Source organism: Gymnodraco acuticeps, unplaced genomic scaffold (assembly GCF_902827175.1).
Source record: "Gymnodraco acuticeps unplaced genomic scaffold, fGymAcu1.1, whole genome shotgun sequence".
In the NCBI taxonomy this organism is placed as follows: domain Eukaryota; kingdom Metazoa; phylum Chordata; class Actinopteri; order Perciformes; family Bathydraconidae; genus Gymnodraco; species Gymnodraco acuticeps.
Window position 1 is genome coordinate 594,359 of NW_022991436.1, and position 134,814 is coordinate 729,172.

General features: G+C 40.5%; 1 protein-coding gene and 1 long non-coding RNA gene across 8 annotated transcripts; one reads left to right on the forward strand and one right to left on the reverse strand.

The window, feature by feature from the left end:
* Positions 1-16,245: 16,245 nt before the first annotated feature.
* On the reverse strand, positions 16,246-115,862 carry map4l (microtubule associated protein 4 like). 7 transcript variants are annotated; one of them, XM_034196234.1, is made up of 17 exons: positions 115,722-115,862; positions 94,927-95,126; positions 73,998-74,084; positions 73,585-73,662; positions 72,560-72,790; positions 65,867-67,207; positions 43,874-44,229; positions 42,249-42,440; positions 40,504-40,588; positions 36,150-36,227; positions 35,124-35,365; positions 31,244-31,303; positions 27,785-27,877; positions 26,249-26,330; positions 26,041-26,150; positions 25,700-25,853; positions 16,246-23,280 (listed from the first exon to the last, which is right to left on the reverse strand). In XM_034196234.1, the coding sequence occupies exons 2-17, from the start codon at positions 95,114-95,116 to the stop codon at positions 23,276-23,278; spliced, it is 3,384 nt and encodes a 1,127-aa protein (XP_034052125.1). In that variant the 5' UTR covers positions 95,117-95,126; positions 115,722-115,862; the 3' UTR covers positions 16,246-23,275. The 7 variants fall into 7 exon arrangements, with proteins under 7 accessions (XP_034052125.1, XP_034052124.1, XP_034052128.1 ...); XM_034196233.1 differs by having other exon boundaries at positions 65,867-67,210; XM_034196237.1 differs by lacking the exon at positions 42,249-42,440 and having other exon boundaries at positions 65,867-67,210.
* LOC117532769 lies at positions 69,660-73,154 on the forward strand. Its single transcript, XR_004566917.1, has 3 exons — positions 69,660-69,929; positions 72,529-72,838; positions 72,931-73,154. It is a non-coding gene; the product is annotated as an uncharacterized LOC117532769 (long non-coding RNA).
* Positions 115,863-134,814: the final 18,952 nt, after the last annotated feature.

The window sequence follows — 134,814 nt, forward strand, 5'->3', positions numbered from 1 at the left end:
TATTAGAAAACCAATCAATGTTTTACACACTCATGTGTTCACTTCCTGTGGAGGGTTACAAGGTTACAAGTGACGAGGGGTTACTTATTAGCAGCTCGCTCCTGCCACCTTGTGCTGACACTCTGAACTGTTTTCTGACTGTTATATTGATGCCAAGATGTTTCTATCACTCTTTATAACTAAATTTGATTTATTGTTTTTACTGACACCAATAAATCCTAATAGCTCTGTTACTTGTTTGTGGGATTATCGTACTTTTAAAGTGTTTTGTTGCTTTTTTCCAGTCTTGGGCCTAAAATAGTATTGGCTCAGATCATCAGGTTGACAATATATGAGAGCAATATCAGCATGTTTAATACTGTGCCTTAATATATAAAATACCTTTCCTTACCACATAAATTGAACTGTAAACAAATCTTTAAACAGATTCCAAAACGAGAAAATTGCTGCTACACCTAGAAATAATCTACTGATGGTTTAAAAGTTATTTCAGAAGTATTTTTACCTTCTCCATAATAAACCTAAGGTAAACATGTATTGTAATGTATTTCTTTGGCAATTTAAACACTGGTTTAAGGAAACCAGAATGTTATTAGGATTAAGCCAGATTCAACCAAGCCTGAAGAGGACTTTACCCCATCATCACTGTAGAACAGTACATTTGACAAAGAACAAAACACTGATTTCCTTCATGATGTGACATGCATGCTACAGAGTAGTTTGTGCAAAATTAGCCTGAAAGTCTATTAAAAAAATAATTAATTGCAACACTTTTTTTAATCTTAAATCGATAACTTGGCCGACTATTTGAGACTGGTGCTATTGAAATAGCGGCAGGAAAAGTTACATCATACCTATATAATCTTCTCAAGTTATTGTACTTTATACTTTTGTTTTGAATGATTAAGAGCAAGGTTTACATTACTGAGGTTTTGATTTACACATATGAGTTTGGTTTTATATTATGCATAACTGTGAAACATAGTTAATCGATTTGCACATGAGTTCAATTAACATTTGTCAGATTCATTGATAACCATAAACAGTCAACAATATATTTTTAATGTTACAATAACATGCATTATGTAATCTGTGATGACTTATAAACAACTCCTTTTTTAAACTGGATCTATGACTTACCTACCGTACTTCATCCTGCAGCAGCACAAAGGAGGAACTGATGCTCAGCTTTCTCTGCCACAGGTATTCCAGTGAAGGGTAAATATCAGCTCGAAACGTGTCTTCAATGCTGACCTTGATCTCACATGGCCCAGTCCTTCCAATGTTTTCTATATTTGCAGAGAGATTACAAGGTTAACTTAACCCATACATTGCATAGTGTTATTCTTTGTCATCCACATGCTAACAGCAGACAAATTAAATAAGCAATGGCTCAGTGTTGGATACTGACTTGAATTGTACAATAGACTCCTCTGTCTCAAATGATTAACATGTAATCTATGGTGTTAAGAAATACTTAAAGACAAATTAGCAGACAACAGCGACAATAGCATATCAAAGTTACAACATTTTTTCTTTCAATCATAGATATAAGCCGCCAATAATTGGTACAACCTCAGAGGATTCTGCTTATTAAACTGTGCTGAAACAACAAGTAGCGGATACAAATCCGAAATGGGACAAAGAACAGTTGAAGAATTTTTCAGGGATTTTAACATCTGAGAACGAGTCCAACAATTGCTTTGTACTCATCATTCTCATTTGACAGAATTAGCTAAACTTCCAGATATGAGAGCAGGAAAAATAACTCAATATTTTCTTTCCTTCCTCAAAAGCGATGTTAGTGTTTTCAATTGAAGATCCATTAACACAGACTGAGTAAAGGCCTATTGTAAGAAAGTAAATCAATTGTATGTTCATCATGGATTTGAACAACCAACATCTAATAATTACCATAATGAAAATGAAACATGAATCCTTTGGTCTACAACAAACTCAGGTATATTGTCATATTGAGCCACCTGTTACAAGTTGTCCATCCCAACATCAGACTCTGCCCTTCTCAATCAGTGTGAAATAATCCAGACAAGAATTTCACAGGGTTATCTTTGTCCTCAAGGCCAAAGGAAAGAGAACAATGCCATGATGAAACATAGAGAGAGAAAGGGTGTGTACCTAGCTGGAGTCCTGTGATGAGTGATCATTTGCCTGAACGTAGCTCTCACTCTACAACAGCTGCGGCACTTGTCTTTGCAACTTTATCTTTCTTATCAGGAATTCTAACACGCCAGATCCAGAGTATTTAGCCATTCATCTTGCTTTGTATTCACACCTCTGTTTGGGAAATAGAAAAGAGACAGTAAATTACCTTATGCCTGGAGGAAAGGAAGAATAATCCAGGAAGAATGATTCAAAAAGAAGGTTGACCCTTTAATTAACTGTTTGTGTCTTCAATTATAAACGTATACAGGGATTGCTTTAAATCATGCCATGTGTTAAGATCTGGTTGTCAAAAAGGTTCAGCGGGTAGGTTAGGATACAACCAGGATCTTCTTGTCCAGATACAAAATAAACTGCAAAATAAATGTGGCCTTTTTGTCAAATCTGATTGATAAACATCCTTTATTAAAGGAGGACTGGTGACTTTTAGCTACGGGCGTTTCACACTGCATTAAAAACATGTAATAGTCAATGTTAAAAAGGTGTTCTGTAAATAGGACGCATAAGACTGTCTCCTTCTACACTTTTAATGTATACATGTATTCCTTATGATTCTTATTTATTTCTAAATGTTTGGTCCTCAAAGAATGCAATTGAATATTTTAGGTCAGAGACTCAATACTAACTATTCAAGAGTAGAGTCCTCCAGTGACCTAGTAAATTCAAGCTACACCCCTTTATCTATCAGAAAATAAAAATGGTAGTACCGTGGCAAGATTAACTCATCAGTTTTCAAAATAAGCAGATTCCAACATATAGAGGTTTTGCATAAAAAAAAAAATCGACAATAGAATAAAACCGCCAACTGTACCTTTTCAGTCTTTGGCCCCATCCTGTAATCAGGAGTTCAGTCCACACAGAGGTCCGCAGTCTGAATAAGTGCAAAGAAGACAAGGCAAGAGACGAACTAACTCCTTCCCTCCACCAAGCTCAACACCCCCTTAGAGGTGACCTTTCACAACAACATTGAACATATACTATCAATAGCTCTGCAAGCTCCAATTTCAAACTAAAGTGAAGGCAGGCGCAGCGCACATCCTCTTATCTAATAGTAAAGTCAAAGATACAAGGAATGTGGATAGCTAGGAATGGGACCCTTAATATACAACTCTATGCTATACTGTGTACAGCCTGTAATAGACTGAGGGATAGGTAAAGGAGATGAGAGTTGTAGTTCGAAGGCAAGCAGGGAGAAACCTGGCAAGATGTGATGTGAGGTAAAGGAAGACATCGGAGGTTTTGGTTGCATTACTGGCCAGCATGGTTTACACGATTTAATTTGTACCAGACAGTTTCATGATCAAGCCTTATGTTTCCAGAACGGAAAAAAGTATATTGGATGTATCACAAAGCTCCTGGCTTCAATTAGTTACATGTTGATAAGTCTCATTTTTTCATATTCCATCTTGTATACAAACAATATAGTTTCAATACTGCATTACATACACTACGTTGCAACCCTGTCTCCTAAAAATAATGTTCCCACAGAACTAAACTGCATTCTCAATTACGTTTAGCTAGAAACGTATTTTCTCCCACGTTAAGTTCGTTATGAACGTATCTCAAATACGTTTATTTTCTACATATCTTCGAGAAACATATTTTCTCCCACGTTACGTTTCTTATGAACGTATCTTAAATACGTTTATTTTCTACATATCTTTGCCATTTATTGTCTTGCTTATAATAATGATAATAGTCATTTATAAATATAATTTTAGAGCACACATTTGAAATCAGTAGGCGAGGCTGTAATTTCGCCAGCTGTTACTCTCATGAGCGAGGCAGAAAATAATAGTTTTTAACATGCCAAAAAGCTGCTGTGTCGTTTATTGCACCTCAAACATTAAAACAAATCCAGAGTTACGTGTTTCTGTACTTCCTCTAAGAAGAAAGGATAGTAACAGAAGATCTCTGTGACGCCAGATGTGGTGTTGTTAATGCGATATGATATCCAGTTTAGGATGGCCGAAGACACTACACTACCCATAATCCCGAGCTATCGTTTGGGACTACAGTCCCGTTGACAAACCCCGTGATTAATCTTCAAGCTCTGGGATTGGATGTTGGAGTGGCAGTGCGCCAAGGTTACGCCGAGCGTCAAGCTCTTTGAAATGGAACGAAACCACGGCAGACTATTCAAAACTGGACTCGAACTCCCCCCGAGAAATACACATGATGGCTATTGTGTTTCGCAACATGTTCTCCATGGCACGTCTCTACTGGGAATTGTAGTTTTAAAAGACGTTTTCCCCAAAATTAGAAGTTGACAGTATTAAACTGTGTACAGCCCTGGAGGTTTAGGCGATAGGAAACAAATGGGTGTGTACACATTTAAAACATGTAATTACTAAATGGGTGAAAATCGCTTGTATCCATAATGGGCAGCATTAATATATACCCACATGACAGCTCATTGTTACTTTGTAATTCTACTCCACAATTCAGAGGTTAACCTGGTATTTTTACTCCACTACATTTATTTTAGTTACTTTGCAGATTCTGATTAATGACCCTTAAAGCAGACTTTAGTTACACCTGAGTAAAATTCAGGGCAAGGTGATTGTCAAGTGCCAACAATCAGGAGAGATATTTTAGGTCTGAGGTTTCTCCCATTTTCCCCTTTAAAACTGTGGGTTTTCTTCGGAAGTTTTTCCTTGTACGATGTGAGGGTCTAAGGACAGAGGGTGTCGTATTGTCATACTGATATTTTTGTACAAATTGTGAAGTCCACTGAGACAAATGTAACATTTGTGATATTGGGCTATATAAATAAACATTGATTGATTGATTGATTGATAGTTGGTGCTTGAGAAGACTAAACATGTATCTGCAGATCTCTATAAAGTATATTAATTACTCGTTATTCTCTACTAATAGTTAATTAAAAACTGTATATAATTGCTATTTTGCACATGCCTTTCAAGATTTCAAGATTTTCTAAGGTTTATTGACATATCATACACAACTACGGTGTAGTTATGCAATGAATGACAAACTTGGGTCGCAGCTGAGGTTCCTCAACAGTGCATTACAAGACATCTATCAATATGTGTGTATACCTCTACCATTAAACTGTCAAATTCTGCACATTTCTTATACTATCTATATAATATCAGTTAAAATAAGTGCTTCAACATAGTTTTAGACGTTAAGTACTTTGTCAGGCTTAATATTTATCTGTAGATAGATACCCCCAAAGCTTTTTTCTTATTTGAAAGAAGACCTTAACCTAAAGTATTCTTTAATGTGTTAATAAAGGTTAATTAGTTTGTCTGTTTTGCACATCCTCATATTAATAATATCTTTGTAGGCTACATCCAGCACTAAACTGTTTTATTGTAGAGATCACTACAGTATCTTCTTGATTTTTTATATTCTATATTTCTATCATTGACCTTCTACTTTCCCCCTATGAATGTATGTACTCTTAATATTTTTTTCATCAAATAACATTATTCAACAAAAATAACATTATTCAACAAAAATAATTCAATAACGTGCTTTAACCACTAGGCGGTGCACACAAGGTACACACAGCATATTAATAATAACTTTGTATTATTAGTGTAGGACACTTATGTATGTATAACATCTGAAGATGTGTAGTTTTATTAATGTTTTTACATAATTTTACAGGATATTGCTATACTATTTCTCCTGTTTTACTTCTACACATTAATATCTGATTTGTAAAACATCACAGACAGAAAGGCATATCCGTCATTTAATGGTAAGCTATTGAAATTGTGATTCCATAGGTGTGTCTCCCATCACCCAAATCCCCTGACTATTCTCTCAACTCAGTCTTTACATTCTTATATTCAAAGAAAATCAGGTTCTTGGGTAATCTGTTCAGTGGGTTTGTGGTGTGTTTCGCTTGAAATGTCCCTTATAGGCCTACGTCTGTTTCCGGTGACTTTATTTACGGCTAAAAAGCCCAAGATTATAGAATTAAACGAATAAATAAAAACAAGGATAATTGTGTGTTATTGTTGAGTAAATAACAGTGTGTTATTTAGAAAAGAACAACAAATTAGAAGGAAAAAAAGATTTTCAAAAATACAGATTTCAGTATTTTGAGGCTCTAAGCCCCATTTATTTTCCTCACAGATGGGAAAAAAAGTCTGACATTATACGATTTAAAATAAAAACAAATAAATAAAAAGATAAAACACTGGCATGTAATTTACGTTAGAATAAATAGAATGGTTTTGAATAATAGATGAGTAAAATCTACGTCACTTTACAGCCCCGCCCACTTTTGGGGAAACCAACGCTGTCATTTCAACGGCGATCAAGCCTGAAGCCACAGAGATCTTCTGTTACTGTCCTTTCTTCTTAGAGGAAATACAGAAACACGTAACTGTGGATTTGTTTTAATGTTTGAGGAGCAATAAACGACACAGCTGCTTTTTGGCATGTTAAAACTATTATTTTCTGCCTCGCTCATGAGACAGCTGGCGAAATTACAGCCTCGCCTACTGATTTTAAATGTGTGCTCTAAAATTATATTTATAAATGACTATTATCATTATTATAAGCAAGACAATAAATGGAAATGATATGTAGAAAATAAACGTATTTAAGATACGTTCATAAGAAACGTAACGTGGGAGAAAATATGTTTCTATAAGATATGTAGAAAATAAACGTATTTGAGATACATTCATAACGAACGTAACGTGGGAGAAAATACGTTTCTAGCTAAACGTAATTGAGAATGCAGTTTAGTTATGTGGGAACGTACTTTTTAGGAGACAGGGTTGTACATAGAGTACATGTTGGCACATTGGCTTATCCCCGCTGCTGATCAAAAAATAAAAACCTTTCCTGACTTGCAGAGTCACAAGCTTTCGCTATGCTGCCCTTGAACCAACTAACCCCAGAAGGCAGCCAGGAGGAATTTCACAAGTTATCTTTGTGCTCAGGGATAAAGAAAGGTTAATAAAACAATGCCATATCATCAGAGGCAAGGAAAGGGCAATTGCAACAGGTAGCCTTGGATAGAAGCGTTGAGTACATGTAGGTCAAAAATAATTATGGTTATTCATCTGTATGAAGTATACATCTGATTTTAAAAACACAATTTCTAGCAAACAGAAGATCAAGTATTCTTGTCTTGTTATTTTTTTACATTTTTCTAAAGTATATAAATCTTAAATACGTAATTGAAAACATGGCAGCCAAGAAAAATCCCTGCTGCAATGTAGCAAACAATCCTTCTCATAGTTATGGAAACAAAAGTTGGAAAGTTTCCTATTCATTTGTTCTAATAATTGCCAGAAACAGGCAATCATTCCTATGCCAGTGATGGTACAACTTTATCTTTATAGAGTAAATAAACCGGGTGAACTGTAATACAAATGGCATGTCAGGATCACATACTGTACAAATATTTTTATTTTTGGCCACTGTTTGCTTATTTCATGTAATGCAAAGACCTAAACCAAAATGTTGAATACTTCATACAAAAGATTGGTAATAATGGTAGAGTAATGGTACTCTAATCTAAGATAGTTGCTTAGATTTATGCATGAAATGAGGAGACCGTGGCTCCTGTATTGGCATCCAAACAGTTAACAGGTGAATCTGTGAACAGTGATGAGTGATAAAAAAAGGATATCACAGCTGTGACCTTGGCCTCGTCTTTTCTACCAGCAGACAACAGCTGTAGCCCTTTGTTACCCCCACCAGAAATGTATTTCACACCCTATCACTTGACAGACTATTGTTGAACTTTATATCCCTAGATGTTTGATGTCACATGATCATACTTGGTTGTGAGCTATGGAATGCCATTTAAGCCAAAATTAAATAAATAAATAAATACATCAATAATTAGATAAATATGCCTATGAAATAAATTCTGAAATAAATAAATGAGGCAATAAATATGTATACATGTACATTTAAATACACATTTATTTATTTCAGGGGACTTGTATTTCATAATGAGACATTTCCATTCCTTATATGCAAATGAACGGGGCGTGGTTAGCTCACAGATGTGGCATTTTGTCTGGGGGTGGAGCAGTCCTTTCTGCAAGCAAAGCTGCAGGGGACTCAGGGTCACCACTTGGTAAGATACATTTCACTTTTTAACATATTAGAAATGTACACAACTTAAAATAAAAAATACATGCATGTGCATGAATACGTAAAGAAGTATATTTGATTGTTTAAAAGACTTATTATGTATTTATTAATTAGCTAAAACTATGTTTTTTTGTTCGTTGCCTCAGGGCAACACTGTGCCACTTGACCACTTTTTTCCAGGCCTAATCAATGTTTTTACTTTACCATCTACTACCAAAACATGTTATGGGCAGAAGGGACACGATCAGGCTGTTAGGGCTATTCCGTCTGACAATGAGGACAGTGAAGGTCAAGATAGGGTTACCGCACACGCACACACACACACACACACACACACACACACACACACACACACACACACACACACACACACACACACACACACACACACACACACACAAACACACACACACACACACACACACACACACACACACACACACACACACACACACACACACACACACACACAATCACACACACACACACACACACACACACACACACACACACACACACACACACACACACACACACACACACACACACACACCACACACACACACACACACACACACACACACACACACACACACACACAGAAAGAAAACCTTTTGAATTCATATAGAGTTGTAAACCAACCCCTGGTTGAGGGGTGTGGGGGGGTCACATTTTATAATTTATATAATATCAGAGACCCCTAAGCTCCTAAAACACATGGTGAAACATTTTTTTCCTCCCAAAATAAAAAGTCATGCCATAGAGGGTTAAAGTATTCTTTAATGTTTAAATAAAGCCTTATTAGTTTGTCTGTTTTGCACATCCTCCTGTTAATATCTTTGGACGTCCTGCACTAAACAGTTTTATTGTAGAGATCACTACAGTATCTTCTTGATCTTTTCTATTCTATATTTCTATCATGCCTTCTACAGTAGTTTCCCCCAATTTTGTATGTAGACTACTCTTAATATTTAAATGTTTTCATCACATAAAACGTGTTCAACAACAAAATTCAATAACGTGATTTAACCACTAGGCGGTGTGGGTTAAAAAACCAGTGGTGTAGTTATTAAAACTAGGGCCGGGACTACTATTGTAGTGCCAGGAAAAGGGAGTCGGAGGCGGTGTATTAAGAACAGAGTTCTAATCTTTATTAGCCATTAATAACAGAGAGGTTATCACATCAACTGCTCTGCTTGATGAGCTAGCAGGAATGGAAGCTAACGCTACAGGTGTTCCCACTAAAGGGTCCGTGTGGCAACACAATACGAGAGGTGAATTATGTCCAATAACGTGTCACCACACACCACACTATTAACTTTATTGTGAAATTAAAACAGAACGGTAAAGGAAAATACAGTTTCAGTCTCTCGATTTGAAGCTTATGTATTGTACCATGAACCTGTATAGACCTGTAACAGTCAACTGCATGAGGAGTTGGAAAGGTAGTTCAGTAAATAATATCTTTAAAAACTACAAAAACATCCCTTTCTATCAGCTGTGCACCGTTATGGTGTAAATATAACCTATCTACCAATTGGATCAAATATAAAAGTCAGCCGAATTAGTGTTGATACTGCAAGGAGACGTATTGTGTGAAAAGAAATGGAAGATGTTGTTTAATTGTTAATATATTTATGATCCACGTCACATATTCAGTTTTGGCGGCATTTCTTACAGTTTGTCAAAAGGTCTTCTGATCAGGGCTCTATAAATAAATATCTACGGCAGATATGTAATATTTAATGCAGCTGAACCATGTATTACAATGCCGTTATGTGATGACTTCCAAAGAGAAAAACAAGAACACTCGGAATAAAGTATTATTTTATTTAAAAAAAATGTTTTTCCGATTTCATATCGCATAAACACCATATCCCAAAATGCATTGCGGCTAAAACCCAATCGATGTTTTAGCCTATCAAAACCTCTGAAAAAAGAAAGGTGTCTCAAGAATCGAAAGAGAAAAACCTATGGGAAAAACACAAAAGCATTGTACTGTGGTGACACGTTATTGGACATAATTCACCTTGCTTATTGTGTTGCCACACGGACCCTTTAGTGGGGAACACCTGTAGCTTTAGCTGCCATTCCTGCTAGCTCATCAGGCAGAGCAATGCATGTGTTAACCTCTCTGAAAGTAATGGATAATAAAGATTGGAACTCCATTCTTAATACACCGCCTCCGACTCTCTTTTCACGGCACTACACTGGTGACCCTGACTTTTCCGAGAAAGTTTCCGGAAAATTAACGAACATGGCTGAGCGCGATGTTTTCATAAAGCTGCCGGAATTCTGGGAGCACGCCGCGGAGGCATGGTTCGCACACGTGGAAGCACATTTCGCCTGCCGACAGGTCCGTGACGGGGACCTAAAATACTACCATGTGGTAGCAGCGCTGGGGAGCTCCACGTCGTCCAGGTTGGTGGGATTCATCCTAGCCCCCCCCACATCATGGCAAATATGAGGCGATTAAGGCCCTTCTCCTTAAGACATTTAGCTTATCTGCTAAGGAGAGGGCCCGCCAGATACTTGACATTCAAGGCCTAGGAGACAGCAAGCCATCCCAGCTAATGGAGAAAATGCTAAATCTGCTAGGGGGGGAAGATCCCCGTATTTTATTCACGGAGATTTTCCTGCGTCACTTGCCTCCCCGGGTACAGACGGCGCTGGCCAACACGCCTGTCACGGAGCCCCCGTGCTTGGCTGAGGAAGCGGATCGTTTTTTCCTGGCTACGCAACAGCCCGGGGCAGAGACGTTAGCCGCGACGCTCAGCGGCCCCACCGGCAGTCAAGAAAGCGTGGCGGAGGCCGGACACGGCTGTGGCTAGCCGGCGTGGAGACGCCGGAGAGTGCGTTTACCACGCACGTTTCGGGACAAGGGCGAAGAGATGCATCGCTCCGTGCAGCTACAAACCCCCGGGAAACGGAGGGGCCGGCGCTCAGTAGTGGCTCTGAGCGTCGGCGGCACGTGCAGGCTCCTCTTCGTCAGCGACAGCGTTTCGGGGAGGCTGTTTCTGTGTGACACGGGCGCTCAACGGAGCGTAGTTCCAGCGTCGAGTGAAGACGTCGCCCGTGGGGGGCACGGACCGCGATTGACGACGGCTAACGGCAGTCCCATTCGCACGTACGGCGTGAGGCCTATGTGTTTGTGCATCGGAGGACAGCGTTTCAGCTGGGATTTTGTGACAGCGGACATTTCTTTTCCCCTCCTCGGAGCGGATTTTTTGTGTGCTCATGGACTCTTAGTGGACGTTAAGAATAGGCGTTTGGTTGATGCCTTAACGTTTTCTTCCCTCGTGTGCACACTTGGCAGCGCAGCGTACGACGGGCTGTCAGGCTCGCTGTCAGGTGCAGACACGTTTCTCAGACTGTTGGCCGAGTTTCCAGACCTGTCGCTACCCACCTTCTCTGCGCTTACCACTAAGCATGGCGTGGAACACCACGTCACTACCGGGGGGCCTCCTGTCTACGCCAGGGCCCAGCGGTTGAACCCTTCTAAGCTGGCTGTAGCGAGGGCGGAGTTCGCAACCATGGAGCGCCTGGGCCTTGTCCGCCGCTCCGACAGTCCTTGGGCTTCCCCCCTGCACGTCGTTCCCAAATCGAACGGCGGGTTCCGCCCGTGCGGGGATTACCGCCGACTCAACGACGCCACTAGGCCTGACCGCTATCCGGTGCCGCACATTCAGGACTTTTTGGCGCATCTGGCCGGTACGGGGGTGTTTTCCAAGGTGGACCTGGTGCGTGGATACCACCAGGTGCCCATGCACCCCCTGGACATTCCCAAGACAGCAGTGATAACGCCTTTTGGACTTTTTGAGTTCCTGCGGATGCCTTTTGGACTCAAGAATGCCGCTCAGACGTTCCAGCGCCTGATGGATTCGGTGCTGCGGGACCTGCCGTTTGTGTTTGTTTACCTCGACGACATACTCGTCGCCAGCGCTTCAGTGCAGGAGCACCTGTCCCACCTCCGAGCCCTTTTCACACGGCTCAACGAACACGGATTAATCATCAATCCTGCAAAGTGCCAGTTCGGGGTGTCGGACATCGATTTCCTGGGGCACCGCGTTACCAAGGGCGGTGCGACACCTCTGCCAGCGAAGGTGGAGGCTGTTGCGGCGTTTCCTCGCCCGCTCACAGCCCGGTCGCTCCGTGAGTTTCTGGGGATGGTGACTTTCTACCACCGTTTCATCGCCCGGGCCGCACACATCATGCGGCCGCTGTATGAAGCGTTGAAAGGCAAGACCCCGTCCAGGAGATCGACTGGACAGCAGAGGCGGACGGCGCTTTTGCTGAGGTCAAGACCGCGTTGGCTCAGGCGGCTTTGCTGGCACACCCATCATCTACGGCTCCCATCTCCATCACCACGGACGCGTCAGACTACGCGGTCGGCGCAGTGCACGAGCAGTGGGTTGGAGGGCGCTTGGCAGCCGCTCGCCTTTTTCAGCCGCCAGCTGACGCCTAGAGAAACGCAAATACAGCGCCTTTGACCGGGAGCTCCTCGGACTTTATTTGGCCGTGCGGCACTTCCGTTTCATGCTGGAAGGCCGTGAATTTACGGCGTTTGTCGACCACAAGCCGCTCACCTTCGCCATGTCAAAGGTGGCGGAGCCTTGGTCGGCACGTCAGCAGCGGCAGCTGTCCTACATATCGGAGTTCACTACGGACATTAAGCACGTGGCTGGCAAGTCGAACCTGGTTGCTGATTGCCTCTCCAGGGTCGTCATCGGTGCCGTCCAGTTGGGCCTGGACTATACTCGCATGGCGGCAGACCAGGTCACAGATCCCGGCGTCCAGGCCCTGAAGGTGGAGAGCGTGGGGCTGCGCTTGGAGGACGTGGTGTTCGGCGACGCGGGCATTACTCTCCTGTGTGACGTCTCTACGGGCCTGGCGCGGCCTGTCGTCCCTGCCAGCTGGAGGCGTCCTGTGTTCGAGGCTGTGCACGGCCTGTCACACCCCGGCGTTGAACCTTCGGTGCGTTTGGTAGCGGCGAAGTTCGTTTGGCAAGGACTGAAAAGGGACGTGAGGACTTGGGCCAGGGAGTGCGTGGCTTGTCAACGCGCTAAGGTGCACCGCCACACGAAGGCCCCGTTGGAGCGTTTCCTGGTGCCTGAGAGGAGGTTTGATCACGTCAGACATTTCCTCAGACAGGGGCTCTCAGTTCACGTCCGAGCTCTGGAACGCTGTGGCAGGTGGTTTGGGGGTTAAGCTGCACAGGACTACCGCTTACCACCCTCAGGCTAACGGCCTCTGCAAGCGCTTTCATCGCTCCATGAAGGCGGCCCTCAAGGCCGGCCTTACGGACGGTAACTGGGTCGACAAGCTGCCCTGGGTGATGCTGGGCCTGAGGACCGCACCTAAGGAAGATCTGCAGTGTTCTACAGCGGAGATGGTCTACGGTCAGCCGCTGAGAGTTCCGGGGGATTTCCTCCCAAATGCATCGGCTCCCTGGTCGGCGTCAGCCCAGCGGGCTTTCCTGCGTGACGCCGCTGAGGCCTTTACTCCAATCCCTACTACTCAGCACGGTACTCAGGTGTCCCAGGTTCCCGCAGAGCTCCGCTCGGCGGAGCACGTGTTCATCCGGCACGATGCGCACAGAGGCCCCTTGCAGCCCCCTTATGATGGGCCTTTCCGGGTCTTGGAGCACGGGGACAAGCACCTGGTGGTCGACCTGGGTGGCAAGGCCGAGCACGTCTCGGTGGACCGGGTGAAGGCTGCTCACCTGGACTTGGACCAGCCTGTGGTGCTGGCTCGACCTCCTCGACGGGGCCGCCCCCCAGCCTCGTCTCCTGTCACGGATTTAAGACCTGTTGTTCCGGTCCCTCCCCTTCCGGGGGCCGCACAGGCGGGAGTCACTTTTCCGACTCCCGTGCTCAGGAGTCGTGGGGTCGGCGTGTCGTTCCTCCCCGCCATGCTGATTTTGTTTATGTGTGAATTCTGGGGGGGCTTGTGTGGTGACACGTTATTGGACATAATTCACCTTGCTTATTGTGTTGCCACACGGACCCTTTAGTGGGGAACACCTGTAGCTTTAGCTGCCATTCCTGCTAGCTCATCAGGCAGAGCAATGATAATAAAGATTGGAACTCCATTCTTAATACACCGCCTCCGACTCTCTTTTCACGGCACTACAGTACATAATTTAAACCAATAAATGTCGTATAATTAACAAGGATAAACTGATGTTTTTTAGTTGATGAGTACTGCAGATATCACTGTTAAATCATTTGATCATTGGTTTTATTTTGAAAACGTCAAGACCGGAAATACTGTTTTCAACCCGTAACTTTACATGGAGGCTGCCGCAATGTGCATACCTCAAATCATCTTCGTAATATCTATCAAACTATAGATCCTACATATCGACTGGACGTGGATTCTAAAAGTACAATATACACTTCTCGCTAGAAATCTAATCAAAAAGCGTTTTAATGGCCAAACTATCCTACAAATTAGGATTTTACAGAGAGGGTTATTATTTGTGAATAAACGATTCGATTCGAGTAACGTTAGCATTCAACGGGAGCACTAGACGGCGAAAACTTTAAAACGTAATTATAGGACATTAAGCGCTTGAACAAACGACATATTTGGTCGTAATAAGGGCCTGAACAATCGGCCCATTTGGTCGTATGAGTTGGAGGACTTGTTGATATATATGGCATCATCTTCATTAACTTTGATTATTTTACAGCTTATTTCTACCAAACTCACTATTTACATTGTTGTTGTTAGCATCTGGTTAGCTAGCTGCGCTAACGGATATTAGATGCAGTTTCTAAAACAAGGAGAGAGAGAGAGAGAGCTCTCTCCTGTCAGACTGAGAGAGATCTACAGCTCAGTGAGGTAAGGGACTCTGAGTGTTTAGATAGTTAACTTTAGTCTAGTTATCTCAGTGGGTCTCAAACGGTTTGGTCAACATTTATGAGAATAAATGAAAAACAGTTATGAAATACTATATGACAGTAAAACAAGAATACAGTTTAAAAGGAGAGTGATTTTTAAAATATCCATAATGAAAAAGAAAATCTGTGTGCAGTTCTGTTTCAGAATCAGAAACAGGTTTATTGCCAGGTAGGTTCACACATACTAGGAATTTGACTTGATGTCATTGTGCATACATAAAATATAAAAAACAAGAAATCTAATATAAAACACAACATATTTTACACCGTATCATATGGATGTTGAGAGATGTATCCATAGATCTCTTAATTTTGCTCTCAAAGTGCACCAGATTGATGAATTTAACTTCAATAATTTAATAAAAATCTTCCCGGTGGAGCATGCCCCCGGACCCCCCTAGAGGAGGTGAGGTACCCCCCCCATAAAACATCACTTTACCTCTGCTTACACCTATAATGCCATTTTAAATGCTGTAAGCTGATTATCGAGCCTTCGTTGTAAGAGTCGCGGGTACACTGTGTATGTGCGTATTCCACTGTAGCGCCCGGTACATTAATGGGAAACCCTAGTTTGTACATGTTCAATACATTTGTAACACTGTACACATGAATGTTTCTTTTTTTCGGTTTACCAAAAAAAAAATCTCACTCCAAGCTGAACTCAAAGGTTGGCAGCCCTGGCTATATCCAATAATAATAATAATAATAATATACATATGCATTAGTAAGTTATAGTAATGTAGGCTACATGATATTAACATATTAACTAAAGTCCACCATACTATACACCATGTCTACCACCACTTACATAAAGTATTCAGAGTTGCAAAAAGCTGAACACACTGATTAACCAAGCACAAATAAACATTATGATAGATGATTAGTTTATGCATTTTCCACTTAACAGTCAGTTAGATATTTGCAACACTCATTTTAAAAACACACACAGAAGCTACACATTCTATACGTTAGGTTTGAGACGTCGTGCAGTGGTCTAACGACAGTACACTACCTTGTGAAAATAATTGTAGAAGAAATGAAAAAAACTCTGACACTTTAGTGATCTTTGCTCATCTTTTTATTTCATGATTAATATTCACACACTGGTTAACAATGAATCACAATGAACATCTCTTTCATACCAAATATTCAGAATTGAAAGGGGAGATGAGCTCTATCTAATCGGACAGATGCCTCTAACAACCAGCAGCATGTTTGTTGTCTTCTGCATGCTTTTGCTATGGTGGTGTGGCCTAAAGAATAAAACAGCACACGCTACAGTGGATCCACGCCTCAGCACTAAAAAGTAGATTATTTTGCCAATTGTTTTCCTTTCAATTTGTAATGGTATGTTCAACAATTGAGCTTATAACTATGTAAGACACAAAACAATTTATATTTAAAGTATTTCTAGTAAATTAAATCATTAAATATGTATTGCTAGTACAATTCTAGTGGTGAGCTCTCCTTGATAAAACAAACTATTACCATGCTGTATATGTGGTAAAGGACCCAAGTAGAAAAAATACCTTTCAGTGCTGTGACGCTACAAGCCTCTGCAGGTGGAAGACACAGCTATGGCCCCCAGGTTCATATCTACCAACACTCCCTTTTGTTCTTGATAACTTTTTCCCAGTTACATCTCAGGCAATTAGACATCTGACTTACTCATTGTGCAAATTTGTCCAAAAAATGTCCTAAATTTGGTCCAAGACATCCCTTAACTCAGTCCCGTGTTGGTAGGTATGTCGAGGTGTCTATATAGGAGCTGTCTAATACAGAACATTACATTCTACCACATGCCAAAAGACTAAGTCTGGTTAGTCTAACGGGAGGGGGGTGGTGGTAGGCGAGCGAAAGGGCTGACCAGTGTGTGTCAAGTATTACAGTAGTGCATTTCAATCCAATATTAAAATGGCAATTTCTATTTCTGTTTTAATACATTTCCACAAATTCTGTGATTTTGTTATCTGTAATTTGAGGTTTCTCTGTCTGTATACCTATTAAGTCATATCTCAGATCCTACCCAAACACGACACACACTGCCTCCCTTCCTTCCCAACAATTTGAATCTGGTAAATAGTGTTTCCAATGTGATCTATCTTCCAAAACAGAACAGAGTTCTAAGGTACAAACCTTATACATGTATTCATCATCTTGCATCTTTAATACATTTTAAAAACATTCTTGAAACTTCAGCAGCCCTTTTCTTGGCGGAAAAAAAGGCAGACACTGAAAAAAGAAAAAGTACACTTTTCCTTTCTTATGCTTTCGATCTTATAATAATAACATTATTAACCTTAACAGTAACAGGTTTATGAACGTGAGAGCTCATCTGTCAACATCCACAACACCCTGTTAAGAAGCAGTACGATTATTTTTCTTTTACATTTTTTCTTTGAGTTACTTCTGTAGTGATAAAAACATGGTGGTAACTATATACAAGGGATAGTGTGAGATACTAGTGGAAGGGTGGTGTTCAGGCTCTATACTGGGGAGTCAAACAGTTGTGAACGGACATCAGAGTGAATCTGGTTATTACATTTTGTCCAAGCTTACATTTGTTTAACTGTAGTCCAAAAATAACCATACTGATTACTTTACTGATTCCGAAAAACTAATCATATATCTTCTATGATTCTATTAAACCTTAATTTGAATTGACAAGCTTAACAAATGAAGGTAGACTGGAGCCATACTTATTTTCTATTTTGTGAGCCAGATTTGCACCGAGCAGTACCTTTTAGTTTAAAACATTCAATTTCTGGCAAAAAAACTATGCAATGCCGTCACTGCTTCTAAGTGACCTTCAACACATCTCTGTCATTCACATACAGCTATCCGTCGCTACTTATCAGCCAACAAATACACTGATACCAAACGACAGACTTGCTTTAAGCTAATACCGTTTGAAACCGACCTGATTCTCATGTAAAGTCACAATAAAACTTCTTACACAACAACTGAAGATTTACTGTTCTCTATGTGTCGCCCTGGTTAGCACTTTAAGATGATGCCCAGGGACCTTGGTTACATGTCATCTCTAATTTCATTTTCTGTCAGCTCTCTTTTGTGTATCTATAAAGGCACAAATGCCCTACCATGGAAAAAGACACAACATCAGAATTCCCCTCTGAGGATTTCATGTATAGAAATGTCAAAAAAAGAATTGTAACCTAATTCTTTTTAATGTAACTACATTATGACATTTCTTTACTCCCACAAAGTTAGAAAAAATTACAAAATGTGTCCCTTAACTTAATTGGATTTGACTTTTTCGCCCATAGATTCATACATTACAAAACAGAATTACAATCTTTATCATTATCTGCTGGCTTTAGTAGCTTACTTGCTAATGTCACTCATTTGCAAACAAAACAAGCAATGCATTTTTTTTCAGAATGTTTGCCATTGAACAAACCTTGTATTTCACAGGTCATGGGATAGTACTTTGAAAGTAATTCACTGCTGCAAGTTCTCCTTTTCATTGTTTAGGATACAACTTCAGTACAATTACTCTAAACATGTTTTGCCAGAGGTAGCTCTGATGCCAGTCCTCTCAAAATATATCAAATTAGGCTCCTCGAAGCTCAGTATGGTCTATAAACTGAAACCTTCCCACTTGAGAGATGTGCTTTTGTAGCTTGGTCAGAAAGTAATAACCAGTGAATGTTGACAGACACAACATAAGGGCAGACTGGAGAGTAGAGTGTAAAACTATCATAGCCAATAGAACAACACCGATGACCAAAGTTCCACTAAAATCCACTAAGCTGACCAAGAGAAAGGGGTCCTGATGTGTCATTCAAGATACACCACATCAGATCAACCCAATAACATGCTCTCACACTGAGCATCCAACACACATTAAGACTAAAACTTGTTCCTCTGTTATATGCACAAACCAATATCTACAACTATCAAAGTGCTTTCATTCCTTTGTTCTCCTATTCCCGAAGAAAGATTCACATTATCATGTTCACATATGATCCGCACATATGCAATGTTTTACTTTTAGGCAACTCATGGGAATGATTTTTGTAGGGAGCAGTACAATATTAAATATGCATCAACGGTGCTTTTTAGTTTTATTGACGACTATTTGATCACTTGTTCTCTGATTATCGTAACTTCATCTAACTAGCGAGACTGTTTTGCTGCGAAAAGCACACATGTACAGTACACAGCTGACAATGTTTTACCAATATACAGTAAAGCAACTTCACTTCAGTGCATCATGAAATTAACAAGACTGTGTTCAAAGTGTACAAGAGACTTTTGAATTTTAAGAGGAGCTGTACATAAATAATATAATTCCGATGGTTTTCATTGTTCCAGATACAATAACATATAGTGTGACCATCAAAATATTTAATGGGAACAGTATGTAGCTGACTGGAGCTTCACTAGCGGTGATGTAAGGTTTCTCAGTCAGCTTTTGTGAAGTCTCAGCGCCAGACTATCAGTGTTCTAGAGGCCAAGCAGCGCTCTCTACAGGATGGATTAGCAACACTTCACACATCTGACAACTACGGCAACACCCCACAAACACGTCACTAATCCTTCCTAGTTTTAGCGGAGACCATCGCAGGCTTTAATGCACACTGCATAGAATTACAGGGAGTAGATAGGGCTTTCAACATTTAGCTGCTTCTACTATACTTGTTTCTGTGACACACAACAACGCTTTTGGTCTGTAAATCAAAGTCACATCACAGTGCTGTTTTCATAGAATCAAAAATGCATTGCACTGAATTGAGGTGATTTCCCAACATAATACATAATTAAGATTATGCTTAGTGCATTACCACATTGTTTTATGAAAACACTGCTACATGTAAATATGTGGATCTATTTAAATGTGTCCCCACTGGATGGCCCCAGCTATAGTATTTGCAGGATGTTCTTGGTTCTGACTTGCTGAAATACTGGTGCATTCATGGCATTTAAGAGCAAAGTAAGAACATTTCTAATAATATTATCACATTTTGTAACCTTTAAAGATTTGTATATGCAGTGGTATCCTATACATAACAAAGAACAACTCAAAGCTTAACAAAACAGAAACAAATGCATTTAATAAGCTATTTACTTCCATCTATTTACATTACAGATGTTGAGTAAAACACATGCTAAAGTGGTAACTAAAAACATGATCGTGAGCATCTCTTAGTAGGCTCAATCTACTAAATAAGCAATCAAGAGTTGCAAAAAACACACACAACTTTAGACTTGCCATGGATGTAACATTATTCCCTTTAGTCAACACATCTTCCTCAACGCTAACTCCTTTAACTGCCTGTCAACTTCAGTGGTCGATCTCTGTCCATGTGCACGTAACAGGGGACGTTCCCAACTAATATCACTGTACTGCTGTCCGAGAGTTGGAGTGAAAGACAGGAAATACACGAAAAGGGGACAATGACTACGATAGGAACAACAAACCGAAACAGCTCATCATTGTTTTAACAATATCAGCATAGACAACCAAAATACTATAATATAACAGAGTTGGTATCATAAACAGAAAAATGCTTCTATGAACAGAATACCGTTTTTATTTCAGGGTGTTCATCTGTGTGTTTTATATTGTTTGTGTATGTGTGATGATTTATTTGGGTGTGTGTGTGTGTGCTTCCTGTTCATAGATATCTGTGCTTATGTGTAGGTTTGTTTTTGTGGGAGGAAAGTAAGCAGGTCTCACAGAGAGGATTCTAAGACGCATCGGCCAGTTGGAAAACGGAAACCGGGTTGAACAACGTGACCAGGAAGTACCACATGCGCGAGAGCATGAAGGCGTCTGTCTGTCTCTAATAGCCACATGTGAAGTTGTTAAGCTAAACACAGATCAGCGTGACTGCTGCGGTCTATAGCTGTATGACGGGGACTGAGGATACATGGGAGCTTTGCGATTACAGTGGAAACCTAAGAGTTATAGTGCAGGAGAACAGGGTTGCATGTGCTTTGACAGGAACACACTTACGGAGAAGATTAAGACTTGATTGCCCCCAGACTTGATGCCATGCGAAGGGTCGGATGTGAGCTACATTTTAAGATAAGGTTAAGGTTGCTTCAGGTTTTTTTTTTGTCATTTTTTAAATCATCAAACAAAACCAAACCGGGCTGCAGTCCTTAAACATCACCCATAGTTTGTAGACTTGTCCTACAAGCACGGGACCAGGACGGATCTAAGTCAAAGTGTTCAGCTTCATGCCCAGGATGTGAACAGTTTAGTAACATTAAGTGGTGCTATCAATATATCCCCAGAGGTGGGTAATATCCTCCAGAGGTCAGTAAGTACCCTGTTGTGTTAATACATATTGTTTTACATAGAGTAGCGACCACTTTGAGGAAGCTAACAGGGATTAGAATAAATAAATATTACGTTAGATAGAATTAAGACCCAGCCACACCAGAAAGTGGCATGGTGGAAACCGCATGTTTTCCCAAATCATGTGGTTTTAGCAGCTCTACCCTCCAGCAACTTAATGTGTCCCTTAGTTCACAAACTTGACTTGATGTGAACATTTTTCACATTTTCTCAAATCTCTGGTGATGCGGATTGCATTGTATAACACAGATTTTAGTGTGATATTTCCGCGTGACCGGGTCTTTACCCAGCAGCCTGTGACATGGTGGTTGACACTGTTACCGCGTTAAGAGAAGTGCTACATGCTGTATACTGTGCATTGACCCTTTATGTTGATTAAATATTGCAGAGTAACTCCAAGGTTTAACACTTTTCTTGAAGGGTTAAATAATCCTGCTCAAGTCGCTCATTCAGTTTGAATTTATAATCACTTTGAGGTGAAATACTGTGATCGCAACTTATTTGGCATAGAGATCAAATACCTGTGTTCAGTGCCAAATCCTTTTTTTAGCCATGGCTACCCAGAGAAGACACAGAGCTCCCCCATCACTTGACGCCTATCTCTCTCGATGATTATCATGCACCGATCACATCAGTAAATTATGTTTCTAACTGAAGTAAGTCTCGTCTGCTTTGTTATAGCCTATTCATTTCTGTTGTGTACTGTCAATGAATACATCCTTTCTTGAATGATTCCTGAATGCCTCTGCACTTTGTTTCTGAACTGATGTTGAACTCTGTCTTTAGTTCAATTACGAAACATCTCAAATTGTATAATCTGTTGTCTACATAAGCCTCTGTCCACTGAGCCACTGCTAATGGTTAGCATCATGATATTAATAGTCCGGAGAAATAGAATTGTAATAAATGAGGTAAAAATAAACATGTGCAATGATACCAATAAATGTAATGGGAGATAATGTTTGAGGAGTTTGCTATAATGGGACAGAGTGCAGTCTTGTTAATACTGTAGATTTGGAAATAATTTCTGTCCGTCTGGAAGGTTGGGATGTTTGGATTTGAAGCAGACTTGCCAGTGTTTGCCCTGCTGCTGACTGGTAGCAAGCCCTCAGCTGGTAAGTATGCTTTGGAGCCAAGTGTACATGGACTGGGAATGAAAGTGGGGCAAATAGTAGCATTAGCATATATTTGCTTACATGTTCTAAAGATTAATGAGGATTTGTTTTGTGAAGGCTTGTAGGACGGACTTAGAAACTAAGTTCTGAGGCAGGGTGTTTGCGCTATAAGTATTTGTGTTTAAACTGTATCAAACTAATAGGTGGACATATTCTAAAACTGCCTATGCTCGGTATGCTTTCATACATCATTGACTACAATAGTGGGTTTGTTGCGTTGGTGTAATTCAATTTAGGGTTTGCGGTTGAAGTCCTCTAAATCAGTGCCTACAAGAGGATCTTATCAGGCAAGAAGCTGGTGGAACCCAACACACAGAAACAGACAAAAAGCAAGTGCTCTTCTCTGTGGTAGGCAGGGTCAAAGGTCAACCGTTGAGAGGTCAAAGGTCAGGGTTGGTAGCAAGAAGCTGGCAGGCGGACCCCGGAGAAACACTGAGGCGATCCGTCAGTTTGGTGCAGCGGTGGGCGAGATGAAGGGCAGGGCCAAAGGGAAGTGACTGCGCCGTGGTAGGTTGGTCGGTCGGTTGATTGGCAGGTTGGCGAGCGCCATGCGTGTCCCACCAAAATCTAAAGCTCACTGGGACTCAATCTGTTGATTAGAAGAAACTAGAATAAGAAACTAGGCAGTACAGAAAAAAGAGAGAAAAAGAGGGTGACAAAAGTGATACTGAGACAGAGGAAACACTTCCAGCCAGATGGTCTGTTTCTTTTCCAGCTTACAGGCTGTCACTGTGGGGCAGGTTTATATGAATTATGTGCCAAATTATAAACCATTCCCTTTTTATATTGTATTAGCACTACAGCCATCCATCAAGTAGACAGAGTTTGGCAACCACATCAGGTGGCAGAAGTCTGTTGTGCCTCTGAACTCAGGGAGTCTGGAGGCTAGCTGCTGTGCCAGGGATGAATGTATCCACTCAGACTGGCTAATTCTTAGTCTGTAGGTCTCTTCATAATTTCATTCAGCAGCAAAGTGTTTGCTGTTTCTACCACACCGCTCCATCACACACGTAGCACAGGTATACTCCAACATACATGCACGCATAGCTTTTTACTGTCAATTGTTGTGTAATTGACCGTTTGCTAAACCCCTGATAAGGGGTTTTCTTAACATAACAAAGCAACCGTAACTAGACATCTAGTAATTCAAGAAAAGTAAAACAATACATTATGGATTTCAACAAGAACAAACCTGATATTAACCTGATCAATCGACCAAAACAAAATAACTAAAGCATATTCAAATTGATTAAACTGTGTGTTTTCTGCAATGCATGTCCAGATACATACAGTATGTGTTATAGCCAAATTAGCAAACCATATCATTACAGAAAATCACAAGTTTTGCATCTTTGTCATGCTCTATAGTTAGTTTACAGTCAAGCAAAGCCCACATTTGAGTGTTTTACATTAAATAAAACAAATCAATGTCTCTTTCTCTTCTTTAATTGTTTAAATGATCTAACCTCGATATCAAACTATCAAAAGATTATGTTAGAATGTTAGTGTTTTGTTATTTATAATGCTGTGCTTTAATACTAAATGCTGCTTCTTTATCTCCATCTCAATTCCAAATGGAGCATTAGCGGTTGAGGAGGCGAACTTTTGGCCAGTCATCTAAAAAAACATATTTCGGAAACAGCATAAGCTTACACTAGCGACAAACACTGGATCGGCCACAGGCACTTGTTATTTCAGCCAAAAATAATCTACAATTGTCTGCAACAAATAAGAAGCCTGCTCTTGTTTATTTCTTTCAAAAATCAAAGACCTATCGTTTAGAACTACTGAGAATGTTGAATGGCTAACAGTACGTCTATACCAGGGGTTTTCAAAGTGTGGGAAGGTGAGCCTCCCCTCAGAGAACATAAGAACAGCCGCGCCCCCCCTCCCAATTATTATTGCTATTATTATTATTATTATTATTGTTGTTGTTGCTATAATGCAGGGGTATTCAATTGCATTTCAAAGAGGTCCAGTAAGAGAAAATGCTCTGTTTTTGCTGTCTACCTTTCTCTTTTTTGAGCACGCCATTTGAAATGACTCACTGCTGTTTCTCTCTTCTTGTCTCGTCTGTGTGTGTGTTTGAATCTATCGTGCTGACTCACTGACTGCACCGATTTGATTGGCTGAGTAGCGTCACCTCCTTCAAACATTAAACAATAACTTTTTTAAACCTTTTTATCTTTATGTTTTGAATTTTTAACATTTTCAACATCGTGGATAAATCCTTATATGCTCCCGGCAACACACTGAACGTCAACTCTGCCTCCTTATTACACTCACCCCTACTTTAGTGGGAACAATGAGTCTGCGTCTTTGATGCGGGGATGCAATGTAGACAGGAATAAACGCAGATCATCCTCTGGCTGCAGCCTTGACCAGTATTTGCTTTTGATCAAAGTCAATGCGGAAAACCCGCACTAACACACACAGGTAGGTGGAGGCAGGGGCGGACTGGGACTAAAAATCAGCCCTGGAATCTCACCCAGCCCAGCCCACACAAATTGGTAGAGCACGCTAGTGAACTGTCAACGGGGGGGGGGGTTGCCGCGCTGCGTGGAAATGGCCCGCTGAACCAACCTCTGTCGCCTGTCAGCGCAACTTAAATGATGCCGTTTAAAAAATAAAGAGCGGTGCCGGCCGTCAGCGAACCGAGCCGGCCGTCAACGACGCGCAGACGACCGGCTGTTCTGTGATTCTCCAGAACACACAGAGGACCAGTCCGCCCCTGGGTGGAGGTGAAGGGAATGAGCACTTTTACAGCCTTTTTGGCCAAAAGTGTGCAAGTGACACTTTACTCGTCTTTTTCTCGTTATTTTCACGCTGCGCCTCCCCTGAAGCTCTCTGGCGCACCCAGGGAGGCGCGCCTCACACTTTGAAAACTGTTGGTCTAGACCATTGAAGTATAGAACAGCGAGTAAGTGAGGCGCAGTTTGGAATGAGTCCTAAGGCTTCAATTATTGATGTGCACTTCATGCTTTTATTTTGTGTGTGTTTACACCCACTTGTCTCAGTGATGCGTTTGTCTATGCTCTGCTCCCTCAGGCCGTCTCCACCAAAAGGAGTCGGTGTGGGCTCCTTCACACCATTCTCCTTAGAAACACCTGCTGGTCCTGTCATCGCAGCGCCATTTGGGGGGGGGGATGTCTTCTTCTCTTCCTGTAGCCAGAAATAGACACACAAGGGCAGGGACACACACACAAATTCACACAATGAACACCTGTTTTTTTTCATAGTATTCCATCTCATGGTCATGGTCAGCCAGTAAAAGCACAATGAGTCAGCAGAACAAGAGAAGTTAGACGTCTTTTAACTGAGAAAATAAGAGTCGGTTTTAAAGTTTGACCTTGTGCCCGTTGGTCTGATCATTGCCTGGCCCCATGTTGTCCATGGATCCAATCTTAGACTTAGCTTTAATGTTTTGCTTATGGGACTCAATCTTCACATCCCCTCCACCTGAGGTAAAACAAAAGGTAGGTATGAGACCAGCAAAACATAGAATATAGATCAATAATGAATACAAATAAATACAAAAGTGTAACTGTAAGTCTGACCTGGCTTATATTTGATGTTGTCCTTTGAGCCACATTTGGAAGTTACCTTGCTCAAATCAACCTTCTTATACAGGATCTGCACCTGTTGATGAGGAGAGATCACAATGCAGCCTCTTTACAATAACTCACAGGGATGCCACATCCAGCACAATGCAGCCGGAATCAGAAATCCACTCTATTCAGTATCCAAAATCACTGTCATCCATTATCATGCACCTGTTGCGTTTATAGAGAGGATCAGGTTCTGCACAACACATGTTGTATTAAAGGAGACTGGATACAAGAAAGCACTACCTACCCATGCTTTATCCCCTTCTTTGACCTTTTTCACTGTTATGAGGTGCCTTCTGTTTTGTTTGGCTAACTGATGATCCATTTATGCATATCAATTAGCACAGGCTTTTATAGGAGGACACGATCAGGCAGTTATTAGACTGCGTCACATCATGAGAGTGTGTGTTCAGTATTACAAGCAGTAATCTGACGGCAGCTGGCACTGATGAAAGAGCCAGTGACCTGCCTAACAGTGTGCAATAGGAACAATCATTTTTACATATTTGATGACAGAGAGGAGGAAAAACAGTCAGCCGGCTGTGACCCTCAATGATGTTAACATTTTATTAGCAAGCCAACCATGATGGGTTCTGATTGACATTACAGCGCCCCGTTATGAGAGGCTTACATGACAGGTTAAAATATTAATGACCTGGTTTAATAATACAAACACAAATAATAATTTAAATATCCATGATGTAATTTTAGACTGAGGAAACACACCTGAGATTTCAATAATTACAGAACAATTTGAATATTGGGGCATATCAACCTTCTGCAAAAAAAAGAAACGCGATTTCTATAAGACTTTTGTATTGTGGTATTTTGACCTATCAGTTTGTATTTGCCTATTTTACATGAAACATGCCAAAACAAGTATTGAGCACATATAATGTAAGGCTTGTGTGTAGTTTCATCCATTGTAGCAGGTTTCTTTAATATACTATTACTACTAAAGTTGACTTTGATATGTTTTATGGATTTGTTATACGAGATGTTTCTTGAGTATTAAAGCAGAACAGTTGCTGATATTGAGAACAAGCCCGATAGCTTTATCCGATTTGTCACTTCTTGGACATGATCCTTTTACGGTATACCTTTTGCATTGTGTTTATTGATCAGAGACAGCAAAGTGGTGATGGTGAGGGCAGCCCAGAGATGGATTATGATAGTGCAGCAGGTGTTTGGAGCAGATGGGAGCAACATCTGGAAGGGTGGGCAGAAGGACTCATGGCCAATTCACTTTGAGTGAAATCAATCCAAGATGCAAACACAGGTAATTAGGTTTAAAATATATAATATGCATTCAGCCAGGGTGATTCCAATTTACATATAAAATAACAAAAAAATCCTGATCAGATCTTTTTGTTGCCAGGATAAAAATGTGATTGATCATACATTTGACCAGGAAGCTAAAATAGCAAAAAATGTGATATGCATCCACCCTATGCAGAGTCTCCCGTCAGCTCCAGCAGTACTTACTTTGCCACCTCCAGGGACATGTTTGATATTGTCCTTGGAGCCACAGCGAGACGTGATATGGCTGAAGTCCAGCTTTTTGTGCACTATCTGAACCTAAAGACAAGCAGGCAGACACACAGACAAGCAGGAAAGTGAGGAGATAGAAGGGAAAAGAAGGAAAGAAAGAAAGAAAGACAGAAAGAAAGACAGAAAGAAAGTAAGAAGAGCATGACAGAGGCAGACAGACAAGAGCAGCAGAGAAGAGCAGATCAGCTGGCAGCTTAAGTTAACAGGAAACAGAGTAGCCTTGCTCTGTACGTATGGAAGAGGTTCTGTCATTCAAATCCAATAATTCCTCCTGCATATGAGTTCAGGGATTATCAGTATTACAAATGTTTTTTGGGACATTATGCCACTAATTCATTGAGGTTAAAAAATGGTGCAGCTAACTGGACATATTCTAAACTGAAATGTTTTAATTATTATAGAAATCAATGCTAGATTTGTATCAAACGATAAGGATACTGACTGAATAACAATAGAGCGCTTCCATAAACGGCATTAACCAAAACTGATCAAGCACAGAACAACACTGGAAGGGTGGACAGAGCACATGCAACAGAGTATTACACAGGACAGTCAGTGGTATTGTGTTAACGCATGCTTGTTCTAAGCAGAGAAGCAAATGCAAGCGACTTATACAGGAAAGTGGAAGATGGTTAGTGAAACACTACACATAAAACCTGTTGGTTAAAACTAAATACTGAAAGATAATCCACAAGATTTTGAAAAGTAAGAATGTTTAGGGTTCCATCCCCAATAGAGACATTTTAACCATTTTCAGGAACATTGAAAAAGAAATAGCTCCATTTATGAATATTCATTCGCCCTTTGGAGATGATGCTAGTTGCTTTTCAAAATAATGCACAAAGAAAAAAGTCAGCATACAGGATTGAAACCAGTGATGTGGATGCTTTTAAAAATGTTCCTCTAATCCCCTAATTGCTGTATTCCTGCACATTTTCTTAGAAATTCAATGTATCGCTTCAATCCAGCAAGCTCCTGCAGTTGTTTGTTTTTCGAGTGAGGTATCCAAGGGAACCGAGACACACACGCTCTCCTACACAAAATAACTCCTTCCCATTGTTTTGTCATTTCAGTTTCATTGCGCTGCAGCAGACTTCAGACGCCTTGCTCCATTCTCTCTGTCTCTGCCTTAAGTCTTATTCGCCAGGATGAGAGCGGCATGATGACGCAGGTGGCACCAGCAAAGGATGACTCACTGAGCGAGCAGTTAGCACGCACACACATGCACGTACGAACACAGAGCAGAAGTTTTCCTTCTATTTCCGTACACCTATAGGCTGTGCTTAATCATGTATCCTCAATTAAGGGTAGAAATGTTGCTATTGCAAAAGAAGGGACACTGCATGATGCTGAAAATGTGTCCTCGTTTTAATAAAAGTGAAGCGTAAGCAGGAAAAGGCGACCATATTTCAAGTGCTACAAGACTAAAGACATGGAACTTACAATTATTTTCAGGAAGCCTTTTTTGTCAGCGTTTGTTCGTATGTGTCCAACCCAGTCTCACGGCATTTCGTGTTATAGTCACGAAATTAATTTAATCTATTGATTCGTGTTCACCATCACGATTTTCGCATTTTTTTCGTGTCACACAGAACGATTTTAAAAGCAATGTATTTCTATTGGTAGCATGTTTCGTGCCTGCACCACGTCTTTTTGTCCAGTCGGGTCTTGGAATACCAGAAGCTGTGTGGTTCATAAAAACATATTCTTACTCAATATCTTACCCTAAGCCTAACCCTATCCCTTTTATTTTAAAATGTATAATGTCTAAGTTATTTTGCCATCCGCGAGGAAAATAAATGGGGCTCAGAGCCACAGAATACTGACATCTGCATTTTTTGTCATTTTTTTTCTTTCTAATTTGTTATTATTTGGTGCAGTCACGAAACATGTAGTTACCAATAGAAATACATTGCTTCTAAAATCGTTCTGTGTCAGAATACTGAAATCTGTATTTTTTAAAAATCTGTTTTTCCTTGTAATTTGTTATTATTTACATTGCGTTTAAAATCATTCTGTGTGACACGGAAAAAATGGCGAAATCGTGTTGGTGAACACGAATCAATAGATTAATTTTGTGACTATAACACGAAATGCCGTGAGACTGTGTTGGTGTGTCGTAGTAGTATCTTGTAAAAATATTACACACCAGGGTGTAAACTCCTGATATATATATTGGGGTGTAGAATATTGATGGTATTGGAAGACTTTGTGTGAGGCACGTTGCTAGTACAAGAGGAATTGTAGGGCTAAGATAGAAGAAAACACACAACATTTTGAGATGATAGTAGCAAAATAGTTTTTGGACGGCAATATATTTGTCCATTGGTGTCCTAATTAAAGCAATAGTCCTGTGGGTGTGCTTTTTCTCTGGTTATCACGTTGTTAATCATTGCAGTGTAAGCAGCAAGCTATAAGCTCCCAGAAACACTTAGCGACGCCCCATGACACAGCTGCTTAAAATTCTTAGCAGCATTGTTTTCACATTCATTGTTTTAGAAATAGTATAATAAGAGTATTCTGAGTTGTAAAGAAGCACCTTGCAATAGTTTCATACTTTAAAAAATGAATCAAAGACGCCAACACATAGTTCATGTTAACTGAGCGTAGCTACATTTAGCTAGTTAGGTCTTTAGCTAACTGTAGCTACATTTAGCTCTTTAGCTAACATTACTGACCCATTTCAGCAACTTTTAATATTTACTGCCACTCTTACCCAACATGTAACAGATTTAAAATATTTATAAACAGGACATGTTTGTGATGTATTGCTTCTTTCTATTAATAAGATCTAAATACCACACTCTAAGATGGCCTCCATTCATTACTATGAAAATATGTCACTCAGCAAAAGAGTGTTTTTGTCTTTCTGGTATGCTTCTACCAGCACATCAACTTTAACAAGACTTTTCTTGACTTTTAAAATGTTAAACTATGATTTGAGAAATGCATAAAAGGAAAAAGAGCAATCATTTCACTTTTTGAGTTTGAAATGTCCCCTCAACAGTTTTTCTCTTTTAAATAGCTGTATATGATGCAAGTAAAGTGACTAACTCTAGGGAATCTTGTTCAAAAAAGGATTTAGGTTTAGTTGGTCACATCATATGAGCAGTGATGCATTCTGCTTGTTAATAATACTGTTGTTTAATAACAATATTCTTTATGAGGGTGGACTGATATTAACTAAGTTCATGAGGTGTTGTAGGGGGTGGATGTAGAATGGGTGGTGAAGAAGAAGAGAAGAGAAGATGGACCTTTATTAATCCCCAGAGGGGGAAATTCAGTTTCCACTCTGTCGTACACACACATGCGTGTATGTGGTGAATGCAAAGAGAAGATGGGACGATGTACTTCTGTGTGAGGTGTGTGAAGGTGTCGATGGTAGGGACTCACTTTAGCCTTGGGAGCGGGGTTGGAGGGGTCTGATGCCTTGTTGTTCGGGGAAGAAGAGCCCTGGGGAGACAACCACCCCATAGGTCAGTAAAACATCCAATACACCAACACAACAGGAAAGGTAGAGGGGTCATGGTGGGTTAGCAGCTGGACCAATCATATGAGTGTAGCCTATGGGTCATTACGACCAATCAAGAGGGAAGCATGAGATTGTTTTAAAAATTGCAGCTTGGATAAAAAAATGGCAGACTGTACCAACGCTATACAGCTCAATAGTGACTGCCTCTTTTTTTGATTGGCTCCAGTTCAAAGTGTGAATTTCCCATTCATTTATTCAGTAGACGTTTCGGAAAATCGGTACATGAAGAGTTTGAAACCAAGCCAATCAAATATGAGATGAATCGCTATGAACTAATTATTTGATTCAGGGAAAGCTGTATTCATAATTAGTTTAAGACTGAAGGAATTAACCATCCCATTTTCATAATACAAGAACATTCCAAACAAGCTTCCATGAGAGTAGTCAATGTTGACACCATGGTGTGCTCACTAGCTGTTCATGGGTGTGGCACACATTTCTATGGTAACAACAAGCTCTGCGAATCAGAGACCTTTCTGTTACATCCCACTATTGTGTGTTGTGTTTATTTTTTACTATCTATCTATCTATCTTTATTTCAAAAAATGAATGGGATATTCACTTTGGGAAGCTCACTGTTAAACTCTTTAATCCAATTCTCCTGGGAAATGCGTGGGTTTGTGAATCATTTAAACATTTGACAGTTGTAGCACCAATTAAGTGTTAGAATTAATAACGGGTTGCCCAAAAGAGAGGATAATAAAAAAATATGTATACATATATGTTGACCAATCAGATGGATCGCTGAAACAGGAGCAGATGGAAATGGATAACTTTTCAAAACATGACCGAGTTACTGCAGGTTAATATAAATAAAATGTCAGTTTGTGACAAGGGTCGATCAAATGTCAGCACAGAAAACAATAATTACACAATTGGCAATACAAACATTAAATGTAACATTATTGGTACAAACAAGTCATTCAATAACTACTGATGATGGAAGGGCTGATAAAACTGTTGAATGGGACATTTTAGAATACATATTAGACAGACCAATTTTCATTATCAGTGGAGATTCAGTGCCCCTTATTGTGATGCAGGGACGCGATGTGTCTGTGTGTGTAAAGGGGTTTCACTCTGACGGACTGACAGAGTAAAACATCAGCATGAAAGAGTTAATCGTGCCAGAAGATAACAGTTGAATGGTGACAAAACAGACAACATTTCCCTGTAGACTGCTCCTGTTGCGTGTGGGAAAATATGAGGTGAGGCGTATTTTAACAGAACCATTTGGAGAGGCAGCATCTCCTTCTCCTCACTGATCTAACTTTAATTGGACCATGTGATCATGGCTAAATGATACAGGATGAGGCATCACTGTGAATGTAAAACAGGGTGTTGCTAAAAAAGGAGCATGCCTGCTGTTTCCTGGATAAATATGGAGTGGGGGGTGGCATCTTTGCATAGATGGTTTGCAAAGCCTTTCGACTGCTATATGTACCTCAATATGCCAGCAGGAGGTGGAATACGGAATATAAATGAATATGAAACAGCTCAAAAAGCTATATTTGACATCAGTCTCTTAAGAAACGTTTGCATGCACACACATTAAAGAAGAATAGATTAAACTAAATCAATTTTGGATGTAAAGATAAATGTAAATAATTAAAAAGAACACATTAACTCAATGGAGACATACAAACACCTGGAAACGTATGGCAAGAAAGGACTAACAAAAACATGACAAAAATGTAAGTGGCAACATGTTTCACGAAGATCAACCAGCACAGAGGTAAAATAATGAGAGGGTTGCAAATCTGACTGAATTCAGTAGATGTGTAGAGCATGCAGTAATCTCTGTTGGTTTTAGTCGTTGTAACATATTTATGTGGATATGCAGTACATCCAACAAATACATTAACCCTGCATCAACACTAACAATTAATTTCTCCATAAATTAAAGTAATTTTTATCTCAGAGATTTCCCTGAAGAAAAAATAGTGTTATATATTCTATATATTCTGCAGAGTCTGTTCTACATTTCAATAAAGCACCAACAAGAAGTTTCTCTAGTGCAAACGGTAGAAATAAGGCTTTTGGAAAATGATGGTGAATGTGGAGGATTTAAAATGTAAATACAGTTACATCCAGTGCACATGATTCTTATGTGTATTCTCTTTATGTTTGCATTTACTGTGTCAAAAATAGATGAAAGAACACATGATACAAGAAAAATGATTTAACTGGTGACATGCTTTGCGTGGAGGCTGTTCTCTGCTGCACAACACAGCAATACAATAACATCTTCACCTTGTTTTCTCTGTTATGATTTGATTTGAATAAGGAACGGAAAACAATAAAAACAAATCATTCTAATCATTCATTCAAGTTTCAGCAGGTAATCCTGCTCAGATGTGTTTGTGACACAGCTCTTCCCCTTCATTTGATCATTCATTTATACGTGTTTATGCTGTAGATCAGTGGTTCTCCAATGGGGGTACGCTGACCCCTAGGGGTAAATTGGAGTACTGCAGGGGGTACGTGAGATTTATTTTATGTTAATGAAAAAATACATAATTAATGCATTTAAACAAACTACTAATAGTAGATTAACTACTTAATTCATAGGTTTACAGTAATTCTGGATAATAAAATGGGAAAAAAAACGGGGTGCTCTCTTTTCCTCTCCCTCTCCTGACAGCCCGTCAGTCTCGTGCAGCTCGCTGAACCTGTGATGAGTGACCCGACAGTAAAGAATAAATATATTTATAACTAGTTTAGCTAGTTCCAGAGTAGATAAAATAGCTAAGTGTGTTAGGTCTAACTCTTAGTGTATTTTGCTCCGCTCAACGGTCCGTCACAGCGGGGGAGCTTTGATCCGGAAGAGCTGCGTGTTCTCTGTCAGCAGCAGCTGATCTGATCTCTCTCTCGCGTCCGGTTAGACTTCACTCGCGTTTATGTCCAAATCTATCAGATCTAGCTAGCTCTAGTTAATTATATGACTGCCTGCATGTCAAAGGACCTAAACAATAAGGGTTGCTTGGCAATGGCTTGTGGCTGCAAAGCATTAGTTTATATGAGGGGTCAAAATCCCATGCTCATATTTTTTTTTCTCTTCATTCCCCACGCCCCAAAAATAAATAAATAAATAAATATACCAATTTTAGGAAAAGTTACGAAGTTTGAGCAGTGTGGGTTTTATGTTAACAGAGTTACACATATTTCAAAACGCGAAGTGTAATAACTGCAGTTTGCCTTCCTGTCACTGAGAATAACAAAAATCCTCAGTGAAGCACAAGCCCATGTTTCTCACTAAATTGTAAGTACAACTTATTAAAAAGATCAGTTGAATGCAACTAATGTCGTCTTAGTGTTATTGCATGATGTTAAAATTGGTTTGCCATGAATTTAGTGATGGATTGTAAACATTTGAAATGTAGCATTTAAGTGTTTCTCAGTTACAATGTTGTTGTAAATAAAATCAGACACTGATGGTGCAAGGCTGTACCTCTTTATATATGCATTTTTTCCCTAACAAATCTTCGCTGATCAGGGGGTAGTTGGCTGAATTTTTTTTTCAAAGGGGGTACATTATTGAAAAAAGTTTGAGAACCACTGCTGTAGACAATCATGCTGTCATTAAGTTTTGTTTATGATTTTGTTTACGGCAGATAATTTTACAAACCAATCACTGCCAAGCGTTGATTATATAAGAAACTACTTGCGAAGTATTTTAAGAATCTTGACAGGTATATCACTGTCCTGAATTATTCATTGACATTTCTTGTACTGTCCTACCTTTCCTCCTCCGGGCTGGTACTTGATGTTGTCGATGGATCCGATCTTGGAGCGGATGTTCTTCAGGTCAGGTGTCGGAGCATTGAGGGGGCGGGGGGTTCGAGGAGCACGGGGCACCGGCGGCTTCTTCTCCATTGGGCTCTGCTTGGGCACCGGGGGTTTGGTGAGGACACGACGGCGATGACTGGCTTCACCGTTGGTGGAAGCAGCGGGAGTAGTGATGGAGGCGGGGCGAGGACGGGCTTTTGGAAAAAACAGAGATAAAAGTATTGTTTATTTAAATCAAGGCTGAAGAGTCAAAAGACCATCTATGTGAAGTCAGTATTAACATCAATGAAATGTGTACATTTCGCTTGACAGAGTTGATATGATTAACCATGATTGTCACCACCCATAAATAAGGAAATTAACTAAGTCTAGGTAAGGCGAAAAAGAGTAGCGTGTGGTCTTTGTAACTGAGGCACTGATATTGATCAAAAATTCTTATATATATATATATAATCTTATATGTGAATTCACACGTGTAAGACCAATGATATGGTCATTTTCTATAATAGGGCAGTAAAATGACACATTGTTCAGTGAAGCTGGGCGGACGTTTAGAGATTAGGCGCCATTAAACCCCAAATTGGTTGCATCTGGGTAATTTTAGAATCGAGCCAAATTTCTGCCAGACCGTTTCTCATTTGATGTGCAGATTGAGGGGGATCACAACGGCTAATTAATTGCTTGAGCAATTCAGAATCTGGCTGTCACTGCTGTCTGCAGTTCAATGATCAGATGTCCCAAATTGTCTTCTGTCAGAAGATCTGGTATAAACTGTAGTGTGTTGCACAAGGTAGGGTAACACTGCATTTTTCTCTTCCTAACCTTCTTAACATCGCAGCCAATCAATTAGCTTTACAGTGTAACGTTGACACATTTATTTCAACAAGTTTTATTTTATTCTAGTGACATTTAAAATTCCATAACAACTATATTGCATTAAATTAACTTTTCTTTGAGTTTTTTCTCTTAGCTTGTTACCTGTAGGCTTGGGTTTCTTGGCCTCTCCGGTCTTGTTCTCAGTCTTGTCAGTCTTGTCAGTCTTGTCAGTCTTGTTCGCTGTGAGCAGGAAACACAACACTGTTAGCCTCAATAACTCAAAACTCCCTGTAGCTTGTTTGCTTATAAATCGGGATGCAAAGAAGTGACATAGCTACACTGGTGGTGTCTGGACAAATAGCCGGGTTGACCATTAGGTCTGAAATACAGTGTGAACAAACTTTTGTGCCATATGTATAGACTGTACACAAAGCAGTCTATGGGTCAATCTTTTCTGACAAATATACGTCAGTTTTTTTCAATAAGATCCACAGCACAAGCATCTCTGGCATAGCTTTTGTAAAATGTGCTACCAATTTAACCTTAACACATTGAAGCTCTAAGCTGCTTAAAAAAAACACGCTGAGTGTACCTGGCCTGCCAAGCACTTATCTGTAGATAGACAAAGCGACAGACTAACTGGTGAAGGAACAGACTAAACAGCGAAAGAGCCACATATTTAACACATTAGCCATAACAATTTTAAAAGGAAATAAATATTGCTACTGCTTGCAACAAGTCACCAAACACTATTATTAGATTTTTCAAAAATACGCTATAGAATACTTGAGAGGTATGACAAGCTGGAAGTTGTCGTGTATTTTTCTATTGCCGAAATCCCATCAATAGGGGAAGAAGCGTGTGATTGCCATATAATAGTCAAGATTTCATTTCCAACACATTTCTGTGGTTGGCTGCTCATAAATAAGTTGCCAAATGTTCTTTATTGATCAACTCTATAGGATGTAAAGCTGACTTGAAGATTGTGTTGCTTGCCAAGTGAGCAAAACTGAGTCATTTCACAGTTTCTAAAGGTGTGACAGTATGTCCATCCAATCCAGTCTCATAAAAAAACGTGTAATAACTACGTTGGTCCACAACGTAGGACGTAGTATTTCTACAAAAACGCCTCTGAAATTGTAAGATCCCGACGTTTTTTTTCACCATTCATTCCAATGGCTGGCGTCTATGTCACGTGATCTTCACATTTCTCGCTGCAGAAAAAAAAAACATGGCCGAACTTCGTTTTATTCTCGGTGGAAAATGCCTATTTTAAAGTTAGTTTGGCCATTAAAATGCGTTTTGATGTCATTTGATGCGAGAAATATGAGTTGTTATTTCAAATTATGTGTGCAGTGGATGCACATGATCTTTAGTTTGCTAGTTATTACGAAGATTACTTCAGGAAATTGTGTCGATACAACGTTTTCATTGTTACCAAGGTGGTTGCTAGGGACGCTGCGATCGATATTATTTCTGTTATGTTGTGTAACAGTTTAATGGTGTTATCTTTATTGCTACCCCCTTCCCCGTCAATGTATAGTGTTGGTCCACAGCGCAAACGTATTAGTTTAACAAAATCCGCATCTAAAATTGTGGCATAGATACGTTATTTTCCCCTGTGCAATTCCAGTCTCACATCTCACATCACATCGTCATAAACAAATACCGGAAACAGACCGAAAACACTTTATTCCGAGTGTGCTTGCTTTTCTCTTTGGAGGTCATCACATAACGGCATTGTAATACACGGTTCGGCTGCATTAAATATTACATATCTGCCGTAGTTCTCTATTTATAGAGCCCTGATGAGAAGACTTCTAGACAAACATGAGGAACTGCCGCCAACACTGAAAACATGACGTGGATCATAAATATATCAGCCATTAAACAACATCTTACATTTCTTTTCACACAATACGTCTCCTTGCAGTATCAACACTAATTCGGCTGACTTTTATATTTGATCCAATTGGTAGATAGGCTGTATTATTTACATCATGAAGGTGCACAGCTGATATAAATGGACACCTAGTGGTTAAAGCATGTTATTGAATTTAATTATTTTTATTATTAGATATTCATAGGATCCCTATAAAGTATATTCATTACTCGTTATTCTCTACTAATAGTTAATTAAAGACTGTATATAATGACTATTTTGCACATCCCTTTCAAGATTTCATGATTTTCTAAGGTTTATTGACATATCATATACACAAACGGTGTAGTTATGCAATGAATGAAAAACTTTGTGTATACCTCCAGCAATGTTAACTATGTTGAAGCACTTATTTTAACTGATATTATACACATGTATTATACTCTTATATAAGATGTATGTAGATAGTATAAGAAATGTGCAGAATACGACAGTTTAATGGTAGAGGTACACAAATATTGATAGATGTCACTGTTGAGGAACCTGCGACCAACGTTTTTCATCTCCAGCCTTGTCGGGTATTGAACAATCAATAAATAAAGAACACAGAATTATTAAATATAAAACACAGAATTTGTGTGATTATACTAAATGATTTACAAATAAACACCACTGCATATTTACAACTGTTACACATGCTGATGTAACGCAAATGTTTCTAACTTGGGATCAATAAAGTATATCTTATCTTAAGCTGATCGATGGCTACTGCCATATTTGCAAAATGTGCCTCTGAACCTTGACAAGTGCATGTTTCAGGCTCATCAATAAACAACAGGAGGGGTCACAGACATAAGACCAGCTGTTAAATAAAGCTCTTCTGACCTTAGCTGGCATGTGGGTAATGCTGCCCATTATGGGCACAAGCAATTTTCACCCATTTATTAATTATATGTTTTACATTTGAGTGTTTCCCATCCCCTAAACCTCCAGGGATGTACACAGTTTAATACTGGCCACTTCTTATTATGGGAAATACGAAAACGTCTTTTAAAACTACAACTCCCAGTAGAGGAGTGCCATAGAGCATGTTGCGAAACACAATAGCCAGCATGTGTAGTTCTGGGGACAGGGTGGGGGAGGGGGAGACGGGGTGGACCCGTTCAAATCCAGTTTTGGACAGTCTGCCGTGGTTCCATCTCATTTCAAGTGCTGTTCGACGCTCGGCACTCTCCAATCACAGAGCTTGAGGACTATCACGGGGTTTGTCAAGCGAAGCGGAGAGAATACTTACTTCCGGGTGTAATATTCTGTAAAGCAAATGAGCTGCTCCGACCCTCGGTCCTGACGGACTCCAATTTGTGTTTATTAATCAAACAAATAAATAAACACAAGGATAATTATGTGTTATTGTTGAGTAAATGGAGAATTGCACAGGGGAAAATAACGTATCTATGCCACAATTTTAGATGCGGATTTTGTTAAACTAATACGTTTGCGCTGTGGACCAACACTATACATTGACGGGGAAGGGGGTAGCAATAAAGATAACACCATTAAACAGTTACACAACATAACAGAAATAATATCGATAGCAGCGTCCCTAGCAACCACCTTGGTAACAATGAAAACGTTGTATCGACACAATTTCCTGAAGTAATCTTTGTAATAACTAGCAAACTAAAGATCATGTACATCCACTGCACACATAATCTGAAATAACAACTCATATTTCTCACATCAAATGACATCAAAACGCATTTTAATTGTAAAAACTAACTTTAAAATAGGCATTTTACACCGAGAATAAAACGAAGTTCGGCCATGTTTTTTTTTTTCTGCAGGGAGAAATTTGAAGATCACGTGACATAGACGCCAGCCATTGGAATGAATGGTGAAAAAAAACTTGGGGATCTTACAACTTACGAGGCGTTTTTGTAGAAATACTACGTCCTACGTTGTGGACCAACGTAGTTATTACACGTTTTTTGTGAGACTGGGTTGGTCCATCATGTTGATAAAGTTGTGCTGTATTTGTAATGCTGCCAACGTGGAAGAGGCATAAAGAAATGACACTAAACTGCTGTCATCAGGGCAACAACAACCAAATTAATGGAGCTCACTCATGCAACTAAAATGAAATATGCACCTCACAGTACATACAGTAACACCCATCACTGTGAATGGACTGAATAAATGATATTCTCTGAGTGTGCTGAGCTGAAGCGCACAAAAGGCAGAAAGCCTGTTGGACTCACATAGCTCTCACTGAGTCATAGCTTTCTCAGAGAGGTGAAATGCTGTTTGTGATGCACGGTTAAAAATACCAGCAGGGTGTCTTTAAAAGCCAGCTCTCGAATGTGATACAGTTTAACATATGGTAGCAATTCATTTTGCCTGTTGCCTGGAGTGCAGCCAGTTTACATTGTGAGTCATTTTCTAGCTATTGTAGAAAGATCAGGTCATGTTGTAGAGGTCATGTTTGCACTTTCAACACTATGAACTAGCCAAAGCAGAGCGGAGAAACTGCCTGTGATAACTCTGTTGTATCACACAATCAGATACAGAGGGCAGGCAAACACTGGAGATGTACAATAAATCATGTTACTGCTGTGTGAGTGTGTGTGCACTTACCAGCAGGGGAGCCGTTCTTACTGGCAGCCACACGGGGTGTGGGCGTGGCCTTTGGCACAGGTGTCCGTTTTTCATTTTCTGGAGTCTGGAAATTACAATACAAATCACATAACACGAGACAGATGAGTTGTGAGCGTTTTTTGGAGTTTGTAAGTACGGGTTTTACACTAGTGAAGCCTATGAAGTAGTACCTAAAACCTGTCTTTGCCAAGTGAAGTCAGATTGTATAAAAGTCTATGAGAAAATAACCCTTTCTCTAACTTGATTTGCTACCTGAGTAAGCATTGTGAACATCTGTTTATTGACTCAACCTCTAGTTTTAGTTCTGTTTCAATAAAGCATGACGTTCTATTTGAAGTATAATAGCAGGCTATGATTTTGGCAGGGCCAGCTGTGATTGACAGGTCGCTATAACAGTGTAGTCTGGTTTGGGTGTTGTTCGTGATTTGTTCGTTTTAGAACTTTAACCCTTTCACAGTGTTTACTCAAATCATGAAATGTAATTGTTACATTTCAGTTGCCTAAAAATCTCTTGTTCAGTGTTTGCTTATACAGGTACTTGGTAGCATCATCATGATCACTGCTGATTCAAAAATGCCAAGACGGCAACAGCCAAAATATCAAGATGGTGGCAGCCAAAAACTAAGATGATGTGATCAAAATAGCAAACTCAAGGCTTTAAAACAGCCATGGTGATTACACTTGAGTTAATCATGGGTATTAGCCACACAATGCAGCCAGTTAGATCACTGCAGCCAGGTGCTGCAGTTGTCTCCACCTAATGCAAAACAGGACATTATTTGCTCTTTCTTTATATAAGCTGTTTGGTGGACATGTTCTATCAACATTAACCGTTTTTATTGAATTGAGGGTCATTTAAATTTTGTTGTCTGATTTTGCAATATGAGGATTTTCTTTTGTTTACATATGACGTGTCGTCGATAGTGACTTATCAGAGAGTCTTAATACATTCAGCTTATATTACTGAAATTCCTCACAGATGCTCACAATCTGTTCAGGTCTACAGTAATAATATTAAATGTTTTAATTCTTAAAGTATCATGTGACATGACAGGCCACGATTGTTTTTGATTTAGAGGAACAGCGATCAAGCTAATAGATGTACTGCGGTAAACTTATATGATAGCTGTCTAGAATTGTAGTCCATCTTAATTAACAAATTAAATCATTGAGAAATATGGAGGGTATGATGAACAAATATAACAGTTTAATAGGCTACCATGTCAAACAGAAGAACATCATTGAGACAACAATTATTAATGAGTAAACGCTGAACAGATTAGTCTGATAACATTTGATTCAATCTGGGATAATCTAAAAAGAAGTCATTTTTTCTTTGACTTCCTGTACCTCTCCAAGGCTGCTGTAAACTCTCCAGCTTGAATGTGACTTATTTAAAAAAACAACTACATAGTTGAAAGTATAATACCAAAATAATTGTTGGTGACCAAATGTTAGTTAACAAGATGTAAATAAAAACAGGTAACCTTAGCTCATATCCTTTGGTATTGCCTCTGTTTGACTTCAAACCAGAATAATGCATGCTGGGAACTACTTGTGTGGGAAGTCCATTCAAGTGAGCTCACTTAAGGCATTTAGACTGAGTTAAATCTGACTTTGAATATTATTTATGTTTCCAATGTCCAAAAGAACATAAGTACAGAGAGCTGAAAAAGGCCAATCTTCATTCAAAGAAAAAATCTACCCATGTGGATTATACTCACCTTTGCAGCCTTGGCGGAGCCAGTTGGTGGCCGCTTCGCAGCGGTAGGTGTGGTTGCCTTGGGTACAGGGCTTTTTTTATTGGCTGAGGCTGTGGTTGGGGAGGGGCGTTTGGCCCCGGCGGATTCGCCATTGGTGGTGAGGGTGGATGGGCGGGATTTGGCTGAGTTTGGTTTAGTTGAACCCACGTCAGGCTGATGATAATGGAATTACAAGAAGCCACAATACAGTAAAAAAACATAGGAGGGTGGAAAAGAAAGAAACAGGAGGACAGATAGAGGTAGAGAAGAAAATTCAGAGATGTAATCTCCAATTGCAATGACAGCATGGTATGGCAGACAGCCAGCAACCATACAAAACATCTAAAATAAGCAATTTATAGCCTATTTTGAGGGTTAATGAGTGGTAAATTATAAAATTATAAGCCTCAAATCTGATGAAATGAGAAGCAGTTAAAGAGCAGCATTTGATACCAAACTGAGGTTTTAGATATAGGATACTCTGCAGACACTCATTATGCACCCACATAATATAAATTATGTACATTTAGCACTTCTTACACATACTAAAGGCACAGATAGTTCTACACTAAATGTACCTTCACTAAACAGGTGCTGTTTTGAAGCTGGTGAGTTATGACAACTCATAGGGCTAGCTGGTGAACTACTGCTGGCATGCTAATTTCCTACATGCTAGCCAGCTGGGAACATGCTAGCTCGAGTGAGTCACAACAGCTCTCTGAGTTTTGTCTATTTCTCGTCACTGGGCTGTTTACTCCCTCTAGAATTGTGTTCTAAGGATTCTACATCATGCTAATTAATGTAGAGATATTGATAAGGCTCTCCAAAGCGTACTTCCTGTCAGTTAGCAACTTGTAGCTTATATTAGTTGCTAATGGAAGCATTTGGTCATTTGGATACATATTTGTATCATGTGTCTTAAATCGTTTATTCTCTGGCCAAGTAGAGCTGCAGCGACTATCAATTCATGAATAACTAAATCAATATAAAACTAACCAGATTAAAACTAAAAAGTAATAATCTTATGATTCAACATTCCAGCTGGTTATTTGCTGCTTTTGTTAGTGGGTTAAACAAAACAGGCATTTTTGACATCACATTCGGCATAAAGAAACAATCTTTCGTTATTTTGTAATAATTTGTTTCTGTAAAATGATCTGCAGATGGTTCCATGGGGAAAATAATGAATAGTTGCAGGCATAAAAAGATGGATGGTGCAACACATCTACTCAGCTATGACAGTGGCCTCAGGTGCTAACAGTGCTCTGATTGAAGTGGAAGATGCCTGGGTAATTTCTGCCATCAGCCCGAGCATTGGTATGTGTGTGTGTGTGTGTGTGTGTGTGTGTGTGTGTGTGTGTGTGTGTGTGTGTGTGTGTGTGTGTGTGTATGTATGTGGAGGCAGGAAATAGTGTGTCCTGCTCAAGGACACTTTAACATGCTGTTGTTAGACACACCGGCTGTGGCAGAGGTCAAAGCGACCTTTGGGTGACAGGCTGTTTCTGGAACCACTGGACACTCTCCCCCTTTGAGTGTGTGAAATTGGATGCAGGAAATGTGTGTGGATAACAGATGTGTGTGTGTGCGTCTGTGTGTGTGTCACACACCTTGTTCTTGCTTTCAGGGCTTGGCAGGGTCTTGCTACCGGGGCCTGTTGGAGACTTGGCTGTCCCTTTCGCTCCCTTATCATCTTTCTTCTCAGCCAGCTTTTTCTCATCTTCCTTCTTCTCATCCTTGTTGGTCTTCTCCGGCTTGTCCCCCTTCTCTGCCTTTTCCTTGTTTTTCTCCGCGTTCATCTTCTCGATCTTATCCTCCTCCTTGAGGATCTTCTCAGACTTTTGGTTCTTTTCTGGACCAGCGTCCTTCTTCTGCTGCTCTTCGTTCTTGTCAAAGGTGTCCAACTTGGCTGTCTTGCTTGACATTAAGTCTGTCTTCTCCTGTTTGTCCTTGTTGTCAGATTTCACTATGAGAGAGAGATTCATTATCAGCATCACATTTATTTTAACAAAATAAAACTTGCTTTCAAGAAATGTCTCGAGATTTGTCACTATGCAACAACATGTTTCACTGTATACATAAAGACAATTCTACAGTACATGACGTTTACAAGTACAACTTGTTAACAGCACGATCTTTGGATGGATAGGAGCTGTTGTATAATGAGAAAAAGGAAGATGGATGCACAAATGTTTTGGTGATTTTAGGTTTTTCACTTGAGAAAGTACTATGAAGAAAATTACAGTGATGTTGAAGGATTTGTTGGTTTAAGGCACAAACACTTTGTGGTTTGGGATGGCTTTGGTCATGTTCAGTCATGTTCTTACATTATCAAATATAATTATACAAAAGTAGAAAAATTGCACAGCAATGCCATTGTACTCTTTTTGTGGGAGTTTATCAGTTGTCACTCTGACACACCTATTTCTAATTCTTAAAAGGGGCACTCAAATGATTGAATCACCAACATTTAGCTGGAGAGAGATTTAAAAGAAACGGTCAAACTGGGATTTGCAGCAGAGGCTGAGATTTCTGGACTTTTAGTCCTTAGCATGGATCAATATGCTGATTTGAACCTTAATGCATATCTGTGGCATCTTTACTTAAGACCCTTTTTGCATGTCCCAGTCTTAAAATCATCATATCGTCAGTTTGCACACAAATCTGTTACAAATCTGTTCACTTCAAGCCTAATCCAGGATAACCTTAATGACATAAAGCTCTTCCTGAGTCACAGAGCACATTATACAACTGTTTCCAAAGGCTCAGTCTCAGTCAGTTCTCCTTATGATCAGTTACCCAACTTCATGGGAAAAATATGTGGCGTTCCAATTGTATGTATTTTCTGTATTCCTAAGATTTGTACAGTAACTTTCCATTATAGTGATGTATGGAGCAACATGTTCATGCAGGTGATGGCCAGTAACCAACCAGAGCAGTTTGACTGGGCCATAAACGACCGTATAGACCAAATAGTGAAGTGTATTTTTGTAGAAAAGTTATTGTATGCGTGTCGTTTATTAATGAACTCAAAGGTTGAAAAGTGTATGTCCTTGGTTCAGTGTTCTTCATGTGTTTTCCAGGATTATGTAAACACCATGCAGGGACATCTTTCCTCCTTAGAGGAAGCACAAGGTCAACTGGGTGGCAGAACCAATGTTGCCAACAGCTGATTCATAGCGTGAGCACAGAATAAGAAAAAAAGAGGGATTATAATTGTAAGCAAGGGGGAAGTGTGACAGGGAAACGTGCACAGAGGGAGACAGAGACATAAGGAGTTCGGGGAGGTTGACGGGGTTAAGGACAGACAGCCGGCGGGGCGGAGGGTTGGGGGACAGAAAGAGACAGGGGCTCTTTGTTGCCACCAAGACATCACTTACATAACAGTGACACTGGACCGGCCTATGCTATGCCCTAATATTCCCTCATTACCCCCTGTGCTGAGGTTTGCAGTGCTAGAACTGCTCGATCTCTTCTGAAACTATGCCAATTTGCTGCCAGTGTGTTTTCTCTAGCAATCAAGCCGGCTACATAGAGTGTGTCCCTCTAGAACGATGACTACCATCAAACAAGATATATTTTGTTATGTTACTTTAAACCGTGATTGCAAATTAGCTCAGCTCGGAGCCTTAATCAGAATGAGACTGTAATTATGAGCATGGAGTATTCTCAAAAGAGCTACCTATGTGTTGCCAACTGTAAAAGCTCAAGTATGTTCAGAGTCTGTCGACATTTTGGAGTTTGGTTTTCCTCCTGCATCTCTGATCTCGTTATTCGTCCAACATTATGTTTTTGTTGTGGTTCATCAAGCTGGGATCAAGTCAGTTTTTTGCTTGCAATTCCTCGCTGATTTAATGCAAACTCATCACTTGCTGCAGCTGCTTCACAAAGCCTCTCAGTGACACCAAATTGTTTCATGAATGTTAATGAGGTTGATTCAAAGATTCCTTGCAGTGTTTTGGTCCAGTCTGATTTTGGTTTCTGGCATCTATGCATCATTATTATAATTTTTTTATTTCCAGTAAAGCAACTGAAAAGATGTGTATACCTTACAATATTTAGCTCATGACAACTGTAGTTCACTGCCTTTTCTTTGGAAACTAAAAAGGGAAATTAATTCCTTAACCTACTCTGGGTGCTGTGGCAAATTATATTTTGTTCTTCCAGCCACAACATAAAAATCCAGACTTTAACGAGCTCCACTGATTAAAGATTGATCTGCTATAACATTGTGGGACTCATTATTGATCCTTTTAAAATACAAATAGATGCAGCAGATCCAAAGTATTGTCGAACAGAGATAGAGCAAGAGAAAAGGCCACAAATAAGTCATTGTCTTTATCACCAGATGTGCTGATGAAGCTCAGAGATTTTGAAAATGGTTTCTAGATTTTAGGATTGCAGTAAAGAAAAGTCTGCTGGGGCAAGAAAAACAAGTAGTCAGACAATCATAAAAGACTCATATATTTTGTGGAGACAATAGAAAATAACGTTATTATTACGCAAACTGTCCTACAGTTTACGTAACAACTTCCTGCTTCAAATTTGCGGTATTATTCGTATCATTGCACAGTTGTTAACAAGTGTTAAACCTGACAATATCTGGTTTCAATAGCCTGGAATCTCTGGAAATGTCTATTGTGCCATTTTTTATTGTTCCTGCCCCTTTGTTGAAGCCGTGTTGTCATATTTGCAGTACTGTGCCCAACATTTGTTTTTAGCATCATCAATAGAAACAGTGATCATCACAAAATCACCCTTTAACTTGGCAGATATTTTAATTGCATATCGAGTATGGAAAGATGGTAAATTGTTATATTTATAAATATAACTGAATGAAACCTTTGGAAACGGACAGAATAGTAGGTTTCAACAACAACATGAATCTCACAACGGAAAATTAAGAGTGAAGGGCTGAAAGCACTCACAACAAATCTATATATACAGTAGGGGCTTTATTATTCTAATAGACTTTATCTATCTTTAGGCTTATGCTACAGTAGTTTACATCACTGCACCCTACAACACAGGCTATATGACTCATCCAACATGAAACGGCTGGCTGTGAACACAGAGGATCTATCTAATATCACGCCACAAAACATAGCTGCCGGCCACTGCCACGTAAATCAGAGCATGACTAACCTACACAGACATGGAGCAAGGATATTTTACTGCAGGACACACACACACACACACACACACACACACACACACCACACACACACACACACACACACACACACCACACACACACACACACACACACACACACACACACACACACACACACACACACACACACACACACACACACACACACACACACACACACACACACACACACACACACACACACAGCACACAGCACACACACACACACACACACACACACACACACACAGCACACAGCAGACACACACACACACACACACATCACACACACACACACACACACACACATCACACACACACCACACACACACACACACACACACACACACCCACACACACACACACACACACACATTTTCCCCCTTCTGTCTCACACTTACACGCAATCCCAGTTCGCATATTGACAGCTTTAGCTCCTGCTTGCTAGCATGATAGCTATCAAGCTTGCACAGTGACAAGCAGGGCAATCAATAAACACTCTGATAGTAATTATCCACATGACATTGCATTGACATACAGTACACAAAACTGAGTTATGCTGGGTGTCACTACAGTGTATGAGAAACAAACCCTGTTTAGTTTCTGTAAAGCCCTTGCAAAAAATGAATTTGTGTATTATTACTTCCAAAAAGGGCGTTATGTTTCTGCTCCATTTGTCTGTCTGTTTTTTTGACTGTAGGATTATGGAAAAACTAGTGTCCCAATTTTCATGAAATCATGTGAAAGGGTGTAACATCTGCCAAGGACAAACACATTACACTTTGGAGCAGATCCAAAACAGGGGAGATACATTAATTGTGTTACTTTGAGATTGTGAGTTTAGAATTGTTTGTAGCTTGAACAACTCGGAAACAGATATAAATTCTTAAAGCTAATAAACATTTATATGCAACTATGCGAGTAGCAAGTGAATGCACCATTGGCCTAGAGTAGTGCTTCTCAAAGTGTGGTCCGCGGACCACTGGTGGTCCGTGAGCGCCCCCTAGTGGTCCGTGAGTATATTGGTAACATTTCACATTTGAAATAAATAAATTAATTTCAGTTTTCCGCACTCTCGCGGGAATATCTCCGCAATGGAGTGAGGTTAAGTTTCACTTTCAATTGCATGATATAGCCCAGCGCAACACCTTCATTACACATGTTGCCACTTGTTTGTACCATTTTCAGGCAATTTGTAATCTGTTCTAGAAAAACGATGTTTCTTTTGATATTTGTGGAGTTAGGTGGTCCGCAAGTGTTTTTTTATTGGTTAAGTGGTCCTTGGAATGAACATTTTTGAGAAACACTGGCCTAGAGGTACAGCATGTGCCCCAAGTGCTATGTTAGTTGCATATCAAATTGTCCCTCATTTACTATTTGCTGCTAGGTTTTTGACAATAGTGCAAATGCATTGGCTCTATGCTAATGTTGATTTAAGTTTTAGTTGAAAATAACAGTACTGGCGACATTCTTCACTTGGTCATCAGATACAAATTTGCATCAGAAATGGCATGCTTAGCCTTTTTCAAATGTAAATGTTTCCTTTAAATGTGACACACCATGATTTTTGTCCAGAAGAAGAAGTGTAAGGTTTGAAACTGGGGCACTGACTAACCACATGCAGGTGGTGCACCTGTTTGCCTTTCCTCTCATTCAAAGCTACAATGTGAAAGATAAATTCAAGCGTTTTTCATTTATTGGTAATTCTTCCCTCTGGATGTGCTGTCCCCAACAAACAGTAAGCGAGGGTCAAAAGATTCCAACATGACTGCAGGTACCTGAGCCCGTCTGTTTAATGAATTGGTTGTTTTATCACTGTTTGAGTTCCTTGTTTCACACTTTTTCACAAGTTTCCTACACCCCTCCCCTTACTGCTGTGTACTGTGTATTATTCAGTGTTGATCTATTTCTATCTTTTTGTGCCAAATCAACATGCTGTCTACTGTCAGCATGTCTGTGGGGGTGTGTGACTTTCAAATCTGTAAGATTCACGTCAGTAGAAGCTATTCACCTACACACATGTACCCATGCACGTATGCTCACACACGCACGCAAATTGCTAGAAATAGCTGCTCTATATTTGAATGACTACAGTCACAGTCAATGTCTAATCAATGTCCTAGCTTTTCTCTGCCTACTGCAGTCTGAAAAACAGAACATACAGTAGATGGATGAAAGAGTAAATCACATTGGCAGAGAAATATACAGTGTATTCTTATTACCTTTGTTATATGAAGCCATATAATATACAACAGTAATAATCCCAACCAGCGATTATTTTATGTTCTAATCCCTGGGCTGGTCGTTTCATAATCCTCTGCCAGCTCCCTCCACACAATTTCCCTTTATTTTTTCATCACTATTAACCTACATTTGTGAAAAGGGGGTCATTCAGGGGGGTCATTCAATCAAATTCAAAGTGCTCCAAATGGCATGTGTGACCTCAAAGATAAACCTCATATACCTTCTTTAAACAATACCGCACTTGTTGGCATGTACAACGCGGTCTTAAATTAATTAACCAACCAGTTAGTTGCTACTCCACTTGGCTGAAAGACTACAAACTGGGTAGAAAACATGAAATGGATATAGAACTATAAATAGATATTTTGGCAGCAAGGCTTTCCCTGTCAGTGGAATGTAAAGCTTGTAAAACTGAAAGCAGTGATAATCAATACAACTCTGACAAAGAGGAACACAAAGAGGCATAATGGAAATCCACAGGTGGATAATGGTATAGTCCATCAGTAGAATTGGCAAAATCAAGACAGAAAGGATGAACATAAAGAATGTTCAGAGCCACTGACTGCAACAACATGTTGCATGTATAGTGCATGTGCTTTCAAGCAAAGTGGCAACCAGCAGTGTGGCAGCCTCCTAATGATATTTAAAAATACACCTCTTTTCAGACATAGCTGAAGTTGGAAAATAATGCACAGATAAAAACATATAATTAGCCAAATGCAATAAGCTGTAATGCCATGGTTGTGCTCAGGTGCAGCGGCAGTAAGGACAAAAAAGGATTTCAAGCAAAGAGATGAACAACTCACATTTGGGCTAGGTGTGCTGTAGAAATAGCGCTTTAAATATAACATAACTATGACTAGTTAGCTTTGGCTACTCCTACAAGTTTCTGATGCTGAAGACAACATCAAGCAAGCTTAAGAAAATAAAAAAATGAACAATAAAAAAAAAGTCCTCTTGTTTCTGTAGCAAACCTCTACCTCCTAGTGGCCTACTACTCTGTTTGTTTTCTCATACCCATTCCAACAGATACAAACAAACGCTTGAATAAACTCTTACCCTTTGTGTTTAGTTTACTATCTTGGGTGCTGTTAATGGGCGTTCCTGTAGGGAGTGGTACAGGAAGTAATAGATTGGTCTCACAGCTCCCTTGATGCCTCTTAGGAGGTGGGGATGATGGCAATACACCTGACCTCATTAACGGGGCTGACAACATTGTTGCCATTTCGGCTGCAGCTTCTGTGCCATCGGTGACCGTGAGCGAGCGTCGGACAGCCACGTGTTGGTAGGGCGACCTGGGTGGGCACGCTGTTCCCATTGGGTCAAAATGCGGCATGTTTGGTATCATTCCTGGCAAGCCTCCCATACCTGTGGGGTACGCTCCGGCCATCATCATGGGGACAGACAGGTGTGAACAGTCAGACATAGCCCGTCTCACTGCAGTCCGCTGTGGCAGTTCACTGCTTTGGCTAGTCTTTGTCTCTCTGCTCAAGACAGCACATGATCCCATTCTCTTTTCCTCAACACAACTTACGTCCTGTGGTGACATGCCTGTTGCGACTCCTTTATCTGTATGGCTTGAATTTTCTTTTTCCATCCTCTTCCCTTCTACACACCGAACCACACCAGGGTTGGCTGAGGGTGGAGGTAGGCCTGCTGTGATACGGTCTTTACTTTCGGTTAGGTTGACAGCAGAAGGAGCAGTGCCAGTAGGCTGTATATCAACTTTGCTTTGCTTTCCTAAACATGGCTTGAGCGTTTGATTAGTTGGAGCTCCAACTGAACTTTCTTTCAAACTTCCGAGTAGCCCTTCGGATGTAGAGGACGCATCAGATTTCTTCTCATCTTTATTCCCAGGGCTTGATCTTGTACTTCCAGTGAAACCAAGATTCAAAGGGGGAGGCAAGCACTGTGTAGACACTTGAGATACCTGGATGTAAAATCCATCCTTGTTGCCTGAATAATTCTGTCCAAAGTTAGAGTCTGATGTGGGTTTACGATCTAGCGCAGAATCCGGGAAGGTTCTTCCAGGTGAGATAGAAGGGGAATGTATTGAAGAAGAAGAAGGGGAAGAGTGAGAAGATAAGGGGCTGCACGGGCTTTGTCCTGTACTCCCTAATGACCCCCCTGCCCCTCCCAGCCTATGTCCATCCTCCCTTGGCCTGCCGCCTATGGTCCCATCATCCTCTATCTTCAGTGCTGGCATCTTTAAGCTCTGCGTTCCTGGTGCTTCTGCCACCATCCCATACAAAGTCCCCTCGGCCTTGCCCCGCCCTAATTTAGCCTCATCTTCTGATAAAGTTATTTTTGATCCCCCCTGTGATGCAGCAGCAGCCGGTGCCGGTGCCATCTGGCCTTGGTGCCAGTCACTGCTCCGGTCAGAGGCGAGGCTGGAGGTGGGCAGCGGAGTGGAGGCTGGGACCACAGGGATGTTGGCACCAGAGAGGGTAGTTGGAGGTTTGTGCTGCTGCGGATGCCCACTGGAAGGTTGTACGTACCCGCTGCTTCCACTAATAATGCCAGGCTGCTGCCAAGGCGAGCCAGACAGAAAGGACATTCTCCCTCTGTTGTCTTGCCCTTTTTCTTGCTAGGTCAGTCTCTTTCCAGTTCTGTCGTCGTTGTCTTTGTAATTGTTGCTTCTTCTTTATCACTGTCTCCAGGTTTCCTGCTGTCTCCTGCTTGTTTCTATCTCCAGTAAGTGTCCTTTTACTCTTCCAGGATGCAGAAATGTCCTCAGTATCCAAAGTGTTATGAGCTTGGAAAGTACAATAAGCAATGCATCCTCTCTTTTTTTCTTGATGCCTCGGAGTTCTCTGTGGGTTCAACTGTGCTGATGTGTGTGATGTGCATGTGTTTACAGGCAAGGCAAAAGAGTGTGTGCGAGTGAGAATGTGTGTGTCTGGTTGTCTCTGCTTCTCTCTGAGCACTGCACGGATCAGCTGTGGGGCTAAATTGTACCTTGCTCTCTCTCTCTCTCCCTCTCTATCTCTGTTTTTTTTCTCTCTCTCTCTGACATCACACGGTCACATGACAGCCCGGAATATTCCCTCATTCGCCGGAGCACAATTTCAGCATCTAGCCCCTAGCGACAAACTTGCCCAAGCATACCCACATGAAAACACACATACATTCACACGCATAGTGGCGAACATGCACACACACTGATCAATGGTTGCCACCGTTTTTCAGCTGCCATATGACTGCCACTGTTCATATGTTGATACAGAGTGAGATTCACAAGAGAGATTAGTGAGACATCACTGGAGACTGTAATCATCCTGACTAGGCTCTGATTGGACTCTCTGCTTCAGCCCATGATTGGCCACGGAAATAAACAAATTAATAAAAGATAATATTATTTTTAAAGCCTATCATTTTTCTCCCTTGACGTCATGAAATGGTGCTGCATGACCTGAATAGTGTGCTCTCGTCTTGATTAATGTGTGCCTTCACTGAAATGATTAAGTGCGTGCCATTTTTTCACCCGCTTACTGCTTAATAACATTCACTGGTTTAGTTGACAATAATTCATTTGATTAAATAAATGGTATATTGCATTGGACTAAACTTTTCTTGGCAGTGATTGTGGCTTGCCTGACGTCATTGCAACATGTTGCTTTCATTGTTGTTCCTTATGACATTAAGTTGAGAATGGAAGAATGAACACAGACTGTTAATTTGTAAGGTGAGCATCTTGCATTGGTGATGTATTCATCTATTGCTGAACAACTAATCACATTGATTAGCTTTACATTAAATCAAATCACAACCAAACCAGCATAATTAGCTTACTGTAAACATGTAGCTCAAGATTTACATCGACCAGCTCCCTTTTTTCTCTCAGGATTAAATGAGCAAACCAGGTCTAAAACCCCAGAGAATACTAGATTCCCAGTACATTCTCATGGGACAAAGAGGATTGCAAAGAGATGCAGGCTTGATGCAGGCTAGGCATCCAAAACAGCCAAATGAGATTATTGCAGTGGCAAACCGTCCTTCAAGGTATTCAGAGAATACCCTGGAACACTCAGATAAAACAAACAAAAAATCGATTTAATTATATAAATAAAATGTATAAATGAGAATCGTATCCGTGTTGTTGATCTGTAATATTACAGTGTTACGTTGATTTGTTTGTCCTTCTCGGTCCATGCACTACGCATTTCAGTGGTTTTGTGTTAGAAAAGAAAGCAACCAATCAGATCTTGTTCTGGGTCTCTGGGTAGAATATCCTTCAACCAAGGTATTCTACATCCTTGATCGAATGCCCTGGCCGTTGCACTGAATGAGAGCGTATGTTTGGACTGACAGTTTGATCAACCAATCATATATTGATTTGTAGCCAATGGGCGTATTCTTTCAGAGTTCCCCTCGGTTCCAGGGTGCTCTAGAAGGCCCGCTAGTTAACTGGCTCGAGACAGAGGATCTAGTTGAATGCGACGAAGCAATTCATGCCGTTTTATTGTCTTTAACGTTGAAATGACAAGTGCAACAGGTGAAGATGAAGTTGTTGCGGAATTGTTGCGATTACCCTTTTCAAGACGACAATTCAGTGAAAAGACAGACATTATAATGCCGCGGAGGGGGGGGGGGGGGGGGGGGGGGTCAGGGGGTCGGCAGCGTGTGTCTACAGAAGGTCCAGTTGTGATAGACACGGTTCGCCACTGGATTATTGCTAATTATAAATATGAAACTTTTAATTTGTGTAAGAGACTTCCTGCTGCCTGTTAGTAAGAGATCATTAGGTCAAAAATATTTAATACATTTTCAACGCAAAATTGGATTGAGTTTTGCTACCTGATGAATGTACAATAAGTCCAATAGTCATTAGCATCTCGCTTTTTTTAGGGCCTCCATGGTCATTTGACATTGTTATTCTTATTGAAATTGTAAGTTTTTCAATTATATCTGCTTTGTATCATGTAAGAATATACCACAAAAACAACACAAAGAAAGTGAAGCTCAGAAGCAAGGACATTTTGACATGACATAGCTGAAAAAGCTAATAACATTAGTTATGGATGCATCCCTGTTGCAAGAGTTGAGTTATTGGCATGGCTACTTGAATGAAAAAATTGAACTGGGTCATCACGAATTTAATTAAAAAAAATAACACCTGTGTGGAACAGGTCAAAATGTCTGCAGTAAAAAAACTGGATGTGTCATAGCACAGAAGAACAGCATAGAAAAAGAGCACACAATTCATATGTTGGACAAAAGGAATACATTTAAGCTGGACCCTTTAGCTGTCAAATATATAAATAGTTGGCATTAGGCAATTCCTACGGTGCCCCTATGTTAATGTTGCACCAATGTCACACCATTTATAAAGTGTCCAAACTCTTCTTTAGGCCACCAGATTCAATATATAGAACAGGACTATATAAAGCTAGGGTGAGCCGAGTGTAGATTTCTACTCTATCCATAAAAGTGGGTCCTTCAAGAATGCTGCAATATCCCACTCCTCTCCTCTCAGGATTTGCACTATAGCTTTGCAAGGAGGATTAAACCTTTTCTGACGCAACGAGTCTGAGCCTCTCCTATCTCCACGTTTTTGCCAGCACTGACTTTCTGGACTCAGCTGAAAAACTGAATGTGTAGCAGCTAACTTTCAGTATTACTCTACTGTATCTACATGAAATTGCAGGCTTAAGTAATACAATTCATAAAGTATATCTACATTCTAGGCATTTAACTGATGCTGTTTTCAGGGTGACCTTATGACGTTCTGCACTCATATCATCATCTCCACGCTCGGCAGAGAGCATAAATTGGCTTCAAGGAGTGCAACCATCTGGAATACAGCAGTCTCTAGTCATATCATTTCTTCTTGAACTGAAAATGATTCAGGATGCTTAAAGCATTGAGGATCCACATTAAAATAGGGAACTTATACAATATGTACCATGTGTATTTTTCATGTAGTCAAATAAAGGTTTTTATTATATTTTCAAACTATATGTTCTGTATTTTAGATTAAATTATTTTTAATAATTGTTTTTAAACTTAAAGCCAGATCACATCCAACAGTTCTACTTACAGAGGAAAATTCAATATTTAGATTTTCTCTACTGATCTGATTCTTTACAAATAAAGAAAATAGTTGTTTGAACAGTGTTAGTCCTTGTATTAACTGAGAACAATTAGCCTTGGCCATCTAAAGGGGGCCTATTTCGTTTTTTGTAAAGCACTTTGAATTGCCTTGTGTTGAAAGGTGCTATATAAATAAGCTTGCCTTGCCTTGCCTATTATGCTCATTTTCATTTTCATTCTTGTGAAAAAAAAGGCAGGGGGGGAGTGTGGAGGGAACTTTGGGATTTTAGCCTTAGCAGACTATTTACATGCACAAAAAACGAAAACACGAAATACAGGAAAGAGAAAACCCCAAAAAGCATAATAGAGCCTCTTTAGCTTTGATGTTCACTAGGTCAGGACTTTTTCTGCAAAGGTGTTTAAAAACTCCAATTTAGCTCTTCCTCAAACTCAACTTTTTCTTGCCCAAATGATGTCATTTTTGCACGTTATGCCACGTCCACACAGCTTTTCTACTGCCATACAAAAAAATGTATACTAACAGATACATGTATGGTAATGGTGTCTGTGTGGTATTAATCTGTTCTATAAATCCTAGAGCATTGCAAGCTAAAGACTGCTTCTTTTGAACACAGATCTCGTAGCCTTCACACTGTTAAAAGTGAGGATCCATCAGAAAGTGATCATTGCTCTCAGAAGACAGAAGAAGCCAAGACAGCCAGTTCACATGAAGACGGTGTTAAATGTCTCCAGAACAGAACCTGTTTTAAACAAATTCCTGATATAACATTCTCACATCTATCCAGAGTTCTTCCCTGCACATAACAGCCAACCGTCTCTCACCAACCCCACTTCCCCCCCAACACACCCCAGGGCCTGTGCCAACCTAACAAGAGCAGCTTGTCAAGCATGAGTGCAAATGAATGAGTATTATTACATAATCCTCCATAAACAATTTGTCTACTGTAACCACAGAGGGGGGAACAGCCAGAGAGAGGAAGAGGAAGGCATTAGAGTGTTATTCAGTTTCAATAAACTTGGAAGTGAGGGGCGTTATGCAAGATGTGGAGGCTTCTGTTAACGTTTGGGTCAGGCTCAGGGTTAGGGGTCATTGCTAACATTCAGGTGGGTTACAGGTTAAAGCAGAGACATGTGTAGATATATGACAGCTGAGGTTCAGGCATTTCAGACAAGAGTGATCCTGAAACTGACCTCCTTCCCCCGTATTCAATTTGCTCCTTCAGAAAATGTGAATACTTTCATGTTATAATGAACAAATCAGATAGAAGGAATCTAGCTGGTGGTGATAGGAATGTGTGCTCAGTGTCTTTGTTAAACTAGAATATCTGAAAGCCGGGAAATGAGCTTTAGCTGATACTGATTGCTCACTGTCCTCATGATGTTTCAGAAAACCATTACAATGTACTGTACAACCATAGATTGGTTTGATTCAGGGTTTGTGCGTTAAATCGCCCCAACCATTGATTGGTCTCATCCTGTTGAAGATAAAGTGTTACTGTTTAGGCCACTGAGTGTTGTAGCATTGAGCCTTCCTAATCCCTAGTCAGCTGTCATTTTGATCCTTTTCAACATTTAGTCTTAGCTGTTTCCTGCTGATAGAGAAAGGTTATGTTGCTCTTACCAATTAGCAATAATTGATTTATCAGTCATTTTCTCTCAACATGATGCAGATACGTGTGGGTACACTTACTCTAGAGCTTTTGTTTTTCAATTTCCGTTTTACAATGGATTTTTACAACTCTTTTGTTTTGAAAATACTGTAGATGTATCGTCTTCGGTGGATAATCATCCTCTGAGTTAACTGTTGGTTACAATTTGAGGACTGCAATTGAGGCTATATTTGTTAACGTTTTGTCCGAGTCGCCTCACTGTTTGAAAATCAATGAGTTACAAAAGGCAAAACATTTAATTAAAAAACACTCAATTGGGATCTCAATTCTGAAAACACAAAACTATTCTTATAAAGGCACTGTACTGCTTGTGAGTATCCTTAGCACTCGTCTTCTATACACTGTACGGCTAAAACACTGTTTCAATGTGAAACAAATGGTATTTCTCCCTCTCCTGTGGTCTTCTTTAACCATTTATTGATTTTATCGCATAACTTACTATTCTTTTTTAGGCTAAGGCTGTTTATATTTTTTCTTTCTTTTTTTCTGTCAACAAATCCCATATGCAAGACCATATAATGAGTTATGTGAGTTTAGCAGCCTGTTATACAATATATGTTTCCTCTGTGCCATAGAGCGTATTTGTTTGTTGCTCCACTCTCAAATACAATTCCCCTTTTTATAGCATATTGCTCTGACATCAATGTTGTCACTTACTTTAAGTAATGTTCTATCAAAATGTTTTGATCACTTTTTCTGCCTCATATTACTATGTATATCATATCATATTAGATGTCAACATTGATTTTAGATTACAAGATGTTTCCAAAACTGGCCTAAGGAACCCAGGTGGCAATGGCAGAGTTGATTCTCTTGCTCCAGCTTTTTCTATCCATTTTCAGGCTTCTTTTCATTAGTATGCTAATGCTAGATGGCTGTATTATTCCAATGAAAGGCCTGCTGTAGCTTCACAAAGCCTGGTGCAAATCATATCTGGAAACTTGAATGACTATAAATGTGAAATAGTTAAATGTGGTTTTCCAAGTTAAACTGTATACATCTCTAAAACCTTTTGCAACCCTGCTACTAACAAGCTCTCCCCCAGAGACACTGTGGGATACAAACGGAGAAGGACAACTAAAGTTCAAAAGCAGGAGAGCCAAATAACAAGTAATATATTTAGAAAAGGCAGTCGATAGGTCAAATTAAATCTGATACTCTTGTGGCTTTCGGCTCAGGATTTAATCGCAGAGGTCACTGTTCGTCCTCCTTTTGAAGGTCACAGATTGTTGAACACCAGCTGTAGATGGAAGAAACAGAGAGATAGGAGGCTACAGCTGGTTGCTCATGGCGCTGGGCAGAAAGAGAGAGAGAGAGAGAGAGGGGAGGGGGAGGAAGAGAAGGAGGGTGGAGGATCTTGTCAGACCGGTTCTATTTTTACACTTCGACCTCGCTGACTGTCACACCCAGTCCACCCCTTCTCTATCTCTCCATCCCTCACTCGCGGAGTCTCTTTGTTTCCACGGTAACCGCCTCCCATGTCTCCCTGACAACGCGAACCCCCCACCCCCCAGTCTCCAATGCAGTGATTATTACGGTGCCGCAGCGACACAGGGAGTCTGGGCAGGGGAGGGGAAGACGTGACGTGGATAAAGGAGACGGAAAGGGCAAAGAGATGGAGGATGGAGGAAAGAGGTGGAGGGGGAAAAGGAAAGAGAAAAGAGACAAGGGGTAGAAGCAGGAAGATGGAGGAGGGTGGACAGGGGGAGGGAGAAAGAGGAATCCGGGAATAGATATAGATGAAATATGATAAGGAGCAACAGATGATGTTAGCAATAAGGGAGGAATGGAGGAAGTGTTAAAGGGAGGTTATAATGAAATTAACCAAGAGAGGAAAGAGTCTATGGAGGAATGGGAGTTAAGACAAGATAGAGATTGGGGTGAAAGGGAGAAGAAAAGGAGGATCATTTCTTTTTGTATATATAAGTTTCCCCTAGCATATTTCTCACTTTAATCATTTACATTTGATTGGTTGTGATCTTAAATGAGTCACACATATAGTATCCAATTAGAGGAGTTAGAGTAAGAGGTTAGCGTGCTAACCTAATGTTGCTAAAATCAAGACCTGCATAATTACTTCAAACCGAAAAAAGAAGATCGGCAGCATCTTCTGGCATCTACATTGTAATTGATGTTAGTTGTTAATGAGTCAGATATGACTGAAAAGCAGGAGGAAGGAAACTCACTTTCCTGCTTTCTGGCAACAGCAGATTATAAAAAGAAAGCGAAAGGCATCAAATTCACCATAAATACATAGTCAAAAGGATGGACAGAACTGAAAGGAATAGTGCTAAAGTAGGCATGGAGAATATAAAATAGAGACGGATACAGGTGTCAACCTTCAACCAGGTCGTTAAGACGTCCTTTATGAGATCCTGCAGTTTGCAGCGCTCCCTCATGAGGGAAATTCCACTTTAAGAACATACAACAGAATGATTGCATTTACCCAGCATGCACTGGCCTCACGCAGGCAGAAGGTACCCTGAAGATCCATCACATGCAGGAAAATTAAATGAGCCCTCACGTGGGCTTTTCCATTACCCTGCTATTGTTAGGATGAATATACCCATAAGTCTGGCAGACATTTTCCAAGTCCCAGACATCATGCACCTTCAAAGTACAAATAACCTAAAATGCTACATTATTTAACCCTTTATTTTTAAAAATCCATCACCAGAACACCACAAAAAACATGTTGACACTTCCTCTACAGTTGTCTTTAAACCTCAATTTCACTGGATCTTTTTGTGACATCTATTTTTGCTGATTGTGTGTCTTTCTGGGTTTGAATTTCTTTTGACATTTTGCTTGACAATACTCAATAATGAAATATTACTTGGATCTCAACATCTATCCCTCAGGTTTCTTATTTGTGTGTATATTGTTGTCTTTGTTTGTTTTAATTCTACCTTAAACATCACAGTGAGGCATCTCTGCATTTATCAGTCTAGCTCTATGGACTGTATGCTTTTGGCAGTTCAGCAGTAGTGGTGCAACCAATATATCGTAATTTTTTTCTTGATAACTAATGAGCTTGGTCTATAAAAATTAGGTCAAGGTCTGACCTTCATGTTTTTGTTTTTTCCTGACAAATAGTGAAAAGAAGAATCACCAGAGAATTGTGATTTCTATTGGCCCACCATTTTCCTCGTAGCAACAGAAATATAACTATTTGAATGGAATTCATTTCAAATATTGCTAACGTCTCATGTTCCTCACTACACGTTCTTTGATCATTGTCAGAGCTGCACTTCTCCGAGCAGACACCAGATGGAGCCAGCGAGCAGTGCTGAGACTCACCCACCCACAAATCTTTTACAACCAACTGCAACATCATCTCATCTGCACTGTTAGACAGCCAACCACAACACACATTTGTCCCCAGTGATGAAAGTATCCACTTTGATTCACTCTGTCTGCTCTCAAGGACAAAACCAGGTCATCGCCTCTCATTGTGTGTGTGTGTGTGTGTGTGTGTGTATGTGTGTGTGTGACAGCACTCCCAGCAGAGGAAAAGATGGTTACTTCTTTGCTTTGCTTACAAAAACGCTATCTCTGTCTCTCTAACACACATGTATACAGTTTATCTTGCTGAATGATGACCACGCAGCAGATCACACACACATACCCAGAAACTCTACACACAGGGATGAAAGCCAGCATACATTCCTGCATGGTCAAAAGTGAGGGTGTCCTTGCCTTACATAAGGGTAAAATAGCCTCAGACATCAATATTGTATGAAAGAGAGAGGATAGAGAGATGTGAAGGCAGTACGCAGGTTTATAAATAGACACACAGTCAGGAGAAAATAGACACAGGTAGAAAAACAGAGGGGCCGAGCAGATGTCTTCATAACATTGAACCACAAAAGCAGTCAGCTGTCAATAACTATATTAAAGTCTGTCCACTGATTCCCAGTCTCATTGGGAAACAAAAGCACTCCACCAGCACTGTTTGAGCCACATTTCACAAGTGACCTCAATAAAGTGACAAAATATTATGATGTATTATCTCATCATAATTGGTATGATGAGTTATAATTAGAATGTTGCTATTGAACGATTAGATCAGACTCTGTTAATGTATCTAGTTGTAGATCTATATGTGGCTGCATGTATAAAAACCTTAGCCAATTAAATAATATCATTAATTGTTTATGTTAAGGGATGTACAACTGTTTTTTAAAGTGGTGCAGTGGTAAAGATTTGAACTTTTAAAGCAAATTGAGTTTTGGAAAGAACATAATGCATCTTGTTAACATTTACATAATAATTGTCAATGTTATTTTGGCCAGTACTCTAATGCTACAGCACTGAGTGGCCAGTTCAAGAGGTCTCATAAAGATTTTCAAGAGGTCTCATAAAGATCCACAAACTTAGTTATCCCGACTTTATGAGCTAATGAATATTAAAAGCTCAATTTGCACTGCACCATCTCTGTTTGACAAACTGTAATAAGCTACATTTTTCAAAACCCATGAAGTTTGTGTGTCCGTGCTGTAGCAACAGCATCTGCAAAATCCAGTACTGAGGGAGGACCGGCTGTAGAGCAACAAATTCACCTTGGGACAACTTAGTGCTGACTGAATATACACATTAAAGGCTTGGGTGGTGTGCAGTGGCGAACCTTCAGGGCCTTCAAGGTATTCAGAGAATACCCTGGAACACTCAGATAAAACAAACAAAAAATCGATTTAATTATATAAATAAAATGTAATAAATGTATATAAAATGAATAAATGAGAATCGTATCCGTGTTGTTGATCTGTAATATTACAGTGTTACGTTGATTTGTTTGTCCTTCTCGGACCATGCACTACGCATTTCAGTGGTTTTGTGTTAGAAAAGAAAGCAACCAATCAGATCTTTTTCTGGATCTCTGCGTAGAATATCCTTCAACCAAGGTATTCTACATCCTTGATCGAATGCCCTGGCCGTTGCACTGAATGAGAGCGTACGTTTGGACTGACAGTTTGATCAACCAATCATATATTGATTTGTAGCCAATGGGCGTATTCTTTCAGAGTTTCCCTCGGTTCCAGGGTATTCTAGATTAAGTCCCGCTAGTTAACTGGCTCGAGACAGAGGATCTAGAACGAATGCGACGAAGCAATTCATGCCGTTTTATTGTTTTTAACGTTGAAATGACAAGTGCAACGTGAAGATGAAGTTGTTGCGGAATTGTTGTGAGTACAATTTTCAAGACGACAATTCAGTGAAAAGACGGACATTATAATGCCGCGGGGGAGGGGCGGCGGGGGTGTGTGTGTCTACAGAAGGTCCAGTTGTGATAGACACGGTTCACCACTGGTGGTGTGTAACTCTGCAGCAGCAACAACATTTCAACCAACACAAAGAATCACAGAAGAGAAGCTAAAGGGTCAAGTTTCACATCAATTATTTCTGCCTATTAAGTCAGATGGGACAGAACCCTCTTGTTTAAGGTGCACTTGTCTTTGAAAATAGAGCTAATTTCTCGAGTATACAATGACGCACACTAAGACCAACTCATATGGTGTGAAGTATAACATCATTATTTTCCAAGTAAGACCATCTGGTAGACACTGAGTGGCATGAGATGTTGAAAACAACTTAGTAACAGATTGGCAAGGATGTTCATAATGTAATTAATTTGCAGCATTCACTGGGTATAAAGTGACAATCCCTTAAAAGTAACAGACTGATAAAGTTTGGAATGCTGACTCATATCAATCGTAAAAATAGACTGTGATAAAATATCAACATATTCATTAAATAGCTGAATCTTAATGTATAGGCTATGCCCATTTCTGTTTATAAAATGCTTTAACAGTTTTACAGCATTATGAATGCAAAACTTGCTTTGGTAAAATAAAGAATCATTATTTGATCTAAGAAGAACCTGTGCCTTTTCAGCCAGTCAAAATGGAAACTAAAGAGGGTCTATTTCACTAACCCTCTTATATGCCACATTTAGTGAACATCAACAGTTATATGTAATCAGTTCGAATATTGTTTGTACCAGAAAAGGATTTTGAAGATTTCTGTAATGCTATGCTGAGATCAACCTAATTGAAGACACAGGATGCATGTCAACATTGAAGCCTCATAAGAGGGCGCAAACAATGATTTCTAACTTTTGAAATAACAGTGTTTTAGTTCATTTTACTCAATTTTTACATGTTAAACCTTCACTGCCACCTTTGTTAAAACCACACAGGAATATACATGAAATAACCTTAACCCAACAATCACAGCAGGAGCTACTGTGCGTCAAGGTTGTCCAAAGTCTCCAACAGAGCTCCAAATTGAATAAAGATTGACGCATAAAATATACCAAAAGCAAAAAGAGTAACTTGTCTTACCTGTTGTTCAAGGTGACATGGTTGGTGGCATTATGAAACAGAAAAAAGGAAGGGGGAGAGAAAAAGACAATGTTCAGCCAGTTCAGAATCAGCTTCAATGTGATTAAATCAGCAGCTTCGACAATACAAAGGCCTCAGGGTTAGAACTTATAGTACAAATACAATTGTGAAGATGCTTTAAAACTCCAGTTAGAATTTCTTCAGGTTTAAGGATGCTTTAGAGACTAAAGGGCAGTTTTGCTTTGTCCGGATAAAGGCCTTTTTATGCGTGTAATTGGTAATGTTTTAGTGCTGGGGGAAGCATAGAGAGAATCACACTGGAAATGAAAGCTTCATTCAGCACTTTGGGATGTTGCCAGAGACAATCATCATGACTGAAACCTGGCATTATCAGGAGGAGGAAGTATTAGACTGAGCTCATCTCAGGGTTTATCCCAGTGTATAAGAGGTCAAGCAGGCCATAAGGGCCGACATTAGACTGCTGGCTGTTACACTCATCAGCTTTATATGTTGAAGTTCTGTCATTCACGTGACATTTCTCAGACTTGTCATGTCTGCAGTTATAACAACTGGGGGAAACCCTGTCATTTGAAGGTGGTTGGGTTTACATTAGGGATTACGTATAAAACAAGCACAAATTTAAATTTTAAATAGGGTCAAGAACACAGCTTTTTGTTTTGTTTTTAAACCTAAAATCTATTCTGGATCTTTGCAGTGGATAATAAAGGTCATAAGAAAATGAATAAATATAATTTTAGTATTTTGGCTTATCAAAGAGTGGCCACACAATGATGATGTTGTGATGGAATGCATTATATTCAAGAGTATTTATTCTGCCCCCCTCATGTGCACATGTAAAAACACAGGCGGGGGCATAAGAAAATGGTGTGAAGATAACCTCAGTAATACTCATTTAGTTGAATTTAAGCATTACTGTCAAGGTCACCAAAAACTGAGCGGTTGTAGTGAATTGCAAACATTACAGGTGTACATCATAAAATGACAAACATATATTTACTCAAGGCAACCTTATTAAAGGTCTTCCAGAGCTTTGCGACACATATTCTGGCTTTCAATTTTGTGAATGGTTTATTCCATTTTTGGGGGGGTTGCTTTGGTCACTTAAAGTCAAACTCTAAGTATTGTCTTACTCTGATCTGCTCTATAATAGCATAGTGAGTAGCACGAGTCAGATTTGCTGCCTAAATCAGAACGTCCTACAATAAGCATTCTGCTTCTCCACAAAACATCTATAAATGTGAGACTCTTAATGTGGTCACATAAATGACAAACAGTTGTAATATAAACACAAAATATAAACACAATAAACCCAAGAGGCATCAAGATAATTGGATAATTTCAGGATGGGCATTTAACAACCACAACACCAATTTTTTTGTCGCAGTCATGTCTACCATTAACTTAGATTTAACAACTACAAACATTTTGCTCAATGCAGTTGATAAACTATAACATTGACTTAATAAATCTAAAAGGCATTAGCAAAATAGTTTGCCATGAAAGGACCCAGGCTATGTGTATCTTGGTACAGACAGAGAGGAGATAATGTGGGAGGTTACACAGGCAGCTGACAATCAGATGAAACAGGAGACAACGGAGCAAGCAATGCTGGCATAGCTATCAGAAGCAGCAGGTCAAGTGATTCAACTGTTATGATCATGGTAACAGATACACAGAGGCAGGCAGAGGGAAATCAGACAACTTCAGTTTACCCTCACAGTTTTGTCAATATAGGGCCCGACCAGCACAGTACATTTGTGTCCCATACTCATGCCACCAGATGATATAGTGGACAGAAATGTTTCTCTGGTACATTTTTGAGATACAATTATATTTATTAGGTGTTATGAATGGTCGCAAAGAGCCGATTTCTATGTATGAATATCTAAAAAAGAGATTGAAGTGGAGCTGCTCTCTATTAATGTGTCAAGCCATGTTTATTACAAATACATAGAGGAAAGGATCAAGCACCAAGGAGGCCTGGTACTTAATCCACAGACAGAGAGCCATGCATACAGGAAGACAAACAGTAACTACTTCCTGCTTTCCTAGTCTACAATGATTGTGTTCAAATGTTTCTCCATGTTATTCATAATCTTCCCTGTAGTTCACCAACCTTCCATTGGGGGGAGCTGTGGCGACGAGGACTCCTGGTGCTCTGAGTGTGCAGGGAGAGAAGGAGGGGCTGCAGGGGTGATGGGTGGAGGGGGAGTGGCTACTGCTGAGCTAAATGGCGTGGCTACACTTTTGGGGGGTGTGGCTGATGATAATGGTGCAGGAGTGGCTTCATTCTTAAAGGGAGAAGGTGAGGAACTAAGGGTCATGGCTGGGGTGGTAGTGGGTGCTGCAGATGCGCTTCCTGTGAAAGCTGCTGCTGCTGTTGTACTAAAAGCTGGAGATGCTGCAGTCATGCTAGAAGACATGAGCGTGGCTGAGGGGACGAAAGGCTTGGCATCGACGTTGAGGGCTGATTTGACTGTGGTTGTTGAAGGGTATGTGTCAGCGGAAGCTAACGGTGATGGGTTGGTTGACAGAACGGAAGTAGGAGGAAGGTCTGTAGTAACCTTTGAAGGGTTAAGAACAGAAGTGGCTTGTGAAGCAGGGATGCCCATTTCTGACTTTGCCATGGGGGCTGTAGCAAGGGAGGGAGTGTTAGTGATAGGGGTGGTGGTCTGTGAGTCAGGAGTGGAGCCTGGAGGGGTCTGGAGAACTGAATCCAGGAAAGAGAAGGTCTGGGAGACTGGGCTAAGATTCTCCCCTGTCATCAGTGCTAGACTATCACTAACATCCACAGCTGAACTATTCTTGCCAGGAACATTAGTCGCTGCGCTAATGGTAGGTTCAGGTTTGCTGGTCGATACTTTCACTTCATTTGCCTTTTGACCATCTTTAGCAGACATAGGGAAGTCGTCTCCACACATCGGCTCATAAGAGCGAGGAGATGAATCTGGTACAAGGCTAGCATTGGAACGATTAGTGAAACTTGTGGGAAATTGTGAAGGGGAAGAGGGCAAAACAGGGCTGGGGTTGGAGTCAGAATGACCAGAGTCGGCAGTAGCCCAGGTAGGAGCGACTGTAGCCGGCGTCGGAGAGATGGGCTGCTGGGGCGCTCCCCACTGTTCGGGAAGTTTTGCCCGACTCTTAGTCTTCTTGCCTTTCACTCTACCTCCTCCTCCACTCTCTCTTATCTCCCACTCCCAGTTCTCCTCGTCATCCTCATCCTCCTCTGCCTCCATTCCTCCCTTATCCTGCATCCCAGGCTTTTGAGATTGGCCGATGCTATTCTCTTGGCTATCCAAGAAGTCGTAGACCTGGTCACTGCCCTTCCTCTTCTTCTTCCGGCGCCTCTGCTTGTCAGCCTCGCCCCCTGGCCCCACTCTCTCAGGGCTGAGGGGTTCGGAGGCGGAGGAAGAGGGACTGCTGTCGTCCATTGAGCCGCTTGGAGAGAGTACGGGAGCTGCTGAGGGGGGGAGGGTTTTATAAGAGGAGGAACCAATCACATACTGTGTCAGAGCCAAAAAGCCTTCAGATTGTGGTTACCATAGCTGGTTTAAACTACCTTATTTATTAATTGTTTACAAACTTGTCCAGCAGATATCTGCATGTAAATGCATGATCTCTAGGCATTGGGGCAATATGTTTGTACCATTTGTGGGAAGAGTAGTATTGACCAATCATGTTTGAGTAGGCTTTGATTGAACGTAAGCAGTGCATGTGGAGAACAGAGCGGGTGAAACGCATTGGAGGAAATGCAATTACGCAACCAATTGGTTATCATCAATTCAGATTTATATTACGTTGTAAACTGACTACCTGTGAGACAATCTGGTCATATAGTTTGTCTCCTTTCTGGACACTGAACTTGCTAATCGGACTTTAAACAATAAGAAAAATGAATTATTGATATCCAGTGGTTGCACTAGAACACGTGAAATATTGGCTCAAAAAGCTTGTAAGACCCATAACCAATGGTTTCGTTAGACTATGCCACTCCCTGTGAATGTGTCAGTATTAATAGAATCAGAGGGTTTACGGAGAGGATTAAGGCCGTCCCACATATTAACTGAGGTAGTTTTAAGGTTTTGTAGCAAAAGTTCTGTCAATCCAAACATCCTAATCAATGTTTCTTTGTGTTGCTTACAGATAGAAAGGCTTCTATGAGTTTGTCGGACCTTGGGCAACTGGTTATTCCGTCACGTCATGAGTACAATAACGCCAAGGTACAAGAAACTCTGTGCTAAATACATACACAACATACAAATGTGTTGACCACCTAAAGCCATAAGGGATTGCTGCAGTTTATTTCTCAGTGTCCCCCCTGGCTGTTTCAAGCCATTGTAACCATAATCTGACTGCTTTAAAGCTCCTTTTGGCATAACCCTTCAAACGCTTTCATAACATATGAAGTACGTGATGGTGCCTGCTTTTATAAATACAATCAACCTGTCATTTACTTACCTGTAACAGACATTCTATATTTCACTAAATGTAATTATATGTGCATTATCCATTTCCTATTTGGACATATGGAGGTTCAGCGCTGATGATCCGTTCAGAATCATTTGTTTTGATGTATCTACTTGGTTGTGTCTCAATTCTTCAAATGTGCCAGATTTGTATAGTAAAATTGTAGGACTGGAGGCTATACATATATCTATATTAATCCCAATGAATACAGTATGATAAGATCAATTAAAAGTCAGAAGATCCATTGGGGCGATTTAATCTTAATGTGTACATTTTAAAATCTGAAAATTCTGTATGGAGTCTGTAATGGACTGAGTTTTAAATTGGCCCTTTTCAGTCAAACAATAGATTTATTGTGTGATTGTCTCCCTGTGGAAAACATATTTGATTCACCTCTTTTTAACATGATCATGACCCAGAGGGTAAATCTGATCTTGTAGGGAGCAGGCACACACAGCAAAGCAAAACGCACGCACTGAAGCAACTTTACAAGGTAAATGCATCAAGCTCATTTCAAATAGGATCCAGCATGCATGATAAAAAAATAATGCATGCATTTTTAAAGAATCCTGTTAGAAAAATGATCATTGTCCCACATACAGAAACACAAAAAGTTATCCAAAAATGGCACAATGCACATGTGGAATGAGTCACAGAATCACAACACAATGACAAAATGTGCACGTGCAAGCTTTTACTTATCACAAAAGAATAAAGCTTGCACGGAATTGATCCCTTCATCTCTCTGTTCCCACTATCTTATCTCCTGTTTGTGGAGGAATTCATCATCGTTGTTTATGTTTTTTCTTCAAAGCAATATTTTTCAATAATGTCTGACAAGCACTCCATTACCTCAGAGAGAATGAGGGAGGAAAAGATGAACAGACAGATACAAACAGACAGAGGTTTGTTTATACAGTCCTTCTCTCAATCTAACCTATATCCCGCTCTCATTTCTCTTCATCATGTCTTCACCCTGGTTTTAAGTAAAACTGCTCTATCACAGTGTTCATCGACCCCTCCTCTGTTTTACATCACTGGATATTAATGTGAAGGCAGAAAAAGGTGCATACCCCTTTAATCTGTAACATTTTCATATATTTCTGAATTGATTGACTTATTTAATTTTAGCTATCTTCTCCCTTTGGCCTTGAATGCTTGTATAGCTATAAACAGCTCAAGGTTGAGATGAAACTGGAGCATTATCATGTATATTTAATGCGATGAGTTATTAAAAAGGGATTACATCTTAAAGACCCCGTGAAGTGTGCGCCTGTGCATGATCTGTTATGCTAATACGTATAGTAATGACCAAAATTGTCCATTGGAACCCATATCAAAATATGTTGGAATAGTAACGAATTTGACGAGTTTTGAATTTGCCGCAGGGAAATCCGCAGTTGACCTCCGCCTTCGTGGGCGTGGCTTGCGATCTACTGCGTGACGTCACGAGATGGTCGCCGCCTAAGTGTTTACATTCATCAGTTTATTGTTTCTCTGTTTCAAAGTCGAATTTATCAAAGTTTTTGAGCGAGTATTTTACTGGAAAGTGTGTCGGAGTCGACTGGAAGTGATTGCCAATCGAGAAAACCTGACAATGGAGGCTACAGTGAAGACAAAGGGAGGAAAAACACACGGGAAGCGATGCATTGCCGCTGGCTGTATTAATGTCAAGTCTGCCGTGGCGATGTTTCTGTTCCCAAAAGATGAAGGTGAGCCTGGCTGGTGTCATTGTTTCGTAGATTCGTTGATTGTTCATGACAAATAAAGGCCACTGGTCGATTCGAGAGAAAGAGAGACTGAGAGAGTTACAGGGTTGTTGTTAGCATCTGGTGCTAGCTCGGAGCTAACGGAGATTAGCTGTTTCAACAATAAGGAGAGGGAGAGTCCTCTCCTGTGGGACTGAGAGAGATAACGTCAGCTCAGGGAGGTAAAGGACTCTGAGTGATTAGATTGTAAACTGTAGCCTAAGTTATCTCAGTGGGTTTAATAATGTAATAGTTTAATAATACTCTAGCACATGACATGTACATAAGCTAATTATTTCCCAGAGGCTGAGCCCAAGCAGAGATTTTAAACAAGGCAAAGGACCCTTCAGTCTTCACGCCGGATGCTGGTTGGTAAATATAGCATCAAGCTTTGTAGCTCCAAAAATACCCTTTCTTTACTTAGAGTCTTAGACATTAAATGCACCAGGGTCGCAAAAACGTGTGAATTAGAAAGGGAACCGCAATTGAGTTATTTGTACTAAGATGTATCCAGCACATCTCTTATTGCTGTTCATATTCCTGCCGTCGAAGAAAAACCCCTCCAAATACAGCCAGAATGATGTGGTTCTTGTGGAATGATTTGACCAAACAGAAGCACATATTGACAAGCTCCCTCTGTAAAACAAGTTATTTAAATAAAAGGTTTAATGGTTTTTGCCTTATCTGATATCCATTGATGTAAGACAGGAAGAAGCAGAAGACATGACACGAGTCCAAATGTTTTTTCTGCCTGGCAACTAGAACAAATACTAATACTCAAAAACGTAAGCTTTAGATCTATCTTTCAAACACACCATTGCATTTGACAAGTCCTCATCTTTCATGTAGGACAAATTACTTCAATAGACATTACAATACTGTGGGGCTTTTTTATGTTTGCTCATTGCCACTGCTTACTGTCGCAGTTAAATACACAGTGAGTCATTGTTAACGTTTCCTCCATTTTGAATATGATATCAATATGTACTAATAACATCTTCACTGCAGTCATTTGTACTATACATAATCGAGGTCTCTGATAGATACATGAATCTAATGGCTCCAGTAACACTGCACTCTGAGCTAACAGAGCGTATCCTTCTTGAGATATTAAGCTTGGTTTATCCCTCATTACTTTTGTGATTAGCGCAGTTTAAGACACAAAAACAGATTTCCATCTTCATCAGCTCATATGCTCTGAATTTGATTTCTGTGCTTAAAGGTTGCATATTTTATTTCTAAAACAATCTGCAACAGTAAGATCAAACATTAGGCTAGTTAATCCAAAGCTTATTTTGTATTCTTCATCGCTATCATCTAAATTATGTAACAGGATTGGCGTATTTCCAGAGTGTCTGTAGGTTTTGTTTAATAGAGCGGTTCACTAAGGACATTTATTTTAGAACAGCAGCATCTGGTGACATCACTAGTCTCTTCCCTGAAAATTGAATGGGTTTTCATTCGAAAAACTAAGTGTGTATCAGTCAATACAGCAACTGATGTTGGGTAACAGACAATCTCCCCTCAATTCATCCCTGGTTTCTAGGAGTTTCCTGTAATGAACTAGGATAATAACTGTTACATAACCAGCGTGTACCGTTAGCTGGTCTATCTTTAGCAGACCAACAAAACAGAAGGGAGGAGAGATACAAAATAAAACCCTGAATAAGAGCGTGCTGAATGAATACACTCTGCAGGAATGAAACTCAGATGCTGAGTAATTTTTCATTTAGTTGTGTTTTAAATCTTTATTTCTCAAAAGCTTTAATGCTGAACAGACAGAGAGTAACATTAGGTTAATGGGAAAAAATAACTATGTGCAGCACTGCAAGCATGTCTTTATTAAAGCAGCTTGAATGTGTGCATAATTACAGAGAAAGACCCTGAAAGGCATGATGTGCTGCTTCGTCTTTAAATCCTCTCCTGGGATTTGTGTTGTTGTTGCTAGGCAACCATACATTCAGTTAAGACACAGCTGTTATTCCCTCAAGCGTAGTAAACATTAAAAATGTATGATAAAAGGCAACTAGAATTGTCATGGTTGCATATATGTTGGGTTTTTTCATCGACATCAAATGATGTGTTTTTTTATGGCCACTGCATAAGTCTCATTTGATCAAATTGAAAGATAAAGAATAGTAAAGTGCAGAGAGGATAAAGCGATGAATCCAGTGGTGATGACAAAGCTGAACTGCAGTGGAAACAACTAGAAGAGGCTGCCCTCTGCTGCTCAAATGTGCCCTGTGTGATCAGGCTCTTACTCTCCTATCACCATCCGCCACTGCTGCCATGCTACAGGGCTTCCTATAATAATGTGCATGACGTATGAGAATCAAGTCAAGCTAATTTAAGATTTGACAAGGATTTACTTGTTTTATTCCAGCAGGGGCTCCAGTTTTCTGTGTGAAAAATACAACCAGCCCTCCCTAACAACTACACAAAAACACCTGCTCAGTATTGTGTTACTGGGAGTGTCAGGTAAACCTTCTTCAGCAGAGATTACCACTACCTGTTCCTCCTCTCTCCTCCTTCTCCTGTCTCCACCCGCCCCTTCTGCAAATAGGAACACATGCAACCAACCCTCTTTGTGATACCTGCAGAGTGATCCATGGAGGGGATTCCCAGGCCACCGAGGGAAAATGGATCACTGGGTTTAAAGGGACTGCTTCCACTGGTGCTTTTGTTTTCCACACCAAACAGGCCCGAACTCTTCTGGCTGTCCATAGCAGAACCCATCCCGGTCTGGCCGAGAGCCAAGCCCATCCCGGACTGGAAGGGGGGCTGGCTGGACCCCACGGGCCCTCCCATCCCAGACTGAGAGAAACCTGATGGACAGACAGAGCACAGAGACCGGTCACCCACAGATAATACGTGTATGTACTGCAGCTACATACACTATATAAACTGGTTTCTGCTTCTTTTTAAAGAATATACTGTAATGCAATGATTCTCAATATCTTTTCAGACAAGGACCTCTCACAATATAAACTGGGGACCCCTCATTTAGTTCCCTTGAAATAAAATTAGGATTATTTTATAGAAAATATATTAAAGACATGTGAATAATCTTATAGTAATGGGTTAGTTGGATTGGAACGGATTATATATGAACCAATATGGATTTAAAAAACGAAAATATTTGTTGTCGATCTATGGAGCTTCTTTTTTAAATAAAACATTTAAACTGTCCACTGGAGTGCCATTAACACCATAGTTAAGAATATCTGCTGTAAGGAAGCTGTATTAGTAGTGGTGAGTGCACGTTATAGCTATCTTTACTAAACAATGAACCCTTATTAAGAATTAACTGGCCTTCTAATTTATAGGGTATTACTAGCAGCATTATTAACAGCTACTAAGTAGAATTTGAAAATGTCTTCCAGCCATGTCCAGTTTTTCACCATATAATGAATGCCATCAGAATAATTTAAAACATTCTATAAATCCAGTCTAAATAATAAATGAACACATTACAACCACAACATTTCAACCGAATTAGTTTAAAGGGTTTTATATTCTGTATTGTTTGTAAACCAACAGATAGAAGGGATAATATGATACCCTTAAGTTTGTATTCAGAGGTTAAAATGACACAGAGGTTCAAAAAAGTAAAGTGGACCTAGAAATGAGTCAGGCATGCTGTTGTCCTTTGTCTTGTTCATGCTCCACTGATCCGTCCGCACACCCATCATAGGACCTGCAAAGACAGAGATAGAGAGAAGGAGAGGAAGAAAGACGGAGAGAAAAAGAGTGAAAGGGGGATCAAGGAGAAACATTTTAGCCAAGTACATTGAGGCCAGAGAGCCAGGGAGACAAAATGATGGGGGAGGATGTAAAAAAGAGAGGAATACATTTTCTGTTTTTAAATATTCAAATCATTGAAGCTATGCCCAGAAGTGTTGCAACTGGCAAGGTTTTTTTTTTCAAACTGATCCAGAGGGGGAACTAAAAGATCCCATGTGACTCTGCACAGATTTCGCACATGTTGATACACTAAATTAGAACAATAGCACTCCCTCCCTTCCCCCTCACCAGACAGGTAGTCAGAGCTGAAGGCGGGCTGTCCTTGGGGGTCTTGGCGTCCCCCTGATGACATCATTGATGACATCATCCCTGGAGCTACAAGGAGATAAAAACCAACATCAGCATAACCTCGGACAAGCTCTTTATTCTGTCACAAGTACTACTTAAATTCCCAGGTAGGACATGTCTGGAAAAATTAGAAATGACACCCAGACCTGGAAATATATGACCTACATGTTTGTGGCAAACACACACTGCCTCCTGCAGGCTTCCTTTTTAACATACTCTGAAAGCTGCACCTGAATCTGTCACTCTGCTCCTGTTGAACCGTCACACAGGTCCTGCTTCACAAAAACACTCTAGTGTGTGTCTGTGTGTGTGTTGTGCACATATATTTTGACAGTGAGGCAAACAGACACAATCCGTCACTGAAGGCACCATCACCATGGTTACACAAGGAGAGGACGACAGCATCTGGGTCTCCCTAGGCAACGCCCCGCTGTCAGTGGACGTTTCTTAAAGGATCGATGCATATGTGCCACACACACACACACACACACACACACACACACACACACACACACACACACACACACACACACACACACACACACACACACACACACACACACACACACACACACACACACACACACACACACACACACACACACACACACACACACACACACACACACACACACACACGTTGAATGTTTAATAATACCGGTTCAGTCAGGGGAGCAGTAGGAGGGGAGTTAAGTGCTTCTGTATGATATAGGATGGATGATGTTATCCTTTGACATAAGTAAAGATTTGCACAGTAGACTCCCATTAAGCAACACAGACATAAAATAGCTATTATCAAAATCTATCAAATTAAATAACAACTCAATAATACACATTCTAGTCTGCTTCACTTTTCAACAACAAATAATCCATACAAGCTTTACAAATGTGCTTTTTAATCAAAATGCTATTTAGTTCTGGGCGCTCAGTAACAACAGTGGTGGAAGTAGCATGGACTAAACTTAAGGATAGGGAGCGTCATGTATTTAAGAATCAAGTTTTGTTACATTTTGATATGCATCTGTCCATGGTCCTGAAATATCAGTGGTACAGATAGATAATTAACCCTAAAACAAAATCAAATTGGAGACTTATCAGGTTTTACTACCTCCTGCTGAGACAATGAGTGTTTAGTTTGTCACTGCAGGGGTTAATGCTCAAGCTAAAAATCAGTTTTCCACCCAATGTTTTCATGGGGAATGAGGACACATATTTTGGGCGCTGGGCCAGTATCAGTGTAATGGTGGATTTCATGAATAATTAACCAATCTGCATTAACTTTTACTTCAGGCTCACTGGATCGAGTGCAGCTGTTTTCTTTTTGAGTGCTTTGTGACTCAACTTAAGGATAAAAATGGACTTACAATCGCATTAAATGTCCGAAAAATTTAACTTGTGTAATCTGACTAGTTTTTTTTACATTTCAGATGTAGCACTGTTAACAAAACACGCATACACACACATTTCAAATCCAGACAGGCCTTTGAGGACAGCAGGCAACATCAAGCCTAAAGGTCCACTTTTTTCCGAACATTATATTTGTTTTACTTCCTCATCACTGGACTGGTCGCTCTTTTAAACACACTACCAGTAGGAAAAAGGGAGTTTTGTTAAAGGACGGTTTAATAACTGGCGAAAGGCAGGGGAAAAATGTAGGGAGCATGAGAAGTCCCATCAACACACGGAGGCCGTCAACAAACATTCAAACGAACACCAATTAATGCGCTGCTCTCACAAGCTGTTGCTAAGGAACAAATGCGCAGACTGTGACTTATTTCCACCACCCCTGAGCGCAAGACCACCTTCGGTGTTCTGTAGCCTATGCTGTGTGCGTGCGAAGAGAGAGTCAGAGAGAAGTTCAGAGTTACTCGTTATTAATATGTTCGGATGGTTGCTCTGTTCACTTAAAGTGGGCCTATCATGCTATATTTGAATAATATATAGTGCCATACCTATATTAAACATGTCTGCGAAGTTTTTTTCTCAAAATACCAAACAGATCATGCATTTTAGCCATGCCTCATTTCGCTCTATTTGCTCTTTTTTAGCCCTGTTTTTGCAAGGGCTGAATCTGAGAAGTCTTCTTCGCTGCTTTTGTGGCAGACTACATCAACACTTACAGGCCTGGCATATGTACTACAGCGTCTCCAACGCTTTCGAACGGCAATGGCCGTGGCTGTCTCCTCCTGATAGGTGGAGAGTTGCCCATATAGGCGGAGCTCCTCATTTCTGACATCAGAACAATTCAAATCTGTATCAGTCTGTATCAGATCCGTTGCAGCCCCTTTTTAGAGATTTGGGTATGGAGGAAAAGAGAGAGGGTTGTGTTTTCTGACACTTGGTGAGTTCCCTGGAACACCGGGGACACATATTCATGTGTAAAAGACGTACAAAAGTGCATTTTGCATGATAGGTCCCCTTTAAATAAAATAAATAAATGCATTCACTTAGCGCTTTTCTAGCATATCGCACAGCCGAATTCACAAAAATGTGCAATTGTGTAAAATGTGTAAATTGTCACCGTTAGAAACCTATGATTATTCATGTAGGCCTATTCTGTTACCGCTATAAAGTTCAAGTGTCAGTTAAGTAAACATGCATACTCAGCTAATAACACCTTAACAATGACACGTGTTCTTATAGTAATGTGTCTAACCTCCTCACTTGCCAATGATTATGTCATTTCTTATAAGGTCTTTTGTATTGTAACTATTCCCTTGTGCTTTAATTCAGCTTCAGCCCATTCACATTTCTCACTTCATTCATTCCACTTAAAACTGCCTGTGTGAGCTTTCTCACACACACACACACACTCCGCAGGAGGGAAAACCTGACGAGACTGCACATTTAATCTGAATACTGTTAAGGAGACATCTAAGAATGGTCCACACATGATTGGACTGATGAATATTCATCTATGATAGCAAATTAAAACCACTTGAATTATCCCAAATGTTTGAGTGACATTCATGGAAGTGCAAAACTACATTGTTGGATTGACCCTTTAAGGGTGCTGACATAGCCACTAACTTTTCTTCTCAGAGGTTAGAGTGCAGGGCTGTGTGCTGTGCCTCCGAAGTGGTTTTGGGCTTGCTGAAGTGCACTTTGCGATGACGCACCAAACTGTCGGGGGACCCAAGGCTGAACCCAGCTGCTCCCCAGCTCCCAGCAACAGCTTTCTAGATGGAGGCATTCAGCCTTCAGGCAAACCTATTTCAGTACATTTGGATGCCGATTATATGGGTCAGTTACAGATGGTCAACAAGGTCATTTTTAAATATTTCCATTGAGCCTACTTTGAATGTTGGGCTCATATCTTATTCCAGGGCTGCGTTTACAAGCTAACATTTGGTGGGTTTTAATCATGGTTTTAATGAAACCCTGCTTTGGTTTAAGCCCTGGTGCATTTTTATGTAGGCACATTATGAGTGCAGTTAGTTAACCTGCTATGCCCGGAGCCTGTTTTTCAGGCCTCAGGCTCGAAAATGACATTCCCAGAACAAATGACTATATCTTCACTTCTAAAAAGGGGTAAATTAATAATCTTTTTACTCAAAGCAATGATACACCTGTGAGTTGGATGTAGACAAGTCAGAATCAATATAGATTATTTTATTTTAAGGTAAATTCAGATTGAACATCGTAAAAAAAATGTAAATTATAGTTTCCGTCCAAAGAAAACCCATTACTTATAGTGAAAACCACCCTTGAATGATGGGAAGGTAAACCTTTAGGAATCCAAATTATAACATATAATAAGTACCCTGTATCAAGGTTGATGCAAAACAAGTGACATGTGACCTTTTTAGAGAGGTTTAGAAGAAAAAAAACACCTCTGGGTACATTTGGGTGTATTTGCCGTATCTCTGGAACCCATTGGTCGACTTTGGTGATTGACATCTCTTTTTAACTGTTAGAGCCAATAGAATCGAGGGGGGGGGGGGGGGGTCCTGAATCTACCTACACATTACCATTGAGGAGTGAGATTGATGCACACGCAGTTTGCCCAAAACCGAAAGCTCTGTTACACTCTAATGAAAATGTGGTTTATTGCCATAAATGTTATGATGGATTATCAGTAATCATTTCAAAGTGACAGAGACATTGGATTAACCTTCAGCAGCGTTTTTATGCGTTTTAATGCCCTTGAACACAACTTTTGATCAGAAAACAGCAAAGGTAAGACGTATTTGCCGCTTTGGCCCTGTAAAGTGAAGTTGTGTGTTGTCTTTCCTGGCTTTCGCTAAGTAAAGTAAAATTGTGTGCTTTGGTCGCACAGTGATGATACTTATACCAATGGAATCTGTGGAATCTCAGCTTTCATGTGATATGTAGTTTGTGCAGATAGCATGAAGTATAAAATATCGCTACCGTGAGTTATGTGCACAAATTGGGCCACACTCTTGACCTAGTTATAACCAAAGGTCTCAATATTTCTAACCTCATGGTCACTGATGTTGGCCTGCGTTATTTTCAACTGTTGACCGGCTATCAAACCCCCGCATACCAATTGCCACTGAACTCCTCTCTACTGAGTCATGCAACAAATTTGCATCATTTTTTACAAAAAAATTGAAAATATAAGATTAACGGTGAGTGCCTCCATTTTGGGAAAGGGGTCTATGGCAACCATTCATCCTCTTAAAATACACTTAATCCACAAGACACAATTTGATCCCATCAGCCATAATGCCCTTGAAAACATTGTGTTGCATTTAGGTTCTTCCTCCTGTTGCTTAGATAGTATTCCTACAAGCTTCCTGAAGCATGTTTTAACTGCTTGGCATCAGAGCTACTAGAGATAGTCAACACCTCCCTCAGCTCAGGACAGTTCCCAAAAGCACTAAAAACAGCAGTAATCAAGCCTCTTTTAAATAATAAAAAACCTAGACAACTCAATCATGCAGAATTATAGGCCAATTTCAAACCTACCCTTCTTGGGTAAAATTATAGAAAAAGCTGTTTTCCATCAGCTCAACTATTTTTTGGCACAAAATAACTGCTGTGATGATCTCCAGTCTGGATTCAGAGTCCATCACAGCACTGACACCACACTTATGCGGGTCTTAAACAACATATATTTAAACACAGACAAGGGGCAAATCACTATTTTGGTACTGCTGGACCTCAGTGATACAGTGGACCACAAAATATTACTGGACAGACTAGAAAACTGTGTTGGTTTATCTGGCAAAGCACTTACTTGGTTCAAATCGTATCTGCAGGACAGGGACTTATTTGTGTCTGTTGGTTCTTTTAAATCGCAACAAACAGCAATAACTTATGGAGTTCCCCAAGGGTCGATTCTAGGTCTACTCAACATGCTTCCACTAGCCCAGATCCTAAAAGTAAACAACATGTCGTACCACAATTATGCGGATGACACTCAGTTACACATTACAATAAAGCCTGGCGACTACGGACCACTACAATCCCTCACCAACTGCATGGAACAAATCAGTAGCTGGATGAGCAACAATTTCCTACAATTAAACAAAAACAAAACAGAGACAATTATCTTTGGTGCCAAAAGGGAAGGAACGGGCTGAAGTAAGCGCTAAACTAGAAGCCCTACTGCTAAATACATCTGAAAAGGAGAGAAATCTAGGTGTAGTTCTGGACCCCGACCTCAATTTCAAATCCCACATCAACACAATTACTAAATCAGCATACTATCACCTGAAAAACATAGCCAGACTTAGAACATTCATGTCTCAACAAGACCTTGAAAAACTAGTTCACGCATTTGTTTTTAGCAGGCTTGATTACTGTAATAGTGTAATTACAGGTCTCTGTCAAAAAATCGGTTAAAAAACTACAACTAATCCAGAACGCCGCTGCCAGAGTCCTGACCAAAACAAAAAGAGTAGAACACATCACCCCAGTACTCAGATCTCTGCACTGGCTACCAGTAGCTTACAGAATCGATTTTACAATTATATTGCTAACTTATAAAGCATTAAATGGTTTGGGACCCCAATATATGTCCGACATGCTGCCCTGTTACGAGCCTCCCAGAGCTCTGAGATCATCGGGGCCGGGCAGGCTTACTCATTGTTCCCCGGCTCAGAACCAAACACGCCGAAGCTGCTTTAAGTTTTTATGCTCTCCACAAATGGAATAAACTTCCAGAAAACCTGAGGTCTTCACCAACGCTGAGTTCTTTTAAGTCGAGGCTAAAAACACAACTTTTTAAGCCTTTTAACTTGTTTTAGCACCTACCATACTTATAATGTCATTTTAAAACTATTTTGTATCTCATTAATGCATTGTTTTTATGAATCTGTTATTCCATTATGTTTATTTATTGTGTTCCTCTCTGTTGTCTTACTATTATGTGTTAATGATCATATAAAGCACTTTGAATTGCCTCTGCGTCTGAAATGTGCTATATAAATAAACGTACCTTACCTAAGTGCGTTAGCACTCTTTCACTTAGTGCTAATTCAGAGGCTTGGTGTTACCTTTGTGTTTTGTTTAGCTAAAAACGCCGGCGGGGTCAATCGGGCTTAACAGGTTAACATTGTGTCCGAACCAAATAAACAGGTTCAGGACAGCTTGATTCCAAGTGAACCATGGTGTAGTTTAATCACAGTGAGAAGAAAATCCGAAAAAAATTGCAGGAAGTGAACTAAAGCGCGGGGATTATAGGCTGCCGGCATGGGCATTCATTGAGATGGACTGAGGTGAACAGCAGGTTAACATGAGTGGGAGAGGATTATCTTAGACTCTTGCAGATCGACAATGTTTGCAGGATATCTGGGTATCAGAGATGATTGCATTTTGGGTGTCAAAAGTCAAGGCCCAAATGTACACTTGGAATCAAGGATTTGAAGTTCTTGGTCAAAAGTTTAAACAATGAAGGGTAGGGTTGGGAATCGAAACTCGGTTCCAAATGAGAACCGATAAGAAAATGTCCGGTACTGGGTACCCATACAAAATATACAATTTTGGTTCTGCTTAACGGTTCCTAAATGCTGTAGACTAACCCTTTAGAAAGCCAACATATCTGCACGGACGTAGGCTAAGGCTACGTAGCTATCTGTAAGGACCTGTAGTAACGTGACAACGTCATGCATCAACGGAACAGCAGCGTGTGATTTGTTTACATACCCAGAATGCACGGCTCAGTCACTTCATAACACCAAAGATGGATCGTGGTAAACGCTCAAAAGTGTGGCACCACTAAACACAAAAAGAGAAAGGCACAATGCAATGCCTGTGGCAAGCTAATAGCTTGTTCATCAGGTTGCACTTCAAATTTAAGCAAACAAGACAGCACGGCATCGAGATAAAAAAATGTACAGTCTTTAGTAGCTTGCGGTCTCGGAGCCCGAGTATGGCATCAATAACCAGCACTAGCACTCCGGACCCGCCGCTTGCATGTCCAGAAGTGCCAGGTACAGCTCGCCGCGACACACCGTTCTCTTTGGCATTAAAAGGAAAGTTGACCAAAGAAAAAACAGAGGAGTTTCACAGAGCGGTAACAGCATTTGTTGTCAAAGGGCTACATCAAGTTTCAAGTTTTATTTATATAGCACATTTATAAACGATTTTTGGTCGAGCCAAAGTGCTGTACATATAATAAAAATAGCCTACAGTAGAGACACTTTACAGCAAATACAACAGCACAGATTGTTCAGAATATCAGTATGAGAAAAACAACACCCTCTGTCCTTAGACCCTCACATCGTACAAGGAAAAACTTCCAGAGAAAACCCACAGTTTAAGGGGAAACAATGGGAGAAACCTCAGGGAGAGCAACAGAGGAGGGATCCCTCTCCCAGGACGGACAGACGTGCAATAGATGCCGTGTGTAAATCGAAGAGATAATACATTTTATAGCATATAGACCGAATGTTAGGAAATGCATGTGTCTGTAATAAGAAGATGAATCCACGAGGACATCCCTTCTCGGTTGTCAAAGCTCCGTCATTTAGGTAGGCAAGGTTAAAAAAAAGTGTAACAATAGTAGGGTAGTAAAAGCCAGGTACTGTTATAAAACTTATGTTGAATATTTTTTTGCAGGGAAATGACCAAGGCCCTAAATCCAAAGTACATGCCTCCCTCCAGAGATAGGATAGCAATTAATTGATTCCTGCCTGGTATAAGATGGAAAAATCAAACATTGTATTTGAGCTATGTGGTGTTAGCAAAGTTGCCATAACCAGCGATGGCTGGACAAGCATTTCACAAGACCATTACCTTACAGTGACAGCTCACTATATCATTGAGGGAAAGATGAGACAAAATGTTCTCAGAACAAAAGCCATCTACACAGTCCAAACAGGACAAGTGGTGGCTGAAGAAATTGGAGAAATTCTGCAAAAATGTGGCATTATCAATAAAATAGCGGCTGTCACGGTTGATAATGCAGCGAATATGGATGTGGCCATAAAAAGCCTACATATCATAAAGCTAGGCTGTTTTGCACACACACTCAATCTTGGGGCACAAAGTGTCTATTCTCTGGCATTGGTGACAAAATGGACAGCAAAGATGTTGTCGTCTGGATGAAGCATTCATCCATGGGAAAGACTGTGCTCCGGGAAAAGCAACAACTCCTAAGTAAGCAACCCTCAGATTACTTAATGTAACCATTCTATACGACAGCTCATTAGTGCATTATGTATATTTTGAAGGTCTTAATTTGTTAACACAATGCAAGAAACATTATATAGATCTTATAAAAACTGAATCTTCTTATATAGATGATCATGATTCATCATCATGAGACAAGATAACTTTATTGTCTGTCACAAAGCGAACACAAACAATGCATATTTAAAATGCATTTAAACAGATACACGTAGAATAGAAATAAAACTGTTCAAAAAATAATCACATTTCTCAATCAGATTTTCTTGTTTGTGTTATAGATCTGCCAAAACGCTCTAATTCTTGATGTGAGAACTCGTTGGAATTCCCTCTATATGATGTTGGAACGATTCCTTGAGCAATATCCTGCCATTCAAGCAGCCAGCCTCGATAAGCATCTGAGAAAGCCAATGGAGAGGGACCGACTTGCTCGACTGACAGAGGACGATTTTAGAAGGGCAGAGGAATTCATCCATCTGATGAAAGTCTTATACACATCCACACTCAGTGTTTCCTCTGAAAAGAGCCCCACTTGCGGTCAGATCCTTCCAATTCTCCGAAAGCTTGAGAAGCATTTCACTGTTGATGAAGAGGGAGACATAGTGTTGGTGTCCAGCCTGAAGCAGGCTGTCTGGGGAAACCTTTCCAACCGGTACCAAACTGATGGCATCAGAAACTTTCTTGAAGAGGCCACTGCATTAGACCCTCGTTTCAAACACCATGTGGAGGACAGCACTGTCTGGGACCGGATCAAGGAGAAGGTGATGGTAGGAAAGCTGACTGAGTCTAAACAGCCAACAGAACTGGACCGTGGAAGATGGTGTAACACAGCAGCAGTCTCTCACTCAAAGAGAGAATGAGGAGGAAGAAGATGGAGAGGAGAGTGAGGAAGAGCAGGAGCAGCCACCTCCCTGCAGCAGCAAGAGGGCTAAAAATGACTCTGCTTGAGGAGCTTTTTGCTGCTGAAGACAGCCTGAAGATAAATAACTTATCAACAAGCACCACGTCCACCCAGCAGTACCAGACTGACAGAGAGCTGAAGATGTACCAAGACATGCCACCTACAATGACATCTGATGACCCTGCTGTCTGGTGGTGGAACAAAATAACCACTTATCCTTTGCTCTCAGAGGTGGCCTTTTCATATTTGTGTGTGCAGGCTTCCTCAACCCCTAGTGAGAGGGTTTTCTCCACTGCTGGAGATACAAATTGCCCAGAAAGATCACGCATACTACCAGAAAAGGCTGATATGCTGATTTTTCTCAACAATAACTGTTGAGTTAGCCAGGTGTTGTGCACTGAATGCACTTTAGTTCAACCATTTGGCCCTTATTGTTGCTCGGACTGACTTTTCTCGAACAGGAGGACTTATATGACTTATGTCAGTAGGTTTCCTGCTGCTACCTCAGTTGAAATAAAGCACAGCTATTGTGTATTTTTTGTATTTATAAAAATGTCAGTTAAAGCTTGAAAGAATAAAGATATTTTTGTTATCCAAACATTTGACCTCTTTCTTTTACAATTTTGGAATTGAAACGGGGAATCGATAAGAATCGGAATCGATACGTTTCAAACAATACCCATCCCTAATGAAGGGTCAGTAAAGCTCGTAAGAAATTTCTTTAATTTTGGTAAAACTCAAGGCTGATGTATTACTTTCTTGGGGTCAAAGGTCAAATGTATAATAGGAAAAAGTGACTTTTTGGAAAGTCATGGATGTAAACTGCAAATGAACCTTTTGCTGATGCATACACCCACGAGGTGGTTATTCCAGTACACCAGGCAACGGTAAACTCATTAGCCTCCATGAATGACGCATCCGTTTTGATCTTTGAGGTAAATGCAGAGAACTCCTATAGCTAATTTGTGTAATAGGCCTGCTGAAAATGCAACGCAGGTCACAGTTTTTCCATAATCTGATAAATGACGTCTGTTATGAAGAAATCAAAACTCAAAAAGGAGTTTTGACAGACCAGAGGAGACCAAGGAAACACAAAACCTTTGAGTTGTTAATATTGTTTCTCTTTGTTTATACATATATCCCCAAAACGTAAAACCGCTCTAAAATCCCGTCCCTATCCATCTTAATCTCCTGATGTGCAGGCCTGTCCCTGCTCCTTGCCCTGTTTAATGCAGCTAATATTGGCATATGTATGTTGCTAATGCTTAAGTTTATCTCTCCAAGCCAAGGACAGGGGTAGGTGAAAGTCAAACTGCAGCATCACATACTCACTCACAGCTGTCACTACCTCTGGAAAAGACAAGCACTTAGAGGGAGGGGGAGGGAGAGAGGAGGAGGGAGGGAGGAGGAAGGCAGCGGGCACTAATGGCGCATTTCCACTAATGGCGCATTTCCACTGCAGCGCGTAGCACGGTTTAAGCGTGCCGTGCCAAACCGTTTTTTGTTGCGTTTCCACCAGGGGTAGTTCCGGCTAACGGGTACTGTTTCAATGTTTTTCTGGCACTCCAAAATCCAGGTTCTTTCCGGGCCAACAACCGGGCTGAATATGCCAAACTAGAGAGAATTGCTAGCAAGGGGGCTACAACTACAACCAAATGAACATATTTTACCGTGATTTAATTGTAATACACGTTTCAAAATGATTCCGAAGTAACACCATACTGATACCGGTTAGTAAAAACCATGAATTAATGCTTTGACAAATCTGCAGACAGACGGCAGGCGAAAAACCTGCGTGTTTTCTGAATGGAGATCGGCTAAGCTAACGCAGTATATGCTCCGACCGTCCACACTCACAGCAACGGCCTATACAGACATAAATAAACCAGCGACTGTATTCGCCATGACACAGGCAGTCTGTGGTTTGTACTTGTTTAACTTTTGTCTAGTTTCTGAACAGATATGAGGAGCTGTGAGCTCTGAGGGCTAACAGCTAACGGCTGATGTTGGTTTTGTGGTTCGCATTGAAGATGACGTCGCGGCTCCGCCTACACTGCGTTACTATAGTTACTGCCCCAGCAACTAAACTGTAATGGAAACACAGCATAAAGTGAGCCTGGCCTACCAAGGCCTAACTATACCGTACTAAGCCATGTGAGGCCCTGCAGTGGAAATGCGCCATTAAGTGGTGTCCATTTCTGGTGGGACTGGGCCTTCATCAACGAGTGTGGATGTTTCCCTTGTACCAAATGTTTGAACACATAACATTGGAACACTGTTTGGAAGGTGAATACAACTTAGAAAATAAATCATACAGGTATAAAAAAGAGGCAGAGGGGAGGAGGATGGGAGATACATTGCTTGTATTTTTGTTTAAATGGCTGGAGGGATACACAAAATGGAGCAACCTTTAACAGAATGGATTGAAGGAGAACTGATTACTGATCTAAAAGAGAAAATAAGAGAGATGCATGACATCAGATCAGAGTATGACTTAATGACGGGGAAATATAATACACGGAAACCGAAACAGAGGGAGGCAAAGGAACAGGAAGATTATTGTCTCCTCTGGGTGATGGTTTTGCTGTTGTGATGACAGCCATTAACAGCAACACAACACACTCCAGATGTGGTGCAATAATGGTGCAATCCCATGGCCAATGAAAACATGTTTTGTTTAAAGGGGACCTATCATGCAAAATGCACTTTTTGATGTCTTTTATACATAAATATGTGTCCCAGGTGTGTCAGGGAACTCACGCAGCGTAAAAAAATAAAACCCTCTCTTCTTTCCTCTGTACCCAAACCTCCAAAAAAGGGGCTACAACGGAGCTGATCCAGATTTGCGTCCGATATGACGTAATATCGGAAATGTAGGCTGGCTTTACACCCACGGCCCTATCAGAAACGTTGCTATCAGAAACAATGCCCGACTGTTTTGGACGTAATATGGTCGGTGTTTACATTAGCATCGCTAACACTCAGAGCTAACCTGTACGGCACAGAGCATGTGTGTGAAGAAGCAGGAAATAAAAAAGGAACTCACCTTGTGGTATAACCGCCAAGAGAGAAAGCCTTTGAGCTCCATACTGTTTCAGAAATAATCCTTGATAATCCATGATATGGCGTTTCATCACCACAGAATCTGCCGGTAGAATCTCCCGCATGAGCTCAGCCCCCTCCTTTTTTTTTTATCAATTCTTTTTTTTTAAAGCTTTATACTCCAAATCAGCACTTTTGAAATAGAGGGATATGAGGCATGGCTAGAATGGGTGATCTGTTTGGTATTTTGAGCAAAAAACTTCATAGACATGTTTTTTATATTTTTTTATATATCTGAGACCTACAGTATATTGCCTAAAAATAGCATGATGGGTCCACTTTAAAATCTTTAGATCTTTTTGGGGTACAGTTTTTATCCACTGTGTTTTACTTTTAAACAAACCGTGTATGCTGCTTTAGTTTACTAAAATACCTACATTTATAAAGAAATTCAGAACCATCTCTCTCAACATAGCTAAAATGATCCACAGGAAGTAACATTTTTGATGACTTTGGTCTTAGTTTTGTAGTTTTTGTCGTTGTTCCTAGCAGTTGTACTGACAATGTAATATTCCATATCAAGTTAGAATGTAACTTGTTGTAAGCAAGTTGTAAGCATGGAATGTTACGTAAGAAAGCAACATAAAAAAAGCAACATAAAGAACACAAAATAAGAAAGCAACGTAAAGAAAGCAACGTAAAGAAAGCAACGTAAGCATTAAAGTAACATTTAATTTGGAGTATGCAAGTAACTTTATGTAAAAATTAGGGCTGTCAAGTTAACGCAAAAAAAAATTAACGCCATTAATTATTTTAACGCATGTGTATTTTTTGTCCTCGGCCGCCCCGTAGTTTCAGAGCGCATCGAGTTTAAAATACCATCGACAAGCTGTCGATGACGCTGACAGCCCCGCTCCTGCCGTCCGCTTGCGGCAGCAGACCACACTTCCACGCTCACCGGCAGGCACGGATTGGCCATCGGGAGGACCGGGAGGGTGTGTGTATGTGTGGCGCGAGAGAGAGACCTTACGTGTATTGTTGTTGTTAGCATCTGGTGCTAGCTAGCAGCGCTAACGGATATAAGGAGCTGTTTAAATGAAAACAGAGGAGCGACATTTCGCCGACAACTGCGCCGAGCACTTGACTTTATGCAGGAAGCCAGACAGTGGGACATTGTACAAAAAGTCAGCACACTCAGCACGGATAGTGCGCAACATGATTGCAGCGTCCAGGCAGCTCCCGTTCGAGCATATGCCTTGAGTTGCACATAGCTCCAACGATCTCTCACACACACACACACACACACACACACCACACACACACACACACACACACACACACACACACACACACACACACACACACACACACACACACACACACACACACACACACACACACACACACACACACACACACACACACACACACACACACACACCACACACACACACACACACACACACACACACACACACACCACACACACACACACACACACACACACACACACACACACACACACACCACACACACACACACACACACACACACACACACAGTATGAGAGAGGTTCCAGGTTGAATTGAGGCGGATATTTGTAATGTTCAGAGGTTGTTGTGTTTAATATTCATGAGAATATTTGTCATTGTTCAAATGAAACAAACATTAGCATAAAGCATATTTGTCCACTATGTTGATAAGAGTATTAAAAACTTGAAAAATATTCCTCTAAGGTACATTTAGAACAGATAAAAAATGTGCGATTAATTTGCGACTAATCGCGATTAACTATTTTAATCGACTGACAGCCCTAGTAAAAATAACTCAACGGTGATTTTGGTTTCACAAAAGGACACAAGTCTCTTTGGTTGTTCTTTTTTTACTGTCACATCAAATTATTTGATAATCCTGCTGCAATTAGCTGATTTCGATGTTATAACTGAAAGAAATCAGGGCCAACATTGCAAGAATGAATAAAGTTTTAATAAGCAGTCCTTTCACTTCTTCATCCCAAACTGTTGCATTACAACGAGACTACAACTCGTAAATTAAAGCTAAAACCATTTAGGCTCCACACAACACAGATGTTGTGTCTGTCAGTGTTCCAGAAGTGCTGTAAAAGCTTCAGTTACATCATATTCACTTCAACATATCTGCTGAACTCAGCACACACATCTAAATTATTGGCAGTGACAGCCAAGGTGTGTGTGTGATGACCTCACCAGAACAGCATGTGTGTATGTGAGGCTGCTGGTATTGATGTTCCACTGTGCTGCAGTCACATGTGACTGCAGTGTCTTTTACCGACACACACACACACACACACACACACACACACACACACACACACACACACACACACACACACACACACACACGAATGCAACACACACACACACACACACAACTTATTAATGCAGTGGTCCCTCTCTCCTCTTCCCTCTCTCTCCCCTGTACCTCGCTCAAACACACGTACAGTGAAAGTACACACACTGCAGAGATGTGTTCTCATGCCTCAGCAAACACAGTTCCTTCCCAGCTTGAGTGAAACACTAGCAGACTGCGGTATAACTTTATTCTGCTGCTTTCACTCTGACTAGACTTAAACCTGGGTGATCCTACATCCAAGGTCAGTCAAAAGTTATAATAAATCCTATCATGAAAACTGTGTGGATGGAAAATATCTGAAAGTAATTACAGTTCCTTTGCACTCTCTGATAAAAGTAGCCTAATAAAAACATAATGAAATATTGCTTTCAAATGATCAAGAAATTCAAAAAAGTCAATGTTATTGAAAACTGTTTTGTAAAAATATAATAGTTGAACTAAAGTGTGGGGTCACCGCTTAGCTCATTTGGTAGAGCTTACAGATTAAATCATCTCTTCGATCTCCTCCTTTCAAATCTAGTTCTCCAAAAGAGGCTAAACTGTCCTATATAAAATCATCTTAAACAAATAAAATGAATAATGTGTTCCTTTAGTGAAATATGTGACTTACAGTAATACCTCACTTTAAACATTTAACAAGACAATCAAACCAGAAAGAAATTAACCTTTGCAATTCAATATGTTATTCATAATGATGCATGTTGTGTGACTATTCTCTATCATATGATACAAAATGGGCAGGACTAAAGGTTTGCCCTTACTGACATTGAGGATGGATGAGATGTTGGTTTTCCATTCATTTCAAATAGCAGAAGTCCGTTTTATGAAGTCAAAAAATTAAATGAAAGGAAAAGCAAAACATTTCAAACTACAGAATAAATAAGATAAAGATGAATAAGTAACAAGACAAGATATGTAGAAAAAAATAAGAAAGACAGTTGGAGATTACCATGAATAAGAAAAACAACACAAAATAAAAAGACAGATGATGTGAAAATAAAAAGAAATAGTGTCTGGGATTTATGAACAAATAAAGCAGAGGCTTAGCTGTTTTACTAAGGGTGATAGAGATGGGTGATCCTCCCTTGTCTCAAACAATAGATCTCATTGATTGGTACTGGTTCTGACATGTACCCTGACCATCAGAATGAATAGGCCAATATGTCAATCTAGCAAGTTATGTCAAAAATATTTGATATTAACAGATAACATTTCTCATGGAACTCATAAGACATTATTGTCACCCTGTCCGTCCTTACACACTGCCAAATCCTGCCTCCCTGTCACCCCTCTACAGAGAGAATATGTTCCTCCAAAACGTATTTGGCATGTCTTTTTATGGGAAAGTAACTTTTAGGAGACCAGGCCTCCAGTATATAACCTGCCCATTTCCACTCATTCCCTGAGTCAAAGTAGCACCGTTGTTCTTTCAAGCCTCCAGGACCCTATTCTGACCCAGTCCCGGAGGTAGTACCTGCATGTAAGCCTTTATTTCTCAAATAAATTATATACCTTTCCTTTGGCAATGAATCATTGAAATGTCCCTGTTGCCATGTTTGTCTGCATTGGGTTCCATCCCTCGTTGCTTGTGCAATGTATTAGTCATCACAATGATATCACGATGACTCCAGACACTCTGGTTGGATATTCAGGTGAATTAAGCTATTAATTAATATGGTTGCCTTAAGCCTCTAGCCTGAGACAGGGATGAGGTCCGAGCTACACACCTCCAGTCTTTTTTCATCTCTCAAAGCTGTAGTCTTCAGCACTAACCAACGCTGACTCAAGTGACATTACTTTAAGACATTATGACAAGGACAGACATGGCTAAATTAACAAGGACCATCAAGAGCACCACAGAGGGACTCTGTTGAACCTTTTCTAGCATCAAATAGAAAGAGTCAAAGGTTATCAATCAGTAGAAAGTTGAAAAGATCAAGGACATCAGAAACAATATATAATGAGAAACCCAATGGGCCTAGAATTTATCCTTGAGGGGTCCCACATCAAGGTGAATATCCTATCACATGAGGGTCTGTGGTGCATCAGGAATCTGATTGACAGCCTATGATATGAAAACATTTGTGAAGCCTGGTGGTAAAAAATCTGTTGTCCACACACAGTGTCTCTAACACCCATATGGCACTTACAAAATGTAGCCAAAAGACCAATATAGTTACCAGTATTTTATATAGTCACACAAACGCACAAACAGCCAGAGGATGTGTGCCTGCTTATGGTGATCATCATCATACCAGCAGGGCATGGGTATGTCACACATTGCATGTGAGAGAGGATAGGACAGGCTGGTGGTTTATCATAAAGGATTCAGAAATAATGCACGCACTTCTGGCCGATGTGCCACCTCCATTTAACAGCAATATATCAAACTAATCAACAGCCAGCCCTGCCAATTTATTACCATGATGAATCTGGAATTGGTAATGTATACATGAAATTCTGATAAGCAACGTCTTTAAATGTCACATTAATGTTTCAAAATACTGGAAAGTTATAATAATTGAATTTACAACTGCTTCTTGAGCATTTTAATCATAAGTTAAGTTTCCTCATCTTTAGGAGTATTACTCACCCTTTATCAAATGTCATGTAATGTCTTTGGATGGAGTTTTCTATATTGTGTATAACATTGGTCCAGTGTTTTTGGATCTTGACCGATAAAAAGGACTTAAAGTCAGGGTATCTTCCCAGTGAATCCCACAAATATTAACTTAGCTACAAGTGCTATCAAAATGTTGTTCCCTTAAGCTTGTTGTTATTTCAAAACTGACAGCTAAATACAGTCTCACATTCAACTCATTGTACCACACTGTGCCACTGGCTGGGAGCTGATTGTGTGTGTTTGTGTGTGTTGATGGTAATGATGCTTATACAGCACTGTCTCCAGGCTGACACAGCGCAACAATGACAGAGAGATAGAAAGACCACATCAGCGAATAGAAGTGAGACCAAAATAAAAAGCAATAAAGATATAATGAGTCAAGATAAGGCCTGAACAACACAAGAAAAACACAGGAGAAATAGCGACGTAGTGAGACACTCAGTTAATTTAAGTCTAGACAGGGTTGGCCAAAGTGACAAGGCAATTACACTTTATCTTTGACACACACACACACACACACACACACACACACACACACACACACACACACACACACACACACACACACACACACACACACACACACACACACACACCACACACACAACACACCACACACACACACACACACACACACACACACACACACACACACACACACACACACACACACACACACACACACACACACACACACACACCACACACACCACACACACACACACACACACACACACACACACACACCACACACACACACACACACACACACACACACACACACACACACACACACACACACACACACACACACGTTGAAAACAACATTAATTATTAACAAATCTTGTTTCTACGGTATAACATCTGAGGAGAAAGCCATTGTATTGCAGCGCGTATTAAACTCAGAATCAATAAATGATCACTGCATTAGTACAATTGTTAACAATAACAACTGTCCTTTGGTCAAAGCAGGGCTGGGAAATGAATGGAATTTTAATTTCATGTACAATTTTGGCCTCCAAAAAGGATGAAAACAAGATAATCAAGATTATTCGATTAGTTTTGCCAGGTTATGCTCATATTTTGCTCATTTCCTTACAACCAACGGCTCTATGATTGAAGGGGGTTACTAAAGTGAAGTATCCCAATGCTGACGATATGTTTGAAAGCTTTTCTGAGCTAACGTTAGCTCACAAAGCTAAAAGGTTTGCTAGTCACTTATTACAACAATTAAGAGGGAGATATGTTTTCAGATGTGACAAAAAAACACTAATTTATTATCATCTCCAGCTTGCTTTCGTGTTTTAATATTTTAAAAAGTTGGCCATTTAATTAATAAAGCGATTCAAAGGGGACTTTACTCAAGGGTACCAGCCCACAGAGGAAAGAAAGCAACTACATTTCATCATTCTCTCAATAGAAAATAAAAACTAGTGTTGTTCCTTGTTGGTACAAATGACCCCCCTCCCTTGAGGTTCGAACAAAGCCCCCTCTATATATTAATCCATGTCTCTGTGTCTCTACAGGGCTTTTGTGTCTGCTCTATTTAACTCCCCAGCTCTGGACTGCTCTCCTTTCCTCAAATCCTCCAGTAGTCTCTTATCTTTATTGCTTATTTCCTAATCTCCCAGCTCTACACTTTATTTCTACCAGTCATCCATCTTTTGTTCACTTCATCTGTAAAAGTCAGAATGTTTATGCAGAGCTTATTTTATAAAGCTACAACATGTCAGGCACTTTTACAAGCAACTAATGAAGCTTAGTAAAAGTTCAGTAATAAAGACTCATTATATGTCTCTTGTTTTTATCTAATCAACTGATGGGTGTTTACTCTTTCAAGCTAAACCAATCAGATTTTGCCAAATTCTCCCTGAGCCAATGATAACGTTCCTGTCAAACTGGTAAGATGACTCTTCACATTTTACACTTCTGACAAACACATATTTCCCGAATGCTGCCGACAGAAAACAAGACAAAATGTAAAAAACCTATGAAATTACTACTTTATTCCTTCAAAAAAGAGCCTCAAGAGAAGTCTGTTGACTCATCTCGAGCAATAGAGTGGTGCAGTGACGAGTCCTAAAACCCGGAAGTGAGTTAGCATTTTACCACGTCTCAGAGTCAATGGGATTTCTCCATAAGATTTTGGAAAATAGCTGGAAATAAGGTCTGTGGTTGACACAAATTTAAGAGACGGATCACGTTTTGTTCTAAGACATTAAATACATCAGCAGTGACCCCACTGGTGATTTCTGAAGAGTTTACGTGTCTGAAAAACGATGGTTGTTAACAAGTGGCTGAATAGGACTACAGAAGATGTCCAGGCCGTTTTACGTCATTACACCGAACACGTAAAACACTCCCGCTAAGTTTGTTTGCCCTGTTCTGCTTGAAAGCAAGTACCTGCGCTCTTGCAAACTGTTAAAACAAACGCTTTAACTTGTACAATTTTGAATCTGTATTTTTGAATATCGATCTTAAGTTGGAGTGACGTTGAAGCAGCGACCCTGCTGTATTTCGTTTATAGCATAACGTTAGCATTTTGCTTCTGGCGATTAGATTTATGATTCGAAAATTATAAGTAGGGTAGACATGTGGATATTATCCGGCTGAACAAAACGTGCATTTATCAGGTTCGTTTTCCACAGACCTTATTTCGAGCTATTTTCCAAAATCCTGTGGAGAAATCCCATTGCTTTTTTGTCGAGGAAACCCATGCGCAGCTTACTTCCGGGTAAATAAGTCATCCCTGCGCCACTCTATGTGGATATCAAAACAGTTTCATAATCTTTGAATGGCTCTAGATACACTTTCTTGAGTCTGAGAAATAACCAATATGAGTTTGTAGTGATGTTATCAGGGTTATCCCAGCTGAGCCTTGGAGACCACAATATATTTTATACAGCAAGCTTTTTAATGAAAAGATGTTGTTATTGTGCTGTAATGGGGTTTTGAAAGTTGAACCTTTCGATAGATGAAAGGATCAGAATGTATTTATCTCTGCTGCTTCAATTTGAATCATAAAAATATTTAAAAATATATACATAAACTAAGGTGTATTACATTAGTTATATTTTTGAATTCATAAGACATGGTTTTATCCTTTAAGAGAGCTTAGGACACAAACAGTGCAATACAGTTTTATTTTACCCAGACGACTTACATTAAAAACCTTGACTCTTGTAAATGCCCACAAGCCAACTCAACTCTCACTCCCTCCTGAAAAGAGGACGTCCCTAGAGGGATCAACATCACATCCATGAAAAGCATCACTTCCTCTTCACATCTTTGCTTAAACGCTCACAGCGACTCACCACTCTTGGTGTCCTTTCCATCCAGTAAGGGTCGGTAGTCGCTCTTGGAGACCGTCTCTCCCACCTTGTCATCATAGCTCTCTTTCTCCAGTGAAGCGACAAAGTCCCTCTTCATTAGGGCCTCAGCAGGGGCCCCACCTGGGACTCCACCTCCACCCCCACCCAGAGCATCTCGCAGGCTCAGGTCCATAGTCCTGTTACTATGGAGAGAAAAAGGAGAGGTGTGATTACATTTATTATTTGTTTATGACTGCCTCTTTTTTGCTGTCTTTATAGTCGTATTTACTGTTCGTCATAAATAAAATTGCACCCTCTTCCTTTCAATGATCCTCATTCATACAGTATGCGACAGACCTCTTACATCTTTTGCAAGCTTGTCGATTCAGGTGAGAGTGCAAACTATTTCTAGACGGATTGCAGATGCAGGATGATAACAGAAACTGAAGTGTGTGATACGTTTCTTTACCCTGTGCTTTAGCTGTTCTAGTATGTCCTCTCTCTCTCAATAGAGGTACATGCTTGCTTGTGGAATACCAATCTAAGGGAGAGTCGAAGGGATAATAACTATTGAAACTTTGGTGGATTTCAATTAATTCATTATTTCAATGAAAATAGAAAAACTGAACCAACTACCTCTCTTTACTAAAGCTACTAAGATATATGATACGATAATACCTCAATGGTCAGGTCAAGTCTGAAAGTTGACTTGCATCACAGCAGCTCCATTTCCAACATCAACATGGATAAATATCAAGACACAATACATGAAAAATCACTGATAGAAACATGCTCAAAGACCCTTTAGCATGTATTTGATCTGGGATTTAGCTCTGTATTTACTATTAACATTGACTGATGCACAAAGGAGTGCTTCAGCCTGACTTTATTGAATCGTGGGACCCTGTGTCTTTGATAAAATGGTAGCAGTCCATATTTGCTGTTCAGAACATGGTTTGGGTCAGAGATGATGTTGTTGGACAGCCTCATTAGGTTGTTATGATAGGATGACTCTTAAAGTCTCTTTATATACCTGCAAAACAAAATTCTACTGAGTGTATGTTCTTTTCTACTGTCTTGGCACTCATTTTTTCATTTCATTTCAAACCTTTATTTAATCAGATTGGTCCCTTGAGATCATAGATCTCTTTTTCAAGGGAGACCTGCAGCATATAGGTTCCACATGAAACATAAAACAATAAAGGACATCATACATTATATTTACAGGATACATTTACATAGTTATAGACATTTACAAGTGCCCATAGTATCAACGAGCATTTCATTTAGCCTAGCTTTAAAAACATGCAGAGGAATGAGATTGCTCGGTTTCAATTCTTGCTGAAGATTGTTCCAAGCAAGTGGAGCTGCGCACATAAAAGCTGTCTTACCTAAGACAGTCCTTGCTCTTGGCACATCTAACAATACTACATCATGCGATCTCAGACAATAGCTGCTTGCAACTCTCTGTGTTATCAGAGAGCAGATATAATACGGGAGTTTTCCCAACAAAGCTTTATAAATAAACTAATGCTGTCAAAATTATCGCGTTAACGGCGGTAATTAATTTTTTGAATTAATTGCGTTAAAATATTTAACGCATGTGCAGAATGGCCCGCTCCATACATCCCACCAGTGGCAGCGCCAGGGTATGGCTGGGTAGGCTACACCCATACCAAGAAATGGCTTAGCCCCACCATGAAAAATGATGTTAAAGTAAGCAAAATAAAGTCCGCCAACTCGCGCGGAGTAAATTGCACAGACAGCAGTTAGTAAGATTGATTTCAGTAGCCACTTGTCTGGAAATACCGAAGACCAGAAACGGTTTTGAAAACTTTTGTCACGTAGTGATCGTCTTCTCAATAGAACATCTTTGATAATGTCTTCTGGCCAATCAGAATCAAGATAACGGCGTGGTGTTGTTGCAGGAAGTCCCGACGGAGAATACATTTGCTGTAGTACAGGGGTGCACATAACTGGTAAGCAGGTTATGTGCGTAATCTGAAATGCGTACCGTCACTTGTGTCACAAAGCACATTTGCGTACCGACGTACTTGTGAAGCTTTTCCAGAAGGCGGTTAGATCACCGGACGACAGAGTCGGTCTCCGTGTGCACAGACAGGGCTGCTGTTAACGTCGGTCTGTACAACGGAATTGTGCCAAAACTACGCCAACCGGCTGCGGAGGGAGACTCCCCCCCTTCACTGGAGAACTGCGCTAAAACAGCTGATCACAACGTTCACACTCTGTGGTCACGAAGTACTCCACTAGCCCCCCCCCGTCGACTTTCCTGAAGTACTCCCCGTTGATAGAAAACACCACGTAATGAATTAAGACTCCACGGTTTGATGATTGATAGGTGTGTGCTGTCTTTCATTTTGACACACATGTTATAATAAACATACATACGTATGTTAAATGGATATATCCGCCTTCTTTCATTTATCTTTCCATTCCCACAACAATATACATAAAGAAATGGCATATTTTGGACATAGTTCGAATGGTGATTAATCATGATTAATTAATTTTTAAACTGTGGTTAATCTGATTAAAAATGTTAATCGTTTGACAGCCCTAAAATAAACATGTACCAATGACTGAGCCTCTTTACAGTAAGTGATGGCAAACCTGCCTTGGCATACAGGGTACAGTGATGTTTTTGTGACAAATCTCAGTGCGCTGTGATAGGCGGCATCTAACTTGTTCAGGCAATGGGCAGGTGCATTCATATACAACAAATCACCATAGTCCAGCACAGGTAAAAAGGTCACAGAGAATAGCCTTTTCCTGGCCTCAAGCGAGAAACAGGACTTGTTTCTGAAAAAGAAACCTAGCTTCACCCTTAGCTTTCTAAGCAGGTTATTGACATGAAGTTTAAAAGTAAGACAATCATCAAGCCAGATACCTAGGTATTTATAACAGGCAACCACTTCAAGTACTTGTCCTTGCATAGTAACAACATCTAAAACAAGGACAAGATGAGATTTTTCTCATCTTGATATTATAGCAACTGTTTAACATCAATGAGGCACTTCTACTTATGAAGTGGTCAATACAAAGATAAATAAAAAATGGCCCCTAAATAAGTACTGCAAAAGCAAACCATAAATCCTTTGTCTATCTCGAGTCTCTGCATGTCTTTTTCCCCATTAACCTTGTTTTTCAGCCTGGATTCTGGAGTGTTAGCGCCTGGCAACAAGATGGTAATGTGTCCTCGCGCATTGACTTGCCGCTGTCAGGCATCAAGATGCCACCATTGTGTGGAGCGACACAGGAAACAATGGGTGCCAGTGTTTTGATGTGCGTCATACTCCGCAAGCGTGTGTTGCCAGCGGTTGCCAGTACGACTGATTCTGCTACTAAACTAGAGGGGAAATATAAACAATCTTTTATAATTCAGAACAGCTTGTCACTTAAATGAGCTGGTCCACCTTAAAAAGGTCCACCCTTCTTACATAAGCTTGAGGTAAAGTGGTCAGTAGCTTCCCGGATTCAATTTTATCATAAGGTGGCAAGCAAGACACAGGGACTTAGCTTAGCATGTTTCATGTACAAATAAACCTTAAACACACTGCCACTGCCACGTTCACAGCAATAACCTTAGTACTAATTTCCTATTTGATGTCACACACGCTTGCTTTCCTACTGCACACTTGGTAACATGTTAAAGTTAACTCTCGAAGACGTTTGCTACTTGAAACACATTTTGGATAGAAAACAACTTAAAAACATTTTCCTTTTTGTATTCCCTGATGCTTAGGCCCAGCGGGAATTGCAATACATTGGCAGAAAACCTAGAATAAGAGTGTGGACGTTATTAATATTGTGGTAACCACTGTCAAGTATCTTGTCTGTAATGACAGTGCAATGCATATGAAGTTCTTATAATAATTTCAGTTAGTAAGATACTGGACATTCATGACAGGGTTTGAACAACGTATTGGTTAACTGACCCTTCTTCAGAGCAGGCTAGCTGTGCAGGTTTACCATGGTGACTGACCCCAGTTAAACTTGAATCAGCTTATTGAAACAAGCTCAAAGGCATCCAGCTAAGTTGAAACCTTGTTGTCAGTAAACGGACTGCAGTTAGTTTAAAGTAGGGCTGGGCGATTTTTTCGGTTTTAACGATTAATTTGCATTTTTACTTTCCTACGGTTTGTGAAATGGCTGAACCGAAAAATCGCGATTTAAAAACATTTCTAGACTCCGCAGATTTGTTTTGCTTTAAGGGACTCCGTAGTAGCTTACTCTCTCACTTTCCAGAACGCGCACAAAACTCAGCCACATTGCCTGTGACTACCCGATCTGCAGCTCTGTGTACACATATATCACTTAAATTATTCAATACATCCTTTGTACTGAAGTATTCAAGAGTAAATAAAGTAAATAAAGTTTAATATAAATGATTTGCTGTGGCCAATTGTTTTCATTGCATTTACAGACCCGTGTAAATCTCTGATACCACCCAATGAATGCATTGACTTGCTTGTAGAACCACGCTACACAAAACAGATAGCAACACCTATACAAACTATTTTTTTTAAAAAGGGGCTACTGTATCGACCTATATAAAAGTATATAAATTGTTTTGTTTTTTCAAAATACCAAAAATATCTTGCATTTTAGCCATGCCTCATTTAGCTCCATTTGCTTTTTCCAGCGCTGTTTTTGCAGGGGGCTGACCACGCCCCCCTGCAGGAGAGGGGAGCGTGCTCTGAGATCAGCTGCTGGGCGGTCTGTAGAGGGGGAGGAAAAGAGATCTCCGTCCTCCGTGTTTTATTCTTATAGAAGTAAGAAGAGAAGTAATGGGGCAGAAACCCTCCTTTTTACGCAGCGGTCCAGACATAGACATCAAACGGCGACACATATTCAGTTGGCAGTTACTTTGGCATTAGGGCAGGGATATCTAGATACTTCCCAAGGTCTGACATCATGAAGTGTGCTACTTTTAAAGCAAGCAACGATGTTTTCAAATCTGTAATCAAAAAGCTCCTCAAAAACACTATCGAAGCAGTTCCTGCCGTTGCTACGTTAGTTCAAACAGTAACAACGGACTACTTTTCTTAGCGGATGCTTGTCAATTTAAATCAATACATAAAACTATTTTTTAAGTCAATAAAATCATTTTCTAAATCCATAAAAGCATTTCAATTAATATTGGGAGTCATGTCGTTACTTTGTTGAGAATGTGTCCATGTGTAATAAGCGGGATGATGTGCACATTGCATAATGTGCCTTCATGCCGATCTAGATCCCTCCGCAAAAAAAACAAAAAAACGGCTCGTTCGCGGGCGAGAGCCGGCTCCCGTTATTCACTTAAAAGAGCCTTGGTCTGGTTTGTTTAGAAAAAAACAGAAAAAAATCGAGGTTTAAATCGAAAATTGTCCATTAGTTAGAAAAAAAATCGCGATTTTATTGTTAGGCCAAATCGCCCAGCCCTAGTTTGAAGAGTACCTGATATGCTTTTTGGAGTTGTCCCTTTCCTGTTGTGTGTTCTTTAGGTTTGTGTGCATGTAAATGGTCTGCAAAGGCTACAATCCAAAAGTTCTCCCACTCTAAAAGACTAATACAACCCGTTTCGTTCTCGTGTAAACAGCGCCTAAGAGGCTGACCAATCACAACAGAACCGACCAGCTAACCAATCAGAGCACACTGGGCTCTGGTTTAAGACAGAGGGTGAAAATAGGTGCTGCATCACAGGCAGTATGAGAAAGATAAAGAGCTTTTTGAAAATTAAAGCAAACATTCACAGAGGTACAAAATACTTGAAATTATGAACTGGAACAATTATTATAATAATAGGGCCTCTTTATGAAATGCTTCAAATTTCAATTATTTTCCTCTCTGTCACTGACTGCTGCAAAACGAATGAGTCAACCTGCAAACGTTGTATTAAATTCTAGTGTTTAGTGCTTCCAAGGGTAAAATAAAAAGAGGAAAGAAAAGTAACATAAACATAACTTTATCTAGAGAACTCAAAAACAGAGACATCTAAACTAACTTAAAGTGGACCTATCATGCTATATTTGAAACATATATTGTAGGGCCATACCTAAAACATGTCTGTGAAGTTTTAAAAAAAAAATACCAAACAGATCATGCATTTTAGCCATGCCTCATTTCGCTCTATTTGCTCTTTTCCAGCCCTGTTTTGGCAAGGGCTGATTCTGCTTTTGTGGCAGACTACAGCGCCACTTACAGGCCTGGCATATGTACTACAGCGTCTCCAGCGCTTTCGAGCGGTCTCTCATTCCCCTGATAGGTGGAGAGTTGCCCATATAGGCGGAGCACCCCTTTTCTGACATCAGAAAAATTCAAATAATAATCAGCTCCGTTGCAGCCCCGTTTTTAGAGATTTGGGTATGGAGGAAAAGAGAGAGGGTTGTGTTTTCTGACACTTGGTGAGTTCCCTGACACACCGGGGACACATATTCATGTATAAATGACGTACAAAAGTGCATTTTGCATGATAGGTCCCCTTTAACAATGACTTAACCTAAGAATAAACCTCAAAGAGGATTGCTTGGACTAATTTCACCTGCTTAATGTGACATGCATAAAACTGTCCCAACACATAGAGAGCACGACCCCTGGACAAACTCCTCTTTCTCTCTGTCCCTGTTTCTGTTTGTCTCTCCAACCACGCTCCCAGCAAACAAGCTATCATTGTCTTATCATGCAACTGTACCACATACACACACACAAAACACACACACACAGTAGAGTTATAGCAGGCCTTGAATGGAACTGTAGGCCATTGTTTGGGGGGGAAGGACAGCGTACAGCGGACACCTCCTTACACACACAGACTTTCACTTTGCGTTCCTACCACTACCTAGTCAGTTCTCTATTACTCATTTGGAGTTATGAATGACTCTCTAAAATGCATGTTACTGCCTCAGAGTCGCCTCTCAAATACATTTCCCTTCACATTATAGTAAATGAAATGCTTCTCCACATTTGACTTATAATCACACAACAATTTCTCTCACACACTGACTCACGATCAGTGTTGGAACTAACGCGTCACAAGTAACGCGTTACTGTAACGCCGTTATTTCTGGCAGTAACTAGTACTCTAACGCATAACTTTTTTAATTCAGTAACTCAGTTACCGTTACTACATGGTGCGTTACTCCGTTACTGCGTTAGTTTTTTTATATAGTCAACAGCCAGGCGAACAGAGATGAGAATTGTACTTAAGTACAGTACTTGAGTAAATGTACTTAGATACTTCCTGTGTCACATGCGGAGACGCGCTGTGGGCGTGTTTGTGTTGTTTACTAACAAGACTATCATGGCGGCGGCGGAGCTCAAGTCTAGTTTCTCCACCTGGTTTCTGTTAAATGTAAGTTGTGTCTTGGCGGGTCAAAGATCCTATCTACTGCCCAAACCAGTCATTCAAATCTCTTAAAACATCTGCAAAAACAACATGCTGGGACGAAGCTAGTAGCTAAGACCACAGAGACTCAGCCGACGCCACTCCACCTCCACCTAAGCAACAGCGGCTGGATTTTAACCAAGGGACTGCTGGCCAGGGAAAAGTTGATAAAGCCATTGCACGGTATGTTGTAGAACACATGCAGGCTATTGCTACAGTGGAGTCACCCGCTTTCAGGGAGCTAGTTAGCATGATAGCATGTCCGGGCGGCACACGGCATATGGGACGGAAAACTTGTTCTACCTGGAGAAAGAATATACAAAAATGGAAAGCCAGCTAATATCGATGCAATCCAGATTGCATATAATGCATGTCAAGTTGATCAACAGATTGTATTATTCTCCAATGCAATAACAGTACTGAAATGAAGGCTATAAGGGCATTAATGGGAGCCCATTTTTCAAGTAACAAAAACGTTACTTTTCACAGTAACGCATTACTTTTTGGTGTAAGTAACTAGTAAAGTAACTGAGTTACTTTTGACATGAAGTAACTAGTAATGGTAACTAGTTACTGGTTTTCAGTAACTAGCACAACACTGCTCACGATGCAATAAATAATTCCATCACTCACTCCAGTGTAGAAGTGAACCAATCCCAAAAAGAGGCTTCCCAACCTAAGTATTATTCTGCAATATTTATCGCTCCATTGGAGAGGTTTCATAAACCAGAATATTCAGTGGCCTGGAGCTGGGGCTCTTTGTTTTCTTTCACCCATTGTAGCTCTCATTACTTCAATAGGATTTTTTTAAAAGTTTGAATTATTATGAATGTATTTTTTGACTCAATTACATTTGAACTGATGTGTTTGACCTTTTAGATGTGGGATTTATTTGTATGTTTCTTCCAGTGCTTACAGACAGCTTGATTACCCCCATTCCTACATGAAAAGAACAAAGAGCAATGCAAGTATTTGAAATTAATCAATCTTTTTCTATCTTGTTTTGCATGTCTGTTTGTAGCTGCACTCGTCAGTATTCAACAGAACATTTTGCTCTACTTTGGAATCCAATTTGTGGTTTTGGAAACACGTTCAACACGCAGACAGGTATTTGCAATGACAAAGTACTTCTTAACCAACTTTCCAATGCCTTTCTGCTTAGTGAGATTCTGCAGAAAATTGATGCTTAAACATTTGATATAGACTGTTAATGTGTTTATTTTATGATTAAAATGGAGCACTTAGCAGCTTAAAAGCGAGATCTTTTCGTCAGGAGTCGGTGGAGACCAAAACCAGAACTAAAAGGAGATGGCATATCCAACTGACTTTTGCCATGTCACCAGAAACGTAACTCCAAATAAATGCTAATGTTTCGCTGCGTCTGCTGGAGTGGCAATGACACATCAGCCATATACATTTTATAGGATGATATGGCAATGTTGTTTTTTCAGGTTTTTTGCTGCCCCACGTGTCCAATAGGGGTCCATTAATGCAGCTTCAAATCGTATAGGTGAGTAGGCTATAAGAATATAGGCTATAAGCATTTAAAGAAATATTTTAGACCAAAATGTATAATTTTAAAGAAATCACTTCAAGCTTTGGATTGTTGCAATATTCTTACATGAAATGCAATTTTAGTCAACTTTTTACAGATTCATTATGTTGTAAAGCGAAGGTGATAGTGGCGTGTGTGTATGTGTAAGAGAGAAAAAGAGAGGGATGACGATGATGATGGGATATTGGGTGAGACAGCTGTTGCACTCTGAGGGATTAATACAATCTCTGCACCCACAATCCCCTGCTCCAGCATCCACCACCTATCCCTCTCTGAACCCAGCCTTCTGCTACATAATCATCTCATCCTCCCAAACACTGAAAGCTCCTCACGCAACAGCCACAGTTTGGCATGAAATCAAACACATAACTGTACCATGACAACACAAGAGAGATTTGGCGGATGTGTGTGTGTGTGTGTGTGTGCGTGCGTGCGTGCGTGAGTGCGTGCGTGCGTGTGAACCATGACCTAAATTAAATGCCATCATCCCCCCATCACTGTGCTACAGAGAGAAGCAGTAGCGGGAACGTTATGTGATTACTTTGTCCAAAACTGGCAGAATTTATAAACAGTTGTTTTTACAAAAACACAAACTACTTGCTCTGCTTCATCCTCATGGAAGTACTCCCTCGCCTCTTAATAGCTAGCGGTGGCAATAGAGAGACCAAAACATACTTGGCCATAGCAAAATGATGGGAGAGTAAATTATAGGGATTTCACAATACCTGAAATTATGTGGTCGAACCAATACTAGTGATATTGGATATTCTGATGGCCAATTTGATTCCACTGTAAATTCTAGTTTATATTTTGGAGGAATAATCCCCTTTCGAAACCTGTATTTATTTAACTTTCATCCAAAAAACTAAACAATTAGCAGATTAAATGTGAACACATTGTGATAACTTTATATTTGACCTTCCCCCATAAAATGCATTCAAATGATACACGATTTGCTTTTAGCTCATCGTGAGGTTGAACACACGAGCCTTGCGGTGAAAACAGCCAGTTATGTTTAGTTTCTATGGTTACATCCTCTGCTAGCTTGCGGCGCTACATACAGCGGTTATCTGATTGGTTGTGCATCGAAAGGTCAGCGGTAACTACGTCAAAGTTAAAATGATTGAGTGCAACCCTCGGCGACAATTTTGGAGTTCTATCAATAGAAACACAATGGCAACACCAGCGCAGATCCGTTTTACCACATATCATGAGAAAGCAGCTCATACTTATTTTAACTTAATACAGTTGAAACGTTACCAGCTGCTCCTGTGTTGTAAACAACGTACGAAATATCAGGGAGAAAAAAGTGAGTTTTCTGCATACTTTCTAATTAAAACGCATTGAGAGGAACTAGTCTTTAGCTCCCTGGTACATGATACCGGTACTGTAGAAAAAAAAACAAGTACCATCAGGATTTTGGCTTTGAATTGGTACCAAAGTGTCGGTTCTTGTGACATACCTTGTACAGCAGAACGAATGCAGCACAACTTGGAAGTTAAAGCAGTGCTTTCTTTTTCTTCTTTACTATATTTTCCCTATAATCATACAGCGCCAGACAACAACACTACCAACTTTTTTCAAGGTGCCATTAAGCAAGTTAATAGACCTCCATTGTCACTGATGGATGTTTCTAGAGATAATCACTCGTGAATTAGCAAAGAAAGTATGTATAAGTATGTACAAAGTCAGAGTTCAGGCTGTGCTGATCTCAGCATTATACAAGTTGGCTTTTAAGCTGATCCATGGGTCAGTTGAGCTCAGTGATGAGTCACAGTACAATACGTAAGTCTGTGCCAATCGATTGCATGGTAACAGTGATTGGAGAGGTCAGTGGGGGCAGAATCAAACCCAAAAATCCAATCTCTGGTGAGTTTGAGAACATGTTTGACGCAACATAAAATGTGATTTCTAGCTAGTTGGCCAAATCATGTATAATTTCTTTTTAGCATTAGTCAACATAGAATCTTTGTTATTTGCTAGTTTGTATAAGGATATTATAATGTAAAGTAGCATACTTTTTTCCCCAGCTAAATATAATCATAATTAATGTATGTGCAAGAGAGCCCTTTGGCCTGAGCAACAGTGAAGCTCATCACTGCTTTTGCAGCACTTTGAGTGTCTCAGCCGCTCTGAATTCACTGAAGCAGCAAGTGGCCAACACTGCAGCTTTCAGTGTTGTTGTTCAGTCTACTGGAGGATTCACAAACAGTCAAAGAGATAGAGAAGCATCGAAACAGGAGAACAGCCAGAGAGAGAGTGGGTGGCAGGCACAGAATAACAGGGTGGGTTTGTGGTCATGTCATCCAAAAATAGGTCATCAATAGGAAGAGGATCGTTCCACATTTGGTTCGGGAATTTGGTTTGGATCACCAGTGACAGTCAAAAATAAGGGGCAGTCAAATTGTAACTAGGAATATTCATAAGGCTCAAAACCAACTGTATCTTTACCAGGAGTCACTTTATTCTCTGTATCATAAAGCCTGCCTCTTCAGATAATTAACTGTACATCAGATAGACGGATCTGTGCCTAAGAAGCTAAAAGATTGTCCATGTTTTTAAAGTTAGTTTACATAAGCTAGTTTTGCCTGACACTTATGTGAATGTCACTAAAACTTGACAAAACATATAGAATAACCTGCATTTTAAAGTATTTGTATATCCTTTTACAGGGTTTTGTCTAAACCGTGTAACAGGGGCGCTGCGGCCTCTTACTTTCGGCGTGCGGCCTCTTACCAAATACTGATCTTAAAGTGATGCCAGAAAACAATATTTATGTTTGTCAAACACGGTATAAAATATGAAAATGGTGTCAAGTAGACCTTCAGACAGCATAGACAGCTTCTATTTTTTACGGAGCTCCGAATAAAAAGGCATTGCTGTCCGGTCGGTCTGCCGGTGGTGGACGAGAGGCAGGCAGCAGGCTTACTTAAACTGTGATTTATCAATTAGATTGTTTCTTTTATTGTCCTTTTTTCTGTAGAGGAAGTAAAGGACACGTAACTCAGGATTTATTTGTTGTTGGAGGTGCAATATATGAGTCAGCAGCTTTAAGACATGAAGAGACTATTATTCTTTGCTTTGCTCTAATGCATTATTTTTGTCAGATAGTGGGCGGGGCCGTAATTTGGGCCGGAAGTGGCGTTAGCGCCCTCATTACTATATTTTTCTATAAAAACCCCTGTTCTTATATGTTAATGCTTGAATGTAGACACGTACAGCAGTATCACTTAAAAAGGTCAGGTGTTATGCACAACCTGATGTTGTTAACATTCTTAGTGCAGCTATGAATTATCCTCTGAGTCTGCACTTCACAACATTGTAGCACCTTTCAACTAATTGTTTTGGTATATTCTCACCGCTTGTCTCGTCTATTTATAAACCTTTCCGATCCATGTCACGCCATGATTGACCAGCGTTGGGGAGTAGAGAAAAGTGCAAGGGTTTAATCTTCTTTTTCATTTAATCAACAACAAAAACAACTGCAATAAATAGAATTGTTTAAGAATTTGGGAAGTTGCCATAATCCGTTGGGAGGATCTTTTCCTTTAAGTGTCAATGTGATGTTTACTATGACAAGGCAAGCAGACGAAAAGGATAATTGAGTAGCCTAATTTAGTAAGGAGCTTAGAATCTCCATTAGCATGCAGAGCGGTCAACTCTTAAAGAGACCATCATGTCAGTCGAATTTGTTTAAATCCAAGCTAGAGACATGCTGGAGAAATTGCCTCCTGCTTTTCTCCTTTAACTAGTAAATGATAATGATAGTAGGAGGAAGTAAGTATAGATAAATATATTTTATGGATGATGTCATGAGAAAATACTCATCTATAAGGAAATGCTCAACCAAGGCTCACGGCATCTCATGTGTTAACAACATTCTGTCATGGCTGCCCAGCCAGTCGCCATGGTGACTCAGCAGCTCCTCGCTGTCTGCTTCTTGATGAGCAAACTCCGACACACACACACACACACAAAAACAGCATGTCTCTGAGGAGCAGCAGTTTAGATTACTGCTGACAACACACTGTGTCTCCACACACACACACACACACACACACACACACACACACACACACACACACACACACACACACACACACACACACACACACACACACACACACACACACACACACACACACACACACACACACACACACACACACACACACACACACACACACACACACACACACACACACACACACACACACACACACACACACACACACACACACACACACACACACACACACACACACACACACACACACACACACACACACACACACACACACACACACACACACACACACACACACACACACACACACACACCACACACACACACACACACACACACACACACACACACACACACACACACACACACACACACACACACACACACACACACACACACACACACACACACACACACACACACACACGGCGTCAGAACATGAGAGCAGATAGTCAGCTTATTCAAAAGACTGATGACTTACTGTGCAAATCTGTCAAATGTGGCACTGTGCTCTGTTTTTAAAGTGAGAGATGATCAAGAAAAGGAAAAAAACTCTAATGGAGACCAAAGAATGGAAGTAAAATGAGAACAGTACAGGATCTGTAATAAATAACACTGCATCTTCATTCTTCCTCTGACTGTTTTTACACTTGTTTCTTTGTAAAAACACTCAATGGTTTTCAAAACACACATCTGCCATGCACAGTTCCCCTTTATCAACTTTTAACTAAATGAATTGTGCAATGTTTCAAAACAAATCCCAACAAGAACAAGAAATATACTTCTAGAAAAAGAATCAATAAATGTATTCTTATTTATGTCAATGATTACCACTTCCACATTTACAGTAAAGGCTCTACCAATGCAATAATGTATTGTGAACATACAGGAAGTAGTTGCACCCTTATCAATTTCTTAAAAACACTTGACTTCTTGTCTTTTTAGCCAAGTAAAGGATGGATAAAAGGCAAGGCGGAGTTTATTTTTGACAGCTTTGATTCTTATTTGTTCTAAAGCTAAAAGATAAGTACAGTACCGAATGTGTACACTGTACTTAAAGGTGCATCCATATATGTTCCTTTACATATTTATAACCAAAAAAGAGAACCCTGTCTCTCCCAGTACCCCCAGACTGCACCAGTCTTAAAGAAAAATGACTTGTGTAGTTTATTTGTGTGAAGGAGAGTGTGGGAGGAGAGACAGCATGAACATAGGAAGCAGGAAAGAAAGCAAAAAGGAGCAGATGGACACGGCTAAGGGCTGTATGTGTCCTTTGGAAATCAAATGTAACAAGTCAATGTCCTTTGCTCAGAGTTTCTGAGGGCAAGACCTACAATTTGAAAGGTAACACAGCATTTGGTCAGAGGTGGTAACTTATGGTAGTTCTAGCATGTTGTCTCAACATTTAAGTCAATTATTTGTATAAAAGGGCAAAACCTTTCAGGAAAATAAGTACTTAAAAGGCTGGCTGGCATGACAGTATATAACTCAAGAAAATGCCCAAATCTATTCTTTCCAGTAGATGGAACATTTTAAATCTTTTCAGTTCTCAGAATCTTTTTGCTAGGTGTCAGTAAACTGTGCCTGGAAATATACAAACCGACATGTACTGTACTGTACTGTACTGTGTCAGGTCTGATCTGAATCTCTGCCATCAGCAGCACAGAAAAGACCTTTTCTAGTTTCAAATCACAAACACACACTGATGGAAGCTTGCTGGAAGAGGATAATAACAAAATACACAGCCGTCCCATCCTCCCTAGCTCTGATGTACCATATGATGTCAGAACAGATCTGAATCTCGCTTTCCTCAGCAGGAGAGAATGACCTTTGTTGTTTCCTCTGAACTCTTTGATCTGTTTACTGCGTCACGTACAGGTCATGTCATTCAAAGGGCTCTTTAAACCAGCAGCGCAAAATGCTCGTTATGTGGAAACAATATTGAAGAGAAGGCTCCGTAACACATTAAAGACATTATGGTATAGCACAGTATTTGTTTGGTAGCTATTGTTTTAATAAGTTTCATGCAAGGGGTATAGAAACCAATGTGAAACCAGAACCTTTTGTGCCAGAAAAACAACAACAACCTACTTACTTTTGTAACAATACAAATGGTCAAGAACAAAAAGTTGATTGATAATGAAGAATCAGTTCTGATAATGTATACTAGGGATACTTGTGGATTTATACAACCACCCTCTAGCAACTTCTCCTTTTTTTAATATGTCACCAGTCAAACAGATTGCACCCTACTGTTCTTATAAGGCCAATTCCCTAAGACGGACAACCCTAATCATAGTCATTGCATTGAGTATTTTGTGGAAGAGCTTCTGATAGCCTGGTTATGATCTCAAACATTTGGCAATGTAGGCATGGCTTTACTTGCTTGTACAAATATATTTGATCTTATTCATAATGCAAAGAAAAATGTAAAAGCTGAGAAAAGCTAATATCATAAGTGTATTCTGAACTAATTTCATGCATATTTTTAGCAAGTCATTGTGGCACAAATGAATTCCTTTTACTTGGGATGAGTATCTGGCCAATCCAACCTTAAGGACTCAAGTCTGTACTCCTGGGAATGTGCATACATACGATTCCATGAAACAGCCACCAAAATGTAGGTTGAAGCCCTGGTGTAGGGAAGATGCATGCTTGGTTTTTGTTAGCGTTTGTATTTGAAGCATTTCATTCCGATCCCTGAGTGCAGGATGATTCATTCATAGTTTGTTGGTATTTTCCAGGAAATTACTATTAAATATCAATAAGAATACCAACTGAAGGACTTTTTTGTCTTTGATGGGTCAGATGGTAGGTGACAACCAGTGCAATACAATAAGAAAAGACTTAACCATATCTTTTTGGATTGAATGGGAACATTCGGGAAAGCCCACATTTCTGTTGAATGGCAAAACTCTGTCTCAAAAGCAGCTTTGATTGAATGAGTGAAGTCTCACCAAACAAGATTAGTGAACTGTTGGGCAGGCCTTTCATTTCCACAAAGGTCATTCACTTTGAACCAGGCAAGATCACCATGGTAACCACAACTGAAGCAGGGGTTTGTTCAAGTTGTTGCTGTAGGACAGGGATGGGCAACTTTGATGGTGGTGGGGGCCACATCATTGATGTACTGGCCACCAGGGGGCCACAGATTCACTTGGAACACACACACACACAACAATTCCATGTGTTGTATGTAATTATTAACAAATATACTAAGTCTGACATTTTCATTGACATTTTACAATCAAAGGGAACATCCCCAAAAAATGGGAACATCCTCTAATAACCTCACTAAACAAATATCAGTTCACAGAAATGTTATTTCATTTTTACAAGTGGCATGTTTGTATTGAACAGGTTATTAAATAGTGGAAAAAAACTATTTTAAACTATTGGAAAGCACGGAAAATGTGTGTGTATTGAGATTAACGATTAGATGACATACACATGAAGTCATGAACACTAACCCAGACATTAGTTGTCTAACTTGAACCTAAAACACTTGTAGCCAGTCTCTGCATTCCCCTTATTCCACAATAAGGGGAATGTCAACACAGACACCTGTCAGCCCGCACTCTGCTGTTCCTCAGCGCCACTCCCCCTCCCTCCCGCTGAAATTATGAATGAAAAGCGTAGTAATCATAGATAACACGGCAGGGTCCGTGACAGTTTGTTTTCATCTGATTTCAAATAAACAAAGTCTTGGTTTTAAGAATATTAAACTTGTTTCGCCAAATTCAGATGATAAAAACAACTTTTAAGCTTGTAAAGGCATAATTACAAGAGGCAACTTAACGTCACAGCAGGCATAACAACAGCCGGTGTTTCTTGTGAGGGTTTCCCTGGGAAACAAACACAATACACACAAATGCGTCACAGATTATTTCGCGGTATTTGAAATCATCTACGCAGCTCGCGACGTAACTAGGAGTCTAGTGGACGGTATCAGTACTACAAGTAAAAAAAAAAGAAAATTTAAATTTTTATTTTTTTATTTATTACGTTGTTTATAAATTAATCTGAGGGCCGCAAAAAGAGGAGGTGGGGGCCGCATGCGGCCCGCGGGCCGCCATTTGCCCATCCCTGCTGTAGGACATAGCAGGGTCTTCAAATATATCTATGGAAGACAATACACTACACAAAATCTCCTCTGAGTTAGTTGATAGTATCACGGTCTGTTTGCAGAATGATGCCTAAACAGAGTGTCCAAATGTTACTTTCATTTTCTCTAATTATGATTTTAATAAATATTTCAGGCCTGTAGATCCCACTGTAGCAATACAAATGGCTACTAACAGATAGTTCATGGTTTACATAATTCTCTAGGGTCATCAATAATTAATACAAATTTCTAGTGCACATTCAATCTGGTAACAGATTTCACCCATATTTGTTGTCAGCACAGTGTGAGTCTAACTTAACAATGTTCACAGACTCAAAGATGTCCCACTGCCCTGATGAGTCCTCATTACAAGGCAGGGATGGGACTATTACTTTGGCATTGACACTATTTGCAGTTTGCCTCTCATTCAATATTGTGACACTTACTAACATGAGAAAATGGTCACCATATGAGCATCCCAATACAGTATGTGTCATCCCATATTTAAAATGTCGATTCATCTAGGTCTTGAAATTTCTGTTTACATTGCTATTACAGAAAGTTAATGGATCCTGTAGTTAAGAACAATAAAGAGTTTAAGCTGAAAGGCACTTAATAGACATCTGTAGAGTAAGATGTAAAAAATGCATGAACATAAACATCCATTCTTTTCAAATTGACGATTCAAAGTTGCATTGATTTCTTTAGCCACTAGCAGTTTAATGGTCACCACCAGATAGCTGTGTTTGTTGTTTGTAATGTCTGCTGCAGCTTGATACTAGCGGGAATATCTTTGTATGGATGGAGGGTGCTATCCGCGTCACTTGGCTCCTTCATATAGCCTGGCTTGGTATTGGGCAGAAACACTGGGAGATATCTTCATTTTTTACCCCAAGGTATTACGTAACCTTTCACTTAACAGGCCACTATTATGGCTTATAAATTGCCTCGGGGGCTACACCACCATTAGATCACATAACTACTGCAGTGACTCTGCTTGGCTGACTTGTTGACTCACTGTATCACTGGAGAGTATACACATTTCTAGTTACATTTGATTATTATAACTGACAATGCTATATAGTAAAATCACAGTGAATGTTTGACTAGTTGGGTTGATGGTTTGTTTAATTACAAACCCAAATGACTCTGAATCCCTGACTTACTGGCAAATGGACTGAAAATGTTGGGTATACCTGGTAGCATGACCACTAGCCTGACTTTCTGCCTGCTTGGCTGGTAATCTGAGAGGGATTGCATGTAATCCCATCAATCTCTGATGCAGAAATCACAACGGCGATGCATTAGATCATCTCTGGTAATCCATCTCCTGCTTGTAGACTTTGGCCCATTGAGCCTGTCTTTTTCTACTAAACTCAAGTATACCGGATGCAGGATCCATGGGTCTGAGTTCCTCCAAATCTTTATTTCACTGTAAACAGTTCATCCAATATCCCAAACCCATTAGTTGATCAGTCATGATTAGCCCCTAGAATGGAAAATGCCAGGGGTTATGGATGTTCCAGTAAAGCCTCTCCCACAGCACATTGGCCACTTAACATCATATAAGACTCAGTTTACCAAGATCAACTCTACCAAACCAGAGTTGATAAGTTTTAGGTTCTGAGTTGATCTCAAAACTTACCATGATCTCTCTTATTTTTCACAAAGCAGTTATATTTTTTGTTTAGTCTGTAAAGTAGAGTAATGTGGCCACAGAAGGAGGACAAATAATACTTAAGTTAAAACATTTCTTAGCTGACAGCAGTTAGACTGTACATTGACATTCATTTACACCTTGACTTAACATTTGCTTCACGTTCAGTCTGAACACACCTTCACTCATACAGAATGACAGAAGCAGAGACGCGCATTTAAAAGGCGATGGTTAGGCAAAGCTCAAGAGGCAAAACGTGTCAACCCCAAATAGATCCATCAGCACAAAACATTGTAACTTGGCCTATTGTCATTTTTTCCAAATTCCTGACCAGACCCCAAAGTTGCTACAGATACCAAACATGTCAGGTTTATGTGATTTTTTGCAATGGTGCAGCCATGTAGCTTCAGTAATATTTAGCAATAAGCAGATACAAAAAAGACACTCTGATGTTTACATAAACTTTAGAGCCACTTCTATCTAAAGCAACACTAGGTTACTTGTTTTGCCTTATACCGTATTCTTTGACATGTTGACTTCAGGGAATAAACACCCTGCCTTGTCACAGTGGTTTATGAAGTTTCATTTAGGGTCAGACAGCTTAACTAGTTGATTTAGAAATTCTAACCTCTAACTGCTGCTAATATTTGTCACTGTCAACGAATATGCTGTTAGCTCAGTCAGCCATGCAGCCATGACTGGGAATTTTGAGCAAAGGGGGAGTGTTGTTGTTTTTAATGCTAGTACAGAAGCTTTGGACCGCTGGGATGAGGAGGTTTTCAGGAGGAATGCTAGCAAGAAGGGATAGCATCTTAGTCATATTAGTAGCTTGCTATGTCTTAGTTGTTGCCCTTGCTTTATGTTTGGCGGATCTGCAAAAGTTATCCACTTGCTAATTCAGATCACTACTTAGCCTAGAGTTATCCTAACAAATGCATGTTTAACACTACAACTGTCCATTTGAAGATAGCAGTACATAATGTAATTGCACACTGTAGGGGTGCTAAATCACTATTTCCGACCACTACATCATGTTGCTTTAAGGGAATTTTAAAGAAGGAATCAGGATGTTCCTACTCAACTCGTATTGCTACACCTTGTCTGTACTGTGGTAGCTCAAATATGCATGACTGTACGATGCATTCATTTATTTTTCTTCAAACACAACACATTACATTTCAAATGTGACATGTTAGACTGAATAGGCTACCAAAAACAAAAACAGCCAGAGAGAGAAATACCTTAGATGGATGGAACAATGTGTACTAATCCACTCAGAGACAGAGGATGCAGTATGTGAGTCTCTATCCATGTATGTGTATGTAGGGTGGGGAGGATGGGTAGGCCTAATATTGTACGATAGGCTTAGGCATTATAGAACATCCGATTTTTCATGAAGACTCTGTAACATCGGAAAATAGGCATTATATAACAACGCCTTGGCTGATCTGGAGCTGCACCTGCTGCCTTTGAGAAAACTATACTCCTGTAGTAAATGTTATAGAGACACATATCACCAAAAGCATGGTTTATAGGATACACGAGTCCCACTTGGGACTATTTAATAGGCAGTCTTTAAAAGTCTACAATAGCATTGGATGAATTGAGGCTACTATACACTCTTGAATGATTACTGAAGAGTACTATGGGCGCGTGTCGCGACAATAAACGAATAAGTGTATAAGTGCTATAGTCTGGTGATTTTTCAGCATGAGGGGTGCACCATCCCGACTGCGGCACCACCATAACAAAGAGACATGAATCCGCGGAGTCTGCATGAGAGGCAGAGATCCCCCTCACACGCCCACTATCTTCAGCCATTGTGATGGGAAACACCGTGCACCACAATGTCGAATTGTATGTCCGCCATATAAAAAGCTAAATATAGGCCCATATCCATGCCACTGCAGTGCGAGACCTAAATATCGGTATAATTATGAATGTTAACATTCATGCAGATATGCACGAGGGGATGGCGCAGCACAGGGATACAGTACAAAGCAAACAACGTTTATCACTCAATGACACATCGTAAATCAGATAAACTAATTGTAAAAATCTGCTACTCACCGTTTTGATGTGTTCCGTTACTGTCAGAGCGTGTGTGTGTGTGTGTGACAGTCAGAGTGTGTGAAGGTGAAAATCTCCCCACCTTTCGCTACTTGCAGAGCAGACTGGTGCCAGGTCTCAGATATTAAGTCCCGCCCCTGCCAAGCGGCTCACCCAATCAATATCCGGGAACAGCAAAAGGGTCTACTCATCTGAATCTGATGCTGCTGCCTTCAAGTGCTGCTGTAAATGTGAAACTCTAGTTGGATATGCTCATGGATTTGCAAAACACATTACAGTAATTCACAGAAATAACATCTAATTTCAAACATTGGCTCAAGTTCTTCAAATATTAAGACAGACAAATACATATAACATATAACTTAACACAAATATATGCAAAAAAACTAAAGTAGCAAACATCTAATCGTTAAGAATTGTCCTCATAGATAAGACATTACTTATCTAAAAGCAGTTCGTTTTGGGCAACTTGACATTACTTAGGCCATGGGGAGTATGGAACATGGTCATCTGTGAGCAATGTTCTGGAGACTAATTCAGGAAATGATCATCACAATTGGTTCAAGTGTTCCATTACCATAAAACAAAAATTACACTTAAATTAAAACACTAAAGTGTTCGCAGTGGACTACTATTGATAGAAACATATATTTGGATCAAAGAGCAAGGCAAAAACCACATCATAACTCTTCAAAATGAATCAAATGCTAGTTTAGATTTGAAGCACACACTTCATCTAAACTCCTCTAGATGTATTATACATTTGAGGGGTCAACTGCCTTTAAATAAATATATTGTTGTATTACCTACTTACATAGGGCTTATAGCATGAACCAATGTAACATACTACAGCTGTAGAAAATGTCAATCCCTAAATAGGCCTTTAAAATACATAAATGTAACCCGACAGAACAGCACAAGCGACTAACAAGTTTAAGATGTTCTGTGGATGCATTTGTGATAACAACTCATATTTGCAAACAGTTGTATCTCTTTCCACGTTCAGTTTGATGCTTAGCGTATTAATGGAGCAAACTCAATGACCATCAGTTGCAGGCTGATGAAGCTAGCTAGATGACTGACTGGCTGTTTGTATGGCAGCCATTTCTATAGGATTATCTCGGATTATGGCTCCCATTTGATTTGGTGGTTTTGTTTATAATCTCTCAAATATTGCATACAGTCAACAGTACAGAAGGCACAACATCACATGCAGTGAAATAGCTGTAACTGTATGAATATCCATCGCAGTGATAATCAAGAACGTTGTCCATCAACAAATATTGACTTGTTCGGTTTTAAAATACCAATGCAGAACATTTTGTGTATCCTTTTGGATGGAGCGTTGATCAGACATTGTTTGAGTTTGTTTTCTCAAAAATGTTTTGTTTTAAAGTATTGATTGTTATTTTAATTGACTGAAGGAGTAAACATTCTTAAACCCCCTTGATGGAATTATAAATATCAGATTACTTTTCTAAAAATAAAGACTTATCATTAATTCAGGTCAAACCTCTGGACTGTGATTTGTCAGAAAACCTAGGCCTGTTGAAAACTGCACTTTTATGCACATCCGTTTTTCCTTGAAGTGGAGGTATTTTGTTTACTACACGCCTGCAGATGCAGCAGCTCTGGATGACTCAAACTGGAGGGCGTGGCAGCGAGTCTGCCATCTTCATCAGGTTCATGCAGAGGAGGAGTCATAGTGCTTTCTCTTCATTCACATCCTGCGTCACTGCCTGTCCTCTCCCCAGTTTATCATCCGATCCACCCTTCCTTCTCTCCTGGTCTGAGTGTTATTTAATAATCTGCCTGCCTGCATCATCTCCCCCTCCCTCTCTCTATTTCTTTCTATCATCAGCCTCCTTGTTACCTGTCGGGCACAAACTCAATCTGTCACAGCATATATCCTCTCTCCTCTTCATCACTCCTCTCATGCTGTATCATCCCTGCTTCTTACTCTTTTCCACTCCTCTTATCACTCCAAGGCTTTCCAGAGATTCTCCCTTGGATTTCTTCTTTAAATGAAAGAAAAAGTAGAGCATTCAATCAATTAGTCTTCCTATACTGACTCTTTACAGCTAGTAATTGCTATATTCACTTCCACACTGGTATAACAAATAAGCACATCTGATAAATGTCCTCAATTGATGTCACTTAAGTCAGCCTCAGTCTGCTGGAGGCTCGCTCTATCTAGGCTACATCAGCCAGTCCTGAACAGAGTATCTGGCCAAAGTGTTAGCATTGAGTTGCATTGTGGTTAATGTAGGTGTCAGGATTTGCCAAAGAAGAAGAACATGTCACTAATAAATTATAGCTCACCTTCTGCAACAATTTTGACACTTTCTTTAAATAGGATATTAGTCATTTTCTAAGAGGGAAATCAAGATATACATGTTGGTACAATCTATCCAAAAGTTGTTGATACACTTCATGCCAAAACAAAAATATCTGAAGGAAAGGTCAGAGAAGTCTGTAGGATACATCTTCTGGAGATCATGAATATTATATATGCATAATATCACGATCATTCAACATATAGTTGTTAGAGGTATATCAGTTTGGATCAAAGTGGTGGACCAACAGTCTGCCAATCACACAACCACAGACTAGTAACGTAGTCTATAATGGTGGTTGTCTATTATTGTTTCCATATGTAATTGTTTTCCTTTTTAAAGTAATTGGATCGGGTTGAACAGTGGTAATAAGACAGATGTTTGGTGGCCTTCTTTATACAGTATGTGTGTCCTTGAGTCATCCTCTCTGCTCCATATAGCACATGCATAAAACAATCTCTCATACAGCTTGATGGCCTCTTCACCCTGTTAATGGGAACACATCTAATATTGGATTTATATGTGTGATTCATGGATACTAATGGAAACTCTCATCAAACATTGGACCCATAATATCACAATGTCATCACAGTATGAGAAACTGTGTCAACACTTTAAAATCAATGTTATGCATTGTCACAAGTTAGACACTTCTATTATTGTTTGTTTGGTGGCTTAACTAAACTCTCCTGTCATTTCAGATCCCGCCTTCCTCCAGGCCCTTGTAATCAGCTCACTTCCCTCACCTGGTCTCCCCAGCCCTTCCTCTCACCTGTTACTCATTCCCTCATCACTCCACAGTATTTATACCACCTCACTATCACTTGTCCTTTGCCAGATTGTCTTGTCGTTTCCGCCAAGCTCTCCAGTGAGTGTTGTATTCTAGCCTAGATTTTTGTCCTGCCCGGTTTTTGATCCCTGCCTGCCTGTTTACGGATCTCGAGTTCCTGCCTGCTCCCTGTCTGGTTTTGGTTGCCTGTCTGACGGATTTACTGGTTTTGACCCTGCCTGTCCCTGACCTGAATAAACTGAACATTGCTATACACTGGTTGTATCTGAGTCGTGCTATTGGGTTCTGATCTGTACCTGTGATCGTGACAGTCATATGTTATTCTGTTTACATTAACATCTAAAGAATAAATGGTCAGAATTATTAAAAACACTATTGTTATTATTCATTGTGCAATGCAATAAAATGGATATTTATATTAGGTTCAATCCAGAAAGAATAGTGTACATCCTGTACTGAGTACCGGAGTGTAGGAGTACTCTGTTACAAGAAAAATACCTCTATTCCAAATGTTACTCAAGTTAAAGTAAACTAGTATTAGCAACAAAATATATTTAATCGAGTAAAAGTACTTATTGTGCAAATTGGTTCTTTTCAGAATAATGTATATCATATGTTTTGATTGTAATTATTGTTGCTTTTATGAAAGCTGGTAAAGGTGCAGCTATAGTTTTAATGACTGTATACTGCAGGGTAGATAATGAAAATACTCTAAGTCTTATTTAAGTGTTGATAATATTTCACATCATTATTCCAAATCTGAAAAGTAACTAAAGGTACAAAAATAAATGTAGTGGAGTAAAAGTACACAATTTACCTTTGAATTGTAGTGGAGTAGTACAAAGTATCATAAAATGGAAATATTCAAGTAAAGTACAAGTGCTGTATCTCAAAATTGTACTTAAGTACAGTACTTGAGTACATCTACTTAGATGCTTTTCACCACTGATTGGGAGCATATACTTTTGAGAGTCAACAATAGAGAACCAACTACACCGTGAAAGGGTGAGTTGGCACATATTACGAAGGGATCACAAATCAGAAATGTGATGCAACAGTGCCACTCAGGCTGACATCTGCTGAAATCATAAACTTGAATAATTCTGGAATTACATCATTTTACTTTAATTTCTAGGTTTTCTTTTTTTATTTGACTTAATATACAGTCCGTTTTGGCCACTGGTTACCAATTTAAGGGTTGTGTCAAAAGTTAAATGTAAGGGTTCTTGACACATATATTGATTTTTACAACATTTCTCACATATTTGCGTAATTGTGGTGACATTTGGCATCAAGCTGTTATTTAAATGGTACCATTACAGAAGTGAAGTGGGGAAAGCTCTCTTTGATTGTAATATGTTAAATATTCATTAATATGGTTCTGTCAATAACTGTATTCACCCCTTAACTTAAACATTGTGGTAATAATGGGAACCAACTCTTTATGTGAGTGAGTGTCCTGCATGATTTAGGCCAATCTGGTTGTTGGAGTTATAATCATTCTTTTTTTATTCTGGACCAATCAAGAGGAGTTTAACACTTTTTACCATCTGATGACCTAAATAAGGAGTGAACCCCTGCAGAGCTGAGGCTTAGCTGAGGGATTGACACACTGATACACTGGATTGTCACAAACGAGCTGAGGACCAAAATGCAGAACACGGGAAACCAGGGATAGTCGGTAACCAGCTTTATTGAAGACAATATGCTGGTAGGAGACAAAATGGCAGATAGTCGGCAAAGGGCTGGTCGGGGACAGGCGAGGGTTCCAGGAGAAAGCAGGACGGGAGTCGCAGGTACAGAACGGGTCAGGGAGCAGGCGAGGCAGGCTGGTCAGGGACAGGCAGGGTCGAAACCGGGAGAGCAATCTGTAGGGTAATGCGGGAAAGACTGGCATGCTGCAAAGTACGATCTGGCACTGAGGTGAAAGTGAAGTGGGCCTAAATACTAATGGAGCTGATGGGTGTAACAGAGTGAGAGAGAGAGACAGGGTGTGACTACCAGGTGACTAAGGAATGTTAATGCAGAAAATAGGTGAGTGAGAAAGCAGACTGTGACAGAACCCCCCCCCCCCCCCCTCCTGACGTCTAAGAAAATTCTAGGAGAGAGAGAAAAAGAAAAAAAAAAGAATTAAAGAAGAATCAACAAAAACCCTACAGACACAGGGTGGAAGGTGTAGGTATGGGAAAGGTTAGTACTCATCTGAGAATGCTCTCTCGGCCTCTCCCTCCTGGAAATCCTCATCCTCCTCGACTGATGACGCTTCCCCCTCCTCCTCGACGAAGCCTCTGGTCTGTAGCGGACGAGTACCTCCTGGCTTACCGCCTGGTTGAGCGTGGGTCCTAGAAGGCTGTTCCGGGTAACGCAGGTGGAAGTCTCGGATGAGTTGAGGGTTGAGGATATGACGAGCAGGAATCCACTGCCTCTCCTCTGGACCATAGCCCTCCCAGTCCACCAAATATTGAACCCCTCTTCCTCTGCGACGGGAACGGAGTAGACGACGAAGGGTGTAGGTAGGACCCCCATCGATCATCCTAGGGAGTGGTGGTGGAGGGGCGGCGGAAATCATAGGACTCTCCCGGACAGGTTTAATCCTAGAAACGTGGAAGGTGGGATGGATCTTCATGTTTCGGGGCAAACTCAGTCGAACTGCTGCAGGGTTAATGACCTTGACAATCTTGAAGGGTCCAATAAACCTGGGCGCTAACTTCTTAGACTCCACCCGAAGGGGAATGTTCTGAGTGGAAAGCCACACCCTCTGGCCTACCTGGTACACAGGTGCCTTGGTGCGTCGGTTCGCTGATGTGGCGTACCGGTTAGCAGACTGAAGCAGAGTTGTTCGAGCCTGCCTCCAAGTCCTCCGACAACGTCTGATGAAAGCCTGGACAGACGGACAGGTAACCTCCTTCTCCAATGCAGAGAACAATGGGGGTTGAAAACCGTATGCACACTGAAAAGGGGAAAGACCAGTAGCGGAACTGATGAGGGTGTTGTGGGCATACTCCACCCACAGAAGTTGTTTTGACCAGGTCGTTGGATGATCGGAAGCCATGCAGCGGAGAGTGGTCTCCATCTCCTGATTCTTCCGTTCGGTCTGGCCATTGGCCTGTGGTTGGAAACCGGAGGTGAGACTGACCGTCGCCCCGATCAGTTCACAAAACTCCCTCCAAAACACAGAGGTGAACTGAGGCCCCCGATCGGAAACCACATCAGTCGCCAGTCCGTGAATGCGAAAAAACGTGGAGAAGAATAAGTTCTGCCGTCTCCTTAGCTGACGGGAACATAGGCAGGGGTACGAAATGAGCCATCTTACTAAACCGATCTACCACCGTCAAGATGGCAGTATGTCCGTGGGATGGTGGTAGACCAGTCACAAAGTCCAATGAAATATGTGACCAAGGGCGACGTGGGACCGGTAATGGATGAAGGAAGCCAGCTGGCGCTTGGTGAGATGGTTTGTGCCGATTGCACACAGGACAGGCGTTCACAAACTCCCGGGTGTCAGCCTCCAGCGTGGCCCACCAGAACCGTTGTAGGACCATCCCTCTGGTACGTTGAATTCCAGGGTGGCAGGAAAGTCTGGAGCTGTGAGCCCACTGAAGCACCTCAGCCCTAAAAACCTGAGGCACAAACAAACGGTTGAGAGGACAAGAACTAGGACCGGGTTGGTCCACCAAAGCGGTCTTAACCCTCTCCTCAATCTCCCAAGTGAGGACGCCGATCACTCGAGGAGCAGGAAGAATAGTGTCCGGAATACCCCTGGTGTCTCCCTCCCTCCCGAACTGCCGGGACAAAGCGTCTGCCTTCACGTTGCGGGAGCCCGGGTGGTAGGAGAGGAAAAAATTAAACCGGGTGAAAAATAACGACCACCTGGCTTGCCGGGAATTCAGTCTTTGTGCCGACCTGATGTATTCCAGGTTCTTATGGTCGGTCCAAACCTGAAATGGTTGTTCTGTCCCCTCAAGCCAGTGTCGCCACTCCTCCAATGCCAACTTGACTGCTAGAAGCTCCCGATTCCCCACGTCATAGTTTCTCTCCGCCGGACTCAATCTCCTCGAAAAGAAAGCACAGGGGTGGAGCTTCTGGTTCTCACCAGAACGTTGCAACAGGATGGCCCCCACCCCTACGTCAGAAGCATACACCTCCACCACCAACTGACCAGCGGGGTCTGGTACTTGCAGGATAGGAGCCGACGTAAACCGGCCCCTGAGGTCCTGAAAAGCCTCCTCGGCTGCAGGGGACCATCGGAACGTCACCTTGGACGAGGTCAGGGCGGTGAGCGGGGCGGCCACGGTGCTGTAGCCACGGATTAACCGTCTGTAAAAGTTGGCGAATCCCAGGAAATGCTGCAGCTCCTTCCGGGAATCAGGGACCCGCCACGAGGTAACTGCTGAAACCTTAGAAGGATCCATCTCCACACTTCCTTGACCCACGATGTAGCCAAGAAAGGCGACCGAAGAAGTGTGAAACTCGCACTTCTCCGTCTTGACGAACAGCGAGTTCTCCAGAAGTCTCTGGAGGACTGTCTGTACATGATGGACATGTTCCTTGAGGTTCTTTGAAAAAATCTAAATGTCGTCCAGATAAACAAAAACATAACGATCCAACATGTCCCGGAGTACGTCATTCACCAACGCTTGGAAAACTGCAGGGGCGTTGGTAAGTCCAAATGGCATCACCAGGTACTCGTAATGTCCCGAAGAGGTGTTGAAGGCGGTCTTCCATTCGTCCCCCTCACGGATTCGTACCAGGTGATAAGCGTTTCGTAGATCCAGCTTAGTGAAGATTGTAGCCCCCTGTAGTAACTCGAATGCTGACGAGATGAGTGGCAAGGGATAACGATTCTTCACTGTGACGTCGTTCAGGCCCCGATAGTCAATGCAGGGTCTCAGGGTCTTGTCCTTCTTCGCCACAAAAAAAAAACCCTCCTCCTGCGGGTGATGTGGAAGGACGAATAATTCCCGCAGCCAGAGAGTCATTGACGTAAGTCTCCATGGACTTCCTCTCCGGTGCCGAAAGTGAGTACAACCGGGCCTTGGGTGGGACTGCGCCTGGATGTAGCTCAATGGTGCAGTCATAGGGCCGATGAGGTGGGAGAGATGTCGCCTTAGCCTTGCTAAAAACCTCCCTAAAGTCCAAATATTCTGCCGGAACCCCTGTGACATCCGGAACCAGGTTCATATCCACAGATAGTTGAGGTGCGGCGGCCTGCTTGAGGCAAACCTGATGACAGGAGGAACTCCAACCTAGGATGGACCCAGTTGCCCAGTCAATGTTCGGGTTGTGGCGGCGGAGCCACGGATAACCCAAAATCAGAGGGATTTGGGGGGACCGTAGCATATGAAACTGGATTGTCTCATGGTGGTTCCCCGACATGAGCATATGGACCGGTGTCGTCTGGTGTGTCACCGTTCCCAACAGGTGACCATCCAAAGCATTAGCCGGTACTGGCTGGAGCAGCCGAACCTGTTGGATGCCCAGCTGTAGTGCGAGCTCCTCGTCAATGATGCTAACATCTGATCCGGAGTCGATAAAAACAGCCAGAGCCTGAGATTTGCCTGTCAGGAGGAGTCGAGCATGGCACAAGGGTCTTAGATTGGGGATCAGCTCAGAGGTTTGGCCCACCAGTATACTCCCCATTACTGATGAGCTCTGCCTACCGGACAACGGGAAACCAGGGATAGTCGGTAACCAGCTTTATTGAAGACAATATGCTGGTAGGAGACAAAACGGCAGATAGTCGGCAAAGGGCTGGTCGGGGACAGGCGAGGGTTCCAGGAGAAAGCAGGACGGGAGTCGCAGGTACAGAACGGGTCAGGGAGCAGGCGAGGCAGGCTGGTCAGGGACAGGCAGGGTTGAAACCGGGAGAGCAATCTGGAGGGTAATGCGGGAAAGACTGGCATGCTGCAAAGTACGATCTAGCACTGAGGTGAAAGTGAAGTGGGCCTAAATACTAATGGAGCTGATGGGTGTAACAGAGTGAGAGAGAGAGACAGGGTGTGACTACCAGGTGACTAAGGAATGTTAATGCAGAAAATAGGTGAGTGAGAAAGCAGACTGTGACAGGATACGTCATGCTAAAACTGGTACACAAGTTACAACCCACACACACACACACACACACACACACACACACACACACACACACACACACACACACACACACACACACACACACACACACACACACACATTCAAACGCACATCACTCACAATGGGAATATTCCGCCAAGAGCAACCAACACACAATTACAAATCTATATCAATCGCTTGTCATTTTTAAAAATTAGAAATACTGTTGACAAAGACAATGTTAAAAATGATTAAGCCATTGGAACATCTCAAGTTAATGGTGGATGTGGAGTCTTTTTGTGGCAGACCGCTGGGAGAAGGGAGATTTGGAAGAGAGAGTTTTAAAGCTGGATGGGGATTTGGGCCAAGGCTGCACAGGGGGTGTCTGGGTTAGAGGGGAAGGGGGTTGGGTAAATGAAGATAGCAATGCATGGGTGAGGAAGGGTGAGGCAGGCAGTGGGAAGGACGCTAAGGTGATGGAGGGTTGAGAAAAAGCAATAATGTTGTCAGCCCTTTTACATAAAATATAAGGCTTCAGCCCAGTTGAACTGTGTCTGACCCACAACTCTGCACTGCAACACAGCAAAAGCACAACATGACCTCTAACTGGTGATGTGGTCGCCTATCCTGTTAGAGAACTGCTCTGGATGCTCTTTACAACTCTTCGCCATGAAGAAAAGAAGGCCTTATAACCAGTGGTGTACTTTTCATCCCCATTTTTATCCTGGCCTTTATTTGTATTATTATTTTCATTTCATGTTATTGCTTATTTTTGTCAATAAAAATGAAAAAAGAGAGGGGGGATATTCCATGTGCAGCTTATGTTGGATGAGAGTCACTCAAAGTTAACCTTTGTGCTATTTAATGTCGCTTATTTTGATTGTTAATTGTACAGAGCATTTTAAAACGATGTTGTATTCACAGTTTCAATGTTATTAACTAATTGTGTGTACATTTAGCAACTTTAAGGCAGCTTACTAGTGTTTTACATGTCATCTGAACAAAGCCAATGATACAAAATGAGGAAAGAATAAGATAAGATAAGATAAAATGGACTTTTATTAATCCCGTGGGGAAATAAGTGTACAATGAGAATAATAACATGTCTCCCTCTGTAACAGAAGCATTGTTACGTTGAGCCTGTATTATGTTGTCTTGGGCTTTTCTAAAGCAGGAAAAAGCAGCAGTAAAGCAGCATCCTATTTTGTTTTACATTATATGATTACCGCAGAAAGAAAACCAGAGTGATTTCACAACTGGTTTTGGTGCCATTTATACAATTTCTGGGAACAATGGTTTTCCCTGTTTGTATGTATTTGTCATACAGAGATTGAGAAAATGTGTCCTGATATTTGAGTTGTAGGAAATATATTTGATGTACCGTATTAGGACGTATAAGCTATGTATCCTAATAACAATTGGTTACAAGCAAGCTACTGCTTCAAACACTATCAATTTACTTCAAAAGGTTAACATCCAAAAGAGGAGATGGTAAGCTATTTATGTTCTGTGTAAGAACAGGTTGAGTGTAAAATCTAAGTTTTCAATTGAATGGAAAAAGTGTGTTTGAGTATCCCATTAGTTCTGAGGCAGCACACACCAAACAGCTGATTCATGCTGCTTCTTTAAAAACCAGAAACTATTCACCGCATTGACATACAGCACCACCTGGTGGCTAGAGGGGGTTACAACCTTCTATCAACAATCAATTTGCACAGCACGTTTAAGATGAAGTCAGTGCATAACAAATAACTTGATTTCTCTCCCAACACAGTGACCTTTGGCCTTTTTTATAATCTGACACGTGAATGGCGTGTTTTGCCAGTTTTTAAGAGGTGGGACGTGAGTAACCCCAAAAGGTAATAAGGGCCTCCAAGATTAATCAGTGGGTTCGATTTATACTACAACACAAAATGAAAAGTCCAATCTCCTTAGGATTGTATTTGAGTAAATCAATTAGTTCTACCAACCAGGTAAAAGTTCTCAATGTTTCATTATGAAACGGCTCATTCAGTTTATTCCTAAAGCATGGCTGCACAATGATGGGAGCGCTTACATCACTGCTTTAATCTTGTTTTCCAAATGCTTTTACTTAAATCTGACAAGTCCTGCAAACAAGGAATACTGTAGTTCATAAACAAGGCAAATCGAGCATTAAAAGCTGTTCAAATAAAAAAGGAATGACTGACAAGTGTTTCAAAGGCTGCATCTGTCCAGTATTTTTCTTCATTTATATAGAGCACAAATCATGATTGTAAGGCCTTTAGAGGTTATTCGAGCTTTGGTGAAGACATAGGGCAGGGAAGGCCAAACAATTTCCACTGAGGGCCAAAGGGTATATTTCAAGCTTGCTATGCAAAATACGTTTGTTTTTTTTAACAACTATGATTTGCTAGAAAACATTTTCAACTTAAAAAAATGATCACTCGACAATGGCTTGATAATCAATAATCAGGTCCCAATGTATTCTTGCAAGAAGGAGCAGAGCTAAATCACATACAGAACTATGTATCAACTCACACACACGAGGTGTGCTGCTCAAAGGATAAGAAAATCACATCATGCTTATATAGTCTTCCCATCATCCCATACATAGTCGTAAATCGGTTTAGCGCCAGGTTGGAATAGACAACAGCCTGACCTGCGCATGCAAGTTTTCTCTTTACGGTAGTTGGATGCTCCAGAGGGTGAAAAAATAATTATGAATGCCTTATTTTCTGTGGATAAACAAATGAATCAAGTCTTGGCTCCTCCAGTCTCGACAAGAGGCAGCTGCGAGGTCATGACAGTGGCACAGAGTATTAAACCGTATTTTTCCAACAGACTGCATTAGAAAATGTGGCTTATTAACACATTAATGTATAATATATTTGTACATATTTAAGAAGTACAATATAAGACAAGCATAAGTTTCATGTGTGGGTCATATTCCATATTTTTAGAATTAGCTGTGGGCCAATTCATGCTAGAATGAAGTTGTCCACTGGGCCGTAGGTTGGACACCCCTGACATAGGACTTAGTAACTCACACATTCCTTCACACAGCCTCCTTCTCTCTATTTCTTTCATCATCCCATTCATTCTGGTTTCCTCTCCCACTTCCATATTTGTATGAATAAGCCTCTGGGTGATGCATGCTTCATTGTTGTTGCTCTTTGCTTTTCAGCACCTCTCTATTCTTACTCGCAAGTAGATAGCAAATGTACCCAAAGGACACACACACACACACACACACACACACACACACACACACACACACACACACACACACACACACACACACACACACACACACACACACACACACACACACACACACACACACGACACACACACGTACACAGACAGACAGTCATGAGTGTGACCAATATAAAACTTCCTCCTAGATGGGAAATGAAAATGCACGAGTGTGCCTGTCATTGTTTGACCGACGACAGAGATAGAGAACATTAACACTGACTTTAAAGGCTCTCGTAGGCTCAATGTAAGGAAAACACAGACACAGGAAACTATGCTTTAGTTGTGTGTGTTTTTAGTAAGTGTGTGTATGGTAAACACTTAGAGAAGAAATATCAGATTATAAGTGTCCTATACACACTGTAGGGATCTGTATTATCACAAGATTTAAGTCACAAAACAATTAAATTGTGATTTTAAACATTTAAAGCGATGACATATTTGGATTTATATCCTAATTTTAACGGCAATTTGTGCAGAATAACACCATCTTTATCTCACACACACACACACACACACACACACACACACACACACACACACACACACACACACACACACACACACACACACACAGTGTTTTACATGCGACTGTATTTACTTGTTAAATGGAAGTTGTTAAACAGTGAAGATTAAAGGAACACTTGAACGATAATATAAGTACTCTAAGGACAACAAGTATTAAAAGCTTGGGAAAAATTGAAAGTAAATCTTCTCTCATTTTAACAATTTTAACGTATTAATTATATTTTTGCAGTAGTACTAGTTTATATATAGTTTGCATGTATTAATAAAGGCATTTCATAATGATAACATTTAGAAAAGGAATGATATATAACAAAGTCAGATGATTTTATAGTTTTTAAACACTGATTTGTTGCTTGTTAGCTTCGGCCAATACATTTTGCAAAAGAAGAAAAGAAAATTGTACTAGCATTCACATTTATGCAGTTGGTGAGTGCTTCAAGATCAAAAGTAACAACTTCATTTTTTTTTTGCTGTCATCCGAATCCGACTGCAGCTTACTTCATTTAAATCATTTCGATCCAAAGTGGTTTGACCCTTGCCATGATCACTCAACACAACACAAAGAGTCTAAAGTCATTTCATCATGTAGCAGGATATCCTAGCGCCATTATATAAACACTCAGAGGGTCCCCAGGTCTCTCCTTACCCCTCTGCTCTCCCTCTCCTCTCTCTCTGAACCCAGGATATGATTGGTTGTTGAAAACTCGATAGCAGCATTATCTGCCATCCTGTAGGGTTGTGGGACAAATACTATAGCAGTTTTTACCTCAAAACTATACAAAAGATGAATGAAGTGAATACGTTTATCAGCGTGCACTTTTAACACCAGAGAACAATAATGATCTTTGGTTATGAGCATCATTATTTCAATCATCAGAAAACTCTTTACTAAAGAAGTAACCCGTCTTCATTTTATGAACCGTGTCAGGCCCCTTAACACCAGACTGAAGTCTATCCATCCTTCTCTCTACCCAAGTAGCACATTACATTGTTTGTTGACAGACAATGAGATGCAACATGTGCAGCAGTTACTGTACCGTAATGCAAAAGCTTGTAAAATACTCATTAAACAGTTTATTATACTGTTGGGAAAATGTCTAATTATGTATTAACTTATTTAGTGGGAATGCTGTCGTCAACAGCCTTCCAACTATCTGTTGTATTCAACCTGATCTCACCAGAATGCGTGACTCCACCACGACTCCTTAACACCGCATTGCGTGGTGGAGTCACGAACTTTGTTACATTTACGTGTTGGCACCACGCAAACAACCCCAATGTAAAGTGAATGAGGCTCTTTTGTCGTGGTGCACACACGCATTTCTACAACGTCCTGCAGTGAGCTTTTATTCTATAAAACGTTTTTAAAATCTACTTTATAGCTTGTAGAAACTCACGGGAGGCTTCTTTTATTTTATTTGTATTCATAATAATTTTTCGATTGATTTTACAGTGATATCTGCACTACTCATCAACTCAAAAACACAAGATTATCCTTGTTGATTACACAACATTGATTGGTTTAAGTTGTGTACAATGCTTTTGTAATTTTCCCCTTCGATTCGGAGAAACAAATATTTGTTCAGTTTAGGATGGCCGAAGACACTACACTACCCAGAATCCTCAGCTATTGTTCCGCGTTGCCTCAAGCTCTGTGATTGGTTGACTTGAAAAAAACGTTTCGTAAAAGATAAATCATACTTTATTCAGCAGTGCTTGCTTTATTCTTTGAAAGTCATCACATGAATGCATTGTAATAAATGGTTTGGCTGCATTAAATATTACACACCTGTCGTAGTTCTTTATTTGTATTTATCTACAGAGATCGGGCTCAGAATAGACCGGAAACTATTCTTTTACCGTTCTGTTTTAATTTCACAATAAAGTTAGTAGTAATAATTTGTTTTGATATTATTGTTTTTTTATTAACTACTAGACCGCTGGGTCATGTTAAGACCATCTTTTCTGTGTTACTGTGGGGTTTTTACATCGCTTTTGTGTTATAAATATCAAAACAATAACTAAATATATCCGTCGTAAACTAAACCAGAAACAGCAGTATATTTTATTTTGTTAACACTGTAAACTTGACAGCTTTTTAACCCAAACCACCTACTGGTTAAAGCACGTTATTACACGTTTAGAGTAATATTGAAATCTTGAAAAGGGATGTCCAAAATAGCAATTATATACAGTTTTTAATTAACTATTTGTAGAGAATAACGAGTAATGTATATACTTTATAGGGATCTGCAGATACATATTTAGTCTTCTCAAACACCAACAATCATTACATTACATTACATTGCATTTAGCTGACGCTTTTATCCAAAGCGACTTACAATAAGTGTGTTCGACCAACAAAATACAAACTTGAAGAAAACAGAATCATATAAGTACATCAGGTTTCATAGAGCCAACACATTTCAAGTGCTACTCAACTGGCTTTAGATAGCCAGTCCTCCAATCAAATATCTCTCCTGATTGTTGGCACTTGACAATCACCTTCCCTGAATTTTACTCAGGTGTAACTAAAGTCTGCTTTAAGGGTTGTTTATATTTCACATCATAATCATAATCTGTAAAGTAACTAAAATAAATGTAGTGGAGTAAAAATACCAGGTTAACCTTAAAGAAAGCCCTCAGGATTATAAAAGACCCCCATCACCCTGCAGCCACAAACTGTTCTGTCTGCTGCCATCTAGCACAACAGCCGCATTCTAGGAGAGGATGTGGCTGTTGTGGAGGACTATAGTACCTGGGAGTGCACTTATGGGCTGAACTGGAGGATCAACACTGACGCTGTGTACAAGAAGGGGATGAACAGACTCTATTTTCTGAGGAAGCTGAGATCCTTCCACGTGTGCAGCAAGATGCTGGAGATCTTCTAGTCTGTTGTGGCCAGTGCACTCTTCTTTGCTGCGGTCTGCTGGATGGGCAACATAAGAGCCGGTGACACCAGCAGGATCAATAAACTGATCAGGAAAGCTGGGTCTGTCATCGGCATCAAGCTGGACCCCTTTGAAGCTGTGGTGGAGAGGAGGACACTGAACAGGCTGTTGTCCATGATGGATAACCCCACCCATCCTCTCCACCTGCAGCTGGACAGTCAACGGAGCTCCTTCTCCAACAGACTGCTGCAGCTCCGCTGTCACAAGGACCGATTCAGGAACACATTCCTGCCCATTGCAATAACTCTGTACAATAAATTACCTCTTGCTGGAAGAGAACTCTCTGCTCCATAGTTTCTCTTGTAATACAACCTCGCTGTACATTTTACACATATATAATCTGTTCAATATTTGATATTCCATATTCCATTGTCATATATTTTTGAATAAGTATATTTGCATATATAATATCTACATGTATGTTTTCTATTTCAACACGTATATTTTCTATTTTCTTTTCTTTTCTTTCTATTCATGTTTATTTGTGGTTTTGTTTTATTGTAAAATGCCTTGTCTTTTATGCTGCTGCAACAAAAACAATGTCCCAAATTGGGATCAATAAAGTACCATCTTATCTAGAACTACATTGCCAACTCTACATCCGGACTAAAACCACCAGACTCAGGGACAGTTTCATCCCACAGGCCATAAGACTAAAACACCTGAACTTTGAAATAACATCCATAACATTCATCTGGCTGCTACTTAGAAATGATTTGTCTAATATATCATATATTCCAATCACTTGTATAGAGACTCTTATTGCACGATTTCACTTTTTACTATTTTACTATTTTTCTTTTTGTATTGACTAGCACAATTTTTTTCTGTTTATCTGTTTTATTGTGTTGCACTGTTGGAGGAGCCTGTGACCTAAGGGGGGGGGGGGGGGGGGGGTAGGAGACGTTCGATTCCTGTTCTGAATAGCGTGCCATCGATGGGTTTCATTCCATTTCAAAATGCTGTTTGTCGCTCGGTGTAAACTTCGCGCACTGCCACTCCAACATCCAATCACAGAGCTTGAGGACAAATCACGGGGTTTGTCAAGCAAAGCACATGAGAGGCTTCTCAATACTCAAATTTCCCCTCCTTGACTCCTCGGTCCTCGGTCCTCCGGTAGTGACCCGGAAATGAATTTTAGCGCGCCATTTTGAAGGACGTCTCATTTCTCTAAATGCACACCGAGGACCGAGGATCGAGCGTCGAGGAGGCTCTCTGGAGGAGCTCTAACCGAGGATACACTGATGGTTCCTCCACGGCTCCTCCACGGATGCATTTCCGGGAACGGTGGAGGCGTGACGCACGGCCGGACTTATCTCAGCCAATGACAGCTATGCATGCATCCCCTGGATATTATTTTAGAAACTGCTCTCATCGCGTCGCGATGTTTCCAGATAGAACAGCTGTAAGGTCCATGCAGAAAGCAAAGCAGTGTGTATAATATATATCACTCAGTATAACAAGGCAAGGCAAGGCAAGTTTATTTATATAGCACTTTCCAACACAAGGCAATTCAAAGTGCTTTACAAAAAATGAAAGAGATTAAGAAAATGGCATTTAAAATCAGTCATTAAAAAGAAAAGCTAATAAAATAAACATTAAAAGAAAAAATACATGGATAAAAGTTACAGTGCAATTAAACATTAAAAGAAAAAGTACATGGATAAAAGTTACAGTGCAGTCTAAGATATGAATAGTTCAATTAAAAGCAGCGACAAAAAGAAAAGTCTTCAGCCTGGATTTAAAAGTAGTAAGAGTTGCAGCGGACCTGCAGGTTTCTGGGAGTTTGTTCCAGATATTTGGAGCATAATAACTGAACGCTGCTTTACCATGTTTAGTTCTGACTCTGGGGACAGAAAGCTGACCAGTCCCTGAAGACCTGAGAGATCTGGATGGTTCATAATTTAGCAGGAGGTCAGAAATGTATTTTGGGCCTAAACCATTCAGTGCTTTATAAACCAGCAGCAGTATTTTGAAATCTATTCTTTGACACACAGGAAGCCAGTGTAAAGACTTCAGAACTGGAGTGATGTGATCCACTTTCTTAGTGTTAGTGAGGACTCGAGCAGCAGCGTTCTGAATTAGCTGCAGCTTCCTAATAGATTTTTTAGTGAGACCTGTGAAGACACCATTGCAGTAGTCGAGTCTACTGAAGATAAAAGCATGGACAAGTTTTTCCAAATCCTGCTGTGACATTAGTCTTTTAATCCTAGATATATTCTTTAGGTGATAGTAGGCTGATTTAGTAACAGTTTTAATGTGACTGTTGAAACTCAGGTCAGAGTCCATGACTACACCTAGATTTCTGGCTTTATCTGTTGTTTTGAACATTGCACACTGAAGCTCAGCGCTAACTTTTATACGTTCTGCCTTGGCTCCAAAAACCATTACCTCAGTTTTATCTTTGTTTAATTGGAGAAAGTTCTGACACATCCAGTCATTGATTTGTTCAATGCACTTACTCAGTGTTTGCATTGGAGCATAGTCTCCTGGTGAAATTGTTACGTAAATTTGTGTGTCATCTGCATAGCTATGGTAACTTATTTTGTTGTTCTTCATTATCTGAGCCAGTGGTAGCATGTAGATGTTAAAGAGAAGAGGCCCCAAGATGGAGCCTTGAGGAACCCCACATGTCATATTTGTCAACTCAGATGTGTATTTACCTATAGAAACAAAGTTGTTTCTGTCCTTTAAGTAGGATTCAAACCAATTCAGAACTGTTTCCGAAAGTCCCACCCAGTTCTCCAGTCGGTCTAGTAATATGCTGTGGTCAACAGTGTCAAACGCAGCACTGAGATCTAATAATACTAACACTGAAGTTCTGCCACTGTCTGTGTTTAAAGTGGATGTCATTAAAGACCTTTACAAGAGCAGTCTCAGTGCTGTGGTTTGGACGAAAGCCTGACTGGAACACATCGAAACAGTTATTTAAATGCAAGAAATTACTCAACTGTTGAAAAACAACTTTTTCAATGATTTTACCTAGAAATGGGAGGTTTGATATGGGCCTGTAATTGTTCATTACTGAAGCATCTAGATTATTCTTTTTTAAGAGCGGTTTAATGACTGCAGTTTTCAGGGCCTGTGGAAAAATACCTGAGTGAAGAGATTTGTTTACTATATGAAGTAGATCTGAGGCCATGCAAGGTAAAACATCTTTGAAAAATCCTGTTGGAATA

Bases quoted from the DNA above. Each gene is read 5' to 3' on its own strand.
- map4l (XM_034196233.1), bottom strand. From the start codon at position 95,116: ATGGACCTGAGCCTGCGAGATGCTCTGGGTGGGGGTGGAGGTGGAGTC. The intron at 40,589-42,248 runs GTGAGTATAATC...TGTAATTTCCAG, and splicing joins GCTCCGCCAAGGCTGCAAAG to ACTCCAGAAAATGAAAAACG. The intron at 26,331-27,784 runs GTAAGTACTGCT...CCTCATCAACAG, and splicing joins ATGTCCCTGGAGGTGGCAAA to GTGCAGATCCTGTATAAGAA.